Source organism: Carassius carassius, chromosome 48, assembly GCF_963082965.1.
Source record: "Carassius carassius chromosome 48, fCarCar2.1, whole genome shotgun sequence".
Classification (NCBI taxonomy): Eukaryota; Metazoa; Chordata; class Actinopteri; order Cypriniformes; family Cyprinidae; genus Carassius; species Carassius carassius.
The window spans coordinates 10,639,220-10,777,289 of NC_081802.1; the positions used below are offsets into that span (position 1 = coordinate 10,639,220).

The following is a 138,070-nucleotide window of genomic DNA, read 5'->3' on the forward strand; positions in this document are numbered from 1 at the left end:
GTACCAGATAAGGCACAAAAACCCACTCGGGTAAGTCCTATTTTTCCAGATAAACGGTCCCACAGGTAATAAATAAGGGAACTATGACATCTTGATTAATAACAAAACCTGTGCAGCCATCTAGCGGCTATTGATTGAACTGAGGCATCTTTACACTGCCAAGTTAGGGCTGCCCAAAATTGAGTGTAGAGACACAATGCCACATTAAAGCCACCTCAACCCCTAGTATCAAAGTATACAGCTGTAATTTCTGCGTAAATGCACATATGCCACCTCTAAGCAGCATTAAACAATCTGGGTGAATACACATACTGCAGCAGCATTTTCATGCCACCTTTTCAGTGTAAATTTGGCAATTGATTGAACAGAGGCATCTTCACACAGCTACACTATGCCAGTTTAAAACTCAGTGTAAAGATGCAATGAAGCATTAAAGCAAGGCTAAATTATGCCTGCTCGAACCCACCTCAGCCCCTAGCATCTCACTAGTGTATCAAGGTGTAATTGCTATGTAAATGCATTTATACCGCCTTTGAGCAGGATTAAACCGTTTGTGCAATGACACCAAAATACCCCTTCAGCAGTGCTTCTGTGCCACCTTTGCAGTATAAATTTGGTGATGCATTCGTTAACATCCAAAAGAGCATGAGGTAGAGAAACATCATTAAAACACACAAAACATTGGAATAAAACAAGTTTTCCAAGAGTTTTATTGAAATACCAAGATCAATTTCAGTCCCAGTCCCTTGTTTCTTCAAAAAGCACGCTTTGGGTTTTAGCACTGACATCTCAAGCCTTCCTCCCAAAGCTCCTTCCACTCCTTTTATTTTTCTTTGCTAAAACAGCAACATATTTCATTTGATGCAAACCTATGCAACAGGTCATTTGGCACATTTCCCCCAGAGCTGTCTCATTTTTCAAAGTATCATAACGGTTTCAAATCTAAACAAACGTCATTTTTATGCGTCGTTGGATTTGTGCATCATTTTCAGACTCTTTCTTCAGGAGACGCAAAAGACCATAAAGCAAATCGTGTCTTGAAAACAAATAAAAAAATTAAAAAAATTACCTTCGAGCTAAAGGTCTGTGGTTTACCTGGTAAATGTATTATTCTCAGTTGATTCACGAATCAAATTCACTTTATTTTAATTCTTGTAATTGCGCTCCTAAAATTGCAACACTGAACCAATTCTAGCCAGGTAAATTCAGGGCAATTTGATAAATATTTAGCTTCTGAGCATTAAACAGCAGTGTAAAGCCACTGTAAACACTGGCCTTTTTGTGTTTTCAACAGTCAGAAAGCATGCATACACCGACAGACAAGGCAAGTGTCTCCTTGCAACAGAACCCAGGTAAGAGTGACAGCAAGAGGTTGAGCAAAGTGCTGAATTTTAATATTTAAACATAGTTCAGATATCAGAAGTACAACTGATGCTTCAACAGGACCTGACAGATGAGCAACTCGTAGTTGAGCGTCCAATGAAGGCAGATGCCAAGTTAACGTGAGGAGCACGTCAGAGGTTTGTAAAGGATCCTCCACAAGGAGATGAATGCTTAATGGAATTCAACAGTCATCTCCTAATGAAAATACTGTCAGAAATGGCCAAACCCTTACAAATACTCAGTATTCAAGCAAGCATTGAATTGCTAAAGGGTTCAGACAGTGAGCCAAGGTGGCGTTTCTACCATTTTTGTTGCATCGTCTTCACCAACCAGCCCCTTGGAAATACCTCAAGGCTGCGTTAAAGGGATACAATCACTTTTCTGGAATACCACAAAGGTTTGGCCACAAATGTTACCGTCTCACTCATAACAAGCAATACTGGATTACTGTAGATACCTGAGGAACGACTAACGGCTTATATGAGGCACAATTTTACAAGATTTGTCACGTTTTTGTACAACCACACCTGATTCATGATTTAGGTTGTAATAAAGTAATATTTTTAAGTTAAAAGCATGAAATATTGTACAAATGTGCCAACGCCGAAGTGCTCCCTCACCTCTGGAATGGCAAGTTCATCTGTATGGAGCTCTACCGTATTAATACTGATGCTGTCAAAGCCTCTAAACAGACGGTTATCTCCTTTCTATGGGCATCCGATTCATGGCCATTGTACGTGGTCTAGCGCATTGCACAAAATAAGGAGCCAAATAGTGCCATTTCAGACACTACATCACTCTATGAAAAAAAAATAAAACGGGGGGGGGGGGTGTACTGCAACAGGGATCTCTTGAAATCCAAGACAGATTTTGCATTAAATACTGACTGATTAAAGAAAGACAGACCAAAAGGGACGGGACGAGAGCTTTAGCACTCAATCGGAGGAGTGTGAAATCATAACCGGACTGATGATCTCTATGGAAGATGAAAATAAATAGAAAAGAAAAGAAAATATAGTTTAGCATTGCGACCTTCCATTTTAGTAAATACAGAAAAAAGGAAAATACATTAAACTTTTTCTAAACCTTAAACTCATTCTGGGAATGCGTGTTGGTTATCCCTGTGCAGAAAGATCTCCAAAGAACAGTTTAGCTGGCAACCAATCCCATAATGCATTAGGCTACACAGGCGAGCATGGCTGAGTACACCTATGTCCCTAGTTCCATAAAAAAAAATTAAAATCATGGGTATGCCTTATCCTTACTAGAGCACTTGACCGTGCTTGTTTCATGGCATTTTACATTAGAGCAACTTGTTTTTAGAGCAAGCCAAAAAAACAAAACAAAAAATCCAGAGATTGTCTCTCTCTCTCTCTCTCAATAGAGACAGAAAGATTAAGCAGAAAACAATCTTGTTATTAGTGCCAGTTTTGCAGTTGCTGGTGATCATATTCTGCTATCAGTTTTTTTATATGTGCCAGTTTGTTGTGTAGGTATTCACAGCGGTTCTTCTCTTGGCTATAGTTTGGATTAGTCTGGGAGAAAAAAAAAATTGCAATCAATATTCTGAACTTAAAGCATTTTGGATATCAAGTAGCAAAAAAGTGTAAGAGACTATCAGCTTACCTTTTTGATTTTGCGATACTCTCCAAGTATCTGATTGTGGATTGTCTGTGAAAAGAACAAACAGATCACTACAATGCAGTTCCTGCTCGAACACAGTAATTTTAAATGTGTAAGGAGATCTAAGACATGCAGAGTAGTCTGATATTTTTAACTCCTCAAATTATAGAATAGAAAATGAAAATAATTTTGATTTCTGCTGGTTCAGTTAAGCCAGAATTTTTTCCAAGATCTCCATAGCTCCCACTGAACAATATTTATGCACACGGCATACATTTCCTCCAATGTTTCTCCCTCTTATATGGTATGTTCCTTATTTTTTCTAGCCAGATCTGGCAACACAGTTTTACAGCTATAATATAAGTGGCAGTTCTGTCAGCTGATCCCAAACTCTCCCACTGGCTCCATGCCAGTGAGCCATCCTCATTATTGAGCCTGATTATGACTGCGTGTAGAAGCAATAATTGATGACATTCCGCTCCAGTTATTTAACTTTATTGCCTCTAATCAGTTGGTTGATTATGTGGTTTATTTCATTACGCTCCAAGACTAGGTTGTTTTTCTTCTCTTACCTCTATCATAGTAACATTTTCCAATTTATCAAAACAAGAAAACAAGGCTAGGACCCTGGATGAGTCAACTACACTCTTTAATTTCTCATTTTCCGGAGGAAGACACAACTACTGGGACCAGGCAGTCACCGACAGCATATTAATAAAGAAATTAGGAAGTTTTAACCAAATGTGTGAATGGATGTACAGTATTTTCGGTGTGAGCAAAGATACCTTATACTTATCTGTTCCTTGCTGGAGTTGTTTGAGCTCGGAGTCGAGTATAGTGAACTGTCGGGTGATGCTCTCTATCCGTGCGTGGAGGCCCCGGTACTCGCTGTACTCTGCATTGAAGTCGTTTTTGTAACTCTGCCGTTGCTCTTGTGAGCTTATCACTGTGTATTTTCTGTTGAGGAAACAAAGCAAAAAAAAAAAAAAAGTCTCTTTCAGTTATAGAACACTTATTTTTTTATAAATCTGACGCAAAAGGTAAGAGCAGAAGACTTGGCAACGTATAATCTACAAAGAGGTGCTTACAATAAATAGTCTGCCATCTCTGACGAAGACGCAGGAATACTCGAGCTGTGGCACGTTCCATTCAGACCTGAAAAGAAACATAAGGTGAATTCAAGAACAGACTTTTATCCTGCAGACTGAGGGACAACGATAGTGTGCCATGACGTCAGTCCAGAGAGATATACACCTGCTAGAAACATAAGCTGAATGGGTGTTTCCAAAACTTCACATTTTCAAAAGATACTAGTTCAAAATTGACTAGTTGGTGGGTTGTTTGAATTAAGTGACCACACTGGCTGACCAGGTCAGTTGCTGAAGTAATAATTGACTGGTGGGGAGTGTCTAAAGTAGAGTCGGTCAACAGTTGGACAACTAGTCAATTAGTTGGAGGGAAGTCCAAATGCTTGGCTGTCTAAATGACTATTCAGCCAAATGATCTCACAAACCAAGCGTGTCAGCTGTTGGACTACTAGTCAAATAGTTGGAGGCTTGTCCAAATACCTATTCAACTATTCAACCCCACTAACTCAATAGGTTGGCTGTCTGAACGACTATTCAACTTACTGACCTTACTACCAGTCTAGTCCAGCTGTCGGACTGCTAAATTGGTAGTTGTTGTGGTGGGCTGTATAAACAACTATTCAAGTATTAGTCCAACAACTAATCTAGTCATTGAGAAGGATGAGTCAACTTGTTAGTTAGCTGAATAATTGTTCAGACAACCCACTAATGGTGTTGGTTTTGGACAACTAATTGGTGGGGTGGGCTGTCTGAACTGCTATTTGAGTAACCATCCTCACCAATGACTAGGCTGGTTGTTGGACTATTCAACAAGTGGGTTGTCTGAATGATTACGAATCTAATGACTTCACGAACCAAATGTGTCGGTCGTAGAACTTCATTTAATAAAACCTAAATTATCGACCAAGTTGATTGTTTACATAATGACTAGTTTTTTAGCTGTTAACTAAACAACAAATGAAATGTAAAAACACTTTTCCTTCATGGATCTAATAGAGACGATAAACTAGATTCAAGTGGGTCAAAAAAGTTAATCCGTTCACTACTGAGGTAGTTTCTGACCTCATAACCCTTGACATCACAAATGTTTCAGAGAAACCAATTCGCACCTGGGCTCCTATCACTCGTTGTGACGTCACACAATTTCTTCTCATCCAAACCACGGTCTTCAACTCTCCTCTCCTTCTTCAAGTCACGTTCTCGGTCCCTGTCTTTCTCCTTGGACTTGTCTTTGTCCTTGTGTTTTTTGGACTTCTTCTTTGACTTGCCATGTAGGGAGGGTTGAGCGCTCTGGGTCTGAGACCCGTCCAGGCTGCTGTGGGCCAGGGATGTTGTGCCCAGGCCTTCCTCTTGCGTTGTGGAGTGAGGGGCGAATAAAGGGGGCTGACTCAGTCTCTCTGCCACCGCTGCCTCCTGACTTTCACAGTCTCGGCCGTTGGAGTCGTTGCTGACGTCCGAAAGGGGGTCGAAGGGTCGGGGGATCTCCAGCGGAGGGAAGTGGGAGCTCGATGACGTCTCTGCTGATTGAGAACTAGATGAGTCCTTCCCATTGGATGAGCTCAGTTTGCCATTGACGAGCCCTGCAGACTTACTGGCTAGAAGTGATATTCTGGGTTTTTTATTGGCCAGGGGATCGATGAACTCTGCTGCAGGTCGTTTCTGTTAGATACAATCAATGATGGTTCATAAAATTGGGATGTTTAAACATTCAAATATTAAACCACAATAAAATGTTAGTTAATTACAGCATTTTAGAGGCAGATAAAGAGAATTTTAACAAGTATCATTATATTTTGGTCAAAGATTATGTAAAAGTTCAGATTAGCATGCACTAATGAATCGTGTGCACTATAATGACTTGATTTGTTGGCAAAACAATGCTTGTGTTAGTATGTGAGGGAGGGTTTCATCACGTCTGCCAAAAAGAAAAGTCAGAGGAGGATTTTTGATGAAAATATTATAAAGTGTGGGAGCAGGAAAGGATTAACCCTTGAATATTTCCCCATTATCCAAGCAGATCCATCAAACCATCTTTGATGGGTCTAAGAAGGAGCAAAAGGCTGACCTGAGAGGGCGAGCTGCTGGTTGGCTCTTTGTGCGGGCTGACCGGACTCTCCCCAGGCACAGGGCCACTGCTCTGAGGCTTACACAGTTTTCTGTGGAGAACGAAAGATGGAGAATCGTCAGTTCCAAAAGTAGCCAAGGAACCGCTTTAGTGAGACCCCCCAAAAAAACCTGAATCCAGAAAAATGCTGCAAATGTAGGGCCATTAATTGGTTTGCAAGTGTAGAATATATTTCAATCCTATTCACTTCAGTAAGGAAATTCTAACAGATTCACTAGTCCCATCTGAACTTGCCAAGGACACCTTTCTGAGACATTTGATTGCTAATAAAGAGATGTTGGTAACAAATATTGTCCATAACCTCTCAGCAGCATTTTTGACTATTCTGACTAGTATTCATGAAGACCAAACTAGATTAAGTGGTTTGGAAATCGATATACCACTTAAAACAATACATACACACCAAAATATGTCGCACAAATACAAATTTGTCAAGTGGTACAAATTTTGTGTAGTTTGTCGCCATTAAGTGAAACACCACCACATGTTAGACGATGGGCACTCTAATCACTTCAGGCAGTGTTTTTTTCCATAAAGTCAAATATGGTAAATGCATTCAGTGCACTTAAAAGGGATAGTTCAGCTAAAAATAGTTCCGTTATCATTTACTCACCTTCAAGTCATTCCAAATCTATTTTTTTTTGTATAAACAATTCTGAAGAATGTTGGTAACCAAACGGTTGCTTTCTATAATATGAAGAAGAAAAAAAGAAAAAGAACAAAATACTAGTATGGAAGTCAAATGGTACGGTCAACTGTTTAGTTAGTTACCAACATTCTTCAAAATGTTATCTTTTGTGTTCAGCAGAAGAAAGCAAATTATACAGGTTTAGAACAACCTGTGTGTGAGCAAATTAAGTCTGAACTTTCCTTTTTAGCAAAACTATCAACTTGAATACATTTAATGCCATCAAGTTTGTAATGCTGCTTGAGGTTTGTATGTCAACAGGGGGCAGTATGACATGGGCCATTGTATCCCTATAGCAGGCCCCACCTCCATCAAGGGTACACGGACAGGAGACTATGCCTGAGAGTAGGAGGCATGAGTCGCTATGGTCTCTATCGAACGTTGTGTGCCCATGCACGGCCGGACCTTGGACCATGCCACCCACACACGGATCAGCATGTGCTGGAATAAGGTTGCATCACTAACCTCCCGACTGCACACAGCCAAGGCTCTTATGTGACAGCCATGTGTCCGCGACCACATGGGAAAAGTGGGTGGGTGTGAGAAAGAAGGTGGGGGGGGTTGCGTATTTAAGAAGGCCTGTCAGCTGATAATCATTGCCACCAGGTTTAAAAGTGCAAGAGTGTGGAATGTGTTCCACCTTAGTGTTGGGTTTGTTTCTGCCAAATATTTCCATTTTGTTTTGAACTGATATCACGACACCATGTTGCAAGTCTAGCACACAGCATAGACTTTCTTAATTTAGCTTCCAGGGTCCAGTCTTCCGCTGCCAGAGTTCATGGAAACCCAGACTTCTCCATGTAGAGCCAAAGAAGAGATCGGAGATCAAGGGTGAATGCAACTATACAACTACTATACCTGGCAAATAAAGGTTTTTGGACGTATTGTGACCAACTGGTGCGTAATATACCAGCATCAAATGGTATAAATTTAAAGGGGTCAAATAATGCGATTTCAAGTTTTCCTTTCTCTTTGGAGTGTTACAAGCTGTTCATGAATAGATAAGATCCCTAAAGTTGCACAGACTAAAGTCTCAAACCCAAAGAGATATTCTTAATAAAAGTTCAGACTCGTCCACCCTCTCCTAAAACGCCCCCACATCTATGTCACAATATGGGAAGATTTGCATAACATCCCCCAAATGTACACGCAAAGAAAGGCTGCGTAACTTTATAGTTGCTGCCACCTTTGACGCCATGTTGTGGAGACACTGTGTTTTGTTGCAGAAGCAAATACTTTGATTAGTCTTCCAAAAGAGGCCACGACTAGAAATCAGTAGTTAAGTTGTATTTACAACACTGTTCCAGAACAGTTCAACCCAAATATTCAGACTAGACAACAAATGTCGGCTGTTCTGACTTACAGTCTGTAAGTACGTTTGCATATTTAAAGGATTTCCCACTGAAGATTCAAATGTGAGTTTACAGCAGTGTAGAGTAGAGCTTGTTGTTTCTCTGATCACAAATGCAGACATGGTTTTATATTTATGCGCTGCGATGCAATGCAATGTGTAAAAAGACAGTATAAGCCATTATAATCCGTAATTATGTCCACGCTGGATACAACAAATGCCTGTGTGGAAACAATGTGAATATACGGAATATGTGCGGTGCATAAATACAATGTATCAAGCACTCACACACGCATTATTATAAAGGACTCACGTGTGATTACTTACACGGCCTAACATTATGGTAAGGGGTATAACATTTCCATTATACGCTTGAGCTATTCAGCCAATCACAATGCACTGGATAGCTAGCCAATCAGAGCACACCTCGCTTTTCAGACCTTTTTAAAATATTGATGCATTTCAGAAGGCGAGGCGAGGCATGTACATAATTTTATGTACAGCATGTGGAAAATAATGCGTTTTATGAAGCTATCTGTTCCGGTATTTAAATAATGTTCTTTTTAGCAACATCATATGACCCCTTTAATCAAATTAATACAAGTGTGAAATACACCAGGAGTAGGAATCAAAATGAAATAAAATCATAAAATAAAAAAATACTAAATGTATATATTTATAATTCTTATAAAAAAAACACACTATTAAATACATTAAAAAATAAATAAAATAAATAAAAAGTGCACTGTAAATGTGAAGCTTACCGTACAAGAATTCTCTTCAGAATCTGCTGGTCCACCTCAGTAAAACCAGGCCAGTCCTTCTGAACTTCCTTAAACAAACAATCCTTCAATGTGAAGGTGTTGTCCTTACTATTCAAGTTAGCCACCTACACCCCACCAGGAAAAAAACAAAATAAAACAAGAGGCTTAAGTCTTTGGCTTTCTTAAAATAAGAATTTCAACACCAGAGCAGAAAATCAAACACTACAATTGTGTGCTGACAGCCTGTGTTATATGCACTGGCTTTACGCAGGGCTAAGCTTGTTTGTCTATGTAATGACAAATGTGTCTAGGTTGAGCCATAATGTCTAAGTAAAGTTCAAAAACATGATTTGAGTCAAAACACTAAATGAGTCATAGACCAAAACCATAACTCTGAAAGAGGTTTTTGGTTACATTAGTATATTTGGGGTATATTTGCAGTATTATCAGCACTAGTTATGAACCTGTTGCAGGAGGCTGTCCAGCGTCTCCTTGTCCTGAGGAGACAGGCCGTCCTTCGTGAGCCGCACCAGTAGTTCGGGTTTGCGGTAGGGTTTTAGGGCCAGTAAATGCACCAGCCGTTCCCTCAGCGGCCGTGGCGGGCTCTTCTTCTGACTGCTGGAGATGATGACCGGCCGTGTGAGCCGTCGTGTCGCATCTGACACACCAGTTATCGGCTTCCGGATTTGTACACGCTTACCTGAACAGCCAATAGAGAAAAAAAAAAAAAAAAAATATTTGTAAATATGTTAAAAGAACAGTGGCTCTTTTTAAACTTCTTTTTTTTAAGTAAAGTAATTTAAACTTCTTGCCTTCATGGAATTTATCTTACAGATACAAAATACAATTAATAAATATTCCCTACGCAAACACTACAAGTCAAGAGCGTCTTTATCAGTTATTAATATTGTGAAGTTAGACAAATTTGCTAATAACTCAATGTGCATACAATTAATTGCATTAAAGGTTTCATTATTCTTACATAAGTCAAATGTTTGAAAAAAGGTAATTAATTTGGATTTGGGCCTAGATCATTGGTTTTAAACCATTTAAAAAATATATACAAATATTTCAAATATATAAATTATATAATTTATCAATTAGAAATTAAATGATTACTTATACAATTTTTATAAAAAAAATGTATAAGTATTTTATAATCAAAATTTAATACAATTACTCATAAAATACATTTGAATAAAATCTATAATTTATAAAATATAAATTTTTAATTGGACCACATTTTTTGCACAGCCTGTGTCGTGACTTAGCACTGCGGATCAGTGGGAATGTATTTAGCGGATTGATTTTGGTCATTAAACACCTTTGGTGAACGCTAGTGTTTGGTAATGAAAGTTAAGTTCTCCGTCTAATATTTTCAGCAGTCTCACCGGTCGGTCTATACACAGTGTGTAAACCCATCAGATTTTGACCAGCTGATGGCCAAAATGAGGTTCTTCCGTTCAAGGAACAGTCCCATATGTTCAAATGTGGCAGCTGGAGATGCATCAAACCTACCCACATATCTCCCGCCAGGCTTGATGACGATGGCTCCACGGCTGCGGGTTTCCTCCTCGGCCTGAGCCATGCTTTGCCTGGCTTTCTGGTAGGAGTCGTCCGTGGCGCATACAGTGATTTTGTCTTGGATCCCTCCCAGGCAATCCAGCTGTATGCTCCCTTCACTGGACAGAGACCAAAGCTGTCAGACACTCCTAATGCCAACAACTACGCCACCTTCTCACCAGTTATATATTATGATCCTGATGATGCATTTGTGCTTTTGTATAATAAAGAAAATCCAAAAAATATTGATTAGGTTTATAAGTGAGTGTGAACCCGATTATTATTATTATTATTATTGTTATTTATTTATTATAGATTAATTATTAAACAGCATATTTAGTTTGTAAGGTCAATTAATGAGTTGAACTAGATTTTCTGTTTTGTTTATTTTTTTTACTTTAAATTCTAATTCAAAATATGAAATGTGCATAAAAACTGTAATTTAAAAAGTTAGAGATACAATAAAGGAAATTAACCGTATGTTTTCAAAAGTTATACTTCTGAATCTTAGAAGTTTACACTATCAAAAATTTGGAGGTTAGTAAGAATAATAATTAAAAAAAAATAATAATCATGGTTTCCACACAAATATTATGCGGTACAACTGTTTTCAACATTATTAAGAAGAAATAAAAGTAAATAAGAGAAAGTAGAAGAACACACACACACACACACACAAAATCATCATATTAGAATGAGGTCTGAAGGATCATGTGACTGGAGTAATGACTGCAAAAAATCAGCTTTGAATCACAGGAATAAGTTACATTTTAAATTATATTCAACTCTGAAAATGGTTATTTTCATGTGTAACAATATTTCACAATACTACAGTTTTTATACATTTAAGATTTTTAAAAAATTGCAGCATTAATGAGAATTAGAAAGTTTAAAAATAAATATAGTTTCCAACCCAAACTTCTGAACAGAAGCATACATATCCACGTATAATCTTATATAAAAAGATACAATTTATAAAAAATCCAGTAAATTCTAATTAAAAATGAATAAAAAACTCACTAGTCGACCTGATAAACCAAACTAAATGGGCCTCTCACAATACTGAGGAGTCATCTAATCTAAAGAGGTTTTTAAAGACATAGCTGTAAGATCAACGTCTTTATCATCATACAATGATCTCCAATGCGAGCTCTTAACCCCACACTGTCCCTGTAATAAATGTACTTTCATTAGGCGTAAGCGTCAGCTAAATGACAAATTAGCAAATTATGAGGTCCAACAGGCTGAAGACAGTGAAAAGATGGACTAATTACATGAGAAAGCCAGTGAAACATTAAGACAGATCTAGAACAAAAGGCCAATTCAAAAGAAAGAGTGCAGTAATTGCATTTTTTTTTATGATGTTGAATAAAGATTGTGGCATTATATAAAATATTGTAATAGTCCTTTCATGAGAGTTGAAGAGAATCTCAGAATTTGCAATGACATGTTACACCTGAACTTCTGCTGACCCTTCGGTCTCATTGTGAACATTTGGAGACATTAACAGCACGTCTGCTTTCGGATTCCTTGTTTCTTCCTCATTTGGTTGAGCAATTGGCCAAATTCAATTTATTCTCTCTTTTCTGGTGTTAGTACAGAGCTGAACAGTAGTGGGGAATAGAGAAACGAACAGATGGCGCCGGTAATGATGCCATGGATGCAATCACAGACAGTTTTTTAACGTTCAAACATCAGATCAACATTTCCTTTCCAAATACAAATATACTTGTACATCAAAAATAGTTACACTACCTTGAAACAGTCACGAATTTGTCTGAATAAATCATGTGGTTTTTTTCCCTTCTTACCTTGTAATATACTGCTGAATGCAGTCGAAGCTGCCCTGGGGATTGTCCTTTCCCACATGGGACAGGTAGAACGTAAACCTTCGCAGCTCATTTGGATTCTCTGACTGCGGTATTGAGATTTTCTGCTGACACGGAACAGAAGAACAGCCAATATAAGCATTGAGACAGACAAGAGAGGATTGCCTGTTTAAAGCAGATGGTTAGTAAAAATGCATTGCACAGTTATTTATATATATATATATATATATATATATATATATATATATATACACATACATACACACACACATGTAGATGTATATAAGTATATAAGTGTATATGTATGTATGTATATGTATATATATATATATATATATATATACAATAAAATAAATTAAAATATATAAAATACACCAATAAATAAAAATACTAAATTATACAATATACATACAATCTTAATAAAATCAACATATGAATGAAAAAATAAATAAATAAATAAATTAAAATAACAATAAAAGTAAGAACTAAAATATAAAAATGAACTACATTTAAAGAAACCAAATATTCAAAACCCCTTCAAAATATAAAAAAATATATAAATTCAACGCATAAAATGATTGAAATAAATTAGAAAATAAATTAAAATAAAGTGATTCCTGTGGATCTTAAGCTCTTTATCCAAATACAATGTACAAGAAATCTCCCAAAGAAACAGCTTTTCCAACATGGTAGATGGCACTTCAGATGTTTCACTTCATTTCTACAGTGACTAAACTGCAAATGCATAATCTTTTAGAGTTGCACTTTACCACTTTCAAGACAATTGACGTTTGTGGCGCTCGGGGGCATTCTAAAATCGCCTTAATGTGCAACCAATACGGACCAACCTCCGGTTACTGCAGCCACCTGTGTTTTAGAAAAACACCTGAGAATGCAGCGAACAAACACGCCTCAGGCTCTGTGTCGTGAGCCAAATTATAGGCATCAACTAAGCAACAGCAGCAGCAGCTGTCATGCACACATGCAAAGCTGAAAATCATGGGCAATAATTTACAGCAATTTCCTGATGCTCGTTTTGTGCGAGTGGCAACTCTGTCTGCCTTAAGATTCGTTCACACAAAACGATACATTTGGTCCTGGTCCGCTTAGCGTTCACACTGGCATTTTTGACCGTGAACCTAAAGGCACAGTGATACACTCACAACCTGATTGGTTGAGTTTAATGATGAATATCGTGATGGAACACTCCAAACACCCAGAACAAAAGCTTCAACTTAAAGTGGCGCTGCGCAGACTGATAGTGTATGACATCACTGTACCCATTCACTGATCGGTCTGCCCAGCGCCACTTTAAGTCGAACTTTTGTTTGCTATGCAGTATACTTGTTCCTGTCTGGAGTAGTGCTACTGTGCTGTAACATGGTGTAGACCAGTACAGATGTACTGGGCAACGCTGGTAAAATGATGCTACCTTCAGTGACGCTCCGCTCACATGCTTCGATAACAATAGCTTTGCAGGACTATACATTATTTGGATAATTAGTCCAAAAAATAAACAAAAAAAACATATCTGATTCTGTAACTGAAGTGAATAAAAATTTTGATATTAAATATGTAACACTTTCTAATAAGGTTCCATTAGTTAAATGTTTTATTATGTTAATTCATTTTCGGTTTCGGTGAACTGGCATTAGAGACAAAGCCGCAGCAGGAGTGAGTGGCCATGACTGAGGCAGTGTTTAAGCACTGGAGGATCCCAGCAGAGGGACACGACGTGCCATCTCTCTCGCATACGCACAAATGCCACTGACGTACGCCGAGCTCTGGCTCCATTTACCCAAGGTTGCTCACACATGTGTGTGGTCTGCAGGTGGCCGACTATAAATAACAAGCAGTGTCTGAGGCTCACACCGCCAGCCCGAGGGCTCCCTCAGCTCAACGCTTCACTTTACTGGCTCACACACAACTTTTCACACTCCTACATGAGAGATTCAACAATCAAAGACGGTGGCTCTGTAAGATATCCCACTTACAATCACTCAGCGCTGTTAGAATAAAAGCTGTTGATTTATGTTAGCAGTCACTCCTTTTATTCTGTCATGTTTTATTATGCCTTGGCTGAAACACTGCAGTTTAATAAGTCGTTTAAAGTGCAATTCATAATTTCTTCATTCAGAAACCATGAGACAACTCCTAACTTCAGTTTTTAGATGTCTGCGCTGTGACAGAAAAAAAAAAAAAAAAAAAAAAAAATCCACAGTCGAGAGGAAATGCTCTCGAAGGAAGAGCTTGCGTCACAGGTCAAAAAACATGACGCACTTCAAAGTGCGAATTACAATACGATTAACAGTCAGCTAAAGTAACTTTTAGCGTAGAGTGGATTACAGAGGCCAAAACTACAGCCTCAGTCCACTGGAACAAACTGAGATCTGAAGAGAGATCTTTAATTCACAGGCTTCACATTCTCGCCCATACAGATAAGTGGATCAGGGATGCTCCGTTCAGGATTTTTGCAGCCGATACGGAGTACTAGGGATGTTACGATTCACTCAAGTTACGATTCGATTTATTAGTTTTTATTTTTTTTTAACAAAATGAGATTGAAGACAAATGCATTTAAATGGGTCCTTTTATTATTACTTGGACAAAATGCTGCACATTTCTTTGTGAAATTGAAATATAACACTATAATAATATACTGATATAGCACTTGCATATTATTGCGCTTTTGTTGCATTTAAATCATGATCTTCGGGAGAAGTTTAAATGGCTCCTAGGCAGACAAACCACATTCTTCAACGTGAGATGAAGATAACAGAAACTTGAACATTTATTGGGCTGTTCACTAAGGTGAAACTAGATGTACAAGAAAACATGTGGGTTCTCATATCAACAGAGGAGTAAACGGCTAATGTCGGTGTGGGGCATGTGTTCAGAGCTACAGACACTTTTTAGACACTTCCTGTCTTGTCCAAGAAAGAGACCAAGTGGAAATAAAACACCATGGACATCCATATTCTTTGCTTCAATGGTGATTTTGCAACTGTGAGCAGAGGATATTGTGGTTACTGCGATGGATGACTGTGTAGCAGGAAGTCAACATGAGTCTCAGTGCTTTCGCATTACCTACACAACCAGGATACTTCACAAGAACTGGGGAGAGTCCCAGGTTCACTCAAAGTCTGTGGCTCCATGATGGAACATGACAATCAATGTTTTAAGTGGTTCATGGCCACAAAACAAAGTTTCAAGTAAAATTGCATACTCACCCCTTGGTTTCCTGTGAATCCTATTAGTGGTTTAGCAATCAGGCCCTGCAAAAAGAAACAAGACAAAATAATCAAATCGGAAATGAAATTCAAAACGAAAGCGCATTGAATTTTCTTTGGGTATATAATTTAAATTATGAACATATACAAGTAACGTAAAAATTTGTGTATATATATATATATATATATATATATATATATATATATATAAAAATATACACGCATACATTAATACATATATACACACCTCAAATTCTTATGTAACAATATACTTGTGTAATAAAAATATTAATGTTTATGTCAGTGAATATTGTACATTACATATTGTAATTACAATGTAACTATAAAATATTTAATATATAACAATTACAGCACAATTCAATAAGTAGTGTAAAAATGTTACACAATTTATAATGCAATTAAAATACTGTATATGAACTATTAATGCAATTAAAATTACAGTGTGTGTATATTAGTGTTGTCACGGTACCAAAATTTCAGTATTCGGTACCGATACCAGTGAAAATCCATGGTTCTCGGAACCAATTTCGGTACCAAAGCAAAACACAAAAATATGCTAATTTAAAAAAAAAAAACTTTTTAGCACTAAAAATAAAACCAATGCCATTCTTTATACAACCCGAAATTCCGGAAAAGTTGGGACGTTTTTTTAAATTTTAATAAAATGAAAACTAAAGGAATTTCAAATCACATGAGCCAATATTTTATTCACAATAGAACATAGATAACGTAGCAAATGTTTAAACTGAGAAATTTTACACTTTTATCCACTTAATTAGCTCATTTAAAATTTAATGCCTGCTATAGGTCTCAAAAAAGTTGGCACGGGGGCAACAAATGGCTAAAAAAGCAAGCGGTTTTGAAAAGATTCAGCTGGGAGAACATCTAGTGATTAATTAAGTTAATTGATACTAAATTGCCAACTAAAGCTCTATCATGCAAAAAGGAAGCCATATGTGAACATGGTCCAGAAGCGCCGTCGTGTCCTGTGGGCCAAGGCTCATTTAAAATGGACTATTTCAAAGTGGAATAGTGTTTTATGGTCAGACGAGTCCAAATTTGACATTCTTGTTGGAAATCACGGACGCCGTGTCCTCCGGGCTAAAGAGGAGGGAGACCTTCCAGCATGTTATCAGCGTTCAGTTCAAAAGCCAGCATCTCTGATGGTATGGGGGTGCATAAGTGCATACGGTATGGGCAGCTTGCATGTTTTGGAAGGCTCTGTGAATGCTGAAAGGTATATAAAGGTTTTAGAGCAACATATGCTTCCCTCCAAACAACGTCTATTTCAGGGAAGGCCTTGTTTATTTCAGCAGGACAATGCAAAACCACATACTGCAGCTATAACAACAGCATGGCTTCGTCGTAGAAGAGTCCGGGTGCTAACCTGGCCTGCCTGCAGTCCAGATCTTTCACCTATAGAGAACATTTGGCGCATCATTAAACGAAAAATACGTCAAAGACGACCACAAACTCTTCAGCAGCTGGAAATCTATATAAGGCAAGAATGGGACCAAATTCCAACAGCAAAACTCCAGCAACTCATAGCCTCAATGCCCAGACGTCTTCAAACTGTTTTGAAAAGAAAAGGAGATGCTACACCATGGTAAACATGCCCCGTCCCAACTATTTTGAGACCTGTAGCAGAAATCAAAATTGAAATGAGCTCATTTTGTGCATAAAATTGTAAACTTTCTCAGTTTAAACATTTGCTATGTTATCTATGTTCTATTGTGAATAAAATATTGGCTCATGTGATTTGAAAGTCTTTTAGTTTTCATTTTATTAAAATTTAAAAAACGTCCCAACTTTTCCGGAATTCGGGTTGTACTTATTTACAATTGTGTTTAAAGTTTTTCTACAAGTTATATAATTATGAAAAACAGTAAACAAGTTTCACCCAAATGTAATTTGTCTTAACTTATGAAATTTAAACATTTTATTTTTGGTAAATGAAGGGGATTTGCTATTAAAATTAAAACATGGAACAAAAAGTGTGATTTATTTCTTTAAAAAATAAAGTTTTATACATTTTTTCAACAGTAGTAGCAGTATCACATACATTTAACTAAATAATAGTAATATTTCTAGCACAATGCCTATATGTAAAAATTAACTTTTAGGCCTAATTAATGCATATTTGTCATTTTAACAACTTAAGACTGGTGGTGATGCTTAAGATATTTTTGGTCATTGAGGGTTTCTGTAAAAAAAAAAAATAGTAATAGATCATTAATTATTATTAAAAGATAATACTGCTACTAATTCATCTATCATACTAATGTATATTCAATACACTATGAATTGATGAGCTGCTGGGTTCATGAATATTAAATCACGTTGTCTGCGTTCGGTCAAAATGATTTGCTGAAATAGATCAGCGCCAGCCAATGAAATTGTCATTTGCGCATTAGCTCCGCCCACTACCGGAGAAACCGGTATGTCTTCTGCTTGTTCGAAAATGAATATGAATAATTCTAAATGAACTCCATTATTTTGACAGGAGAAGACAACAAAGAATAGTTTACATATAGCGTGTCGATTCAGCGTGATAAGACTCTCGCTCTCTCTCTCTTTGCATGTGTGAGAAACAGCGCTATCAGTAAAGCGACGGTGAGTCGTGCGTCCTCACAAAGAGTTAACAGAGCATCAAATACAGGTGCGCTGTGCGTCCATTGAGATGAACTGAAAAGTTCAGATCGCTTGATGGAGAGAGAACTCTGAAGCTCAGATGCTGAAATTAATGCAAGCGTCATGCGCTTCAGTCTATGTAGTAAACAAACCCGCACGTCTCTGCCATTCATTAATTCACACAGAGACGCGCAGAACACGGATTCATATTTCAAACAACTTTTGCAGCTTAACATTTACAGATACTGGTCCATATGGAGATTTGATTTGATTAATTTATGCTAACTTTGACAAATTCCATGACTGTCCATATTAAAATGTAAGTTTCATTTTCATGACTGGATTTTGAGATTCCGTCCTTGTTTTCTGCTTTGTGGAAATCATAGCGCTGAACCGGGTTTGAACGGGACCTCGGTACTACCGGTACTTAAAGAAACCTGCTACCGTCACATTTAAATTTTTTTTAGTACCGAAGTACCGGGTCTTTTGACTGACTGACCGACCGACCGAACGAACGTATGTATGTATATATATCCTGATTAATTACTGTACAGACAAACTCATTTTCTTAAAGGATTTAAATTGCACTTAATCAAATATTTTTGTAACTGCATTACATTACTGGATTAATTTTATATTTTGCTATAAATAAAAATGTATATTAAACATACACATTTTCATATTATCCTACTTTAGAAGTTAAAAACAGCAGCTAAAGACATCAAGCTGAAATGAAACTAGGAATTGTAAGCGGATTTGTTTTATGCATTTCAAGTTAACAAGCATTGGCATTTGCATTAGGTCAAAGCAGTTTTAAATTTACAAGACTCTCTCAGATACTCCAAGAAGGGATAAAATAGGGCTGCAACTAACGATTATTTTGATAATCGATTAATCTGTCGATTATTTTAACGATTAATCGATTAATCTTTATGCACTTACATTTTCGTTTTGCCCATTTTTTCCAATTAAACTATTAACAAAGGGTCTTTATCATTCAACATAGACTTTTTAGAGATTTTAACCATTTTGCATTGTCATATCCTCATCAAAAATATACCTGGAGTTTGATTGTTTGTTAGTAATCCTTTGTCAAACTCTTCTGCAATCAAAACACTGACCCATACTCTAGCAAATTTCACAAGGAGATTTCAAATAATGTTTTCACCATGGCAGTCCTAAGAGCTCCTAAAGTAGTTTAACATCCTGAAAAAGCTTAAGGAATCTTTCATAAAATATTTTCACGAAGAATAAGAATAAAACAGAATAAATTTGTAGTACATTGCATTTTATTATTTTTTCCTGTAAACACACAACTGGGAAACAGCTTTATAGCTTATGCTGTGAAATTGTAAACAATCCTTCGAATAAAGTGCCAGTGGCATAAAACCTGAATGGAACTCACATTTTAAAAGTAAAATCCATCAGAAGGTTGTCCAAAAAAAAAGAAAAAAAAAATTATACACAAAAAACCTGCTGTGTGAAAAAGAGCAGTGAATACTTAGGGGGAAAAAGGCATTTCAAATACATTTAAACATTTACCTCTCTCATTAAGTCATAATTAGGCTGCAAGACAATTATGAACTGGTAGACGACAAACTGATCACAGAACATGTTTGTAAATTTTTAAATGTTAACTGTTAAAAAGCAATGCTATTAGCTAGGGGTGTAACGGTACACAAAAATCACGGTCCCGGTTCCGGAACCGAAGTCCCGGTTCGGTTCATTTTTCGGTACAGTAAGGGAAAGAAATTCAAACATTAAACTGCAGGTTGTTTATTACTTTAAACTTTAACAATGTTTGTCTTCTTTTAAACACTTTAATATATATATATATATATATATGATAAAAAAAATGAATAAGAAATAAAATGCTGCTGCAAAGTTCTCCACTAAATAAAATACTCCGTCTCAAACCAATATCACATAATAAATAATAATGAAAAATATAAATAAATAACTATGATTACAGTGCAGCATTACCAATCCCAGCTTGTAGGCCTGCTCATATTAAAAAGTATATATATAACTTTTCCAAAGTGTAAAGTGCAGCAACAACGGTTTCAGTTTTTAGACCTGCTCAGATATTGTTATTGGGTTGGCCCGATCGGAATTAAGAGCAAAGGTCTGTTTAAATGCAGACGGGAGCTGCGTTTCAATTACAATCATTTTTTTCCTAGTTGTAGTGATGTTCACACTCGCGTGATGCCTTTTGAAAACTTTAGAATCAGCTGCAGGGCGGGATTTGCGCTGAACGCGGAGACTTCTGCCACTTAATATGTTCGTGTGGAAACACAAAAATGTACCGATGTTCCACGCACAAAATATTGCATTCGGTCATTCGGTACACACGTGCACCGTACCGAAAGCCCTGTACCGAAACGGTCTGGTATGAATACACGTACCGTTACACCCCTACTATTAGCTTTTTAAAAGTCTTAAACAGTTAAACAGTTCAGTAGTGCAGAGTTTACAGGTTACTCTTCTTTTTTGAAGGCTCAAAGTAAAACTGCAGTCAACTTTGGATGACTTCGTTCGATTAGTTTTATCTTCCGCTTTTTTCTTTTTCTTTCTCAAGCTTACTCCACTGCTGTCTGTCTCCATCTCGCTGAATGCTGCAGACGCAGTTCGAGAAGCACGTGACATAAAACAAGGCCAGCTATTGGCTACTTCTCCTGCTGTACTGGCTGAATAAAACCTGCGGTGGCTCATTACTGCCACACTTTGGTCACCGCAGATTTAAAATATGCACAAAATGAGCCGCTTACGGCAAATAAAAGTTTTTTAGCAACTAATCGATGACTAAATAAGTTGACAACTATTTTAATAATCGATTTTCATCGATTAAATCAAAAAGTTGTTTCAGCTCTAGGATAAAACACCAATAAACACATGCAGACTCTTTGATCAACACCAGAAAAGCAGCAGAAACCTCTACGAAGTGCTGCATAATAAATCCCTGAAACCACGTCTGGTATTTCAGATGTCCAATACAGGACGTATTTGTAATAGTGCAATAAGAGGATGCTTTGCAAGTAATTCCCCACTTGAGCCATGTGGTCGGTTTCCCAATATAAAGAGCTTTAGATCAGGCAAGAGCAGCTTCAGCAGGCACTCAAAAGACAACAAATAAGACCCGTGGCACTAGTTGTCCATGACATTTATATAGTGCTCTGGAATAATTAAGAACGGGAGTGAACTACGTTGCCACTTATTATATTAATGTCGGGATGGAAATGGCTGATTCAATGTAGCAGAGCAATCAAACAGCTCAATCTCAAACAAGCTGCTTTGGTGCAATTTAATGAGTCAGATAAGCTGAAAAACGTCTGGCTGAATGACTCAGACTGAAAAAAAACAAAACGTGTCGTGCTTCCTTCCTCAGATAATGGGTAACTAAAGAAAAGCGGAAGACTGTACCAGCAGGGAGGACTGAAGGTGTTTTGGAATGAAAGTTAAGATTTTTAAGATGTCAAGATCAGGCCGCCAAACAGATTTTCATGTTTAGTTGGGTTTGCTAAGACTATCATCGCTACTATGCATATTTAAAGAATGGAATTCTGATGTCAGTTAGACAGCTTGGGCAGAGTATCCTTAGCCACGCCCCTTCAACTGTTATTTTCCTGCGGGCGAGAGATGGAGAGAAGGTAAAATAAAACCCCGTCTAGTATTCAATATTCGGTTTCAGTTGGAAACACGTCACTATACTGAAGAAGTATAGTTTCACAGGTGGCATTACATGCTGCTCCATACAAACTCCAATTCTGCAGGCTTAAATCACTTTTGAAAATGAAATGCAAAACATTTCACTAGACTTTTAATGAGAAGCAAAGTTTTACCCTTGCAGTTTTCCACCAAAATAAAAGCTTGAAGGTTTAATGTTGGCAATTAAGGAAATGACAACGTGAATTAGTATAATTTTTTTTTTTTTTTAAGTCTTATTACAACAGTAATATTTCATATTTCAATAACACCCATTATTATTTATAGTTGTGTTGATATACAAGTCACAAATTTTCATATTAAATTATTATATTCTAAACAGATCAGTAATGGTTTCCAGCAAGTGTTTATGAACTTATTTTTATTAAATTGATTTGCTTAGTTGTGCAGCACTACAAACAAGCACAGCAAACCTGAAGCTCCTAAAAACACATTTTGAAACAGCAAATCACAACTTTTACCTTAAAAATATTATAGTCATAAATTCTACTTTTATACTGTAATATATTTTGTAATGTCTAACTAAACTGTATTTTTCAGGCTCACATCAGCTAAAAAGGTTATCTTAAATCGGATCATGAACATTTAAATGTATAATAACCGCATTTATACAATTTAGCCTAAGATTTTCACCCTTTTGTCTCAGCGAGAACATTCACAAATCAACATGACTTGGGTAACATGAGTCAAAGCAGGTAATGCTGAAACACAGAAAACATTAGATTAATGTATAATTAATATACATGAAGCTCAGTTGTACAAGTTTATAATACATTAATTTAGGTTCAGTTTAAATACATCAATTTCGATATGAACTGCAACCGAGGATAATTAGTTCTGGTTGTGAAGGCTGAATGATTTTTTACTTCAGGGCTCAACAATAAGGACGATTCGATGGCCTGGACCCAACGTGAGTGTACTTCAGTTGATGGCACTACCAAAAATAACATTTTATCATTTGTATGAATTTGTCCATTCAAGCACAAGACTCAACATTTGTGCACTCTCGGAGACATGTGTTTGGTGCTTTGGATGCACACGCACAAATCTTCTCACTGCATGCACGGGTTCCCATTCGCAACTTTTGGCTCTTTATGGTATAAACTGGCAAAGCTTAATGAGTTCAGTTTAAACAGACAGCAATGTTCAGGTCACCAGCGCACGCACGCCATCAACACCTGGGTGATGACGGTATAACTGACTGATCATATTAGAGCATACGCCACTCACGTAAAACAAAGTTTACAAAGAGTGAATAGTTTGTTCTTTTTTATTTTCTTAATCTGTAGCTGTAAAAAATTAGCTAGTATTGTACTACACAAATTATAAATTACCTTTATGACATTTATGATTTTTTAAATTATATTCTTTAATGATTGATTATTATCATACAAAATTTGAAGCAAGAGGAAAGGTTGAAAATATCTGAACTACTGAAAAATCTGTTCAGGACAGTAGTTCCTTGTTCCACAGAAAATAAAATTTAAGAGAAACATGATGATCTACATCAGATCTCAATAGAAGTGGTAGAAATACAGGCATCAAATCGAGCCGGTCACTTTACAGCACTAAAAAGAGTGCAACCCTCAGCCTGTTCGTATGAATGGACTGCTGACATGTCACTATTCACTGGGACACGAGCCCAGAATGTTCCACAGAGCTAACCTTGGGACAGAGGCTGGCTCTGGACCAACACTCACAGTCGGAGCCACCAGTGGATCACACAACACGGATCTAGGCGGAGCGCCGGCACTAATTTAAAGATGCTCGGATAAGGACATTGACCCCAACCAAAACCTTATTTTTATATTATGGCACATAAGTGATATGATGACCAGCACAAAACCATATAAAAGGAGCTGTGCAGTATGCAGAATTTTTTTTTTTAACTTGTATCATCTAAATTTACACACACAAACAATCATTTTTGTAGATTAAGGGTATGTTTACACGACAGTGATATATTTTTCCTTTGCACTTTTTAAAAGTTGCGCATTCAGACGAAAACTGCATCAAAACACTGCAAAACTTTTTATAAAAATAAATTTAAAACTGCATTATGTATGCCAGGCCAATAGATGGTGAGGTCACTTTCGAAAGAAAAACTACAAACCTGCGCACATACATATAAGCTGAACACACTACACATATGCCTGACATTACCAACTCACGATTTTGTAGTTTACAAAGAGAAGATAACAGTATTGTGTTCATTTGTTTCTTTTAATGGCAGCAGTGAATATATTAACAGAACAATTATTTGAACTGTACATTAAACTTAACATGTAATTTATCCACAAAGTGTGCCTTTAATGCTGCAGGAGCGGTGCATCTGCAGCAGTGCAGCGACCGTTAACGTACCGAGTCTATTTTTGCTGTGCTGCACGCACTGAATTAAAGTGACAGCGCACTGTTCGCAGTAAAAATGAACATGGATTGACACGGAAATGCAGTCATTTCAGAATAAATGTATACTAATTAAAGCCTACTGTGTTTCACAATCAACACATGGGTTTTTGCTAGATTTAAACCAAGAAAAAGAGCAACTTTAGATGAACAAGGCAACAAAGGCTAATATATGCACTTTTATGGAGGCAGAAAAACAAAATTCAATAAGACCCGTGGGATTGCTTGTAATAAAGATTTAAATGGCACGAGAGTCGACTGTTTCTGTCAGTGGTGTTTTAGTTTTCAATATTTGCAATATCCTAACAAGAAAAGTAAGCTAATTGTTGTGTTTAAATGTTTTGCCCCTTGCTTGAGCAGCTTATATAAACCTAGAAGTCAAATAGATGAACAATATGTTGTTTATATTTATAGAGTTTAAACTGTCTATGAAAGATTGTTACTGTATTGTGATGGGTCACAATGCTGAAAAAGGTATCCACATACAGCAATAATAAGTTTGTCCTCCATCGCGTGTTTCGCGCATTAAATTTGCGCCGCGTCATTCGCGTGAATCGAGTCATTCGCACCGCCTCACCTCTGATTTCCACTGCACACATCTGCGGCACATTACGGCTCCGATGAGGTTTTGTTGCATCCTCCACGCAGTGCCATCTCACACTAGAAGCGGATCAGAAGCGCAGCTGAAAGATTCGCGAGACCACGTGATTTGCCTGTCCAACACTACAGTCTATGGTCTAGTGATGGGAAGTTCGGTTCTTTTCCACAAACTGGTTCTTTCGGACAGTTCGATTCAATAAACCGGTTGAAAAACTGGTTCACCGGTTCTTTTACGCTCAATGTGATGACGTAATGGCATCAAGTCCATCAAACATTCAAATATTTAAAGTCAGTAATCATAAGTTTAGTCAGTTGAAACCCTCATAATCATGAAAAGTTTACAATTAAGTTTTGCAATGACACACCCAAATACAGTAGCAGCAATAATGTCCATACAAGGATTTAAGTCTTAAATATATAGTAAATAAATTAGGTGCATTGGCGCAGAAACCATGATCCACTTACTATACATAATCCATTGCGATTTGTTAGTAATTAAATTAAAATTACAATTTATGCATTTAGCAGACATTTTTATCCAAAGTGACTTATTGCATTCAGGCTAACAATTTTTTAATATCATGTGTTCCCTGGGATTCTAACCCCCAACCTTGCACTTGCTAACGCAATGCTTTACCAGTTGAGCTACAGGAACACTATTAAATAAACGTACTTTCACCAGATAGGGGTGCGCGATAAGTATAGTCCGATAATTAATGCGCATCTCGTCAGTAAAGCCGGTTATCTAATCAGCGGTAAATTCTATCAGGTGCGTGATTTCACAGAGCAGCTGTTAGTACATGGAGCCATTGTTAACTGACAAGCTGCGCAAATCCACGTCATTATCAGCGTTGATTTGTGCAGACGCGCATTAATTATTGGACTTTATTTATCACACACACCTATCACCAGATTGGCCTTGATTCAAGCCTTCGGTTTACCCGCGCTCATAACATTAGCACAGAATCAGTTCAGAATCAATCACCAAAAGAACCAGTTCGGTTCAGACGCGCAGTGCCCTGAAAACCCCTTTGGCCTATAATCTACAATTTAACACAATACACTTTTATTTTTATAACAAGCTGAATAAAATAGTCATTTTAATCACACTTTCTGATGTTCAACGAAATACTTCAATATGCATTTTGTCCTCATGAAAAATTACATGCACGCGCAGTATCATCAGCTCATCTGTTCTCAAATCGGACGCGTCTGACAAACAGTTCTCAGTTCAGTGTACTGGTGATCCAGAAACCGATGCAACCGGTTCTTGACTCGAGAACAAGTCAGTCTTTCGTTCGCTATCTGGCTCTGTTCGGTGTTCATCTTCAGTTCTGTCTTCACAGCAGTTCAGTCAATGTACTGGTTGAGTAAATGAATTGATATTGGTTTATTCTGACTCGGAGGGAGTGTCAGTCAAGTAAAAAAAGTTAACAGCTTATGTCATTTGTGGATTAATGCTTATTGGAGATGCGAACCATTTCAAACGATTCAGTTCGATTTGGTGAACTGGTTCAACCGGTTCACTATAAAGAACCGGTTAAATCGAACGATTCGCTCTTGAATCGGACATCACTACTATGGTCCAATGTTGTTTTTCTTGGTTTTTGTGTGTTCTAACATGGTTGGCTAAATGTTAATGTTTTGTCTGGTTTAATTCAGTTTATTCCACTCCTACAACTCCTGCAATTTAACTCCACATCACGTCCTTTTTGTAATTGTCCTTGTAAAAAGGATCTGTGGTGTCATAATAATGTGAGGTTTTCAACTTTGAGGATGAATCTTGTCATCTATTTCTGGCCTCCTAGCATGAATATAGTAATGTGAAATATGATTGGGAGTCTGCTCAGGGTGTTTATTTTGAAATGTAAAAAAAAAGTCGATGTAATTTTAAGGTAAAACAAAAAAAACCTTATACAGAATTCATGTTTACTTCTGGCTTTTCAAACGTGTATGCGTCTAATCTACTAAAAAAAAAAAAAAAAAAAAAAAAGCGCATGTCAGTTGTGTCACAGTTTAGTCGGTTTCGTTTCTCATCCAACATGCAAGAAGTTGAACTGAACATCCCTTTACCGTGAATGCTTGTGCAGGTCGTGGACGGCGCAGCTTAAGTGAGCAGGAAAGGCTTTGTGCGCCAGTACACCAACGGCTGTTCACTTCCTGCTATTTGTGCCTCAGACTTGTAGCTCTGCAAGTCCAGTGCTGAATGACTGCCCGTGTCCTGCGCACAGATTTTGAAATAATTCCTCACAAACAACATAGCGAAAGATTACAATGTAGTATGTGCACGTGGGTGCACTTCCGGAAAAATCGTCCGAATAAAGACCAAAACCCGATTTATGGCCGGTCAACCGGTGCATCCCTAGTAATGAGCATGAGTTTCATTCATTTTCCCATTTTAAAACAAGGAAAATATATGACCTTGAAGCTGCAATATGCAATTTATACTGACTGAAACGCTTTAACGACAATTTTAGGCTTAATATAAAAAAATCTAAAAGCGGTCAAAAATGTCAAATCAACCTCAACACAAAGTGCAACAATCTAATGACAGGCTGACATTTCAGTCATATTTGCCACTAATTCTGTTTAACCAGGTCCTAGTTCCAGCATTGAAAAATGTAGAATTCGCATTCCTTAAATATCCATGACACAGTGGCTGACCTCCACTTGAATCCAGTCACAATCTAATCCATTTAGTGCAGCCAGGTTGAGCATCAAAGTTTGTGATCAATTCTGTGAGAAGTGTCTCATCAATGCAGCCTCTAGCCCAAATAGACAAACAACTAGTTTGCTCTGAACTCATGTTAGAAATGTCATGGTCACACGTCACCATAAATATAGTGAAGTCTGGGAAAAGGTCTTGTGAAACTGTACTAGGGATGGGACGGTATGAAAATTAAATATCACGATTATAGTGACTAAAATTATCACGATTATCAATATTATCACGGTTTTGTTGAAACGAGATGAAAGTGTTCAAAAATAGTTGATGCTCACACTGAAAACATTTCAGCAAGTTTTATATTTAATAATCAACAAACAACTAATAAAACAAGCAACTCTATGCACTTAATTTAAAGAAAGATTAAATTCTGTGGCATTTCCTTCCTTACAATGAAAAGTGTAGAAGCATAGAAAAGTCACTGACTTTCGCCATTCCTTCTCGAAAAAAAAAAAAAAAACATTGTGCACTGCGCTTGCGTCAGACTGTTGCTGGCTGGACATGATTTAATAGTGAGTTATTAAAACCGCGATAATCAAACACGGTTTGGCTTCTTTGCTGCCCTTCTTGACACCAGATCCCGCAGCTGAATCCTCTTTAGGAGACGATCCTGGCGCTTACTGGACTTTCTTGGACGCCCTGAAGCCTTCTTTACAAGAATTGAACTTCTTTCCTTGAAGTTCTTGATGATCCTATTAATTGTTGATTTAGGTGCAATCTTAGTAGCCACAATATCCTTGCCTGTGAAGCCATTTTTATGCAACGCAATGATGGCTGCACGTGTTTCTTTGCAGGTCACCATGGTTAACAATGGAAGAACAATGATTTCAAGCATCCCCCTCCTTTTAACATGTCAAGTCTGCCATTCTAACCCAATCAGCCTGACATAATGATCTCCAGCCTTGTGCTCGTCAACATTCTCACCTGAGTTAACAAGACGATTACTGAAATGATCTCAGCAGGTCCTTTAATGACAGCAATGAAATGCAGTGGAAAGGTTTTTTTGGGATTAAGGGAATTTTCATGGCAAAGAAGGACTATGCAATTCATCTGATCACTCTTCATAACATTCTGGAGTATATGCAAATTGCTATTATAAAAACTTAAGCAGCAACTTTTCCAATTTCCAATATTTATGTAATTCTAAAAACTTTTGGCCACGACTGTACACACACATACATATACACACGCATACATATACACACGCATACATATACACACGCATACATATACACACGCATACATATACATTTCCACTGCATGGTACGGCACGGCTTGCTTTTGGGGGGTTTTCCACCGTACATAGTACCTGGTACTTTTTTCAGTATCGCCTCAGCTGATGTTCCAAGCAAGTCGTACCATTACCAAAATGTGACGTGTAAACCATGCTGATCACTGAATTGCCTGTGATAAACCGAGGCACAGACCTACTAGATTAAATCAGCAGAGCCAGCACGGATCAAACGCAACTTTTTGAACGAATGCATCTTTTATAAACAACAAAATAATGGCTGTTTCGGGGTCTGTTGAGGAAGTACAGACGTTCCTCTCATTGATTGCTGAGGAGCGGATCCAGCGAGAGCTTGACAGGACGACGCCGAATGAAAAATATTTTCAGGAGATTGCGGCAGTAGAGGCAGAGCAACTATAATGACATTCCCCCCACTCTAAAGCGGTACTAATCTGCAGTGGAAATGCAAACGGAGCCGAGCCAAACCATGTATTGGAAAAGCGCCATAAAATGTCAACATGCATTTACTTGTACAAAATCCATCTCCAACTAAAACGGTCGCATTTGCGACCAAAAATATTAAACTGCAAAAGAAGATTTTGTTGAGGTCACCACTGGGTGACTAGGCCTATTTATTTACATGTTATAAATTAATTTGCATGTTATGCCTTTTTTACACACCTGCTAAATGTAGCTCAGTTGTGCAGCGCAAAAGAGATGCACCGCTGTCTTTCAAATCAAAGCATAAATACATGTAGAAACAGCGCATCCTTGTGGAGCGGCTGACACAGAAGAGCGTAGGTAGTTTGAGTGATGTGGAGACACAGAGGAGACTGTTGACAAAGGAACTGTTGGTTATTGTTTGTTATCACAAGCCTCCCGGTTTTGAATTAAACTTAAATTGTGTCCCGAAGACGAACAAAGCTTTTAAGGGATTGGAACTACATGGGGGTAAGTGATTAATGGCAACATTTTCATTTTGGGTGGATTATCCCTTTAATTAAAGAAAAGAAAATACATAAGAAAATCACTTTCAGCGAGAATATGTTTTATAACTTTAATGGTAAGCATTAATGAGTTACATTTTTTACAAATCAAACTATAGAAATTAAATTTGATTAATTTCTGTAGAATTTCTTACCTGAATAAAAACAACCTGAAAAACTTAATTTCATAGTTATATTTTTTCTATTGCATTTATTTGTGCTGTTGTTTGCAATTTTTTTTTTATTTGTTCTTATTTCATTACGACTTTTTACTTCAGTTTTTTTTTTTAATGAAAAAAACCTTGCATTGAAGAAAAGTTTGATTTTTGTTTGTATATGCAGTCAATTATAAAACATTATTAGAAATTAGGGCTGTCACTTTTGAGAAAAATCTAATTCGAACGGATATCGAATATCATGCAATGTATTCGAATATATTCGAATATCTACGTGCTAAAAAAACAAACGGTCTAATCATAGACTGTAAAAAATGCGCTACACATGGCATTTTAAAAACCGGATATTTTATTTATAGTTCGATTCCAGATATTTCACGTCATGTTCGAATGCATATTCGAATATCGAATAAAAAGTGACAGCCCTATTAAAAATTATAAAAAAAAAAAAAACACTTAATTGGCTGATAAAAATAACAAAAAAATATGAAAATCCAGTACACAACATCACTGCATGTGCACGTGTTACATGACAGCGGTCACGCAAGTTTAAAACACGAGACGAAGAAGAGACACTAAATGGATTAAAGATCTTTTCTGACTGTTGCAACAATTAAATATAATCAAATTCATCAGAAGACGGGTAAGTCACATTTACAAAAGTATTACAACTAAAAAAATTATTTGTAAAAAGATCTAATATCCAGAAAGACAAATTTCTCATAGGCAACCAAAACATCCTTGAGCAATAAAAGCAAATTAAAATATGCAAACACAACATACTAAAACCAGCTCTAAACTTACTAGTAGCATTTGTGCACTATGCTTGAAAGCTAAAAATACTCACAAGCGAATCTCCAGCCTCCCCTTACAGTGTCACATGTATCCAGTCGAATTGAGTTTCACATATCACATCTAAAGAATATGCCATATTAATCCATGCATAAGAGAGCAACACTAAAACCAGACTTATATAAGCGGACACGATTTCATCCAGTTGTTAACACTGGCTTGGGTGTAGACCAAAAGCTGTAATTTTATTCCTATCATCCAATTTACTGACATCACCAGAAGTGTGACTCAACTTCTATTCTAGTTCGAATATAGAGAGTCCTGGCCTTTGTTGTGTCTCAGATCAAGTTGCATTTGCTTTATTATACCAAACATGAACTGTGCACCATGAGGGTCTTCCTTTGATCTGAAACAGCACAGACTAATCAATGCATTTTATTATTAAATATCATCCACCTGCGTGGCCTGTTGCGTCTGCAGCAGCTTGCAATCCTTTAATCCAAACAGAGAGTTATATCTTCAACATAAAATGTGTCCAAATATTTACTTTTCAGATCTGAGGACACTCCGCTGGGCTTTTTGAAGATGTGGCAACTGTTTACACTCGCTCACTGATAGATTCCAATGGCATGAACAACTTACAATCTCAAAGACACCACTGCTTTGCTATGTGGAAAACAACATACATTTAAAACTACGGAGTGCAAATTAATAGCAGGGCTGGTTTAAAATAGAAACAATAGGCTTGGGCTTATAAAGGCAGAAAGGAGCATCTTTTATATTAAATATAAACTTCATTAAACACTAGTTACTGCATTAAAATTGAACTTACATATTCAACAAATTTATGTTACCAATGCAAAATAATTTGTTCAGTAAAATTCAGCATTAATATTATTATTTTCTTATTTTAAGTATATAAGGATGCTAGGTTATAAAACTGGCCAGGAGACATGATTAAAATAAATAAAGCAATACAATAAATAAAAAAGTATTTTTATTATAACATGGAGACAAAACAAGTGGACTAAGGCACTTATTTTGCTTACAATTTTTGTAAACAGAAATTCATTTTTTCCCCAAACTGATTTAATAATCTATAATAAAATATGCATTTGTTTCTTTTAAATGAATACATAATTCTAATATATTTTACTAAAATTTTACTATCACTCTCTGGAAACGTTATTAAATTCATTCCATTTGTAAACTAAATAAGACATTCAAATATACATATTCAAAAGGTTCAAAAAGAGTTTTTTTTATCAGTAGTTCTCAATCTTTTCGATTCATTTATCATAAGCTTTAATTGAGCCATCAAGACAAATACATGAAGTTTGCTGAGGGCCCCGGGCCCCTGGTTAAGAGTCCAGCATAGTTATCAAAATGTCTATTCATTAGTGGAATTCCCATAACTTTTTAAGACTTCATTCATTCATTTCCCTTGACCTGGAAAGCACAATTCTAAAATTCCCAATCATTTCCAGGTTTTTCCACGAACGTGGGAAGCCAGTTACTTTTAACCAAACTAGACCAGGACAAATATAACAAGTTGTTTTGTTGCATTACCTGCTGTGGGTTTAATTAACGGCTTCTTTAGCCTATCAAGTGCTTAATAAGTAAGGCAGCGACAGCACAGGGCTGGGACTGGTTCGCAACACCGAAGTTCCTGCTCGCTTTGAGGGGAATGTCTTCAGCTAAGTGGGTGATTTGCTGTCAGGCAGGGAAATAACTGTCGCCTGCTGACTGTTAGCCTGTTAATCCAGTCTCGCGTTGCGGTCGACGCGCGTCTTACCTTGTTGCTCTGGTAATCTTCAAACGCTCGCAGCGCGCTGTCAGTCAGCTTGACGTGATAGACGGAGATGTTGCTGCCATTGCTCACTCTTCCACAGGACAGTCCGTAGCACTGCTCCTCCTTTAACGCCGCCATCTTGCTCGCATTTCCCACCACGCTCACGCGCCTATGCCGTGAACGCAACAAGCAGCTCGAGCGAACGGGGGATATGATTATTCATGAGGCGTGAATTACGTACAGGCAGGAGGGGGCGTGGCTTCGGGGGTAATCATGAGAGGGATGACCATCGACGGGAAGTCCGACTTATTTCCGAAAATCGGTTCTTTCGAGCAGTTCGTTTCACAGAACCGGTTCTGAAACGATTCAGCTGTTGTTTTCAATTACTCCTCTAAAAAGTCATATTCAGGAACATTGCTGTTTATAACAATATTAGTGGTAAGGATGTTTATATTGTTTCGGTTCTGCCGTCATGACAAAACATTTTACTTAGACCCCAAGTAAAATTAGTTCATTTACAAGTGGAAAAGTTTGCTGTTATGGACGTTTAAAAACAAGTCGTGAACGTTTTTGATAACATTTCTGCTATTTGTCGATTAGAAAGTAACATCATTTCTGCTTATTTAGCCATTATAGTACTTGAAGTCAGAATGATTAACTTGAGATCCGCTCAGACCCGATTCAATCCAATTAGTGAACGAATCATTGCGAACCGTTTCACTGAAAAGATCCGACTCGATTCTCACGGATTGGACATCGCTTGATCGCTAGAAATGACCATAAATGACCGATGAATGGCGTCGTTACAACGCGGAGGCATTTTACAGTCTATGGGCATGATACGTTTTTTTTTTATTTATTTCGAATATATTTTAACAATAAGGCGGACGTGAATGATTTGAAATGTGTGATTTGACCATGTTTGGTGGTGTTTTCGTACACTGGAAAACTCTTGGCTGGGGGTGGGGGAAGGTTTTGGACTGAACGCTTCTCACTCACAGAACTGCGTCAGAAAACGTCAATGTCGGGGGGGGGGGGAAGAAAGAAAAAAAACCTTGAATAGGGAATGCCCCACCAGACTCCAACGAAAGGCATGAGGTTTCGTCACATTATGCACTTTACATAGCCTACATTAACTATTTCATTCTCAGAACGTAAATTTAGAATGTTTACATCGAAGCCGTTCGTCATAAACTAACAGTTCTTATGTATTATAACAGTGGCACGTGCAAGGAAGTTAATCTATTAACACGATTCACTTTTAATCGCCTTACAATCACGTTTCATTCCGAAAATGCAAATCTAGAATTCACACAGTGGCTCTGACATTTTAACATTTTCAGAAATCACTTTTTTTCAACCATATGAACAGAAAGTGCTAGAGTTTATTATAGGATATACAAAAGAACTTTAAAGGGAATGTTGGAAGTTACCAATAGTACAAACAGTTTTTTAATCAAAATGGGGAACTGAGACAATCAACTTAAAAAAAAAAAAAACACTGACATGTCTGCTCATCCTAAATAAATAATTCAAACTAAATGCTGATTATTCTTGTAGGTCTGTATGACCTCCCTTGCAGTGTTTGGTCATGAAAATGAGAAGCTCTGGGAACATTATTGAGGGACATCAGTGGATTCCAGTGATATTTTGGAGGCAACAAAGGAGAAGAAAGCTCAAAAACCAGTAAAGTACCACATCAGTGTAAGGACTTTTGAAATAGTGTTGTCTTTCTTTAGCATCAGAACCTAAAGATGCCTGTTGATACTGCAGAAGAAAAAGCCTACAATCTTATTCTTCAATGTTCACAAGCAAGTTTCAGTTCACCAAAATAAGATCACGAAACTTAACACATTGTTGAGTTCTGCAGCGAAACATGACTGTGTCCAGCAGCCTGAAGAGTGTCATTCTGTACATCAATAAATTTATTAATTCTAACTAGGAACTTTTCTGTACATAAAATGGAATTATTTAATATTTCTCACATCTATTTCTCCCCAGCTCATCTTTCATACATTGAAAGTACATTTAAAACCTCTACAGTGTGATGAAGGGCAACAGAACTACAACCATTTTATGTTCGATCACAATTTTTTATGAAGGTCGGTAAGGTGTTTGGGGGCTTGGCGTACTCGAGGTCCTCAGCACCACATCTTCCATCTTGTCACAGTGAATTTGGGTTAATTTCTAGCTGCGATGACGACTGATAAAGCTACACCGCCAATCGCAACGGCCGTAGCCCCAAAGAGCCACTTCCAGCTGAGACTCTGTAAAAAGACAAAACTTGGTTAAAAGAAATACTTGACCAAAAATGAAATCTCGTTATTTATTCACCCTCATGTTGTTTTAAATCCATGTGGATTTGTACGGTATTTGTCAGAAGTCTTTTTATAGCTTTGTGGGATGAACGAATTCAAATGTAACTTATTAGGCGATCATTTCAGAATCAGAATTGTCAAAGAATCGTTCAGTCTGATTTGTGAACCAGATTCACTAGAAAAGAAATGGCTTTAGTGAATGATTTGCACGGGATACATGGTGATGGGGAAAATATCTTTTTTTTTTAAATTCTTTAATGTTCTTTAAAAACTGCTATTCTCCTGTTACAGTACTGTTAGAGTCAGAATTGTTCACTCGAGATCCACTCAGTTCAATTAGTGAATGATTCATTGTAAACCATTTGATTAGATCAGACTCAGAAGAACAATTCTTTGATGAATCAGACCTTGCTGGAAATGATGGTGAAGGGGGAAAATGAGATGGGAGGAACATGTATTATTTAGATTTATAAATTTTTCATGCCTCATGAATAATTTCAAACCTTTTGTGTTTTCTTCCCTTGTTAAGCAGCTGACTGAAATAATGTGATAATGTGTGTGCGAGGAAAAACTATATTTCAAAGCTTCTGGCTCAAAAACTCAAAGTATCTTCTGGCCAATGCTATATTTTTGTGAAAAAATGTGAATATTTTCAATCATGAATCTGACTGATCCAGTTCAAACTCAATATTCAATAAAAATTATAATATCTTTTTTACTTTTATGTTTAGATTTATAAATAATAGTCACGTATGAACTTGGAACAACATGAGGGAGATTAAACATTTTTATTCATTAATCACTTTTTACTTTTAACCTTAAATAGGTTAAGGCACAAATGTGCACTCTGTCATCTGTAAAACCCACTTCCTGTTGAGAGTAAACACAGACATGGAACCTCATAAATAAACAGTTCATGGTGTTAAATAGTTGAAAAAGGGCCATTTCTAGCTCTCACCCATGAGGACTTGGCACGGTGTTTCTGCACGCTGGCGTCCGTGGGGTTACCCAGCATCTTTTTATACATGGCCTGTTCGGCTCCTTTCTGCTCAGAGTGTTTCTTCACAAGCTTCGACAGCTCAGCGTGGATGGTCTGCAGAGGAAAGGGCAGAGAGAGTGAAAAGTGTGTGTGTGTGTGTCGTCAGGCTGATGAAACTGTTGCTCACTGCCTCACACCGACACATTTAGGCAGCACCAAAAATGATTAAACATGACAGTGCTGTCAGAGATTGAGTGAAAGACATAAACCAATTCAAGATTAAAAACACATTCACGTGTTTTCCCATATCAGCTGCAATGCCACAGAACACAGAAGCAGAAGCGAAAGCATCTTGTACTAATGAAACGTGTCTTTATCTGAGTCACACAAATATGTACAATTGTTTTTCTCTTATATGACCTCAAAATCAAGACCCCAGTTTTATTCTCTCCATACCTGAGTGAAGAGGCTAAGATCTACTTTAGTTTTAGCTGATAACTGTGCAGAGAATATATGAGAACGCAAAAAATGATTCATGATTCAATAGGGGAGTGTTGATTCTTCAAATGAATCTAAATTGTTCAAATGGATTTTAGCGAATCAGTTCATGTAGACAGTTAGTTAATCTATTCATTTTGAGTCAGTACTACATATTTCAAGCAAACTCGTAGAAGTTTACTCAAAAACAGTAAAATGATTAATTTCAGGACATCACTACATATTTATCTTGTAGAGTGTTTCATTTACAAACTAATTTGTTCAACAGCTCAGTGTGAATTGTTCAAACAAATCTCAATCGATCAGATTTGTTTCAGCAAATCAGTTCACTGAACTGGTTTTAAAACGTTTGTTGATTTGTTCTGAAGAACGATTCAAATCCTGATTCACTCCTTATATGGTTACTTAAAAAGTGGCATTATGATGAAGAAACACTGCTAAATCAAAGTGTAACGAATAAACATCAAAATTACAGTTACAAACATGAGGTTAAACAGTTTAAGGCTAACTAGATCGAACAGAGTGTCATTATTAATAATAAGTAAGGAGTGAGGGCTGTGAGTGGCATTTCGAACGTACGAGTCAAACTACACCATGGCAACCTGTTATTTAGTTTAATTACTGCTAATGCTTAATTACTGGCTAATGACTAAAACAAGAATGGCAAAGGCAAAGTGACGAGATGGGATCAGATTGGATGAAGCAGTTCTGCATTGGAGCATCTTTAGATATGGCAAGTGTGTGGAGGGGCCCAGCTACTGTATTTATAGACACGGAAAGAAATGCGATCCTAGGAGTTTTTGAACACTGCTCTGTCTGCAGTCTGACTGAATTTGAGAGTTTGCAGCGCCACCTGCTGGTTATAATGGGGAACGCACATGAGGACCTTTTATACTAGTAATTAATATATAGCAATTTTCAATAAGGCACAATTTATCATAATGTAATACAATAATTATAAGATTAACAAACTAAAAATAAATAGATAAAAATTATTTCCTGACATAAATGAAAATACAATATTTTTCAAATGATACCAATTTTCAATATAAGACGAATAAAAAAAATAAAGATAAAATAATAAGACGTAAAATAAAATTAACAAAATAAAGATACCAATATAATACAAATAAGAAAATAAATATAAAAATAAGATGTAAAATAAAATAAAGATAAAATAAGAAACGAAAATAAACTAAGATATAAAAAAGATTAAATTTTTTTTGATAAAATAAGATATATTTATTTAAATAAAGATCAAATGAAATATAAAGATAAAATAAGAAAAAAATACAATAAGACTTAAATTAAAAGTACAAATTTTCAATAAAAGACCAATAATAAAAGACAATATAGAATAAATAAATAAAGATATAAAATAAAAATAATATTTAAAAATAAAGAAAATCAGATAAACCAAAATTTTAAAATATAAAGATATAAAATAAAATGAGATAAAATACAGATATCTAAATTGAAGACACCAATTTTCATTAACAGACAAATAACATAAAATAAAAGATATATTAAGATATTAAATAAATTAATATAAAATAAAATAAATAGTATAAAATTAAGATAGAATAAAATAAAATGCAATATAAAATAAAATGGTTATTAACAGATGCCAATTTTCAATAAAACAATAATTCAAAATAAAGTAAGATAAAATGTAAAAAATGAAGATGAAGATAAAATAAATTCAAAAAATTTAATTCAAACTTTTGAAATTCAAAATTTCACTTGTGTTACCTTATTACTTGGTTCCAACTTCAAGGCCCTTTTCAGTGTTTGAATGGCTTCAGCGAACTCGCCTTGCAGAGCCAGTACCTGCGGACACAAACACACGTCAGCACTTCTTCATCAACACATCTCAAGCTGTGAGTTCCTTCCTCTGCTCTGTGGTTGGAAACCTAAACGCCTTTCACTTTGTCTGAAACCAGGAGTGCATTACTATTTAATGAGAGCGAGTGAAAACGATATGCATCTGAACCCAGGAGGAAACCAACCTTGCCTTTGCGGAACAGGGCTTTGACATTGTCCGGCTGGTGCTCCAGGACTGAGACGCAGGAGCGCAGTGCGGCTTCATAGTGGTCTAGTTTGAGTTGAGCAGCAGCCATGTTATTGAGACATTTCACCTTCATGTCCAAAAGTTCTTCCTCTTCTTGTTGACTGATGTCCACTGAAATAAAAGAGTAATATGATTGCAGACAAAACCATACAATGATTCATTAGGAAATAAACGGAATGAATCATGCATGAAGCAGCATCACCTCTGAATGTGGCTTCAGTTATCTGTAGAGCGATTCCATACGAGTTGATGGCGAAGGCATAGTCGGCGCGCTGGTAGTGGATGTTCCCTCGCTCTCGCTTTCTGTTGGCCAGACTGATTCGCTCCGAGGGCGGCATGAGCTCCAGGTCTGGGGCGTCATCTGCAGACAACAGCTGCACCTCCAGGATGAGATCAGAATCAGGAGGCACAGCAGGAGTAGAGCTGACAGAGGAGACACGCAGACCATGTTTAACAGTCTCACACCTCTGTTCAAAAGGTTAGAGTCAATGGTTTTGAAAGAAGTCTCTTATGTTCACTGCATTTATTAGATCAAAAATACAATAAAAACAGTAATATTTTGAAATATTATTACATTTTAAAATAATCGGTATCTATACGAATACATTTTTACAATGTAATTTACTTCCTGTGATGCAAAGCTGAATTTTCCTCATAACTCCAGTGTCACATGTAGGGCTGCACGATGTGTCGTTTAAGCATCGATATCACGATGTACGAATCCACGATAGTCACATCGCAGGATGTGCGATGTAGGCTGTCGTAGTTGATCTGTTATTCATTAACTGTACGGGCCAGCTGCTCCCCGGCCCTTGACGAATGTGATTCGCAGATTAATTGCACAGCTTAACCATCATAGAGTGAAAGTTTATCATTTGCATGTTTTTAAGTCCTGTCAATTTAACAGGGCGCATAAAAGAACGAGCAGAGAGAAAGAGAGAGAGAGAGAGAGAGAGAGAGAGAGGGAGAGATAGCGAGCGAGCCCCGGCCGCATGCTCACCGTCTTCAAACAACACGAGCGCTGTCTTGCTCTCTCTCCCTCGCGCATATTAATCAATTGACGCGATGGTGTCGATGTTTAAATCTTTTAAAATGAGAATGTTAGTGTGCTCACCCCATTTTTGTTTGTAAGAAAAAATATCGCAATATATATCGCAGAAAAATAAAATATCGCAAAGTCATTTTTTCCCAATATCGTGCAGCCCTAGTCACATGATCCTTCAGAAATTATTATAATATGCTGATTGGCTGCACAAGAAACATTTCTTATTATTATCAATGTTGAAAACAGTTGTGCTGCTTTATATTTTTGAGGAAACTGTAATAATTATATATTTTTTTGATTCTTTGATAGATAGAAAGTAAAAAATAATGGAAAGGGTAAAAAATTAAATAAAAATATTTTCTAACATTCTAAATGTCTTTACTGTCAATTTTGATAAACTGAATGTGTCGTTGATGAATAAAAGTATTTTAAAAAAAATTCATATTTAATTGTATAGAATAATGGTACTGAATATATAAATGGTATTTTCACTATCACACACACAAATACACACACACACATATACATACATACATATATACATATATATATATATATATATATATACAGTACAGACCAAAAGTTTGGAAACATTACTATTTTTAATGTTTTTGAAAGAAGTTTCTTCTGTTCGTCAAGCTTGCATTTATTTGATCAAAAATACAGAAAAAACAGTAATATTGTGAAATATTATTACAACTTAAAATAATAGTTTTCTATTTGAATATACTTAAAAAAAATAATTTATTCCTGTGATGCAAAGCTGAATTTTCAGCATCATTACTCCAGCCTTCAGTGTCACATATAACATCCAGTCTATCACATGATCATTTAGAAATCATTCTAATATTCTGATTTATTATGAGTGTTGGAAACAGTTCTGCTGTCTAATATATTTGATGAATAACAGGTTAAATAGAACTGCATTTATTCAAAATTAAAAAAAATTCTAATAATATATATATATATATATATATATATATATATATATATATATTATTAGATATTTTCTTTACTATCACTTTTTATCAATTTGACACATCCTATCTGAATAAAAGTATTGATTTTATTTAAAAAAAGAAAGAAAAAAAATGACTGACCCCAAATTACTGACCAGTAGTATATATTGTTATTACTAAATATTTATATTTTAAAAACATATGTGGTTCTTTTTTTTTACTTTTTATTCATTTAGTATCCTAAAAAAGTATTACATGCTCTGAAAAAATATTAAGCAGCAGAACTGTTTCCAATTTGATAATGAATCATCATATTAGAATGATTTCTAAAGGATCATGTGATAATGATCCTAAAAATTCAGCTTTGCATCACAGAAATAAATGATAATTTAAAGTATAATAAATTTAAAAACAATTATTTTAAGTTGTAATAATATATCACAATATTACAGTTTTTTCTGTATTTTTGATCAAATAAATGCAGGCTTGATGGGCAGAAGAAACTTATTTCAAAAACATTATAAATAGTAATGTTTCCAAACTTTTGGTATGTACTGTATATATATATATATATATATATATATATATATATATATACACACACACACACACACACACATATATATATATATATATATATATAAATATAATATAAATACACTAAATATATAAATGGTATTTGCTTTATAACATGAATTACTAACATATATAAATATTTATTATAAATATTAATATAAAAAATTACTTAATTTTCTATTTAAAAAAATATATATTTTTTATATATATATATATTAGAATTAAGTAATTTTTTTTTACATATTTTTAATAAATATTTATATATGTCAGTATTTCAAAATTTACATATTTATTAAATTAAATTACAAATTAAATTAAATTAATGCATTTAGCTGACGCTTTTATCCAAAGCGACTTACAGTGAATTCAGGCTATTAATTTTTACCTATCATGTGTTCCATGGGAATGGAACCCCCAACCTTGAGCCAATTGAGCTACAGGAACACTATATGTATATATACATATATATAACATTTCATTTTTATTGAATTGTATTTATTTATTGAATGTGTGTGTGTAATATTAACCTTTAAAACTTTTCCATAAAAATGAATATATATTTTGAATCTAACCTGCCAAGGGCACCGTATGCATATTTAGCACCTGCTTCAATCAACGCCTTTTCGCCCATTTCCATCAGCTGTACAGTAAGATCCAGCACCTGATTATAATAGGAACAACAAAACATAACGTTTTTAATCATTTATTTTTAGAAAACAAGTGAGGCTCCTAAAATGTAAAGCATAAATAAAACTTAAGTTTAAAAAAATATAGTGGGGAATTCAATAAAAATAAAATGTTTATAATATAATATAATACAATAATACCTGGAGGACGTCCCCATCACCAAGTGTGAAGGATAAGTTTGGCAGCTCTTCTACCACAGTCCCATCAGTAAGAGTGGTTTTAAGATGAACTGTGACATTTTGGCCTCTCTGGGGTCTGCTGTCTGGACCGGCTCCGGCTTCCACGACTTTCTTTCTAAGCTGCCCATTTCCTGTATTTTCAAGAAGAAAATATTTGATATGCTAAAAATCACCATCACACTTTGTTGTTAATCTCTAGCATTTAAAGAATTAACGCTGCCACAATGATGACAAAATTGTGTAAAAAATGTACCGAAAACATCCAGCCACTCTTCCAGCTCTGTAGTAGGAGTTCGATCTGCAACTGCGTCTGCTTTTGTAGTGTTTTTAATGGCACTGTCTTTCTTCTTTCCTCCACCTGCGTCTTCTAAAGGCGGGAGGTCATCGTCTACGTCGTCTTCCACATCATCCAGCATTGTAAAGTCTTCCCCACTATCCAGCAGCGAGGCACGTCCAGATTTCTCACCAGATGGTGCCACCTCCAGGTTATCAGCAGAGCCGGTCACGATCTCACCGTCGGCCATCTGGACGCAAATATAAAGGAGCGAAAACAAGTCTCCTTAAAAGAACAGTTCACCCCAAAATAAAAACATAAAAAGTACTCACCCTGAGGATATTCTAAATGTAGATGAGTTTGTTTCTTCATCAAATTTGGAAACATTCAGCATTGCGTTACTTTCTCACTAATGGATCCTCTGCAGTGAATGGGTGCCGTCAGAATGAGAGTCCAAACAGCCGATAAAAACAGCTGGATTTGTTTCTCACAAACATGCAGCTTTTCACTTCACTAGACATTAACTGATGGACTGGATTCGTGTGGATTACTGTGATGTTGTTCAGCTGTTTGGACTCTAATTGTGACGGCACCCATTCACTGCAGAGGAACCAATGGTGAGCAACTGATGTAATGTTAAATTTCTCCAAATCTGTTCTGATGAAGAAACGAACTCATCTTAACTCAAAATGAATGGTGACCATTTAACGACCAAGCTTCAAAAAGGAGAAGCAGCAGAATAAAGTTTCATTGTACGGAAAAGAGCAGCATGGACATTCTGCTAAACATCTGCTTATGTGTTTTACACACTATTAGATCACGTTATTCGCCAATAGTAATGATTCGTTAGAGGGTTGAAATTGGGCACAACAAATGATAATTAAAATAATTTTAAAAACAATTACAATCAACTGGAAAATTGCATAATACCCCTGAAAAACTGAATCTTTGCAAAAATACCATGGTACTGAATGATTGCCATATCGATGTGGTAATTACATGATAATCCAAATATTCAACGTGCAAAACTAACATGGTATTACCATGGTACTTTTTGGAAAAGAAAACCTAGTAATCGTAGAATAAGCAAAAAAATATATATATATTATTATTATTATAAAAATGATCAAATGAATCGTTTAAATTAAATTATATTTTAATTTCCATCGTACAAAGTATGAATAAGCTAACATAAACTTAACCTTATGGTGTTATGGAACGGAAAGATTATCATATTTACAATTTATGGTTTATGATATGATACTTGGTTTAAAAGTAACGTTACTCGCGACATTACCGTAATAAACCCGTATAAAATAATAATTAAAAAAATAACAGTAACATTTCACTTTTCTTTTCTATTTTGAAAAAACAATCTCTAATTGTCCTAGAATTAGATTAAAATTAAATATAAAAACATTCACAAATATTTATTTAAATGAAATTATTTTAAATCTGCAATTTATATATGCGTGTTGTAAATAGACTCAGACTCAACACAACAATTTATCATTTATTTAATGAGGTCTCTTGAATTTAATTACGAATGGGAGAGCATGCATTCCCGATATGATTTATAAAAAAAACCCAGCGATCATTTGCAGAAATGACCGCATTTCTAGAACATTCCAGCAACTTTGATAACGTGGTCGCGCCACAACTTCCTCTGCTACACACAGCGTGCCTAAACAACTCTCGCGTTACGCTTTATGTGCACTGAATGCTTTTAAAGTGTGCTGAAAATAAAATGACATGAAAATACTTACCTCGCTGGGAGAAGAAACCTGCACGGAGCTGCGCAGCAACAACTTTGACAACAAAACACGATCAATCTGTGCAGCTTCCGGGTATAGTTCAACGGTCAATCCCGTACAAGTACAAAATAAAAGTCACAAAGTCAAGGTCGTTGGAACGGCTGCAGGGTACTTTTATATGAAATGTTTAAGCTAGTTTTAAAAAATATAAATGTGTATTATGCGATGTTATTTTTACAAAAATGCCACTTATTAGAATAAAAAATTATAATTTTATATATATATATTTGATATACCTGTACATAGATCTACAATTAAATTAAATGTATTTTACTTTAAGTTATATAAATATTTATCATATTGTATAATTATTTAGTTTGTTATTATATGGCATCTGGGTTGCTCTCAAATTATTTCATTTAAAAAACAAAACCGGAACACATAAAAAATATCAAATTACATTTATTATTTCTTTTTGATAAGCAAATTTTCTTTTCTTTTTTTCAGTCTAAAGAAACTTTACAATATAAAGAAACAAAGGACATATTCAGCTACACAAGACACCTATGGCCCTAGAACAAAGATCTGAGCTACCCTACTATGAAATACAAAGCAAACCCATGAGACAGACTGCTTCATATTAAATATTGTCATGTCGCAAGAAAAGATGATGAAAATTACAGGAGAAATTCCTGTCATTCGTTACCATGATCCTTCCTGCTCCAAAATACATATTTTCCTCTCAAACATGTCTAATGTTACACTATTATACATCACAACAGAAGTGCAGAGATGGCCAACTGGACGTTGAAGCAGGGCAATGAGCAACTACACAATTCCAGCCTTCAGGACCTTTAATTCAATGTTAAATTGCTGAAATTTCTAATATGGTTACACATTTGATGGTTAATTGATCTTGTTTTCACATTCATATAGACTCACAGTTATCTCTCCGTTTTGTTCAAAAATCACAAAATTCTCTTTAAGCAACACAAAACATTTTGTTTGTGTTTGAAGAATTATTTTTGAAGAAATCAATGCATATGATACTTAATTTACAATAAGAGTGACCATCCATCTGCTGCTTTTTACAGCAAAAGCATCTCTTTAAAATACAAAAGCACAAACAGATTCTTTATAACTTATTTTCAGCTGTACTCATTGGTTGTGACTGACATATCAAAACATGTCAATGATATCAGAATGCTTTTTACAGTATTTACAGGAAACCAAAGGTCAGGGGCGAGGGGCAAGAAAGGTAAAGGGCTGTGTACCAGACAAACTGAAGACCAGCGTGGAAATCCCTTCAAAACTTACCAGGAGGCTGAGCCTGGTTCACTTAAATGGCCAAAAAACAGCATGAACTTAATACGGTCACTGGACAAAAGCATTTTAAACTAGACTTTCATCCTGTAATGAAGCACTGATTAAATAACTGTAGGCATGAAATGGCTGGATTAATGAGGTTACAAATTTGTCAACAACAATTTTTGTCAATTATTCATCAAGTGTATCTCACTAAAACCATCAAAGTCATATTTCACCCAAAAACAAAAGAATAATTATAATTTTTATTTTTGTTTTTCATATTAAAACACATTTTTAAAATTTTATATATATATACAGTACAGACCAAAAGTTTGGACACACGTTCTGATTCAAAGTTTTCTTTATTTTCATGACTATGAAAATTGCAGTCACACTGAAGGCATCAAAACTATGAATGAAAACTATGTGTTAACATGTGGAATTATATACATAACAAAAAAGTGTGAAACAACTGAAAATATGTCATATTCTAGGTTCTTCAAAGTAGCCACCTTTTGCTTTGATTACTGCTTTGCACACTCTTGGCATTCTCTTGATGAGCTTCAAGAGGTAGTCACCTGAAATGGTCTTCCAACAGTCTTGAAGGAGTTCCCCGAGAGATGCTTAGCACTTGTTGGCCTTTTTGCCTTCAGTCTGCGGTCCAGCTCACCCCTAAACCATCTCGATTGGGTTCAGGTCTGGTGACTGTGGAGGCCAGGTCATCTGGCGCAGCACCCCATCTCTCTCCTTCTTGGTCAAATAGCCCTTGATGCCTTCAGTGTGACATAGTCATGAAAATAAAGAAAACTCTTTGAATGAGAAGGTGTGTCCAAACTTTTGGTCTGTACTGTATATATATATATATATATATATATATATATATATATATATATATATATATACACACACACACACACACGTATTGTAACAATTATTATTCATTGTTATTAGATTTTTTTATATATAATTTAGGTTTTATTTTTAATACAAATATTAAATGTCATTACTATATTAATTTGAAAAAGTAATACAAATTATAATCTATTGTTACATTTAACAGTTATTTCACAGCATTTCTTATGAATTTATTTTACATAATTAAGCACATTCCATACGTATATACTTTAATGCCAGTAAACCCGATTTTATTTGGACACACACACACACGTGTACATTTTATATATATATATAAAATGTACACGTGTGTGTGTGTGTCCAAATAAAATCGGGTTTACTGGCATTAAAGTATATACGTATGGAATGTGCTTAATTATGTAAAATTAATATGTGTATGTGTACATTTTATATATATATATATATATATTTATATACACACACACACACACACACACACACACACACACACAAAAATTGCCTTAAACAGCCAATGAATTTAAATGTTTAATTTAGGGGTAAAACATGACCCAGACATTTTTGTAAGTGATTTTCCTTCTTTTTCCGTGATTGATATCCTCATTTTTGCACCAAAAATGTTGACGGTGGACTCTGCGAGTGCAACCTCATTTGAAGAAAGACATGGAACCACACATGAGCTTCACAGACAAGTAGTGTATTGAAAATACCAATAAGGTCCATGACCAAAAAAAAAAAAATGATATATTTACAGACATGGGACTATAGAGCACAAGGATACTCGTGCTTGTAAAAGCAGCCTGCCTCAAACTACTGTTACAAACACGTGGGTATAATATTTCTAAAAAGACTTGCAAAACAACGTGGCAAACACATAGTGGCAAAATTACAATGAACACGAATGATATTGTAACTGTCAGTGGCAAATCACCTAGAATGGATGGTAAATTGTATTATTATTGACCGTTCATGACCAAGGCAAGAATAGATGGCAGTGAATATGCAACGTCACCCTTTTAGACTTCGAAATGTACTCCAATCTTTTAATACAGTGCTGATGCATTAAACCAGTGATTGTAGCCACTTTTTGTTTACAGAGACACAAAAACTGAGGTTTTACATCTCGGTAGTGATGGCATCAGAACACAGGAAGAGGTATATGCAGACATCTGACGAAACAAACTCAAACGAAGAGACATACAAATACCTAAAATCATGTAAACAGAAGTGTCATTGTGCATTTGAATGTGTGCTTATTCGGTCATTGATGTTATTGAGATACAAATGTGCCCTTTACAGGAAAATCCATAAAATTATGAGTCGTCATCATCATAGCAATTATGAAAATTATAACAATAATATTATCAATAATATACAAATATATTGTAATGAGACCATTCCTGCCCCTAGCGTCACCACTTTAGCTTTTTCCATTTTAAAATGTACACAGCAATCAAAACAACCGCTAGTTTCAGTGTTTCATTGCCGACAAAAAAATAAAACTAAAAATAGAGAAAACATGGATAGTTATGAAGTGTCTTCCTGGCACAGTCCCACACACGTGCATATGTACAAACACACACACACACGGTGGTTCAATCGGGGGCCTTTAGTGTCCCGATCCAGTGACGAAGCCTGGCAGGCAAGTTGAGTCCGTCAGGAGGCCCGATGCCTGCTTTCTTTCGGCTTTGTACTGGGCGTCCTTCGCTCTGTGGCCACGCCGAGCGGCTGAAAGGCGCCACCGCGCCAGCACAGAGTGTTTGAGAGAGTTTGGGGAGTTGAAGATCGAGCCAAAAAAAAAACAACAACAACATGCCAAATGCAGCAGAGATGAGGATAACAGGAAGTGGGATGGGGGACGGGTTAGAAAAATAAAAACAAAAGAAAAAAGAAAAAATCACACACTCATTGTCATGTTGGGTGAATACTGCAACGAGAAGAGAGGAAGGGGAAGGTGGAGGGACAAAATGAGATTGCGCAACAGATAGCGTTAAATCATGAGCCGATATTTAGACTAACTACTGCATAAAGTGAATTTAGGCATCACTGTAATGTCCAAGTGCATACAAAAGAGATCTAGAGCGGACAGGTGTGATGCGGACTTACACTTTCACTTTGGAATGGGTTTAAGAAGTTGCCTGCCATCTCCCCATCGTCCCGCGGAGTTCCTGGGGGATTCATACCTGCCATGTTGTTCGGAGAGTTCTAGAAACCCAGATGTAGGATGATAAGAGACGTAAGCAAAAATACTCACAAAATGGAGTTAATGGCATCTAATAAAAAAACTTGTGGAAGCATGATACTAAATTCTGGTCAATAATGATGAGCCGATAATTAAGGATGCGCCGATACCACATCTTCCAGAGCGAGTCTGATACCGATATTGTTATTTTTGGTACTTTCTGATATGGACACCTGTATTTTCATAGCATTTGTAATTTTTTTAAAATATTTTGTACAGAAACTCACAAAATTGAGTAAAGGGCATCTAACAAGAAAGTCAGGGATGCTCAACACTAAATAAAAAAAACTAAAATAATCATTCAAATAAGTGAATGAGGCTTCACAACATTAAGATGTACAGTAAGAGATCTGGATATTCGTATTGAGATCTGTTAAATGGACAGTTCTATTAACGTTTAAAAGATTCACTTTAAGTGAGTGTTAGAGGATGGTAAAGGTAATCTAAAAGTAAAATGGCAAAATCAGAATGAACAGTTAAATATTTAATCTCAGTTAATACTGATGTATTTAAAAAATGCTCATATCAGCCAATAACCGATACTAAACCGATATTTTGTGCATCTCTAAAGAGATTAAAAAGAATAAGGGAAATGCATATCAGTGTTGTTATGGTTAATTGAAACTACTGACATTATTATTAAATTAAAAACTTAGAAAACTAGAAAATTAGAAATGTTGCCTCAGCAACTAGCTGAAAAATATATTGTGAATACAACGCAATCACAAAAATGACTAAAACTGAAAAATAAAGCTAAATAGAAATATACAAAAATAAAACAAATAAAAATTGACAAAAGAACAAAATTACTAAAATTTAAATATGCTTCAAACTTAATTGCTAAAACTGAAAAATAAAATGTCCTTACTACTGTACCTTTCTGGGCCTTAAATGTGTCAGTTGCATTGCTGACTATGGAGGGTCAAAAAAGCTCTCGGATTTCATAAAAAAATAACTTGTTTTTAATTTGTGCTCAAAAGAGATATAGAGAGATACATACATACATATACACATATACCCATTTACATTTTTTTTTTTTTATCAAAATGTAAATTCCTGTCCCAGTCACATTTGGTTAAAAAAACATTACTTTATTAAAGCTAAGTATGAATCTCATCAAGTTGGTGTTTCTAAGTATTTTACATTTATTCCAAAATAATAACTCAAGGAAGTAACAATTTAAACATTATATTTTATTTGTGAACTTATTCTAAAGGTATTTTTTTATAGTTTACCTTTAACTTTTTTTATTATTATTCAGTTTATCAGTCATCAAAGCTCAATAAATATTGGTCACAGACATAGAGGTTTATTTTAAATTTGACCAAGCTGATCACTCACTAAAAACTTCCACAGATCATGTTTTCAGGCCATTTTAATCTTATTTTGCATAACAACGTGATTATATCTAAGTGTGTGAGTTGTTTACTTACTTTTTTTTTAAATGATTCTTCACATTAATGCCATTATATTGTTCATTCAGACTGATTCACGAATGTGAAATGTGCATGAACACGAGAGGCGGGGTTTATCGCATCAACCAATCACAGCCGAACATAATCAATCGCCATCGCAATGGAGGCATTGCCTTCTCTCACGTGATTTTCCCTCATTCATTCTCAATTACCCTCCACTAAACTCACCAAACGCCCCTAAAGCTCAAATTGTTAAAACTCAATGGGTTCAGGGGAGGCGCGAGAGACGTGTTACTCTACCTGCAGGTGTCACTGTTGGACAATGTATCTTTAGAAAAAAACAGTGATTTATACACTTTTTAATGTTATATTTTGTAATATTGGCGTTTTATTTTTTCACAACTATGTTTTTCCCTCATCCAATATTTTGAGGAGAAACTGCCTTCCTTGCCTACACAGAAGAAACACCCCTGATATATATATATATATATATATATATATATATATATATATATATATATATATATATATATGTCTCAAGAACATAAAACTGCTAAAACTAAAAAATAGATGTATACAAATAAAAGTAAATTCAAAATAATACAACAAAATATAAATAACACTTATACATATATGCCCAGGCAGTTCTCACCTTTGTCAACCCATCCATATCACCCGAGCCTGTAATCAAAAGCAATTATGAGAACCATTTAAAATGTCAAAACATTTCTTATTTTGTATGTTTTAGCTATTTGTATGATGTAGTCTAACCTAAAGAACCGTTCATATGGTGCGGCTCCATCGATCCCATTCCACCCATCGAACCGTCAGGCCCCGGCCCCATTGGGAACTGCTGAAACACACATTCTGTTAACAAAGGACTAAACCATGTTCCATACTGCATGAGAACCGTCAACTTACATTCGGTCTGTTGCCACCAGGGCCGATTGGATTCATCATCGTGTAAATGTTTTCACTGGAATTCGTCGAGTCTACATGGAAACAGATAACACTGCACAGGAAAATTCTCCGCAATCCGATGTATCCAAATAACATTTCCCAAAACAAGAGCTTTTTTGTCACTGAGGTCATTTCTCAACTGTTTTGATGAACTTTCAATAAAAGAAGGTTGATATGAAATTCAGATAAAATTCAAGCAAAACTGACCTCCTGGGCTTGGCATGATGGGAGTTCCTGGAGGTCCGCCACCTCCTGGAGGCCCCTGCAAGATGAGCACGGAAAATGATTACTCACAAAGAACATTTCGGATAAACAGAGAGAGACGTTGAGACAAAATTTTATGCGTGGAACTCACCACATAGTTTCCTGGTGATGAAGACGAGTATGCTATCTGTGGGAAGAAGAGATATTAAGAAGCTGTTTCTTAAGAAGATTAATTGCAATATTAAAATGACTGGAAGTGGAGCTCACCGAGTTTGCGTTAGGGTTAGGCCAAGGCCCCCGACCTCCCGGAACCCTTGAAAACACAAGATTCAACGTTAGTGTGTGTATGGAAACATGGCATAGACAGTGTGAGTGTGTTATACCATGGTGGAGACTCACATGTTCATGCCAGGCATTCCAGGACCCCCGAGAGAGTTTGGAGGAGGCCTCATTCCACCGCCGTAGTTCTGCAAAAGCAGAGATGGCAAAAGTTAACCTACATATGAAATATGTTATGGCACTGCAACAAGAAGATACTGGTGACTTGCTTTAATTTACTGTGGTAAAAGTTAATTCAACACCTCATCTACAATTATTTTTAATAATACTAGTATAATAACTATAGGCAGGGTTGCCACATTTTTTGATTAATGAAATAAATAAATAAAATATTAGTATTTTGTAATTTCACTGATCAAAAAATGAGGCAAAATCTATTTATTTATTAAATCTACTTTCCCTGCTTATTTATTTATTTGTTTACAATAAATGAAGATCATAACATGGCTTTTAATAAGCCTTTACTACTTTGTAGAATTTTAATGCTGTTGTAATTAGTAACATAATACGTAATATATGGGGAATTAAATAATAAGTAATAATACATTAAATTCATCATGGCTTATTTTAATGTTTTTATATATATTTAAATCGATATTAAAATATAATATCTAATATCCAGATACATATTGTATATCAATACACAATAAATAATAAACTAAATAAATATTTTCTATTCAACTTTTCACTGTTATTAGATTTATTAATAAGACAACATGATATTAATAGTAATAATAATAATATTAATAATTTAACTATACTTATAAATACTCTATAAATATTTTTTATTAATATTTATTAATATATATATGGATTACATGTATTAATTTATTAATTCATTTAAACTCATTTTATTTATGCATGTTTACATTTCTCTGATATTTCCAGGGTTTCTATGATTATATCCTGTACAGGGTTCCCAATCTAAGCACTACTGTTTGATTGACAGATTGACTGTCAGCCAACCTGTGGGCCCATGCCTCCCATTCCTCTGGGTGGGTTCATCCTCATCGGGCCGCCCATGTTTGGATGTCCTGATGGGGTAGAGGAAGCACAATCATTTTACAAATTCCTGAGTGATTGGAGCTCTTCCATAGCAAATTTCCTCAATCACAGCTGGTTGTAAAAGTGTATGGTGCAGTGCGGTACCTTGCGGTCTGGTGGGGTCCAAATTGTTTGGCAGGAGCGGCTGTGACCCTGGGACTCCAACAGGAGGCTGAAACCAAGAGAGAGAGCATGAAATAAGTGCCAAGCAGAGAAAACCACAATAGCAAACTTCAGAAATGAAAGGTTGTGGGTGGGTCAGTACCTGATTTGGCATGCGGAGTGATGGGCGGGGTCCACCTGGGTACCGTGGAGACATGAAAGGCTATGGGGAGAGAACATAGGGGCTGTCAATCAAAAGACGCCACTGCTAACCTCTCATTAGCATAACAGTAGTATTTTAACACTGTATGTTGCTGTTAATTCTTCAGAAAATTAACTCTTGCTTCACTTGATAGAAATCATACTCTAGACCTCTGATGATTATATATTAATTTTCCAAAAGTGATTTATAGTATAAACAGCAACAGAAGAAAAAAAAAATTGTAAGGATTTATAACAAACTAAAAGAAATGTTACAGTTGTGTTTGAGATGCGCAGTGCAATAGTAACCAGCAGAGGGCACAATAACTGTATGAAAGACATCTGTTTGAGCCTAAAGTGAAAAACTCAAACATCAGTTCTCTCTCCACGCTGACATGGTGAGACTTCTGCTATCAGATATATGGTATTTTAAACAAGACTTTATAGCGAGAACCAAGACAGAAAGAGGATGGACATGAGAGTAGTAAGAGATGCACAAAAAAATTAAAAGAGACTGGACATCATCCTAACCAGGCAGGAAGCGACAAGTTACAGCAACAAGTAATTTGTCTATCCACACTGAAAGCACAAACACTGCCAGACGCCACATGATCACAGTAAAATAAGAATCTAGTTCAGGTTACGAGGCACTGGATTTTTAACCAGAGAGTTCACTGTGGTTGAGGTAAAAAACGATTAAAAGATCTATCGCTCAAAGCTTTATTACATCACAGAGTAATAAGTCACTTTCTTAGGGGTTTGATCCTACAACCTTTAGGATTGAAATACTTGTTTAAACTTCATTGTTTTGGCAAGTTTGTGTATTCGGAAGGGTTGGTGTATGTAAAATTTGCGTTAGACTGCCTGTGTTTATGCTTGTATGTGTAAACACAGGAGCATGTTTGTGTGTCTGTGCGTGTTGCATTATTAATAGAATATTGATGGACTATGAAGGACTGAGTGCAGGGTGTAGGGAGGGACCAGGTCTGAAGAGTCCCGGGCTAGATGAACTTCCACTCCTCACGGGCCGGGCCGCAGCCTGCAATATTTATTCGGCAACATCGTCACAGTCAGCGAGGAATGTGTGTGTGCATTTGTGTGTTTTCAGAGATAACAGAAAATGAAGTAATGTACTGCTTTGTGCTCTATCTAGGGAAGGGTCACGATAGTCAACCAGCTGTCCAAAAATTTTACTGACTAGATTAGATTTTTCTTATATTTTAATCTTCAAATAAGTATTATTTATACATAATATAACATACATATTTGACTTACTAAGATTTAATAATTTAATCATTCCTGTATCTCAAATAGTACAGTCAAGAAACACCAAGATCATGGGTTTGATTTCAAGGGAATTTATGAACTGATAAATTGTATTCCTTTAATGCAATGCAAGTCACTAAGAATAATGCACCATTGTATTAAAATAGTCTAATTTAATTTAAATCATAATTATATCAATAATAATTATTTAATTATTAAAATTATGGTACCAACTCTAAGGTCATAGGTTCGATTCCCAATAACTAATACACTGTATACCTTGAATGCAAAATAGGTTGCATTGGATAAAAGCTTCTCCCAAATGTGTAAAATGTAAATAAAGGGTCAAAGCATACTTTTTCCAGGAATAAAGGCGGTCAATTTTGGGAATGAATGAAATAAAATAAAAAATTAAGGTGTGAAGACGGAAAGGGTGAAATGAAAGCTGCACCACAGTTGCTCCTTATATTACACTTGTGTCTATTTCACAGGTTATGTGTGAGGAAGTAAAAGAAAACAGGGGGGACGAGGGTCTTACCTGGCCGTGTGGCCCCATCATGGGGTTGTTGGGGTTGTGTGGAGGGGGCTGTGAGTGTGGTGATGGTTGTGACCCGGGTGGGCCCTGAGAAAAGGAAGAAAAAGAGAAAAATTTAAAGATATAACACTTAAAAACCTACAGACATGCCATTAAATTGGTCTTTGCTGAAGCTGGTTGACCAACAAAGTCTCACTGTTTAAGGTAGTTTAAGAAAAACTGATAATTCCAATGATCTCTTGTAACAATCCAGCCTAGGTTGGTAATAAATCTACCCTTTATTCCCCAGCAAAGGACATCTCCTACAGGGCTGAGCAGCTGCTGAACCCCATAACAGAGCTCCACCACAAGGCCTCCTCCTTGTCTCTCAATGGAGTCCATTATGGGTAAGTGGGAAAGGCATATGGCCTATACCGAGATGCCCGTTCCTGCACCACATCCCTACAGAGTGACTGAGGAACAACTTGGGCTTGATTGTATTCATGTGTGTGTCTTGGTTGAGGAGGGGGGTGTTTGTTAAATGAAGCAATTAATAAAATCATTTTCTACCCAGCTAAGGAGATAACGGCTTGGCACCGAACTACAAGCCCATCAAGAGCAGCCCCTCCCGCCGAGAAAGGGAACAGCACATAGTATTCCTAGTGGGACAGTGGCATAGAGGACAGCAGTCCAATTGTTTCAGGGAAGCAATGCTGCTTCCTGACCGAAAGGGGGCAGTGTGTAGCTACTTGCCGTGTGACTGCCGGGACACAAAGTACCAAGCAAAACAAAGCATGGAACAGCAACACAAGGCATATTTCATTGTTGTCTTTGTGTACATTACGAAAAGAATTACGACCACTTCTTTGGCAAAAGCCACGGGATTGTGCAATTCACATTTCTGAGGGTGTGCTGCTTCAGAAGGATGGTTTACACTAGTCTTGGAAGTAATTATTCTGATAAGTCCAGCTGCCACAGAATCTGTCACAAACTGAGACGATAAATGTCTCGTACCATACAGGATCTAAACATCATCAAAAAGCTCTAGTTGTCAAAAATGTCGAGAAATCTTGCAAGCATATGCGTAGCAGAGAGGTACTTTGACATTAAAGTCACACTAATTGATGCAACTAATTAATTATTTAGATTACTGTGCAAAAAGTACAACTGTCAGGAAATCTGTCGCAAACTGTGACAATGACATGCCAGACGGGATCTAGATGTTGACAAAGACACATCTAGCTGACGAAAATGCCAATATAAATGTACTTTGACCTCAGAAGTAACTGAAAATGATGCAAACTCAATCAAAACCATCCGTAAGGCTACAACTTGGAATGCAAGAAAACATGAACCAAAATAGAAAGTATATTGAGATTTGTTTGAGTATAGGGACATTCCCATGTCAACATGACTACAACGTTGTAAGGTGTTGGGACCTATTTCAATGTCCCAGGACTCCTACACCTCGCAGAAGTATGAACACGATCCTCCAGTCCTTTTAACCTTGACAGAACTCTCCCTCTCTAGAGTCTATCAGTCTTTCACTTTTCTCAGTGTTCTGTTTGGTTTTCAAGAGGTTTTTGTTGGAGAAGGGCTGATGAAATTCTCCCACCTTCTTCCCTCAAAACAAACCCATCCATTTCAGATGTTTCCAGCTAAACTTGAAACTATTTCTATATTTTTTATTTTTTTTTCTCCTTGACTATGCTCCCTCCCTGCCTCCCCCTTGCTAGTCTGTCCTCCCAAGAGTAGCTGGCGCAGTAGTTTTGACGTGAAGATTATTGAAGAGGCCAACCCATGCAATGAGGAAAAAAAAGAAAAAAAAAAAAAAAAAAAAGCAAGAAATCTTAAAAAATGTCCAAGATCTGGGCTAGACGCCAGCAAGCAAGCTTAGTGTTTCTCTCCCTAAACTCTCCTCTTTCACTCTCCGTCTCTGCAGGAGGTTGCCGGAAGTGTGTGCCTGCAAGGTACAGATTTTGAGTCTAGAGAGAGGGTGTACATGAGGGTTTAGCCCTCTTCACCTTCGTCCCCATCTCGCAGAGCCGCACAGATCACACAGCAGCTACTGCGGTCGCATGTGTTAATTATCGTCACTGGAGCTGCACTGAAGACATGGCTGCATAGCTGCACTACCAAAATGCTTTTTTAACTTAACTGCAACAGTGTACTGCTCACTAGAGTACCAGTATATCTAACAGAATTGTTTTTGTCCCTATCTGTTTGCTGGACATGACTGGACAACATGCAATTTGGCAAGTTAGTCGTGTTTATTGAATAAATGCTATTCAGATTTAGGGAGTTCTTCAATAGAACGTTCCAAACCGATAACTTCAATGTTTGACTTTTTGACTGAAGCACAAAAAGTATTCTGAGATAGACATGTATTCATGACCAACAAAGAAATAATTAGAGAAATAAAAGAAAAACAGACCAAAAGACATGCAAAGGAGGCGCTAAAGAACAAATGTCCGCCTTTCGAAACAGAAACTATCAGAATCTGCATGGATAGCAACCTGTTCCAATCACAATTCTATTAAAAACGGCCACAAAAAGAGCAGATCCAATTATTAGCACAACTGTGTACAGCAGTCGTGGCTGACGCAAGTGGGAGGGAGCAGCAGTTAGCTCTTGAGAGGTGTGAAAGAGTGATATACTGGCCACTAGGATATATGCCAAGATATAATTGGTGTCACCAGACCACAGCCACTGGTCGTGTGGAATCGGGGAGTGTACAAGGAACGCACGTGGGCCTTTTTGCAATTGTTGCCACATTGCCATCTCTCTCTTCCTTCCTTTCATTCTTTCATTTTCTGTCTTCACTCTCTCCATGCCTCTCTTCTGCCATGCCATGAGCTGCTACCAAGAGGGAATTACTGCAGTGGAGCACAAAGTCCTCCCTCTTCCTCCCTTTCTTAGTTCTCTCTCTCTTTCCCTCTCGCTCTTATGCACACAGATACTATTTATAGAATGCAATGTCACACACGCAACAGTCAGATCGCTCCCTGCTCCGAACACAGCTCATACAACATTAACACTCTCCTCCTCAACTCAAAGACCATGTCAGGGTTCTTTATGACAATCCATGTGACGCTCTACCTGATGCTCATCTCAGCATCTGCTGCTTTATGGGATGCTCTATCAGCTATTCTACCTGACAATCTGTAACATTCTGAAAGCAGTTTTCTCAATGCCACTCTATCTGATGTTATTGATTATAGGATGCCCTATCTGACATTCTATCGGATGCTCTAACCTATCTAATGTTCAATTTGTTGAATTGGATCTTCTTATCTAATTGACTCCATTGGATCCTCTATTTGCTGCTCTGTCAGGTGCTTTATCAGATGTTTCATCTAATCTGTCTGATGTTCAACAAGATGTTACATATACCATCAGATTTTCTACCAAATTAATCTTGTTACATATAAACTCTATGGGATGCTCTATCTTTCCTCATCTTCTGACATTCTATCTACCCTTTTGGTTGCTCTATCTCACCTATTGATATTCATCTCTGTCAAAGTATCTGCTGCTCTATAAGGTGCTCTGATATTCTATCTTCTTTATCAGTGTTAGATGTTCCATCTAATCTACCTGATGTTTGACAAGATTTTAAATACACTGTATCAGTTTTTCTATCTAATGAATCTTATGGTATACATACACCATGTGGGATCTCCTATCTACTCTACACTAGGGCTGCACGATGTGTCGTTTAAGCATCGATATCGCGATGTACGAATCCACGATAGTCACATCGCAGGATGTGTGATGTAGGCTGTCGTAGTTGATCTGTTATTCATTAACTGTACGGGCCAGCTGCTCCCCGGCCCTTGACGAATGTGATTCGCAGATTAATTGCACAGCTTAACCATCATAGAGTGAAAGAGAGACAGAGAGAGAGCGTGCGCGAGAGAGACAGAGAGAGAGAGCGCGCGAGAGAGACAGAGAGAGAGAGCGCGCGAGAGAGACAGAGGGAGAGAGAGCGCGCGCGCGAGAGAGACAGAGAGGGAGAGAGAGCGCGCGCGCGAGAGAGACAGAGAGGGAGAGAGAGCGCGCGCGCGAGAGAGACAGAGAGGGAGAGAGAGCGCGCGCGCGAGAGAGACAGAGAGCGCGCGCGCGCGAGAGAGAGACAGAGAGAGAGCGTGCGCGAGAGAGACAGAGAGAGAGAGAGCGCGCGCGCGAGAGAGAGACAGAGAGAGAGCGAGCCGTCTTCAAACAACAGGAGCGCTGTCTTGCTCTCTCTCCCTCCCGCATATTAATCAATTGACGCGATGGTGTCGATGTTTAAATCATTTAAAATGAGAATGTAAGTGTGCTCACCCCATTTTTGTTTGTAAGAAAAAATATCGCAATATATATCGCAGAAAAATAAAATATCGCAATGTCATTTTTTCCCCAATATCGTGCAGCCCTACTCTACACCTATCTGATGTTTTACTAAATATTGAAATAACTGCACCGCCTCTTCTATCTCGTATCTTATCTTTTATTGACTCTACTGGATCCTCTATATCTATTCTACTGGAAGCTTCATCTGATGTTCGACAATAAATCTGTCTAACGAAACTTGAATATACTCCATGGGACGCTCCATCTGCCCTGCTATCCACTGCACCTGATGATCGAGCAAACATATCTTATACTCCACTAGATGTTAAATCCTTTGAAGTTAGAGGCAAATATAGAATATAGAGATGCAATTTGTATGACTTGAATAAAAAACAGAAATTAACTATTAATATAATAGTTCAATTTAAGGGTTAGTTCACCCAGATAGCAAAATTATGTTATTAAAGTGTAACTAAACCCCTGCTCAGAGCCTGACTCCACCCACTGACAATATTTGAAAAATGCTGAAAATTGGGCAGATCACAGCGGAGATAGAGAGGACGAACCTAGGGCGGGGCTGAGCGAGTGCGGCGTGATCCTGAGACTTGCAGTGACGGATTGATTGACAGCTGCTGTCAGAGACGCTAAAATGGAGAGTGACTGTAGTGACGCAAGTAGCTTTGCAACAGAGAGATCATTTGAAGTAGAGGACTTTTCTCCCCCACTTTTACCTGAAGTGGAGGGTGTCGAGGTGTCTGTTCATATCAATTCGAGCCGCTGGCTCAAACTGCGGTCTTAACTCCCACACCGCGTCGCTTTTCAGTGCGAGCTGTGTGGAGAAGCCCATTTCCACCTTCATTGCGTTGGAGAAGCAATCCCGTGTAAAACGCAGTTTGCACACTCGAGCTCTAGGCGGGAACTTGCGGTCTTCCAGGCCAAATGCATGCAACCACTGGCACTTAATTTTAAAGTCTGCTGGTAAACTATGCAGTCCAGCAGTGCTGTAGCAACCAGCAACACACCTCCGTACCATCCTGACCACTGTACTAAATACAGATAAATCTACGGCAACTTGAAGATCTAAATAACTATATAATTGCTATGCTAAATAGATGCTATATTAGTCTATCCTGGTCGTAACCAATACCCGCAATTCCAGCTCCTGACTCACTACAGTGATTTTGATGGTTTTATACTGCCAAGGGCGTGGTAGCTCGTACCAAGGGGCATGGTGAGCTGGAAACTGCTTACGTCACCTGCCACCGCTTACATCACTTGCCACCGCAACATCCAATAGGAAAAATCAACTGCAGTAGCCACCGTTCAACCTGACGATGGCAGCACTCACACGTTTTTACACCATATATTGTAGAATTAAAACACTTTATACTCAAATGTCAAAAAAGTTACTCGAATCAATGAAAAGCACTAATAAAGCCCCATTCTTACAGACCATTAACTAAAAAAAGTTGGTTTAGGGTTTAGTTACTCTTTAATAACTTACCCTCATGTTGTTCCAAATCCGTAAGACCTCCGTTTATCTTTGGAACACAGTTTAAGATATTTTAGATTTAGTCCAAGAGCTCTCAGTCCCTCCATTGAAGCTGTGTGTACGGTATACTGTCCATTTCCAGAAAGGTAAGAAAAACATCATCAAAGTAGTCCATGTGACATCAGAGGGTCGGTTAGAATTTTTTGAAGCATCGAAAATACATTTTGGTCCAAAAATAGCAAAAACTACGACTTTATTCAGCATTGTCTTCTCTTCCGTGTCTGTTGTGAGAGACTTCAAAACAAAGCAGCCTGGATATCCAGTTCGCGAACGAATCATTCAGTTCACCAAATCGAACTGAATCGTTTTAAACGGTTCGCATCTCTAATACGCATTAATCCAAAAATGACTTAAGCTGTTAACTTTTTTAATATGGCTGACACTCCCTCTGAGTTCAAACAAACCAATATCCCGGAGTAATTCATTTACTCAAACAGTACACTGACTGAACTGCTGTGAAGAGAGAACTGAAGATGAACACTGAGCCGAGCCAGATAACGAACAAAAGACTGACTCGTTCACGAGTCAAGAACCGTTTGCGTCGGTTTTCGGATCACCAGTAGTTCTTTCGGACGGTTCGATTCAATAAACCGGTTGAAGAAAACTTTTCACCGGTTCTTTTGCGCTCGACGTAATGGCATCATTTGCGATGATTGCCCTTGATTCAAGCCTTCGGTTTACCCGCGCGGGCTCATAACACTAGCACAGAATCAATTCAGAATCAATCACCTAAAGAATCAGTTTGGTTCAGACGCTCTGTGTGTCAGTCTGCGTCATGCTAAATCACACATGCGCAGTATCATCAGCTCCTCGGTTCTCTAATCGTACGCTTTTGACAGAAACGGTTCTTGACTCGTGAACCAGTCATTATCTTGCTCGGCTCGGTGTTCATCTTCAGTTCTCTCTTCACAGCAGTTCAGTCAGTGTACTGTTTGAGTACATGAATTACTCCGGGATATTGCTTTGTTTGAACTCAGATGGAGTGTCAGCCATATTAAAAAAGTTAACAGCTTAGGTCATTTGTGGATTAATGCGTATTAGAGATGCAAACCATTTAAAACGATTCAGTTCGATTTGGTGAACTGAATGATTCGTTGGCGAACCGGATATCCAGACTGCTTTGTTTTGAACTCTCTCACACAACAGACACGGAAGAGAAGACAATGCTGAATAAAGTCGTAGTTTTTGCTATTTTTGGACCAAAATGTATTTTCAATGCTTCAAAAAAATCTAACTGACCCTCTGATGTCACATGGACTACTTTGATGATGTTTTTCTTACCTTTCTGGAAATGGACAGTATACCGTACACACAGCTTCAATGGAGGGACTGAGAGCTCTCGGACTAAATCTAAAATATCTTAAACTGTGTTCCAAAGATAAACTGAGGTCTTACGGGTTTGAAACAACATGAGAATAAGTTATTAATTACATAATTTTGCTATCTGGGTGAACTAACCCTTTAAGGGGCCTACATAAATTGGACTCAAAAGGGTTATGATACATAATTTGTCTTCCTAAGGTAGTGTGTGTTATTTAGGAAGGTGACTACCTTTGTCTGAATATAAATAGCTCAATAAAGATCACTATGGCAGAGGAACTCCCACAGGCGCCTTGACTTTGGGAACTATGCCCCTAAGCATTTCCCCAAATCCCAGCACAGAATTTACAATACAAAGATATGTTATGTTGTTAGATATGTGTTCCCAAAGAGCTAAAACCAAGCACGCATGTTTTTACCCATTTTGGCCTTAGGGATTAAACTGTCGAGACATTTACACTCAGATCAGAGGCCATGACTCTCTGTTTGTGTCAGTGTGAGTTGCTACTGTACTGAACTATTAATTTAGACATGCAAAATAGAAATGAATGGAAATACGGTGAGGGAGAGATAGCGGGAAATAAACATCTGGACAGGGATTAGTAGAACTAAAGAGGGTAAGTGAAAGAAGGGGTGGGGACAGGGACAGAAAAAACGTTGAACGGGAGGATGGGGGAGGAGAGAGCAGCTCTTACTTGAAAGAAACCGGGAGGCATGGGTCCACCTGGCATGCCGTCATTGGGCGGCATGTTGCCCATCACAGGACTGGGAGCTGCTGCCGCACTCTGAAACAGAGAAGCAAGCAAAGCCTGGTCAGAAAATACATTCCAAAGCAAGTTCCACCTTTTAGGCATTCAAACTATTCATTTAAAGTTTGCATGTATTATAGAATACATTAAATAAATCCACTTTTTCTAACAATTCAATAACACAACAACATAAAAGTAGAATCTCTCGTCACATATGTGAGCAGTTCTTTAGGCTGAAGCCTGGGCCCCCCACACTACAGAAAAAAGGGGTAGACCGGGATTACACACGATCCAGCGCCCCCTCCTCCACCCTGTAATCATATCCCTTACTTTCATCTGGGTGGAGGAGGGTAAATCGCCTTAGTGCCTCTGACCCTAATAGACCAGACACTCCTCGCTGACCCTGAGAGGGCAAAGGTCACTGTTCCATGCACCAACATCCACAGACGTTGGTACATGATTATCTCTGTCTTTAGCTCTCACACATATATAGTAGCGAATCAAGCCCTAAAGCCACATGCAAACAAACACACAAATTCAAGATCACACACACCAACAGGATAGACAAGTCGACTTGTAAATAGAAAGACTAAAATTGCTTCGGGCTTCATCCCACCATAACCCAAGTATGAGAGCTAAGAAATGGTTCGGTTTTAACGGCTTCCGTTAACGGCTTTCAAATATCTCAAAAAGAACATTTTTAGAGAATAAAGGCCTATTCAGACCAAGAACTATACATATAAGGATAACTATAAAACATACTTAAGCATCCACACCAATAGACAATAAAGTTGTGTTTATTATAACTGTACTGCACTGTTGTAATTTGCCACTTGAAATCATGATTTTTAAAGTTTGATAGATTGTCACTATATGACAAATAACACAATGAACAATTGAGCATTTCTACATTTCTGTTCCATGGAATAAAGCCACACAAGACAGATTTTCATATAATCTATATATACAAGGAGGCACGTTCTTATTAACGAGTTAAGAAAAAAGGGCTGGAGGCTGGCACTGGGCAGATAACAGGTGAGTTTGGCCAGGCACCGTGTTTGCATGCAGTGGAGGGATTGGTGAGTGTGTTTGGTTAAGGAGAGGAACGGGCTGAGTGACAGATCGGGCCGGTGAGATTTTGTTTACACAGTGTCTGTTGTAGGTTTAACCAGCACAATGACTCCAACAGCATATAAACGAGGGAAAATACAGAAGGTGTGCAGATGAATAATTTAATTAAAACAGAGATGAAATAAAAGAAAATCACTAGCAAGAATGACCAGCGGCCCATCACTGGTAGCTCACACACACATACGCACGCAGCGTGACTCCACTGCACTCAGGTAGAGCGGCAGAGGGCCCAATCGGCTTGTTGCCATGACAACCCAGACCTTGGCTCTCCCGCTCTCCAGTGCCCATTAAAACCCTCAGGCCGTCAATCACTTGCCCGACCAGGGAGCGAAAGAGAGGAAGCACGAGAGAAACAGAGAGGAGAATGAAGATCGAGTTTAAAGGAGCCTGTGGCTTTTGATAGGCCTGGCTGTTTGCTACTGCTATCTCTCTCCCTCTCGACCACATAAACAGACACATTTCAGTTCCTGTTAACCCTTCTCATACCATGCTGTGGGTGTTTGCCATGCCCTCTTCCCTTAAAGCAAAAACATTTATACATGAATGGATGTTTCCAAAGGTTTTGACCATTAAAGTGCGTTCATGTTTACCATTGTTTGAGTAGGAATTTTGCGTGAGGGGGAAAAGATTTTCCCAAACAGATTTCGCAACTGGTTCAAGATGGTCACTTGGATTTGACAATGTAGAGGGTTTTGCTCGAAACATTTTGCCGAAATTTCACTTGTGACAAAAAAAATTTCAGCCTATAATTTTTGTTTTAATATACTTTTAGTTATTATAGTTTTATATATATATTTATATATATATATACACACACACGTTTATATATCATTTTTCCAGTAAATTTGAACAAAACTGCGACTTTTGTCCTTCAATTACAGTTGTGCTTTAACATTCAAAATTTCATAAAATGAAAAAAAAAATTACATGACAATTTTCTTACCTAAAATATAAATTATATTACATTAATAAGAAATAACACATACACACATTTATTAGGGCTTTGTATCACAAGCAAAGTCACGATACGATATGTTTCATGATACAGAGGCCACGATACGATATGATACATATCACGATACAGGACAGCACTGTTTTCACCTCTGCAGAATTTAGTAAAGCAGCTGTTTATTACGCACTGCATACTATAGTGCAATTTCTCACTATTGGCAGAGCAGGCTGTACAACAGTACAATATAGGTAGTGGAATATGTTTTATGTTCACATCGGGCACTCCTCACCAGGTACAATATTTTGATTGCTTGCATCTTGTTTTTAAGCCCATAAATAATAATGTAATTGTTCTAATAAATGTATGCCGTACTCATTCTAATATATATCTTTAAAAAATTACATTGATCGTAGGTTATCATTGCACAAATGAACACACTCTCTACGTTTAAATAATGTAAAAAAAAACTATTTGAAAAGTTCTAAACGAATGTGCTGTCTTCACTGTATCTAACGCGCACACACACTCGCTCACTCACACAGATCACGTTGTGGCCACACTTAGACATTCAGGAACAAATTTTTAAGCACTGCCCGCAATTTTATCAACTAAATAGCTTAATCCCTAAATTATCTTTCTCAACACGAAGCTGGTAACATTACTGTTTCTAAAGGAATTAAATCCACAGCTTCACTGTAAATAAAGAAACGCGGCAAAACGGTGGTAATACATACACAGCCTCTCTCTCAAAAATTATTACATGATGAGAATAGAATATTGAAGTGGAGATTACTAAACTGCAAGCTAATTGGTGTTTTCAGATAGCGAGGGCATTTATCCACAGTGGAGAGAGTGCATGTGCACATGGTTGCCAGGTTGACAAAGATAAGTAGCATGCTTGGCAGATATTTCTGTATTGCTCAAGTGGGAAACTCTGTTTTGGGGACTATGTCTCTTTATGTCAGGCAACCCAGTTGTGTTCCTCTGCGGCCAGATTAAACCTAGTTGTAGCCTACATATTATGCTCTATTCTAGGGCTGTGCAATTAATCGCATTCAATTGTCATGCGCATCTCGTCAGTAAAGCCGGTCCAGTGATTAGTAGTAAATCTACATCACCTGCTTTCAGATTGAGCGGCTTTCACTACACAGAGCCGTAGTTCACTGACAATTAGGCAAAATCGACTACATAATCCATAATAATTCGATTTTGAACTCTATATTGCCAATCTTGTCCGTGAACTAAGGCTACCTAAAATGATCATTATTTTGGGAACATTATTGATTGCATAACAGCAGAAAGAATGCAGATCATAGATTCAGCAATAAATGTACCTAATTAATTATGAATAATCCATGAGTAATATTGGGGGGCCTATACGTTCACCTAACATCCACACATACACACACACACACAGCACTGTCCAAACCCTCTGAAGTAATTAGCCACTGCTGTTTTAATTATCAGTATCAATCGTGGGGCTAGGCTGGGCAGCAGACGGCTGGGGAAAGGCTTAATCTGGGCATTGATCTGGAGCAGGGATCCAGGATGAGGAATGGATCCCTCCTTATCTGTGCTCAGACGAGCAGGGTAACCCAGATCACCAGCCGACAAACACAAGCACATGTTCTCTGGTAACAAGCAGTCACTGGCAACTCGGCACATGCTGAAAGAGTGATACAGTGGCATGGAAAAGCATGAAAGTTGAATCTGTCATCTTAAATCTTGACTTAACACAAGAACAATATAGTATATACAATAACAGTATTTTATTTTTTAATTAGACAAAATTACATTAAAAATTATATTAAATTAAAATCTTTATATTAATATTAATCTCTACATATCACTACATTGATTTGATCTGAGTAGAACTTATTATTTTTGACTGAAATTTCATTATTTTGACATCACTATTTTTTTTTTTAAACATCCCCCAAATAAACATCCAAGATATCAGCGTTCTTCTAATTTACTGCATTTCAACACACTCATCGCCTCCTCCTCTATTTCTCCCAACATCCCCCATTTTCAATAACTCTGTCAGTGAAGAAACTCCATAAAGATTAGCCAGTGAGGACTGGCAGCCATAATCAGCCGTGCTGGCTGACAGATGTGCCTTTTAATCAATGGGGCGCTGGGACGGTAATGTACACTGTGTAACATAGGGAAGCCACTATGACGAGGGGTCTCTCTGTCTCTCTCTCTCTATTGCTCACTCTCTTTCCCTCCCATGGCGTCAACAGCTGTTGTATCAATCAGGTGAATTAATTACCAGTAAACAAATCTGCTGAGGAAACCCCCACCCCACAAACACACACACACTTATACACATACTGTATTCCCAGAACCCCATTTCTGAATCTCATTGGCCCACAATTATGCTTGCTCAAGGGCCTAATCATAAGCCATGTACAGAGACAAGCGTGTTGATGTGTGTATGGACAGGTGGAGAGAAAGCTTCCTGCCCAAAACACCTTCTGAAATGCTGAAGCAGCAGTTGAAAATGGAAAAACAGACAGACGAATAGATACAACAACTATGCGTAGCTCAGCTCCACCTGTTATTTACATCACACTACCACATTAATGTGTTGCACTGAACAAGACTGAGCCAAAAATCTAATGTGGCCTTGATTAGGTCTTGATAAATTGGAAAAATTATATAATACAAAACTGCAAAGAAGCCATCATGGCCAAGGTTAATGGAAACTGGATTATTTTACATGTAAATTAAGCTAGACCGGCAGCAGCAACACAGCACTGGGATACGACACATGCTGTGTGCTGCTGGACATGACCCTGTTTGCCACATTATTGGCCGTGTCAGGTATTTCACAATGGCCTCACACATACAAAAAATTAAATGTAATAAGCTCCAAACCACTAAGAGAAAACAAGGTCTATGAGGAAGTATGGCATTCATATACCAAACAGATGAAAAAGAAATTCAAAGTTCTGGCATTACTCTTTATTTATTCGTAACGACCAAGTAAATCCAAAAAGAGACCGTAAATCAACATCTTTCTATAAGTAACATCTTTAATTTCAAACATCATATGTCGGTTATTTTCATGTCAATTTAAGGCCAATCCACAGTACAAAACATCTAGCGATAAGACAAAGAAAGTGCAGACACATTTAGAAACGAGAGACTGATAAATGTAAGGGGGCGGGAGGTTTGGATAGAATGTAGGAAGGTTTTAATGCCAGTGTTACAATCCTATTTCTAATGTGAAACATGTAAGGTGGTCATATTACAATCCATACATTCCATAAATGGTTGGCGGGAAGGGCGTTCCCAATGGGACCATTGATGTTGCCTGCTGAAAAGGGGAGTTTCCCATCTCTCCCTCCCTTTCTTTCTCTGCTTTTCGTTCACTTCAAGTATGCCCTCTAAGCAGGCAGAATCATTCCTCTTTGGAAAGAGTCCTCTGGAGCTCCCGCTACAGGGTTAAGGAGCTTAGCATACTATAGTTAACATTCATGGAGTCTGAACGCTGGGAAAGAGTAGGAAACCTAGCGGGCTGTGGGTACCCAAGAGGAGCTGGAAGTTCAAGAAAGAAAGAGAGGGCCTTGGTCCTGCCAGGCAGGGGCTTGAAGAAGGGAAACATGAACATTCCGTAGACAATGAAGGGTCTGTAGCGCTGGACCTTTGCGCTTGAGGCACCAACAAAAAAGAAACGTAATCAAGAAAAAAAAAACTGAGCAGGTTCAATTCCTAGATGAAAAATGATAAGAAAAAAGAATTAAGCTGTTGTAGCAAAAATAATGTAGGTAACAAGAACACAGTGTCTAGGCAAATGAAAAGCAGACATAACACAACAAGTGCCCAAACACGTTTCTCCATTCTTCAAGCTTCAGCCTGGTTGAAGTGGCTTTGGGTTCCCTCAAATGTCCAAATCCACAATCCCTTAATGCAGATTGTGAGTGAAACCACTGAAACAGAGTCAGCCAACTTGTAACTCGGCTGTGGCCAACAATGGTCAGCCCACCCAGTGGTCGAATCTGGCTTCCATCTACAATAACTCAAGTTCTTTACATCCATTGGAAGTTATAAAACTGTCAATAGTAGGGCTGTCGCAGTGAGGGATTTTCCCTTGCTCCAATTTTGAGTGGCTCAGTAGCGCGGTATGCATATATATAGATATACAATCTTTATGTGTATGTGTTACGATATAGCTAATGAGGCCATATTCAGAAAACAATGAAATCAAAACCAAATAGCGTTGAAACAGGAAGTGAAGTAAACAGAAGAGAATGACAAAATAACGGTCCACATAACAGAACATGAACCTGGAAATAAGATCGTTAGGCTATTGTTAGTAGGGCTGCAACTAATGATTATTTTGATAATCGATTAATCTGTCGATTATTTTTCGATTAATCGATTAATCTTTTTGTACTTATATTTTAGTTTTGCCCATTCTTTCTAATTAAATTATTAGCAAAGGGTCTTTATGATTAAACATAGACTTTTTAGAGATTTTAACCATTTTGCATGGTCATATCCTCATTAAAAATATACCTGGAGTTTTGTTTTATTATGTGTTAGTAATCCTTTGTCAAACTCTTCTGCAATCAAAACACTGACCCATACTCTAGCGAATTTCACAAGGAGATTTCAAATAATGTTTTCACCATGGCAGTCCTCAGGGCTTCTAAAGTAGTTTAACATCCTGAACAAAGCTTAAGGAATCTTTCAGAAAATATTTTCACGAAGAATAAGAATAAAACAGAATAAATTTGCAGTACATTGCATTTTATTTTTATTTTTTCCTGTAAACACACAACTTATACCTGGGAAACAGCTTTATAGCTTATGCTGTGAAATTGTAAACAATCCTTCGAATAAAGTGCCAGTGGCATTTCACACCTGCTGTGTGAAAAAGAGCAGTGAATACTTAGAAAAAAAAAGTGCATTTCAAATACATTTACCTCTCTCATTTAGTCATAATTAGGCTGCAAGACTGAATTATGAACTGGTAAACGACAAACTGATCACAGAACAAAGCTTTAAATGTTAACTGTTAAAAAGCAATGTTATGAGCTTTTACGACTAAACATTTGCAAACAACATTGTACTGGAGAATCTAAACAAATACAAGTCTTAAACAGTTAAACAGTTCAGTAATGCAGAGTTTACAGGTTACTCTTCTTTTTTGAAGGCTCAAAGTAAAGTACTCCCACACTTTGGATGACTTCGTTCGATTAGTTTTATCTTCCTCTTTTTTCTTTTTCTTTCTCAAGCTTACTCCACTGCCGTCTGTCTCCACCATCTCACTGAATGCTGCAGACGCAGTTCGGGAAGCACGTGACATAAAACGAGGCCAGCTATTGGCTATTCGCTACTTCTCCTGCTGTACTGGCTGAATAAAACCTGCGGTGGCTCATTACTGCCACACTTTGGTCACCGCAGATTTTAAATATGCACAAAATGAGCCGCTTACGGCAAATAAAAGTTGTTAAGCAACTAATCGATGACTAAATTAGTTGACAACTATTTTAATAATCGATTTTAATCGATTAGTTGTTTCAGCTCTAAATGTTAGCCAATATATATAACAGTTAGTTCTAATCTGATCTTATAATATGATTGGACAAGAGACTTTCTATTGATATTTCCCCCTTTGTGCGTTTTAGACGGGCTGTCAGTCAGTGCAGTTAGATTGTTGCGCCACACGGTGGTGGAAAGGGACAGTCATTTAACTACACGTTCAAAATTGCTGATTCATTCATTCTAAGAAAAATGTAATTTAACACGCCGTTTAAATCATTTTAACTGAGCGCCACTTTAGAAGGCTCAGTTGACCAGCAATGCGTCGATGCCAAGACAAAGATTTCGCTTTCCTTAAACACGACAACCTATTTCCACAAAAATATATGTCTCGGCCCGGAGGACACACACTGGTAATCGCACACGTTCAGTCGATCTCGCTCTCATTTACTGTACGTTTAGGCTTGTTAAGTGCAAATATACAGATCCTCTGTACAAATCAGCATGGTTTTTATCATTAATAACTTGTTAAATATTCAGTCCACATGCATGAAGTGTAAAACGAGAAGGGCATTACATTACGAAAAAGTAAACAGCAAAAATCCCGGTTGCTGCGGTTCTTGCATTCCTTTGTGGTTTGCTCGTCAATAGCGCAGTATTGCAATATTGCGTTTACCGCGACAGCCCTAGTCGATAGATTTGCTAGCATTTATGCTAACCTATCTTCAAAAGTATACAAAAAAAATGTCCTCTTAAGGAATCAAAAGCACCTGAATTCTTACAATCACAGTCACAATCACTGCTGAAGAAGAAGGGGCATTTGGGAGCTCGAGCACATTGCTTTTCTCCAAACAGCAGTGTATAAACGTGTGCATGTCATGCTAACCTGTGCTAGCATCCCATCAATAAATAAACAGCCTCACAGAAATATCTCAACACAGTCTCATGCCCCAGCACATGCTAGGCTACTATTCATCTATTTTCCTTGGAGAAATAAACAATATTACATTAAAAGAGGTCTCGTAGCTCATGCAAACAAAGGTCGCCCTCAATGGAGTGGTACAATGAGTGGATACAACGAATGAAAGGTACTTTTAGCACATAATCGAATGCACCTTCTTTTTAGTAAGATTCTCACGGTACATGATGCAAACAACATGCATTATAAACTAATGTGCATCTAAAGCTTGACCATTCTTATATGTGTAGATAATTTCCACCTGAAAATAACTTTTGCTTCCACTCTACAGGCTCACAGGCTCCAACTGACCACAATGCACTGCAAATCCCACCACATCTTTACAGAAAAGGTACACAAAAGCCATGATGCTGCACTGAGTCAACAGCTTCACTTGACAGTGATCATTTCTGTCAGAGGAACTACAACACTACTACTAAGATCAGCCGACTTAATCCATTCAGAGCTCATTTTAATTGCATTATCCCTGTAGGAAATATGGATGGAATGCAACTTCACTTGTGCTGTAATGTGATTACAGTGACATTGGAAACTAAATATTTGCTGTCAAAGTGTTCAGCAATAGAATGTGGAAATTTATGTGGGTTTGATCCAGTCATTAAACAATAAATGGGCATTCAGACCCTTGGGACACCAAGAGGACATGTGTCCGGCAAACTCCCAGCCTTTCGCTCTAATCTTGATATACTGTATCTCTTACATTCTGTCTTTATGCTAATTCTACATGTGAACACAAGCAAACTGCAAAGTCCCAGGGGGGGGAAATGGGGTTGTCTGATTCCACACCCTCCCTTCTCTCTTCTCCATCTCTCTCACCACCCCCTCCCACAATATAGTCTGGGTGTCAGGCATCTCACAGAAGCCGTTGTCATGGTGACAAGTCCTGTCTGTGTTCTGTCCCTCAGGCATTTCGGATCCAGAGAACGCTGTATTTTTGAGAGGTAGAATGAGTCTAAGTGGGATGGAGAGATAAGAAACCAATACACATAGACACTGGCAAAATGAGACTATGCGAATTGATTTAAGAAAGCGACAAGAGTGGGACACAAGGATAAGAGGGAGAAAAGAAGCATTGCCCTTCTTTGACCCACCATTGTTCATCAAATGGGACACCGAGAGGTCAGGGGTGGCATGGACTGGAAAATTGACAGAACGCCCTCCCAGAGCCAGCTAACACAGTAGGCATCTCACACCCCTATTCCTGGCACCCTACGCCCTCCACCTGACCTTTCAGACACCCTCCACCAGTACACTCCAACCCATCTGCCCCAGCATCCTGCCCCTATCTCAATAGAGAACTGCATGCAGATCCCCTCTCTTTTCGCTCCGTATCATGTAACACGCCTAGAACACTGTGCACCTGGTACCAGCTAAAATAAGGTCTCCTGGAGGGACCATGTCAAGAAGGCCACTGACCTCTGAAAAAGATGTCAACAAGTTAGAATACATGAAATACGGACTTTCATCAACTGTCCCTTCGACTTGACTTCAAAATGCTTGGCTCCAGACTTGCAGACTTTTTTCTCCGAACTATGCGTTCCTGAAAAGTGAGATGTTACCACTAGTCGAGACATCTGGTTTCTTGTCCATAGCTCCAGATGACCACAACACCTCTAAATTCAAGGGACTAAGAAGTCTGTCCTGCACTGCGAGTGATGCTTAGAAAAGCTCAGGAATAGTAGTAAACCTGTCATTTAAAATAAAAAAATAGCACACAAACGATTAGTAGCCTCTCATGCTTAAAGCTAAGGATCTGGTGGCCTCTCCTTCATATACTGAAAACACTGCCTACTGCAGCTATCTGTATCCATAGATGCAGTTGCGTAACTTCTTGTTTCTTACTTATTACAGCTCTTGACTCCCCCCCCCCCCCCATAGGGCCATCCAGCATGTTAATTGCAAGGCAAACAATCCGAGAGCCCACATTAACCTCCAAGAAGTCTCCCATGAGTGGAGGTTAGTTAAGCCCTTTTCAAAAACCTTAACATCACTGGACAAGTTCCAGTTTGAAGCTAATCCCTTTGGAAGAGGGACCCCTTCCCTCTACATTTGCACAGCAGGGGAGAGCTGATGAAAGGAGCAGCGATATGAGCCACATCAAAGAAGGTGCGAAGTGAGACGAGCTTTAACGCTTTGTTTGACAACTATTCTGTTAGTGATGGTTAGGAAGCTGGATAGATTTGTCACCAGAACAGTATGGCTTCAATCATTACACTGGAACGGCCCTTGTATTAATTTCCCAAGGTGTGATTTAAGGGTTTGCATGCAGTAATGCTATATAACTAATGTTTTGTGGCAGTTGAAACCTTCTAGACAAATTGGTAGGGTAATAGTGTAAATTGGTGTCAACATTTGTTAGTAAAAGGGTCAAGCTAGGCTTTCATTAGTCATTAACTATGTGACTAGTGATCCTTGTTTTAAAATTTGCCTATTTGAAGGGTTCCCATAACAAACTGCATTAAGTTATTAGGCTGGTTTTGAGTTGACCTCACCTAAACAGATGCATTTCTTAGGGGTGCATTCGCATTAAAACACATTCTTACATTCGAAAACAGTTGGACAGGCTACAAAAATGGAAAAGAATACAAGGTCGAGAGAAGCACATTTAAAAGGTTTAACTGTTAAAAATTTCACACTGCATCTTAAAACGCAACAGCTTCAAAAACAATGTGAGGCATGACTAAACATCCATCTGCATATATATGGTTGTAGAATCAAACCTAGGTTGTGATTCACAGCAATGACTGGTATCTGATATGAAAGACAGATACATCCAATTTCTGCAAAACCTGGGTGATTTATTATCATATCTATTAAATCACAAGAAAGTGTTGGTGTTATCCTTTTAAAAGGTTTACAGAACTTCCTAGATTGACCTAAAAAATTATTTTAGCAAGATCCAATGATTCTTCTTGTTGGTACTCTGGGAATGCACAGCCACGGATGCAATATGCCTGTACAGATGAAAACAAATTAGTAACAAAATAGTATTAGGATCCCTTGCTTGCACGCCCACAGTCCACCATCACACCCACCTCTACCCTCCTCATCCGGCACAGATCTGGGTTTGGTTTCACATAGGTTCCTATACCAACTCTGTTCCCTTCCACACTCTTTGGACCTCTTGTTCCCCCCCAAACCTCGGCCTCACAGTCTCATAAACTTGCAGAAAAGTGCAAAAAAATCCTTTGGTAGGTCGGCCAGATTAAACTGCCACTGTAATCCGCTTGGCTTTCACCTCCTTGTCCTCAACGGAGAGATGAAGCGAGAGAGTGAGAGAGAGAGAGAGAGAGAGAGAGAGAGAGCGCAGTTTTTTTTTACAAGGACAAAGACAGCATTAAGAAAAACAAAGACTACATATAAAGCAAAAAGTGAAGTAAATAGGCTCTTACAGACACTTTGACTAATGGGAAAAATGTATGGAAGGTGGATAATGAAAAATAATGAAAAACATGCAAGGAAGGAAGGAACGTATAGCATCGCTACAGCCTTCCAGAGTGAAATCACCTCAACTGACCACAATGATCAATTAAGGGTTTACATACAACTGAAACACACAGTAAAGATATCTTGGGTGTAGACAGTGTGGGTGTTTGGAAGTGTGTTTAAGAGTGACTGGAGAAATAGAGTGTGGAGAAACCGTGCTCACAGTCAGGTATGCGCACACACACAAAAAGTCTTGGAGAACCCTGCAGGAAGTGGGAGGACATCCAACAAGAAAGGGAGGTGATATACGACTGGAGCACTTCAAACAGCGAGAGCAGTGATGGACAACTCCTAAGACCAATAAAACCCAGCAGGGAAGGAGGGTGCGAGGGAGCAGGGCAAAGGGAAGAGGAAGTAACTTTATCTTTCAGACCAAACAGGACGGGGTAAGAACAAGGGTAGTAGATTGAAGAACCACTTCCTAAAGATGTTAACAGCCTTTCCATTTCCAAAGAAAACACTGGTGCAGCTCAGTGTTGAAAATCAGCAGTTGGTAACCTTGATCTGAATTTGGTGGATAATTTGGGGGTCCTGCGATCCATTGTAAAATTCAACCTCCGCTCACCATCTCCAGATAATAAAACACTTAAGCACACAGTCATCTAACTTCCACGACAATAGACAGCACTTTAATTAAATCCATAAAGTGCTTTCCTACTTGGGTTGTCTGCTTGCATTCATAGAAAATTACTAATTGATATTGTCCTCTGCCAAGGAAATGTTTTCTAGCCATATTCCTACACCTGATTTTTTTTCATTTTTTTGCTTCACGAGTATTGAAGTTTCATGCAGGGGTTTTAAACCTTTTTGATGCCAAGAACTGACAAAGAATTCCAGAACGACAGCAACTCTATATTTTCAGGTATAAACATGACATGACAATATAAAGTCAACATGAAGCATCCAAAGTTAGATAATTAGCTTTAAAATTGTCATTAAACTAATGCAAATTAAGAAATTCAGCAAGGTAAATGTAACCATAGCCAGGTGATAAACCCCCCCCCCCAATAAAAAAAGCCAAAAATATATGCAGATTTGGTTTTGATAAATGTTTACATATAGTTTGAAAGTTTGAATAACCCTGATTTAGAGAAATCTAAATGGAAATCTTACCGTCTTTTTCGTTCTGAGATCACAGAAAATGGAAAAATTAAGAACTGATACATATTATTATGAAAAACCAGTAGAGTAGCATGCATCCATCATAAATGATTAATGTGAATGCCTCATAATCTTGGCTACTTTATGTCCGTAATTCTTTCGGCTAGGTGTGTTAACCTTTTCCTTCTGATGAAGCCCATTAGAGAATAATGGCACGCCAAATGAAGACAAATGATGTGACCGCTCTGTGCATGGAGTAGAAAATCTCTGATCGCTGAGACCCCCATTCAACAGCATTGATTAGCTTCCCAACCAAAGTAGCTACACAGAGGAACTAAACGCTCTGAATCGATGCTACTTAGCAGATTATTTACCAATCGCTGCCTCTCCTTTTGACATTAAAGCAAAATTCAAATTCAAAGGAAGTCACGGACAACCAGCAACATGGTTTTCAAACATATAGCTATAACGTGCTAGAAACTGTATTACATTAATCCTGACCTTATTTTAATTCAGTATATTGATTTCGTGCAAAACCAAGCTAACAAATTGAACCTGCTTATACCACAGCTCAACCAAAACTAGCTGGAGTTTCTGCCTGTTGGGGTGGACAAGGGGAGGGTGATTTAACACCCTCCAATGGTCCCAAAGCACTACAGTATTTTGCATACATTGCACAAAGTTACCATGGTGACAAGACCCAATTCTAGGCCCTGACCCATGAGGCACATCCAGCCAGTAACACTGTGTTAATCGAAGCCATGCCAATCAGACTAGTGTCTAGCTATCTAAAAATTTAACTCGTTCTATCAAAAATATTTTTTCTCATATTTTTAAATTGGGTTTTAAGCAACTATGTGCTTACATCAAAACGACCACAGAAAGAAATAAAAACCTGACAATGGAAGAAGAAAAGCTTGTACATGAGACAGAAAACCTGTTTTTTCTCAGGTTTTGACATCTAAATGTAAAAAAACATAACTACAAGACATGCACACATAACATGCAGGGCTAACTGCCAATAATTAATGTGCTAATTAGTTTTTTCTTTTTTTTCTTTTTGTATTTTTATCGGTTTAAACCATAGTTGGCTTATTAAACCTAAATGGTGTAAGACGAACACAATGTTCGTGACAGACAAACATGTGAGGCATTTCCAAATATGAAATATTTATATTATATAATATTTATTTCTGTTGTATACATATCTGAAAATTTTACACATTTCTGCAGACGGTATGCAATGTTGAAACTGACAAAGTTTGCGAGTGCCAGTGTGTATTTGTGCATGAACCTGTGATGAAGGGGAGGGGGGATTGGGTGAAGAGAAAGAGAGATTTTGGTTCAGCTGAACCTCATTAACTCAGAAATGGAAATCATTTCTGCATGGAGCACAGGAGAGACGAGAGATAGCAACAGAGAAGGAAAGTCTGAGAGAACAAACAGGAGAAAGAGCGGAGGGACATTCAGAGAAAGTCAATATTGCTCTCTTTTTCTCTTACCATGGGTGTCAACTAGGGCTGCACGATGTGTCGTTTAAGCATCGATATCGTGATGTACGAATCCACGATAGTCACATCGCAGGATGTGCGATGTAGGCTGTCGTAGTTGAGACGTTATTCATTAACTGTACGGGCCAGCTGCTCCCCGGCCCTTGACGAATGTGATTCGCAGATTAATTGCACAGCTTAACCATCATAGAGTGAAAGTTTATCATTTGCATGTGATTTTAAGTCTTGTCAGTTTAACAGGGCGCATAAAAGAACGAGCAGAGAGAGAGAGAGAGAGAGAGCGATAGAGAGAATGCGAGAGAGAGAGCGTGAGAGAGAGAGAGCAAGAGAGAGAGAGAGAGCGTGAGAGCGCGCGCGAGAGAGAGAGAGAAAGCGCGAGAGAGAAAGCGCGCGAGAGAGAGAGAGAGAGCGTGAGAGAGAGAGCGTGAGAGAGAGAGCAAGAGAGAGAGAGAGCGAGAGAGAGAGAGAGAGCGAGAGAGAGCGTGAGAGCGCGCGCGAGAGAGAGAGAGAAAGCGCTAGAGAGAGAGAGAGAGAGCGCGAGCGAGCCCCGGCCGCACGCTCACCGTCTTCAAACAACACAAGCGCTGTCTTGCTCTCTCTCCCTCGCGCATATTAAATCAATTGACACGATGGTGTCGATGTTTAAATCTTTTAAAATGAGAATGTAAGTGTGCTCACCCCATTTTTGTTTGTAAGAAAAAATTTGATTAGATTTCATATCGCAATATATATCGCAGAAAAATAAAATATCGCAATGTCATTTTTTCCCAATATCGTGCAGCCCTAGTGTCAACCCTCACAGTTTGCAAAAATGATAAAAGAGCTTTTTTTGTTTGCGGCATTATATATATATTTTTTAATTGGGTGGTAAGACCAAACTCTTCTATAATGATTTGAGGTATTATATAGTATATATAAGAATCTAGTTATTTTTCCCAGATATTCAACCCTAAAATGTTTCACATATCACATAACTATATAAAAAAACAATTTTTCTATAAATATTTTTTTTTACCATTTAAAACATTATTTCACCCATTACAGGTATTTAAAAGTTACACCACCCGGGCCTAATAATTATTATAACTTTTAACCATAAATTTAAGAAAATATTTGTGAGGTAATAAATCTAGAAAAATAGTTATATTAAACATATCTAAAGTTTTTGTAATATCACATGACATGGGTCATTATGATATATCAAATCTGTCATGCACATCAGCATGTTTTTCAAACCATTATAACATCATAAACTGTGAACAGTAACAGATGTCAACACTATTAATTAGTCTCACAACCAGTCCAAGAAATAATAATTATAATCCGGAGTCATTTCAATCAACCATAATAATGCCACAGCCAAATAATTACATTTGTGAAGTAAAAGCCACAACAGGAAACATAGTATTACTATCAGAATTACAACATATTAATATTTTGATGCCAAGCACATATCGTTGTTGAAAAATCAGATTTGGCAGTCACAGGCTCAAATTAATTAGTGCAATTAAACACAATTTGCAGCAGTGTCAAACCCTTTATTTTGGGTGGGCATTACGACACGTTGGGATGCTTATTACCAACAAACATTTACTTTGCAGCATGCACTAATAACCTTCCGTGATAAATCAGCGAACAAATTAAAGAGACAAGGAGTTGAAAATGTGCCACGCAACAGGAAAATTAATATATACTAAAGCAGACAGAAGCTGTATTTCAACTAACTTAGATTATAAACAAAAAAATGCAAGTTGCACAGATGCATTATATATTTTGTTTTGATTTTCAGTCACAGCAAGGCCCCAAAAATAAACTGGATTAATTTATCAAAGAATGCATTGTGTTATAAAACTTATTATAAAGTAATTTATTATAAAATATAATGAAAATTATAAATTATGCTCATCAGACTTTCCTATTAGTAGGTAAAATTATTGCCACCATCAAATATATCAAATATATCAACAAACTTTCTGAATGATGAGCAAGAAAAATTTGAAAAATCTTTAAATTTTATAATTATAATAAATTATAATTTATAAAAGATAAATATTACTAACTCTAAAAATATTATACATCAATACATCAATGTGAAATTATAATTATATATGATGCAAATTATATTATAAATATATTATTACAAAATAACTAAAACATGTCTTCATTTCATTTCATTTCAAAACCAATAACCAACATGCACATGAATAATAAAAGACATTAACAAGCTATTAAATAAATAACAGGAGAGAAATAAGCCACCTGAAAAGCCACCTTCCCCAGCAGTTGATCTGTCCTGAGCCTTTAGTGACTTTCCTGCCCTCCCCTCTCCCGTCTTGTGATATGGGGCAGCCTCTAATCTGACAGTGCATCCCTTGGATTACAAACCCTCTGACAACACCACTATCAGAGCCTCCACAGCCCCCCAAAATCAGGTCAACTGCCCTTCTTCATCACCCTCCTCTTCCTCAGTGGCTTGCTTCAGAAAAAAAAACGTGACAAACTGTCTGTGCATACTGTCGGACGTAGTAAAAAAAATTGTATTCATGCTAATGTTATTTCTGTTTCTTTAAAAGTGTTAATATAGCATCAATTTGCTCACGTAAATTGCATTTAAAGTTTTAACTAGCTAATTGCATACGCAGACATGCTAAATAGCGAATACAATTCAGGTGACTAAAGACTGATTGGATTTTTCACACATGGACATTAACAGAACAAATTATTATCAATCACTACTAACCAAACTGAGGGAAAACCAAGGCACATGCACATTTGGTAAACAACACAAGGTCAGATTTTCAGGGCACGGTGTGATTGAACATTTCAGACAGCAGCGGTTCGAGATTTCTGATTGGCAGCCGAAGAACCTGTGACCTTTGTCTGACCCCGTAGCCTTTATAAACTGCAGCAGTTATTGAACACTCGATCATGCACGTCTGACAAAGCACGCAGCAGAGGTATGAGACCAAAAGAGAAAAGAGCATGAGGATGAGAGACACACAAGACAAAAAGAATATCAGAGTTAAGACATGAAGAACAGATGCCACAATATCTGACACAATGCAGCATAAACAACTAAAAGCCCTATACTCAAGAAACGAAAATCTATGCTAGCTTTCACTTATATAGGTGTGTGTGGCATGACCATAGAACAATATAGTCATTAGCACGATGCATGAGATTAAACTAACAACAAAGCAATCAAATGTAGGTAAAGATAAAGAAGCCATATTGAGTTTTTACAAGCGAGACGACAAAGCACAAAAGCACTGAGGAGAGCATTATAACTCAACAATGCAGCTGTGGCTTGAACGTTCATGCAAGCACACACACACACACACACACACACACCAGCTTGAGCACACCTGATCAGCTCAGAGACAGATGCATCTTTAGCTCTGTGAAAAGAGCCATCAGTGCCGGACTCTCACAGGGTTATAAACCCAGAAGAATTTAGAGCAAACAGACATATATATATATATATATATATTATTTTTGCTGTAGTATCAAAGTAGTGTGTTCTTAAATAAGTATTTTAAATAATAATAATAATAATAATAATGGAATACATAAATATATATTTTTGCTCATATGAAAAATGAACCAATTTTGTAACTCAAAATCTGTAAGATTTGAGATTTGTGATCTGTTGCACTCCTACTCTCTTGATTTGTTATTTGAGGAAAAAGTAAAAATCACTGACGATTTTGATCATGCGGATTCGCCAATGTTTTTTTTATTTTAGTTAAAATTTGATTTTGGCTACCAAAATCTGAAGAAAGATTGCCCAAAGGGGTACCAGACATTTTGAAATTGTGCAAGCCCTGTAGTTGCAATAAAAAAAGTGCTACTGTGTTACCAGAGTTCAAAAAGTAATGCTATGATATTCTGTTGTACACCATAGTAGTTGAACGATTACCATAATAAATTTATCATAGTTCTCAATGAAAGAAAGAAAAAAAGAAAAGAAACAAGAAAAAGAAGGAAAAGGGGGAAATAACATTGTACATATCCAAAAAGGTCCAGTTAATATACCATGGGGGAAAAAAAGGAGAAAAAGGAAAAGAGAGAAAATACCATGGTACTGTATGTTAAAAACATCAAGGTAATATGAAAACAATGACTTTTTTCAAGAAACGAAAAGAAAAGAGAAATACTGTGGTACATGTCTATAAAATCAAGGTAATAATAACAATAATAGCGTAGGAATTTTAGCTGGTGTAACTTCTGAAACAGGAAAGCAAGCAATCATACAACAACCATACAAGAAAGAAAAAAAGCTACCATGGTACATTTATTGTACCAGATGGCAATACCATGACACTTTAAAATAAATGCTTCCTTCACATTACTTCAAAGAATATCACAGAATTAACATTGTACTTTTTTGTGAAAGCAAACAAAGAAGAAAGAAAGGATCTTGTGAAATGTTGAGACAGTGAAAGCTGTGAATGTGGCAATTAAGACATGTAAAAAACCATCCCGGTTAAGCCCCTTCATTCTGTCGCTGGGGCAGCGGGGTACAGCTCTGCCAAGGTACGACTGGAGGCAGGTGCGGACACGGCCTCAGAGGTAATCAGCCGGTCAGTGAGGAGCCATTTTGACTTCTAGTGAAAGCCACTGGAAGCACATGGTATAAAAATAATAATTACTCTGCATTAGGCTCACTGTCTGGAAATAGACCCACAGCAGCCATTACAGCAACACAAGACAGAGACGATGAAGCACTGTGTCTTTCACCACCACACTGTAGTATTTGTGAGCTGAGGTGAAAAGTGGAAAAATAAACACTCCACCCAAATCAAATAACGTAATCTCCAGTCATAAATGCGGTCTAAGTAAATCCAATCTACAGGAACCTAAAGACAAAGCTTGATTCGAGGGATTCATGGTAGTTTTGTGGCTTTTTCCCCACAATCCAAGGAAGCCTGTTGAAACTTGTACCAGAGCACACCACTGTATTACAAATGGACCGTTTTACTTCATTGCACCAAGCCAGCACTTGACAGCAGAGTGGAGAAGGGTGGCCCACCATGCCAACGGAGCCAGACATGATAAATGCCAGCTGTGGGACCTACTAACTTAACCTCAAAGCCTCCATCGCTGCCCACCACTAGAGCAACAAAGAGAGATTAAATGAAATAGAAAGACTTGGAATAACTGTGGTATCCCTTGATTCACACCCCCTTGCAAGGTTATGAGAAAAACACACCACTGCGGTCTCTGTACTGACACTTGCTGAAGAAGCAGATGGTTTATTCGGGCAAAACCCACAGCAGTGCAAACAGGAATCTGAAGCGTCGCTCAGAAAGCGAGCAAACACCTCCCGCTTCTGAAAAATAGATCAAGATGGAAGAGTGAGTCAGTCAATGGAGAAATACTTCAATTCATTGGTTGCCATAGCTCACCCTGATAACCTTCAATGTGAAGGTCACCAAGAACGCCACAAAGGTTTTCATAAATAAAAAAATATAAAAAAGATGGAGGTTTGAAAACGATTAGAAACTGATGTCGCTTTTTCAAGATCTTCAACAAACGACAAACTGGAAGTCCTTATTTTCCAACGAAGGACCATATGCCTATGCAAAAAACTTCATTTTAAGCTTTGGTTGTGTTGAAAAATTCAAATATTTGCTGCTAGACTGCACAACTTTAACTACTTTTTCTCTAAAATGGGTAGTTATAAGGGATGCACCAACATTCTCGCCGCCGATAATTATCGGCTGAAAACCGAAAATGCCATATATGGCACTCCGCATCTCTCAGTAGTGTTCAACATGCAAGTTTCACTTTCCCTCTTTCCACATGGTGTGACGCCTTGCTATTTGAATGTGCATTCCACTCATGCTTACCAGAAAAGCAAAGTCTGCTCAAATAATGCGCCGACAGGAATGTAGTATACTTGTTCCTGTTTACGTTAGCACTACTGTAATGTTACATGGTGTAGTACAGATGTTTGTGTGTGTGTGTCCAATTTTATGTTACTTTCAATAATAGTGCGATTATTTTATTGGCCCATGTTTTATAAATTCAGTATCATTAAAAATATTTAGTTAAATTAAAAAAAAAGTATTATTACTAAATTATTTTGTATTATTCAATAAAATTTAAAAAATAATTATTATAAACGGTAAATTAATATAAATGGTAAATTTTCGGTTTTCGGCAAAGTGTATCCAGAATTTTCATTTCGGTGCATCCCTAATAGCTATAAATAATTATGTTAAAATTATTTAAAAGCATCATGGTTTAAGTTTCAAATATATTAGCAGTCATTTGTTTTACATGAATATATTCTTATACTATTTATTCATATTACCGTGGTCAAAAAGCAGTAAAGTTTTGAGCGACTGTCACTAGGGGGCGAAATGTGATTATCGTACACAAATGTCGGGATTAGTCAAAAGGCAGCTTGGAAAAAAAGAAGACCATAAATTATGCCGGCAATGATAAAATGTATTGGTTATCAGTCAAAACCTTAAGTAACATTAACAGGAAAGCCACATTGCACGACAGTGGTGATGCTACAACAACACTGCCTGTGGAAAGTCACCAGTTTTATTCATTTAATGCCTGTAATTGGTCCAATTTTCTGTGAGGATCTCTGGACCTAAATATGGGTTGGCCGACCATCTTCAAAGTAACAACGGAGTTTAGATTAAAACAGCACTAGGGAGGGAGACTTGCAATTGTGGGAATTCAGATGGAGTTCAGGTCACACCTCCTCCAGACAGATGACATTTAAATTTCATTTATTTTCTTGGCAAATGCCGCCTCGCCAGAGCAACTTGCACGAAAATGCATAGGCTATCATGACGATTGCTACAACACACAGTAAAGGACACAAAGCAGTACATACCAGCCAAGGGATAATAAAAACACAGTGCTAATAAGACAAGTAACCATGGTATAGGATGAATAACAAACAGGTCATTTCTTCAAGATGAAACAAGGCCCTTTCGCTACTTAATCTTTAGACCCTAGTAAATATCTAGCAAGATATGGTCAAAGTTCATAACAAATAAATTACTCCGCGCTACATCTGTCCTCTATATCCAGACGGTCTGAAATGTAAAAAACAAACAAAGGGTCAAAGTAACTCTTGATGTCTCTTATGGCTAGACAAAACAAACAGCCTGAGACCCCATTTCACACTTAAACACACATCACAGATCAGGAAAGTCATAAAAGCTTGATGAACTCTTTGAAGACAGAAAAGGGATGGTAAAAGAGTAAACAACATCTTTTTAACATATTTCCATGCTGGGTTAGCTGGTGAACCAACATAGCTAGGCCTATGTGAAACTTGATGAAACAAGTCTTAGAAGCTAGTTGAGAAGCCTAGGGACACTAGTATGCTAGCACCTCATGCTGGGGACCTGCATCCAAAATACAACATATGCTCGTTTCCTGGTGTTTTTCAGCTGGGAAATCAACAAAGAGGAAGATTAAGGTGAACAATGGCATAGTCTCTGAGTGAAAACGTGTGTGAGTCATTTCTGCGAGACTCGTTCCTTTAAGGTTGATTCCTGTTTGTCATCTTTCAAAAAGCTGGTAATTCTCGTTGAGGGCAAGATAATGGGAAGCATTTTTGAGAAATTAAAAAAAGCATACGAAAGGGGACAAAAAACAGACAGGTGAATGCTAGGGCAGTTGATGAAGTAAGAACAGCTCAGATTGAGAGGAGAAAAGCGGCACGTAGCTCACATTCAAAATCACAGTCACACATTAGTCATCAGGACCACCTGGAAGCGCATGAAACAAGAAAGACGAAGACAATGACCAATGCTTATTCACGTTCCACTTTTGTAATGCTAGGATATATTAAACCACCTGTTCCTCCACTCGTCTTTACGTTATTGGCAGAGCGCTGCCAAAAGATGCCGCAACAAAAAACATGTTCGTCTGTCGCTCTTCCGTCCTCTCCAAGTTTTCCGCCTTGTAAGTGTGTCATTGAGGGACACTCATGTCTGTCATGTAGGCATATGTGATGGCTGAAATTGGTGTTAGTTATATTCTAATTTAAACGGTGTGACAGAGCAACTTAACATTGCTGAGGGTCAAGAAAAGAGCCTCCATTATGTACTTACAGTGTTTCTGTCAGAACATGATGGGATGGGGAAATCAGAGCGTGACACTTGAGGTAGAAGAATGGTTAGGTGACATTAGGGAGGTCCAAAACTACATCTTTTCAAAATGGACTAAACTTACACAAATTTGGAAAGACACAAGGCTGAATAAATGATCAAAATTATAATTTTTGGTTGAATTATCCATTTAAGGATGCTTTAAATAATCAGTCTGGTTTTGGGTTTGCCTGACCTGTTTTTTGGGAAATTTACACTCATAGCACTTTAAAACATCACACTCTTCATCAGGACAAACTGTGCATCATTAGAAAGATAAAGACTCCAGCTTCAATAATTGACCACAGTTATGATAAAACTCGATTGCAGTGATAGTAATTTCTTAATTTATGTCAGAAGTGCAAAATAAACAATCTGTAATATATGATATTTTGAATAGAATGAGAACACGCATTCATATTCAGTCACGTCTGCTGCGGTTTATTTTTGTTCACATAACTACTCTGAACAGTGTCCATTAGTGCTTCTAGTCAAAAAGTGTGCATACTTGGAGAATACTGATGTATTTACAAGTTTACGATTAATTTCTAATAATTTTCCACTGAATAATGTGATCTGATGCCAACATTGCGATGACTGTACTGTCTCAGAGGAAGATGATTTGCTGCTCATCTGTCACTTATATTGTGTGTTCATAACCCGCCCTGTCTCCGATGATAAACTTCCACTAGGTGGATAAGTGTGTACTGGGATCAAAGCAATGTGGATGGGTAAGCTAGGTAATGCCAGAATAATGGCTGAATAAAAACAGAAGAGTAATGATAAAAGAATAATGAGGATTACGTCTCATACCTAGCAGAGGTCGCAATGCAGAGAGCAGAAAATACTGTAGCAGGCAAAGCAAGCTCACCATTCACGTTGCATGACAAATTGGATGAAAATTCTAAACACTGAATGGAAGTGGGGGTTTATATGAATGGAGGGTAACTGACTGTCTTTTTTTTAATCTTGCCTCCGTATGATGCATATAAAAGAAGTTTCATAAGCGCAGCGCTGCTATGTTTACAGCCATAGAATCGCTGCTCTTCAATAAGCGCCACCTGCTGTCAGAGAGTGAATTTGCATTCTTTCGCCGTTTATGTTTCGTGCAGATATTTTATGAAGTACAGTATCTCAAACTAAGTCAGACCATATAGTTTTTGCTTTAAATTGTGAAATTATATAAACTAACTTGAAATTATACAAATAATTTATAATTTTTTTGTATAATTGTGAAATTATACAAAAACTGCTCATGCGGCATCTTATACGGTTTCATACATTTTGATTCATATGAAGTCCCAGTCAGGGAAAAACAGAAATAAAGCATCAAACCGCCACAATCCTAAAAACAAAGAAAGAAAAATGTCAATCCACCAAGCACTAACAGACTGATACTGGATAATTAATTGATTAAATTGTCAATTTTATTATATTATAATATATCAACTTAAAGTGAGTATTATGTGACAGCAAAAATCTAAATGTAAATATAGCACATTCACGATAAAATTATTATCCAATGCCAGCAAACATATATACAGTATCAACCAATATAGATGCATTTATAATAGAAATACTCTACTAAAAGTTAAAGCTTATTTCTAATTATTGCATGGGAACAACACTAGACCTTTCACAGAACCAAGGTTACCATCTAGATAAAACTGGAATAGGCACTGAACAAAAAAAATAAACTACTAGGCAACAGCTCTGACAGCAATCTGGAAAAAAATAATAAAGGATTAGATCTTCCAAATCACTCATCACAACATTGTTATGAACTCATCTGTTTACAAGCAACTCCACATGCAAAATTACATGACAAATATGCACACCTTTCTGCTGGCGTAACTTAATACTGAGGTTTAGACAAAGGCTCTGATGGGAGACAGGCTTATCTGGGAGTTTTAGGAGATTTGCAGTGAGCAGGTACACACGTCATTCCCACAAAACATGCATACCTCTATATCCTGCTTTCCTTTCCTCAATGTTTTTCTCTTCTCCCTTCTTTCTATACAGTAAGCGACCCTTATATTGGACTAAATGATTAATTTACTCTATAACTGAGATTAGCAATCAATAGCTTGCCTATAAGTACACTGTCGTACTTCCAGATGACCCTGTCTGTTTAAAATGGGTCTGTCTGGTACAAATGTGGTATCGAGGGTTTCTTGGTGGCACTAGTTGCTGCTTGGATTTGGGGAACTGGCTCTCCACTTCTGGGAGCCCAGCCAGAGACACAATCCTATAGCAATCCTCCGATTAGTTATGAACCAGATTCCACAGATCTCAAGATTTGCATGTTATATCCCATTATCTTTCCTCCCAACTGTAGGACTTACTTGCACAAAGTGCATCACTGGCCATTTGATGAAAAAAAAGAGACAGAAAAGAAGGGTAGACAAAAAGATGGAAGAGTCAGAGTATTCCCAAATTCCACCACTAGGAAGTTTACAAAAAAAAATAATAAAAGAAATTATTGTTTTAATTCTACAACTGCAAAGAAATCTAGTCACCATTGAAGCCCTGACTTGCAGAAGCCAAAATAACTGCAGCGCTGACAGTGAGGAGGATTTGACTCATGGGAACCCACTTGTTTTTCTCCCCCTGATCCACTGACACGCTAGGGAATGGGCACTGTTATCAGCCTTGCCTGAGATAGCAAGCTTGATGGGGCGGCCGGTCCACGGGGATCCCAGAGCTGAAGTTAATCAGACGGAGACAGGTCTGGAGTGACCCATGGGACTGACGCCACCGCCTCCTCCTCGTCCTCCATCTCCACCACCCCCATCTCCACCAAAACTCATCACGACCTCCACCATAAGACTCTTCACACAACATTAGCCTGGTGTCTACAAAAGCCTAAAAAATAGACAGAATTTAGCCTCAGGTCTTCCAAGAAGTGGCCAGCCATTGGCTCGAGAGTTGACGGCTAGGAAAATCATTCAGTGGCACAGTGTATCCCTTGAGGAACGAACTTGACGTGTTCACTTCATCCAAGCCCAATTAATAAAAACCCCACAACCAAAATTAGTCCACTGGATGCAACATTCTGAAGGCAAATGGAGATTAATAGCCTGATAAAAAGATTTGGGAAAACATTTGAAACGGGACACAACACAGACCGGATATGCTCTGACCTCCTGAACTTTGCTGAAGGTTAAAGGTCAGGGGAAACCGGCCATTAATCCTCAGACCAGAACTCAGGGGCAGGACATCTGAGCCTTTCAAACTCACCCTGAGTCCCTGAGGTCCAGTAGCAAAGCCTAGAAACTGAGCTGGAGTTTACTTAGAAAAGGGCTCAGAGCATTTCAAACAGTCAATCGGAGCAGACAGCCTGTTTCACAATAGCCGCATCAACTTAGAGCACGGGGGGTCAGTCGTGCAGAGGAGGGGGTCGTCAGAACACTCATTTTGACAATCCCAGGTGTCCATTGGGTGTTAGAAATGATTAGGCGTATAGATTAATTGAACACACGTCAGACTTAATTAAGCATGGCGCTTAATTAACCATGTAATTAATCTTATAGAGGCCATACACAGGCACACAGATTCCAATTGGTTGAAACTTCAGCAGACAGCTGGCACGAACTTGTAACTGTTCTCTGCTAGCAAGTCCAGTGAATTAAATGTCTGCAATAAGAATAGATGCATAATCCCTTTCAGGAATCAAGGCCCGAGATCTGGCCCAGGTGAGACTCCGGTGCTAGCAGTTAGTGGTAAATCATAGTTACTTTCATATAATCTTTGACATATTATCCTCCACTGGAGTGTATTCACAAGGTTTTAACACTGCTAATGTGGCGGGTAAAAGATATTTCCACAATTTATATTTGACGCTAAATTTCTGCCAAAGAAAACATGCAGAGTGGGAAAGAGGTCCCCATGTACTCTTCAAATTGTAGATACAGGCGCTAACACTCAAACTCTTCAAGACCGAGCCCAAGCGTTGAGCAAGGGTCAGTGTTTGTGGTCACATTAACATGGTCATTTGCAGTTGGAAAGCCGCGTCAACAAAGAACTCCCCTTTCTGGTGGAGCTCCGGGGTTGTCCACACATGCTACTCCAGTTCTCCATTACTAACTTAAAGCTCTTCCACAGATCAAGAGGTCAAAAGGGTCATGGTGCAGTCCTTCAAAATTGACCCATGATAGCCCAGCCTTCTCTTAATCCTGCGGCCTTAAAGGGATAGTTCACCCAAAAATTTAAATTGGGTCCATCACCTTCTTCTAATTCCAAACCTTCACTTTCTTTTGCAGAGTGCAAAACCACAAATCTTGATGTTGGTGTTAAATTGACTTTCTTTTTGTGGATCAAAAAATATACATTTTTGTTTTGTTATACAGCAGAAAGGAAGTCATATAAGACTATGTATATATAAGACTAACAATATGGAGGTTAGTAAATTATTTTTTGGGGTGAACTATCCCTTTGAGCATCTTGGTTATTGTACCAGAACTTTATTATAACCAAAGGTACATCAAATAAAGATACCACAGATTTACGATGATATTTGTAAATATTACGAAATTTCCCTAAAGCTTTAAAAAGTCATAACATATGTTCTATCAGAAATTACCCAAAAATTTAGACAAAGAGCATTGATTACTGTAAACAGACGGTAAACCAGGCCATTTTGGTTAACGCAGTCCCCAACAGCAGAACTTCAGGTTTAACTCAACCCCATAGTGGATAAAAAAGAAACTCACATAGTCGTGGAAAGCCTTGGCCTCGCTGGAATGTTCACATGTCTCCCGTCGATCTGGAGCTGCACAGTACAGATCCCAGAATACACTGCAAAATAAGGCAGAATAAACAAAGCTGAGTATCAAATACATAGTTGAACTTCACCGAACTAAACAGCTGCCAACTAAACACCAACAGGCTGTGGTACACTTTACACAAAAAGACCATTTGAAAAACAGCACTAAATGGAAAGGTTTGTTCTAATCTCAGTTGTTCTCATTTCTCCAAGTAGTTTCTCCTAATCTTTACCAAAAACCTTTTTTTTTGGTATGCTTGGCCTCAGCTGTGACGCAACTGACCTACTCACAAATAAAAACACAACATTGCAGTTGTCATTTACAAGCCTTAAGGGTGTATTTCAGCATGCACTATAAATTTAATTCAGTGCCTTTTTACCATTCTGAGCTTTTTTGATGGAACCACCAAAACTACTAAGAAATAAAATCCACAGCAATGAATTTATAACAATGAAGCAATTAATTTTTAACATCCAAACTAATTTATTTTGATTTTGCCAGATTGAGCTGCTGTTCTGAAAATTTCTGAAAACTTCCAAGTTAGCGATTCAAGAAGCAAGACCTGCATGGTTTCGGGGACAATGCAGATTTAGTTTTTCTATGGTTTAAATGTGAAAAATGGTTTCAGATCAGACATTGGCTCCAGCACACTGTAAAAGGCACTTCAGAGTAAGAACAGAAAACTGATCTTCTTCAGTATCACACTCAGAAGAACTTGACAGCTTCTATCAAAGCTGGGTCACTACAATCATAACCCCTGGATAGCTTCCCACTTTATGAGGTGTGACCTATAAGTGGCTAATCAATTAGGCTTGATATTTGTTAATTAAGGAAATACAGTCCTTAAGGGCTGCTAGGGGGAGCAGGTTGCACTCCAAATGGTCCCTTAATTACTTCATTGAAAATAAGTACCTGTTAAACAGGTCGGCATTAAACCGCTCTCACTCTTTAGATATTGATTTAATGGACGCTTCATAAAAGCTGCTGAAGCAGGGCTTAAGAAAACGAACGCAAGTTGTTTCATCTTCCGAGGCAGCATTTTTACTGCTGTGCATTATATCTGCTGATGTAATAAAATTAGACTTCTGTTCTGAATATGGGAAAAAGCTTACGTTTGATGTGACAGATTGCAAAAAGGACAAAATAGGCCGCTCACGGCACAGCGACAGGTCAATGGGGCTAATCAGTTTCCACCCATTTCATATATCTTGCCGTGGAGTGGAAAACATTTGACGGATTTGTGTTCGTGAGCATAACGCAAAGGATAGCTTATGACAGCTTTCATAAATCACTCACTGTTTATGGGTGGAATAAGAGAGCAAGGTTAAACAACGTTCAGCTCAAGACTACAAAAGTAGAGGAACTGCTGGAAAAATCAAGTGTTTAGATTTAAGTGCAGATTGAAAACATACTTCTTAAAGGGAATAGGTCAGCCAAAAAATTAAATTGTGTCATCACTTACACAAAATTAAATGGATTTGGAACAAAATGAGGGCGTGGAACATAAAAAGAGAAATTTTAAAGGCCACACTGGTTGCCCTTTTCCATGAAATCACAATGAATAAAGACCTTCAAACTCTTGAAAGGACACAAAAGTACCATAGAAGTATCATAAAGGTAGTTCATATGCGGATCTGTGAAAAATGAATGAATGAGTATAATTCATCAAAGATTCTTAGATTCAAAATAACGATTTATTCACAAATCAGACTTCTCTCATCAACAGCAAAAACAAAAAAAAAACATTCAGCCTGATCTTCACACGAGGATTTAATAATAATTGTACAGTATTCTTTGGACCACTTTTATGTAGCTTTTTTTGTGTGTCATTTTTGAGCTTGATAGCCTTAGTCCTCTTACACATCAAAATATTCTTCAAATATCCACCTTTTACATTCCACTGAAGAAATAAGTCACACATATTTGTAAGAATTTTTGGGTCAACTGTTCCTTTAAAAAGCAGAGGTGATGAATTTATAACAATGGTGAAGATCTACTCCACCTAGATGAGAGGAGGAGTAAGCAGAGGCACAAAAGAAAAAAAGGAAACAGAATCAAAGCCGACAAGATGCATTACATGAACCATAGATAAGTGCGTAAATGAGTGCTCAGCAGGAGGTACCATAAATTAACACCTCACATCCTATAGAAGCCATAAACCAAAAAACAAATAAAACATGTGAAAGGAAGGGAACAGAAAAAGCAAGAAAGGCACTTTGACAGGGGAACGTCATGCCTGTTCTTCGCCCTTCAGTCAGTGCACAATAAAGCTGGGCGGCATTATCATATCTATCAGCTGCCGTTAAAGAGATTGCAGCTTTGTTGGAAAGCTGCTGGAGGGAGACAGCAGGACCATCTCAAATCCAATCAGGGTGCAGGGGAAATCAAATAAGATGCCAGTTACACTTTGTTACTGAAAAGCCGCAACTAGACACACATCAAGGTGGGGAGGAATGGAGAGCACGAGCAAATCACGTTCGGTTACCTTGACTGCAGCAGGAAAACTTGTTTAATGCTTGTGTACTCTGCATGAACCAGGGGAGATTCTACTTTTTTTTCAACTGGGGGCCAAGACTAATACAGAGAGGCCAATCTTATGCTGTGTATTTATATGCAGAATTGTAGATATCCAAATCATGTAAAATCCAGTAAGCTTTAAAATCAGCATTCCCTACTAAAAATGAGAACAGTCAAGTACAATTTGTATTACCTTTTCAGAAGTGAAAAACTATAATTAATAAAAGAATCCAATCAGTGAACAGAGCACAACTCACATAAAAATAATAAAACTCAACAATGCTTTAATGCAGAGCCAAATGATGAGCTGGTGAATGGAAGTTGGTGGTCATAAAGCTGGTGAGAGAGTGCGGTGTGTGTGTGTGTGTGTGTGTGTGTGTGAGAAAGAGAGAGAGACGGGAAAGCCTGGTCTATCCATGACACATATGTTGTTCCAAACCTGTGTGACTTTCTTTTTTCCATGTTAAAAAAGAAAATGTGAGAAAAGATTTTGTCCATACAGGGCCTGAATTTCATTTTGGAAAATGGAGGTGAAAATTATTTTTTTAATTTGAGGGGGGAGTTAGGGTATTTTGTAGACATATTTTTAAACTACAATCATCCAACCTAAATGTTTTGTCACCCAGTGTATTTGTGTTTAACAATTTATAATGTTGCAGATTCATATTTATATGGTGAGGAAGATACTTATATATAAAAAAAACTTTCAAACACTGAATTGAATTTATTTGAACTAAAAAAGACAAGTAAACAAGTCAGTAGTAAAATAAGAATAGATTAAATTAATTAAATTTAATGAATACATTTAAATGATTTCAATTTTGTATGCATTTAGCCATTTACGCACAAAGCACACTCTCAGACGCATCTCTATGTATGCACGCTTTGGGTGTGAGGCAGCTCACAAAAAAGGGTCTCACAGTCAAATTGAGCACTTGAATGTTTAAAATTGTAAGACTCAAAAGCACGTGCAAATTATACATTCAGTCATCTGTTTCGAGCGTCTTTCACACTGAAATATTTGCTGGATTTTCATACGTTACAAGTGCGGAATAAGTAAAATTATGCGCAATCCCCACAATCCAGCACCAAAATTCAAGCCCTGCCATATATAATGAAATACAGAAATATATGTAATCAAAATAGAGCTTGATTTGTTTTCCTTCACCTTTCATTGTGTAGTTAAGGTTTACTCTATTCTTCTAGTTATCTATCAACATGTTCATTATAATTAATATATATAAATTTAAAGACAAAATACATTTACTTAAACATGTCTGAAAATCATAATGTCAGATACATAAGTTAAGTTAACAGGTTCATGAATATTTTAACTGAGATGTTATGTATCATGCTCAATACATCACCAAAGAAAAAAGTGTAGGTGAAAAAAAAATAAATAAATAATTCACCAGCAGCCCCAAAAAAAAAACAAAAAAAACTAGAGGCATTTTTTTTTTTTAATTAAAATATTACAGCAAACAATCAGGAAAAAAAGGGGCATTGGGACGGGGCAATAAACTAAACCACTGGATTCAAACACTGGTTGCCCACACATGCAACAGGCCCGTACATGTACACCTCCCCAAATACCACGTCTTAACATTTTTTTCCTTTTGATAATAGATAATATAAGACAACATCTCAGAAAAATTACTTCAAGTACCTCAATGTGACGTATTTTGAATATATACAGCAAGAAACTAGTGTTGTCACGGTACCAAAATTTCAGTATTCGGTACCGATACCAGTGAAAATCCACGGTTCTCGGTACCAATTTTGTACCAAAGCAAAACACAAAAATATTCTAATTAAAAGAAAAAAAACTTTTTAGCACTAAAAATAGAACCAATAACATTCTTTATACTTATTTACAATTATGTTTCAAGTTTTTCTACAAGTAATATAATTATGAAAAACAGTAAACAAGTTTCACCCAAATTTAATTTGTCTTTTAATTAATGAAATGTAAACATTTTTTTTTTTTTTTATAAATAAAGGGGATTTGCTATTAAAATTTTAAACATGGAAGAAATATTGTGTGATTTATTTCTTTAAAAAATAAAGTTTTATTAATTTTTTCAACAGAAGTAGCAGTATCACATACATTCTACTAAATAATAGTAATATTTCTAGCACAATGCCTTTATGTAAAAATGAACTTTTATTTTGACGGGCTACTTTTAATTTGACACTGGTTTTACTCAGATGAAATGGTAAAATGCTTGTGAAGTGACTCAGAACAGTTCTGGTGATGTAGTTTATGTATTTATGTCCTCATTGAGATGGCAGATGCTGAAATTACTGCAAGCGTCACATGCTTCAGTCTATGTAGTAAACAAACCATTCATTCATTCACACAGAGACGCACAGAACATGCAGGATTCATATTTCAACCCACTTTTGCGGCTTAACATTTACAGATACTGGTCCATACGGAGATTTGATTAATTTATGCTAACTTTGACAAATTCCGTGACTGCCCATATTAAAATGTAAGTTTCATTATCAAGACTGGATTTTGAGATTCCGCCTGCGTTTTCTGCTTCACGGAAATCATAGCGCTGTATGCATCAAGAACCGGGTTGAGCGGATACTCGGTACCACCGGTACTTAAGGAAACCTGGTACCGTCACATTTTCATTTTTTTAGTACCTACTTGGTACCGAAGTACCGGGTCTTTTGACAACACTACAAGAAACAAATATGTAGGAGGAAGTAATTAGATGGCGTGGGAGAAAATGAATGAGAGTTGGTGAAAACAATGCCTAAATAGCCATTTGGCAGTTTTAGACAAATTATTTACTTTAAGACTAGAAACATTAATCCATTTTTAGGCCATTATTTTGATTTTGTCTTGATTTTAAAAACATTCTGCAACACATCAGAAGTACTGCATAGAAAGCACTTGTTAGAACACTGTACAACGTCCATGCAACGACACAAAGATGTCACCAAACAATATAAAATAAATGCTTTATGTACATTTGCTAACCCACGTTTCTTTTGCTCTCGGCATCAAGGCAATATTGTAAAACATGACCTGACCTAAGAGTTTATCAATATAAGATGTAAATCAGCTGCCTTTTCATTTGTAGGAAGTCTTTTTGGAGTATGTTAGAGGTGAAAGATTATAAAGTAAGATGGATTGTTTAAAGACGTTGTTTTGTACCCGTTTTAATTTACATCCAGGTCAACTTTATATGCACACAACACCATATTTTTTTTGTTTGTTTCCTGCGTTAACACAGTTAACGTTAAATGAGTGTATTGGAGGTGAACACTTCTGTGTGGCTTTTCTCTCATCTCTACCAATCACAAAGAAGGATGTCAGCTTTAGGCCATCTGAAAGTAAATCAATGTAACATTTTTGTCACTCGACTGTCTCCTTTCTTACCAGACATCGATTATACAAATCTATGCATAAAATAAATCGCAAATGGTTGTCCTTTTTTTTTCTTTTTTTCCCACACCTGCACCTCAAATAAAACCACCACCCCCAACCCCTTGCTTGCCTTACAACAGATGTGGATGACTGCCCCGCTCACCAAACTTTACCCCACCCCAGAGCCTGGTCCTACCATTCAAACCCCGTTACAACAGGAAACCGCCTTAGACAGAAGGGAAGAGAATGCAAAGGTAGGGGCAGTGGAGAAGGAGATTTGGCTGTTTAACACAAAGAAGACTGGAATGCAAGGAGTTAATCCGTTTGAGGGTTCTTCCGCAAACAAAGGACAGGCCTACAGACAAAGGTTGGTGGGGGTATGTACGGGGAGGGGGAGGGGTTGGCTTTCCCTTACCATCTGGCCGTTTTGTTTGGATGAGGGGGGTTGGTGAGGAGGGCGGTACTTTGTGGCCCCTCCGAGTTCCTTAAACCCCGCCTCTACGTGTTATAGTTCCAGACAGACGCTTCTCCAGTAGTGTCAACACCATACAAGGACCCTTCAAAACCTACTAGACTCCTAATAAGCTCACAGAGGGGAGCCAGTAATCCAAGATGGAGAATAAGTTGAGTGTGATAAATGAAAACACTGCTCTCTGTAAACCTGATCTACACGCATGGATCTTATTTTTGTGTAAGCTAAGAACATAACGTAAATTCCAGACAAACATGAGAGTCTCTAAAGGATCCAAGTCAGGATAGACGCCATATTTCCTTTGGATCCAGTGAAAAAAGGCTGCAATGGATAGGTTTACAGTCTGTTTGATTGGTTGTACTGTTGTGTATCTTGGGCTCGAAAGTTCAACAGACAAAATATGAAAAATGAGTCTTCCGAAAAAATTACGAGAGGACAAAAAAAAAACTCCAGGAAAATAGGGCGCAAAACAATAAGCTTAGATCATCATGAATTTCCAAGCTAGCTTCTTGCTAGTGTAGCTAGTCCACTAGCTTAGACATGTTTTTTAATAGCCAAAAAAAAAAGCTAGTCCGCTATCTGAGTCTGGGTTCTCTTTTGGCTGACAAAGGGAAATTTGCTGGAAAAGCAAGAATCCTGGTTGTTTCAACAAGCTTGTGAATATTGGACCTTATTGAATGGATTGCAATACAAGAACTTGTCTCGAAATCAACAATCAGTTTTCAAATCTTTCCATAGCATTTCACTCAGTCATTTTACTCTAACATCGGTGTATAAAACGGGCTTAATGCTGTACAGCAACTTACAAATGTAACTGTAATAAGGAGACACCTACTTCCAAAAATAATGGACCAGCTTTCATTTAGGCTCCTCTACTGTTGCTAACAGCTAGCATGGCCATATCATCAGAGAATGTTAGGGGTTTTGAGTTACAAAATCGATACATACCACCACCATGAGTGCAGGAATCCAGGAGGCTCTCCTAATGTGATATTTTTTTCCCATCGAATCTAAAAACATGGAAACAGACAGAGAAAAAGAGGTCAAGTGTGAACAGAGCAGGTTCAGAAGCCATGAACTACAGAAAAGCTCTTTCGGTTTAGCAGTCCAATCGTTCCAGTCTAGGGATATACACAAACAGTTTAATTATTGTTTTACCATTACAACTAGCTGAAAAGTTAGTCCTACAGAAGCCCTATAATAAGGGCTCACTGGTTTACGGTTTAGACTAACTGGCACATTTCTAAATGATATATGGACACCTTGATAGATTTTTAAGGTTAAAAATGATGCTCAGAAACAATTTAATTGTTAGGTAATGGCCTAAAAAACTTGTCTGGATGAATTGTATTATTGGTGCTTCAAAGGGGGGTTACCGAGCAACTTAAAACTATAAATTACAGACAAAATTAAAACATTCAATCCTTAATTGTGACTCACATCCAAACCAACCTCTAAAGTATAATATATATGACTAACACACCATATCAAGTATTACCTAATGGTGATTTTCTGCACCAAATCAGGTCACGTTCACTCTCTCTTTACAGATTACATCTACTCAGCCTACCACTGTAATGGATGGTACTTTTCCAAGCAGACATATTGATTTTATAACATGCCCTGTCCGTAACTTTGCACCCAAAAAGCTGATGTGCATTATTTTGCGTCTCCCTGATGTAAGAGACTGATTAACAATGTTTTAAAGCGTGTGTGTGTTTGTGCTGATCAGTGCAGAGCTGTGCAGACCCTTGAGGTCCAAGGTGTAAGTAGAGGGAGTTTCAGCAGTAATTGTGAGGTGGCAAAGGGAACAAGCAGGTGACTGCTCCCTCATTAAGCTTCAATGCACAGGTGCGTCCTCCTGCGGTGTACCTGCCTGGGCTGAAAGACCTCCCCTGTGGTGTACAAGTGTTCCTGTGCTAAGGTTTGGAGATCTGACGAGTGTTCACCTAATTGAATAGCAATGGAGATAATGACGACTGTCGACGGCATGTGTGTTGACACCTTAAACATTGGTAAACATAGCCATCTATTTACTTGTTGACTCATTGATATTTACTTATGGTGTACAGTCTAATTTTGCATGCATATATGGCCTAAGTTGCAGAACTTGCCTTTCTAAAACTGTGCTTTTGGGTTAGATTGATACCCCAATTTTGTCATCAATACTTGAGTAAACAAATGAACAGCATCAGTAAGTTATTTTGCGGTTAACGTGAGGATATTTGAAATGTATTTTTAAGGGAAAAAAAACTATATCTAAAGCCTGTGTTATACTTTCCGCATGCGCGATTCTGCTAGTGTCCGCTATGGTAGGAGTGACGTAAAAATCGGCATCGGAAAGTATGCGCAGAGGCTCTGAACGGACATCTGCGTGCCTCCCATTTTTTGTAACAGTAGGCTTCAAAAGCACCAATTGCACATGCGCAGGCTGTGTGAAGAAGCCCGTTGCTATTCGAACCTGTACAATCCATCGATAAAATAATATAAAGACAGCCAGATGTGCAATAATCCTGAGCAATTGTTTGTTCACATGTTTGTTGCGGAGCGGACCATCAGCGCACACTTTCGGTAGTATAAATACAAATACTCCGCGTCAGCGCTGTACGTGTCTGGATTGCTCACGCGTAAAGTATAACACAGGCTTAAGTGTAGGGTTTGACAGTACTTTAGAATGACGTACATTGCAAAAAATATTACCACTTATGGACACTTTACAAGAGTCCATTTGTAATCTTAACTAAGGTTAATTAATGCTGTAGAATTATTGTTCATATTTAAATATATGTGTGTTATTATTAATCAATGCACTATTACAGACTAGAATGATCAAGGTAAAATTGATATATTAATATCTATTTATATTTAAAAAGGACGATACATTTTCAAGGTTACAGTACTGTTTTTTTATTTTTGTAAAAAAGTTCATAAGTATTTACTTGAAGAGTTATGTTTGTTTTCATCAGTATTCATTTTAATAACTATAATAAGATATAATAATAAAAATGATTTATTGTTAAAAATCTTATTTGGATTTGACTTAAAGATGAAGTATAGAATGAAATAATATTCAGTAAATATATTAAAAGCCATATTTCATGAATCTCACCCAACATATGGAGTTGTCCAGATTCTGAAATGTGTAAAATGATGATATTGCCTGCAGTAAGTTTTTAAGGAAGTTCTTTTTTAAATATTTCTGTATTGTGCCACCTTACACTGGCTAAAGTCTGTCTGGACCAAGATCCCAGGAGGTTCTCACAAGCACAAAGCCAGACTTTAACACAGTGCTTCATCTTTGTCAAACTTTGAGCAAAACATTTAAAAACATGAGGCATTTTTGGAAGTCCACTGTGAGCGATTAATGATACCCACATAAACAAACACAGCAGGTACCAGAGGACCACGGCAAATGCAATAAGATAGATGATAACATTTAAAAAAGTTCACAATCTGTAAAGGTCCTAAAGCACTAAAGAAAAGTTACACAATCTTTTTAATGTCTTATAATGTCAAACAATTAACATTTACACATCTTTATAACTACAAAAAGATTTTGTCAAAAACAGCTTCCATATTCATTCAAATTATCAACTGAAAAGCTGAATGGATGACACCTGCTTCTAACAACTATGAATGACTTTCAACATTAAACACAATGAACACAATTTGTGATGACTTTCAATCCCGCAGGTTGGCAAAACCTTTAACAAAAATCGACAAATTCGGGTTCCACACAAACTAGCTTCTTCTTTCAATTCAAGTATAGGCTAACAAAGTTTGTATAACTTCTTATTAAAAAGACAACAAACCAATATGCTACAAGTCACGATCGTCCTGAAAAGAGAGCATCACAGCAGATCGAGAGTATATTACAAACCAACTGCACCTATTTCCACAGAGGCCAATGTTAAATCAGACTTTTAACATGCAGTCGTGTTTGAGAGTGGTTCTGAAGAGAAGTGGTGGCATCACCTCCACTCCAGACATGTAGTGTACTCAAGCTTCATATAATGTTCATATAGTGAGAAAAGTACTGACATCATCTACAGCAGAAGCTCCACCACTTCACAAAACTGCAACAACAATCCACTTTATCATGCTAGTAGTAGCCGCACAAATGTTAATATTTTGGCCCTCAGTGGCGCCAAACTGATTTTTAGAAACACAATCATAGGTGACACATTGGATAATATCATAGCAATGACACTTCCATTTATTGATCAAGACCTTTCAATGTTTTAGCAGCTAAATGCAGGATGCTTTGGAGAAACAATATCAGATATTAGAGTTCAGATAGAGAAGTCTGTTGCAAAAAGTATAGTCTATAAGCTTTAAGAGTGTTGTAATTAGAAACTACAATGTTTAGGGAAAACATTGATGTTAATATTTCTGTAAAAGTAAAGCTAAAGCTAACAGTTCACATTTGCTAAAACACAGTAATTGGAACTGATTTGTCAATATGACTAATACCTTTTATTTTAACCAAAAAATTATTAATTTCTTGCCTCAAACCTGCCTAGAGCTAAAGGGAAAGTTAACCGAAAAAATGAAAGTTACCCCATGATATACTCACCCTCAAGTCATCCTAAGTGTATATGACTTTCTTCGTTAAGACGAATACAATCGGAGTTATATTAAATAATGTCATGGCTCTTCCCTGCTTTATAATGGAAGTGAATGCTGGTCGAGATTTAGAAGTCCAATAAAGTGCATCCATCCCTCATAAAAAGTGCTCGACACGGGAGTTAATAAAGGCCTTCTGAAGCGAAGCGACCCAGGTGAAAAACAAGTACACTTCCATAATGTACTTATAAGTGCACTAATTTTGTACTAAATATACAAAAAAAAATTATACTTTAGTATATTTTAAGATAAACTTCAGATAATCTAATGGTACTCAACTGTGCTATTTTGAGACACCATGGATATGAACTAAAATGCACTTTTAACATACTAACTCTGTATTTTAAAAAATTATTTAGCTACCACTTGTAGTACACTTGAGTGTACTAGTGTACGAAAGATTGGTTCAGGTATACTACAAGTGTTGACTAAATAAATTTTAAAACAATTAACCGCGAGCCCCACGCATGCTTCTGTGTGTGTGTAGTAAATAAAACATTAACAAAGACTCACAGAACATTCAGCATTCATATATAAAACGAATTTTGAGCCCTAAATGAGGATTTGTAAAGAGAAATGTTGGAAGATTTCGATATAAGCCAACAGGAGACTGGTTTTCCTTGGCAAGCAAAACTTGTTTCTTGCGAGACTAGCATATTCTCACCAGAGCTTATGCTATGCCTACATCATCCGCTGGAATGCCACTCTCTCGTGAATGCGTGTACGGCAGTTAGCGGAAGCTATAGATTATGGTAAAGTTTTAAATATGGATAAAAAAAAATAAAAAAAAATACATTGCTTCCCTTCAGAAGGCCTTTATTCACACCCTGCCATGTGGATCACTTTTATGATGGATGGATTAACGTTGTTGGGTTTAAAAATGTTGAACCCCCCACCCCCACCCCCACTTGTGGGTGATTTTATTCTTTTGATGTTAGCTTTTTCTGAGTACACAACAACAATTGTTTGCTTGGGAAAGTTGATTATGCGATACCACTTACCTCTGACAGGAAGGTCTGTGCTGATTTCTGTGCGCCAACATGCAGCAAGTACTCATACACATATAAAGCTAACCTGCAAGACAAAAAGAGGAGAAAGACCTTGTAAATCTAAGAGGGAGGTTAAGTCTTTAAATTGTGTATTTGGGGTTGCCCCAAACTTCAAGTGAGAAAAAGCAGTTCCACTGGTTCTCTCATTTTAGATGGACAAGGAAACATATTACAGCAATTCATTTCAGTGCATGTTGAAACCTCACGGAAGCTCAGTCACAAAGCACTCTTGGGAATGCAGGCTGGAAATTATTGGTTGAAATCTGAGACTTTAGGTAAGGAGCATTCATTTCTGACACTAAAGTCTGGCGTTTCAAGTTTCAAGTCAAGTTTATGAAGTCAATATCGGTAAAAGTAAAATGTAAGAATTCTTTATATCAATTGATACTACAGAAAAAGAAAAAAAAGTGCACTACCATTCAAAAGTTTTTTTTTTAATTAATCCTTACATTTTGTTTTTTTAATGAAAACTTTTATTCAGTAAGGATGCATTGAACTGATCGTAATTGACAGTAACGTCACTTTTGTAATGCAAAAACAATGTATTTTTCAAATAAATGCAGTTGTTGAATGTTCTATTAAATCAATAAATCCTGAAAAAAGAAAGTATGGTTTCCACAAAAAAGTATAAACTGTTTTCAACACTGATGATAATAATAATAATAACAATAATAAGTAATTAAATTCTAATATTCTCTGGAGTAAAATCTGTTAAAATATAAAAAAATATATATATATTGAATGCTAGTATGTATACGTTTAATAGCATATTAATATTATAATACATATTAACAAACATAATACTATATAAACGGCAAATATATTCTTCAATGAAATAAAATCTGCTTTTCATTTTTCATCTTTTTTTACCTGAGTAATTAAAGTAAATATCAGTAAAGAACATGCATGAACTCAGAACATGGATTCCTCATAGCGCATTTTAAAATTTTGATGATAAAATTACATGAAGCCTTCATTAAACATAAAAAATATGGCTTTCAATTAAGCAACTAATCTGGTGCAGTTGAAAATTAATGTGATTGAATTAATTAAACAAATGTAATAATTAGCACAGACTAAAAAAAAAAAGAAAAGAAAAAAAAACACATTAATAAATTAATATGGAGTTCTCAAACCGTCAGGCTAACTCAATCAATGTTTCTAAGAGCCACTTTGTAGTGTATATTAAACTAATATAAATGTAATCAAGTGTCAATTTCTTCATGTTGGGCATTTTAATGATCTTATTCACAATCTTATTTCATTGAAAATGTAAAAAATTGACAGCCCTAACAAAAATGCATTATCTGTCCACATAAAATACAGTCAATCAAACATTTGGAAAAACACATTGCTTAATTTAAATGTGTAGTAAAATCTGTGCCGTAAAGTGTCTTTACCGTACCGCCGTGATGTTATGCAATACATTTTGTTTTACATGGATACTGGAACATGAGTGAAGTACATAATAGGCTAAATAATAATATGGCTTTCCAATACATAGCGAATACAGAAACATTTGATTTTGTGTCGAATGAGCGACCAAACCTTGGTTTTAGTTTCGTTTTAACCTTAATGAATTCATTTTGGATTGTTGTTTAAAAATTGTCAAAAGATTTGTTTTGGAGCGAGGGGAACTAAAATAGCCTAACAATGTTTACAGTGTTTATCATAATAATTGTAAACATTCTATCAGGCCTATTTCTGAATGAAATAATAAAATGCGACTTATACGCAATGTTTTTTTCTCTCTCTCTCTCTAAAAAAAACTAAACAAAAAAAAAAACTATTTGTTTATACATGTATCATATTTTAACCATGCAGCAAACTTTTTTAATTATTTTGATAAACTAAAAATAAATAAATAACTTTTTAAACTGTTTAACTGATTGTTTTAATCAGTCAAAATTCTTAACGGTCGGTTAACGGTTTACTGGTTAAAATGAACATCCCTAGACAGAAGCACACAGTGATGTGATGAGTTCATGGACACTCACGTCCATCAAATCCCTGACAGACTGACCCACCCTCTCGTGTCATTCCCAAAATGATGGAACTTGGAAGAAAAAAACTAGATGAATGGATCAAAATCTTTATTATATCAGTTTTTTAGCAACAGGGCTTAAAATAGCATTTTTAGCAACAGGGCTTACATTAACATTTAGGGCGACTACATATCTGTTTTGAAAATCTTGCCTCAGTCAACAAAAAACTCAATCCATTGCGCAAAATGCATCTTATATAAACATCCCATTGGTATCCCCAGTTAAAGGCCCATTTATGCCAAGAACGAAAACTATAATGATACTATATTAGCATCCACACTAATAGACGATAATAGTTTTTATGCCGGCTGCTTTAAACTCTTTAGTCTAGCTTTTTAAGAATGGTAACTTGGCATTTCACATTAACACACAATAACATTGTTTAATACAAGAGCACTCTACCATTTTGTTGGCTGCCGCTTAAAATGCTCAAGCTTTTACGAACGATAACTCTATTAGTGTCCACACCACCATTGATAACATTCTGTTTATTATAAGCATGCACTGTTGTTTTGTTAAATTCTTAAGCTTTTTTAAAAACAATAACAAGAACGATAACTCTATTAGCATCTACATCAACAGACAATAACACTGTTTATTAGAAGTGCACGCTGCAGTTTTGTCGGCTGCCACTTTTAATGCTCAAGCATTTTAAGAACGATAACTATAACGATAACTATATTAGCGTCCACACCAAAAGATAAGATTCTGTTTATTACAAGCATGCACTGCAGTTTTGTCACAAAAATTTTAGCTTTTTTAAAAATTATAAAGAGCAATAACAATAATAGTAACTATATTGACATCAACAGTCAGTATTGTTTACACTGCAGTTTTGATGTCCAATGTTAAGTAGGGATGCACCGGTTGACCGGCCATAAATCGGAACCGGACGGTTTTTGCTTAAAATACACGATCGGCCGGTTTTTGGTCTTTTTTCGGCTGATTTTTCCGGAAGTGCCCGTGTGCACAGACTTCATTGTAATCATTCGCTATGCCATTTGTGTGGAAGTATTTCGAAATCTGTGCGCAGGACATGGGCAGCCGTTCAGTACTGGAAGTGCAGAGCTACACATCTGAGGCAGAGGCACAGATAGCAGGAAGCAAACAGCTGACTGCACAAAATAAGAGTCCCTTTCCTGCTCACTGAAGCTGCGCGAGGGTATCCGTACCTGTCCGCGCCCTGCACAAGCGGAGACAGTGAAGAATGTTTAGCTCAACTTCTCGCGTGTTGGATTTTTTTGCAAAGTAGAACTTGCATACATGTTTGAAAAGCCAGAAGTAAACGTCAGTTCTGTATAGGATGATTATTTTTATTTTACCTTAAAGTTATATCGACTGAATTTGATTTTAAAATCACCTGCTGTAGCACACTGAAAAAAAGTGTTTCATTCATCCAATTAAAATATTTTAGGGTAATGACTCACATCTATATTTTTTAACTTGAGACAATAGTTATTTATTTTTCATTGGCTCAAGTAAAAAAATATAGATGTGAATCATTACCTTCATTTTTTTTTTTTATTGGATGAATGAAACACTTTGCATCTTTGTTTTATTCGCACCAACATTATTTGATTTTAACATTTTGGAATAATATTTATATAGCATACTTTTATTTAGTCTCATGGGTACCTTGTTTTAAATTTAAAAACAAATACTGAATGCTGATTAAGAAACCTCTTATTGAATGTGTGTTGATTGTGTTGTTTGGATTGTAGAACTATGCAGTTACTGCCATTAATTTCAGATGGTTACGGTTATTGTTTTCAATAGCCAAAAGCCAGTTTGGCCTATAAAATACCAAATAAACATCTTGTTTATGCACACTTTCCTTCTTTCTTGTTTGTTGCTTAAAGCTAAAAAAAAAATCGGAAATCGGTATCGGAATCGGCCAATTTGCTTGTAAAAAAATCGGTATCGGCCATGAAAAATCATGATTGTGCATCCCTAATGTTAAGAATGATAATTATAACGATAGCTAAATTAACATCAACACCAACAGATGTCTTGTTTATTATATGCTCACTGCAGTTTTGTTGTCTGCCATATTAAATGCTTTTTAATGTATTTATCGTTCATCAGCTAGAATTTTTTTTTATCTGAAAGTGATTCCAGCAACATTGTTCTGCAATGCCATTATTGTTATTGTTGTAGTGTGAACATCTCTATTCACATAGAATTGGAATGATTTTCAAAACTTTATCATTCCTGCGATAGTTCTCATCTTGGTGTAAATGGGCCTTAAGGCTAGTCAACAAGTTTTTAGGTACTCTATTGGTCAATGTCAACGATACAGTTTGCATGCAAAGCTCACATCTGTTGGTTTGTTGAAAACCTGACCTCTAGACGGAGTTATGTACTCGACATCGCTAGTCAGCTCGTATGAACCCAACTTGCGTTGAGAGGGATCAAACGGAGATTCCCACGAGTGGCCAGATGAAATTTTCATCGTAAGCTCTGGATGATCTGAGGAGCTTCTGCAGGTTGATGATGGGTTCCTGCTCTAGACCTGATGCATTATTGAGAAGGAATTCATCTACAATGGGCTTCAGGGAACACTTTTTGTCATACTGACAGAGGAACATATCGGTATTTCAACTAATAGTGAGACCGCAGGAGGAAAAGGATCAACAGGCTGAGATGCTCGGTGTGCGCTCGACTAATCCTCATGCAATACAACAGCTAGGGGTGCAATAAGAAGACAGACCTATTGACTTAATATTTAGATTAATGACTCTGTAAGACCAGTCGAGGGATATCGTTTTCACACGCCTGCTTCTGAGAGCCGCGTAGCAGGGATAATTTAGACCTTGACAGCGGCATAAGGACGGCAGTTTGGATGTCAATAGGCCGATGATGGACAGGAATATCTGACGAGGTTCTGCTTTTGCTCTGCCATTCAGGTATGGCGGCTCACTGTGTGTCCAGTCACATCATGATGAGATCTCCTGACTTAACCTGAGAACACATCTTGACATCTCGCCCGAGGCTCCCAGTCAAGACTCCGTTTATGCATAAAAGAAGGCAGAGCCAAGTTTAGCTAGCTTAACCGCAGACAGTTAACAAATGAACTTTGCTGTCTCCATTTCAATAATTTAACTGCAGGGTCTCGTGTGAAGACGAACAGCATGTGAGGATAGCTGAAAGGTGGCTGAAGTGTAGGAGATAAGTTTTAAGGAATATTATGCATCATAGGAGCTTTAGTTTTGTTTCAGGACCCAAATTTGACATAAAAGCCAATCAGAAATCTATATATGCGTAGTCTGGGTCATATTTTCTTTTACCTGGAGTAGTTTTTTGAGAATTGCACACTGTAAAAAAAAAAAAGGATTTTCCAAAATTATAAATAAAACAAAGAAAAGTTTTACAAGAATTCACAATTTCATTCATTATACATCAACATTTCCTATTTAAGTCAGTGTTAATTGCCAAATTATTTGTTATTAATTAGGCTGTTATTAATTGCTTCTACACAATTTTTTTTTTCAGTAAATGTCAAGCAAACCATTCATGCTAGCATTTGCAAAACTGCTAAATTATTGGGATGCACTGATTTAAAAATTCTGGCTGTTATCAATGAGCTAAAAACTATTTCTATTGAACTTATGTTTGCTAAAAATTGCAATTAACAATGTTGTTAAATAACAAATTATTACTGTTTTTGAAAACTAACATTACTTGACTGCTAGACGAAAAACAGTAATAAAATGTAAATATACAATCTGCAGATAACAATAAAAAAAAATGGCACATATAGTATTATTTTAAAGTGCATCCCTGCAGTTTTAAGCAAATATTCTGTTGAAATTAATAATTTAACCAGAAATATATCAGAAATAAAAACTATTAGAACAAACTATATAGTGCAACATGGGCAAACTGAGTGACACAACGGACGTTTATATCAATAAATGATTTGCAAACCAATCACAAGTGGCCTGACATTCCACTGACATCATGAAAAGTGCTGTCATAATATTGTTGGTGTGGCCTTGTTCCACATCCTTGTACTTTTTTAACCCAATTTAGCTGATCTTTCATTCAAAATAACCAAAGATTGACAGAAAAATTCAGCAATGCAATAGTGCTAAATAAAAAATGTTGATAAACTTTCATGAGGCAATCCATCTCAATTATTCAGATGAAAGCGGAGTGAACGCTCTTTTAGAAAAGATTTCCAAACACGCTCGCACAAAACAGACATTTCCGCGTTACAACTGAGAGCGATCATTAAATATGCCCCTAAATAATTACAGAGAACATCTCTCAAATGTAAACTTAAAAAGCAATACATCCAGCTATCCAAGGCGGAAAATTAATTGATTCTCATCCATGTCGGAGCACAACGTTTATCCAAAACAGAGCAAATCAGACTCTCTTCATAAGAACAACGTCCTGTTTCTGTGTGCATGCTTGATTCCCTTTATATGTGGCTGAAAACACCTCTATGAAGGAGGCTAAACCATCTGGATGAAATCAAAACCATGCATTTCAGACCTACTCGCTGCCTCTTAGACACACCAATAAACTCAGGGAAGCAAGAGAAGTGCTCTAGATGTTGGGGGAAAACAAGAGATGGAGATCTAAATCAGAATCGGTTTTCACTCCAAAAAAAACCAGCGCAATTTCTTGTGGCATTCCAACTGATTTAGATCGAATCTGTGGATGCTAAACTCTGATGAACCGGAGCTTTGAGATCTGTTCAGAACTAATCAAAGTCAACAATGCTGCAATAAACTTGACAGAGTCCTCTCAAGTTGACTTTTTCAAGTGGTTCCTCCGAACAAACTTGCCAAGGACGCCAATGAATGATGTCTAACTTGGTGAGTGCATCCTAAACCTAAAAACCTAAATCAGCTGCTTAAGGTTAACACACCTTAGCTTGACGAGTGGTGACAAATTTATTAACCTCCAACAAAAGAACAAAGCCTGTGTGGTCACAACACATCATCTCTGAATACAACACGTGAAACGGTAACCTGCGGTGTTAATGCGGTGCCCGTGGCACCAACACATGAGGGGGCGTCTACATCCTTGCACAACCTGTCGAAAATGACAATTTCAGACCATTAATGGCAGTGTACACCTTGTTTGTGTGCAAACTGTTGCAGACACCTGCGACGTGGCAAACTTTTGGGAAGCTTTTTAAACAAAAACTACTCCATGACACTGAAATTAATACTTTCAAATTGGCAATCAAACATCTGAACGACAAAAATATCATGTCTGAGAAACCTGGCCAATTGCACTTTCTTTCAGAACTTCCATACAAAAACGCTTGTGGAAGCAATTTCTCTTGGATGCTGATCTCCTATAAAACATATTCGCAGTCTTCTCATGCAGTTTAACTATGACCATCAATATTTCCTAGCATTCTTCCTTCCAAAGTGTGTTACATCTCCACAATCATCTCAGACACTCCTATCATGGTCTCCAAGCCTGACACAGTAACCTTCGACCCCATATGACAGATTTATGAATATTGCAGGTCACTTTATTACATTTAAGGGTTGTAAGGTGGTTTCAATGGCAACAGATTGTACACAACAGTGGAAAGATCACATGGTGATGTACTACAATAAAATATTACAGTAAAAGTCAGCAAAACTAACTGTTAGTTCTTATTAAAAAAAAACAACCGGTAACGTTACTTTGCGCTTCAACAAAACACAACATATTAAAATAATCGGGGGATATGTGTCGGGATAACTTAAATTACTTATTTATCGGTTAGCTCTGAAGCCAAAATGTGCAAATACACACGCGATGAGATACAAATAGTTTTAAATAAGAAATAAACGAGCGCAAACAAACACAAATGGCGACTAAACACCTCCCCAACTTGAACAAAAACGTCCAAAAACCATGAGGAGAAGAAAAAAAAGACTCGTTTTTCCAGCAATGTAACTAACAGATGCATGGCATGTAATGTTGACGCAAAAGACTCACAAGCTTAAAAACGAGAGATGCGAGCATGCAACATCCCTCAGACTGGATGCACTGGTTCAAGTGTTTACGTGCGCACCCAAACTTAAATAAAATCGAAAATGCACGGGCAACTCAACGCATTAAAGTGCTACAACCGGCTATAAAGTTAGGAAGACTTCTGGACGATCACTCCAGAGCACCAGTTCGCACTAAATACACCTTTAAACATGAGCACGCGCAGTTTTAGAAAGTTGCGAGTCCGTAATAAGCAAAGCGCGACTCTTTATAGCGCGCGCGATTCACTTACTTTTCTCTCGCTTGACTATCAGAAGGGACGACAGCTCCTTTACCTTTGGCGTACATGCTGGATTCTGTTTTAAGACTTTTACCCCACTCAACACCTGTCAAAGAAAGCAGCCAGGAAAACGCTCTATCTCCATAGCTACCCCCTTTAGTGTTTTCCCTCCCCCTCCTCCTCTCTCCGGTTTTTTTTTTACATCTCCAACACTGGCCACAAATCAGGCACAGTTTCTATTGGGGGGACTTGAAACAGGTCGCTGGTGATTTTTTTTCCTCCTCTCTCGCGCTGTTCCAGGAATGCGCTCTGCCTCCCGCCGCGTCGGGAACGGTGGGGGCCTCTTAAAGGGGAACGTTTCACTCTTCTAGTCTCAAGGACTGATATGGAAAAGAAGCTCACATTTCCTAAGGCCTTCATGTATGACTTTGAGGGTTTGAAAGTAGGAATTTACGCTTGTGTTCCGAGATCTGAAATCTGAGGCGTTTTATTGCCACATTTTTTTTGTATGTCCAGCCACCTAATTGAAGGTTTGTTTGACAAATTGAGATATAATGCTGTTTGTAGTATTGCTGTCTGATATCCATTTTGTTGTTGATGTTGGATTGTGTAAGTGATCTACAAACTACACACCATATTTAAAGGAACAGGACACCTTTTTATGAGCTGCAGCCAGTGCTGGGAAGTAACTGATTACATGTAATCCATATTACATAAACAGATTAAAAAAATCACGTACTTGTAATTAGATTATGTTATGCTTTAAAAAGCTCATAATCAGAATGCAGTTAAATGTTTTATAGATTACATGATTGCATATTAAGAGTTCAGATGCAAGCGCCTCTAAGTTTTCTTTTTTATTTTAAAAATTTCTTTTAAATTTAGCTTTTTTTTCTCAGGCTCCTATGTTTATATTGAGTTATTTCCCTTTAATGTCAATGAAAAGAACTATTCTGGCTGGGAATTTTAGACTACAGTCGTTACAATGCAACAGACTTTATAAAGGTCCTAGATCACTAATTTTCATAACAACATTAAAACCAGAAATACATTTCATCAGCTGAACAATCAGTATGATGTTACATAACAGTACAATCAATCAAACACACTGCAGTTCTGTCCCTCACAGCCTTGTTTTCATTCTTGTCAAAAATTAAATATGGCGCTACCTTGATTAAGATCTATTAATCAATGCAAGTTACAGGAATAGTTCACCAAAAAATCCATATGAATCAAATGGCTTAATTCAAATATCGTGAAGAGATATGATAGTGTTAAAATGGCAAACGGTTTTAATTTAAGCTTTCGATCACATGTAAACAAACATAGAGCACAGTAAACATCTAAACACAGAAACCTATCACAAAGTAGATCAAACCTCTTGGTTGTCGCGCATTACACACATTTGAGTTTCCTTGTTTATGCAATGTTTAGTGCTCTATTTACTTGTTTCAAGAAATGTAAATTAAGGCCTAAATTGAATCTGCTTATCATAGAAAGCATCTGTATCTCTAAACAACACTTGAAGCTCAGTTCATAAGGATTTGTTTTATGACGCCTTTATGACCTTTTTAGATCTTCTAAGTTTTGGTTCATTGGAGTAGTGTTACTTTCGTTAACGAAAACTAAGACGAAAAATGTTAATTGATGAGCTTTTTTCCCATGACTAAAACGAGACGATGACGAGATGAAAATACTGTGAAAAAATGATAATTGTGACGATATCAACATGCAATATTGTTGACAATAAAAGACAGGACTAAAATGCATAAAACATTTTTTAACTTTACAAAAATCTCTTTCAATTTTTGTTTAAACAAAGGAGACAAAAAATAATTACGGACTGTTGTATGTGCCTCTACTGCACACGATTTCATGTGAGCGGTTGCCAGATATCAAGAGTTCAAATCCACAAATCAGAGCTTCCCTTTTAAAGGATAAAAATTTCTGCCCGGTGTTTTCCTTAATTTTTGCAATCTGTCAGAAGAACACAATTGGTGAATCATTTTTCAATAAAAAGCATATAAGAGTCAAATACATCATCTGAAATGTATGCCTTTCTGTTTAATCATCTTCATAAAATCTCATTTGCTAAAAGAGCATGACTGGGGTAATGACATCAGCGAGTCAACCAAGGCATAAAGCATGATTATATGCTGTCTGTAATAGCTAACGTTTTTTTGTGTTCATGGTAGCTGATCCTTCGCCATTCTTGAAATTTCACTGTAAATATTCAAATTATGAGACTAAATGAGAACTGATGCATCCAAAGACTCGATTTCCATGAGACTATGGAACATCTCGTGGCAGAAAGTACTGTAGCATCTAGTCATGGAGCTGGCTCTCTAGAGTCATTCAGCTTTGTGTGTGTTTTTAAATTCATTATTGATATGGGCACCTAAATTTGGCCAAAATTCTTACGTAACAGTTGTTTAGCTAGGTATTTAGCCTTAATCTTCCTAAAAATTTAACTAAAATTAAATTTTACGTAATTCTTCGCTCACAATATTACCCATTTGTTTCCTCATTTTAGTTCGTTTATGTCCACATTGTACTAATTTGTTAAACTGTCAATTTTGTAAACATAAGACTTGAGAGTTGAATGTCTGTTGCGATGTTTAATATTAAAATAAAAATAATTTTTATATGTTACTATATGTGCATTTTCCTTTATTTAACCATGTTTATGGTTACTGTGACATTTGGCTTTTGACTTTTTTTTTTTAAAGAACAAAGACGTATAAAACACATCTGGGACTAATTAAGCTCTGTAAAAATGCTTGGGCCTCGACTGATTTTACTGCGGTTATTTTATTCAAACTTGATTAGTACTGGATTGATGCGTAATGATTGGTGGGTACATTTCCTTCTCTACTTCCTGTGAAACAGTGTATCGATGTTCCCTAATTCCCAATTCAGACTGTGGTGCCTTTTGGATTTAACTAAGAAATCAAGCTGCAGAAATTGTAATACGCTTAAAATGACGCTTAAAAGATTTTTGTAAAAATTAATATTTTCCATATAAAAAATTTCAATATAAAAAAATTCCATATAAAAAATGTATATTTTTTTCTTTACAAATATTTTATGAATTATTTATTTTATGCATTTATAAATTGTATAAATTAATTATTTTTAAATTACATTTTATTTTTAGAATTAAGTTATGTGAAAAAATTCACAATAAATTAGTGCCTTAAATTACAATTAAGATTAAAATGACATTAAATTGCTATACAACTTTATAAAATGTGTATGTATTTTTTATTTTATAATATTGTTATAAATAATTAATCAAGAACCTAAACCTAATAATATCCGAGCACTATTTTCTGAGTCAAGACTAGAAGCTGATCTCAGACCAGAGCTGTGGATCCATGAGGATGGCGAGTCTGGCGTGTAGCACTGTAGTCTGTGTGAGGCGCCAAGAGAGGAAATAACCCACAGAACTGACTGCTTCTTTGACTCAACCCTGACTCCCGCTTGTCCTCTGATCTTTCACACTCCTTCACTCGGCCCCTCAGAAGTCTGACAGACGTTATTTATTGCTGTGGAATAAGGTGCTTAAATGAGGATCTTTAAGAGAGACCATGTGACTAAACACTGGGATTCAGTCAATAGCCCGAGGTGACAGAGTTACAGTTGTTGTTACTGTGATGAGGCAAGAAACAGCTTTCCTTAAAAGCCCCTTTCACACTGCCATTCCGGCAAATACACAGGTAAAGTGTTCCGGCAATTGTTCCCGGGTCGCTAGATTTTGCACTTTCACACACAACCTGTAAAGATCCCGTAACGACACGTGACATCAGGGCGTGACGTGTAATGTACGAGTCGAAAACGTTAGGCACGTTATACTTTCACTGAAGCAAGCAAACGATCTTGGTGTCAGCGCGGAAAGTGAGGAACTAACTGATCTCTGCTTCATTACAGTTTGCACATATTTTTTTGTCGCAAACGTTGATCTTTCTTCAAAACAGCCGGTAAAAGAGTCGCACGATAACGCATGTCATCACTTCGACACGACATTAGATCTGGATTTTGTACACACAGCGCTCGTCCCAGGTCGAACCCAGCAATATTACTAAGTCCCCGACCCGGGTTCAATGCCGGAATCAATCCCGGGACGTGGTTGCTTTCACACAGAAGGCGACCCGGCAACGTTCCGGCAATATGCCGGGTCGGACGTGCAGTGTGAAAGGGGCTTATGTAACACACACATTTCACAATGCAATTTTTAGCACTATTTTATAACTATAAAATAATTAGAAATAAATGATTTACAAATTATTTCTTACAAGGATAAGAATTACTTTTTCTGTTTAGTTTGATTTGTTTTTAATTAATCACATTAAATTATTTAAATATTAAATTGAGAAAAATATCATTTTTAAGATATTTGTAAAACTGACACATTTATGAAAGCTTTTTTTCAAATAAAAATATATATTTAAAAAAAAAATGAAATTTTAGCTTTATAACTTTTGTTTTTTTTAAATATTCAAATTGTATTTGTGACTTAAGTTAACATAAATGGCATTTCAATACATTTGTAAAACTGGATAATTGACAAAAGATTTAAAGATAAAATAAATAACAAAATAAGTAAATAAAGCATTTACATTTGTTTTTTTTTAAGTAAAATTTTATAGTTACAATTTAATTTTTCAAATATTCCCATTGAATTAGTTTCATAATTGAGATGAGGGACATTATCCAAAACATTTCTAAAACTGAATGATTTACTAACCATTTTTTTAATGTTTTATATTTAGAATTTGTAAAAAATTTAAAACATTTACATTAAATTAGTGTCTTAAATTGAGACAAATTACAAAAGAATTGTCAGAATTAAAAATAAGATTTTTTTTGTAAAATTATTGTAATTTAATAATTTATAAATTGTCTTTTTAATTTTAGAAGTATAAAGGCTTTTTTAAGAATTACATTTTCTATTTATAATTTTCTTTTTAAATAATAACATTAATTTGGTGTCTTAAATTGAGATACATTTCATCTTCAAGACATTCGTAAAACAGAATAATTTATTAACAATATTATCAATATAATATTTTGTATAAATAAAAAGTTTTACATTTACATTTTATATTTATAATTGTATGATATTGTTTTAAAAGTGTAGTTGTTAAATCGAGTGGCTTAGTAAATTTATATGCGTTTAACTGTCCTGTAAATATGCAAAAAAGTATTTTTAAAACATTCAGGATTTTTTTAATGCATGAGTATTGCTAAGGATGTTTCTTTTAGGTTCATTGCTGGTTACTTTTCTTAGCCAAATGTAAATATTCTGTCAGATTTAGCAGAGGAAGTTTTTGTTGTTTGCCAGTTGTGTTCTTGTGGTTCTGATGGAGGGTGAAGCAGCAGCATGTGTGCGGGCCTGTCCCTTTAAAAGTCGAGCTCCGAGCTTGTGTGTGTGTGTGTGGGGGCTGATGTAAGGTCCCATCACAGCACACTGCATGCGTGTGTGAGGTAGAGCGAAAGAAATAAAATTTTTAAAGAGAGATGGATTGGATTAACTTTTCTCCAGAAAAGTAAGTGGGTGAATCTTTCAAAAAAAAAAAAAAACTATATAAAACTATAAATAAAATACTATATATAAAATAAAATAAATTATTACGGTAATTATTATTATTATTTTTTGCATTATGGTAATGAGAATATGGGTGAAATGTGTTTAATGCAAAGAATGCCTACATGCCTTCAAACTAAATATAATATTAACAATAACAATTAAAAAAACTGTGTTAATCTAATAAACTATGCAGGTTATTTGAATAGATAAGTGTATTTAAAAAATATTTTGTCATAAAATCCAATAAAGATCATTTTGAGTTTGGGAAGGAAATTTTTAATCAAATGAATTTCAAAATATGCAGATTAATCAATTACATTAGTGGTTTAACCAATATGAATTGATACTATAATATTTTTAAATAATTAAATTAGCATGTGCAATTAATAGCTATTTATTTATTTAGTCAATAAATATAATTTAAGACATAAACATATTTAATTCTAAAAATTTAATCATCATTTTTAATAAATATAACAGTATAATCTTTTTTTAAATATAATTATTCACACTGAATTAGCATGTTAAATTAACAGGCCTTATCTTTCTTTCTTTCTTTCTTCGCATTATAATAAAAAGAATGTGGGAAAAAAAATATTATTAATTGTCATGCAAATAAATGATCCAATTATTTATCCTAAAATATGATTATTATTATTTCTTTCTTTCTTTAAAAAAAAAAAGCAAAATATAAATGTATATTTTCTTGTGATTTTGAGGTGAAATACGACCTGGCCATGTTCGTGACTGGTTTTGTGAGACTGACAAAGTGAATGAAAGCTAACTGACACGTTATTGACTCAAGGCCAAGCATCATGACATCACAGCACACCACACAGTGATGTACATCATCTCCGGCATCAGACCTCCCCTATTCACTGTTCACTAGTGCAAAAAAATCTGAATGGTTCCCATTATTTCACTCTCTATTTCTTCTCTCGCTCCCTCTTTCTGTCTCGCACAAAACCACCCACGTGTGTGTGTTTGCCAAACCTGCTTGCCCACACAGACGTGTGTTAAGTCTGAACCCCCTAACAATCCCATGATCCTGTGTGCTTACAACCCTCTAGCGATGCTGCTGCCTGACCTCACTGTGCCTAGAGGGATGAGAGAGAGAGAGTGTGTGTGCGTGTGTGTGTGTGTGTGTGTGTGGGCACTCAGTGTGGGAAGGGATTTAAGCAGACGGGTAATGGAGGCTGTCACATCAGGGATCAGACGGTCTGGTCTGATACGGATGGAACTACGGACGAACAGAATCTGTCCATTTCATTTATTATTATTATTTTTTTTTTTTCATATTATTTTATTTGAAAAAAAAAAGTAACATAATGAAAACCTGGAATGCACAGATCCAATATTCTGACCTTTTCCAATTTTTTGGCCAGCCTGTTTACATTCACTTGCACGACTGGTCTCCGATATCGGGGTTCAAATTAATTCCCGCCCAAAAGTATTGTCTCTAGTTATCACCTTACTATGAACATGTTAGACCCTTGGGTTTTCAATGGCTGTGCTATTAAAATTATTTATATAATTCACATTGAGTGGCCATTATCATTTGCCTACATGGACAACAGCCGTCATGGATGTTTTGCAACACAAAATCTGACTGAACGGATAAATAACAGAAAATATCGGTAATTTTCATTTGTTAGCCTATTTTATATACGTCTCGCTAGAGGTAGAATTCTTTAGTGAAATAAATTAGTGATGATATTTAGATATTTAGATTTAAGATGATATTTATTTAAATGAATTCGAATGAATAAATAAGAGAGCAAGAAATATAAACAAAATGCGCAAGTATGAAGCTTGCGAAAAAAGGGAAGCTTGTTGGTTTAATTAAAAGAACTGCAAAGTTATCACCTCACTGCTAAGATATATAATGTAGCTTTTAGCAGTTGTATTTATAAAATTAACGATACAGGGGTTGAAAACCTGAATTTACAATTTCTTACCTATATAAAGTTTCCATATTAATTCTGCGGGTATATGTGTGTTTAGAGACGTAAGTTGGATGTCCAGATATTGGATAGGTATCTGTTTTAAAACCACATTTAGAAGTTGCTGAGATCAGCTCATGCAGCTTTTTGTGTTTACACGTTTGCAACAAATTCAAATCTGTGTCAGATGTGAGATCCGATTTTTTGGGTTGGAACTCATTCAAATCCCCCCAAAAGGTCAGTCGTCCACTAAAGACAAATGCATGAGAAGTACAATGCAGAGACTCTCAATGTGGAATCGGTTCAACACTGCAGCTGGAATTGCTCGCCAGTTCAGTTCAGCTGAACAGGGTAAGGATCTGTCTATGAACTGCTTTTTTATTATTTTGTACTGTTCTCTGAGGGCTACTTATAATGTTTTCAATGATAATTTTGAAGTAATAGGCTATTTTCTGTCTTGTTTTGACCTCCCTCTATGGAATGATATTGCGGACTTTATTCAAAAGGAATCGCAAATTGTATTTGCAATTGCGTTTTCAATTTGTGGACGCATAAAATGTGACATAATCCAAACGCAAATGCAAATCGTGCATTACCGTTTTCATTTTCGATTAAGTGAACGCACAGTGTCTGCCAAATTTAAAATGGAAATGCAAAGTGCGTTTGCAATTGTGTTTCCCATATCTTACGAGCTATGAGCCTGTCATATTTAAATAGCAATATTAATTACCACATTTGCCTTTTCACGCTCTCTGCACTGTGCATGTAAACTGCCAAAACTCAAATGGAATCGCAATACCTTTTGCATTTGAATTTCCAACGTCTACACGGAAACCTGTCAATCAAGTGACAGGGGTGGGGCCATTTTATTGGGCGTGTTTGCATTGGGAAGTGCCGATCGTACTAAAATGTACCATGTTTTTACTAGGGTAAATATGAGTTAACGATAGTGTTAATAATTAAGCCACAGTAACCACAAATGTACAGTTGTCTGAGACGTTATGAAATGTTCTTTAACATCATGAACCATAAAATGTAGTCAGTGTTCTGCTATTGTTTATTTTCATAATAGGTAAACACAGGCCACAAGTTAACACGAGCTGCACAAAGCCGAGAGTCCTGTCTTGAATATAGAGATCAATAACACGTCAACACAGACGTTCTTTATTTTTTTGTTTATCCTACTAACTTCAGCCTCCAAACGGGCGATCATACAGTGAGGAAAATTGCAGTAGTCAAGGCGAGCTGACATGTTATCAAGTACGCTGCTGTTTGCAGAACTACCGGACCTGCGTCCTCGCAGACATCACACTCCCGAGTCGAATGCACAAAGTCTGAACTACTGAGGATGCAAGTCCAAAATCAGCGGCTGAAGTTAGTAGTAGGGATGGGCGTTTTCCACAAATATCACATTCAAATATTTGAGCTCACAAAAAACGAATATTCGAATATTCGTTTATTTAAATTAAGTTTAATGAGTCAGACGTTATTTTTCAGCAACATTTGTTTTCGTCATTTTGAACAAGCTTACAATAAGCTTGAACATTACACATCGTGTTTTGTAGCTGAAAACCTTTAACAATGCGTGCAAACAAACAAAAGTACAGATTAAAAGCAAAAAAAAAAAAAGTGAACAAAGAAAAAACGTAAAGCAGCCTGCAGCAAATAGGCTATTGTACAGAATGTAGCTTACACTTAACTTTTAAACTGTCAGCAAATCTTTTTTGTTTTTTTTTTCTATTGTTTCAAATGTTCTTGTTAAGAAATACGGGCATGTAAACATGATTGGGGGAAAGTTGGCTCCTTAGTCTGTTAACAATAAGCCCGGCCGTGGAGAAAACGTGCTTTGACGGCACAGACATTGGCGGGACTCACAAATAACGGTGTGCTAAGCGAATACGTTTTGTGAAGCGCTTCGTGTTTTCGTTTCACCACTGAATGGGATCCTCATCTGGTGGAATACATGGCTCCAGCAAGAACTGTTCCCACTCGTCTCGGCTGGACTCTCTGTAATCATCGCTGGAGAACTGGCTCAGCCTTTTCGGACGAGTGGGCATTGCATCTTCTTCATCGTGGCGACTGCATCCGCACCACTCGCATCAAGGAAAATGTTCTGATAATGTTCAAAAAAGTTTTTTTTTCTTACTTCTCTCATGTTTTCATCGAGAAACCTGAGATGTTTGTGCCGAGGGTCTAGGGCAGACGCGAGAAGAGGAGTTTTCACTGCATTCTCCAAGTTAGCGGTGTTTATTCGTTGCTTGAGAGATGCTGCAACAATGTTCTTGGATCACTTTCTGTGATTCTCCACGGCATATTTGAAGTACTAGAAGACCGCAGTTCTTTTAGGGGGCGTTCACATATCGCGTCTTTTGCATGCTCAAGTTCGTTATTTCCAATGTAGGCGCGCGGTATGCGCGCTCATAATGGAAGGGGCGCGGTCGCGACGCGGTCGCGATGCGCACGCGGTGCGACGCGCCCGTTTTTTCCAGGCGCGTCCGCACAGCATCGAGTTAAAAACATCTCAACTTTTCAGAGAGCCTTAATCGCACCGCAGGTCATGTGACAAGAACTAAACATTCAGCTTCATCCTTTCCTGTAACAACGTTGAAAGCTCAGCCAAGATGAAGGAACAGCTGATCATAGCTGTATATGGATTGCCATTTTGAAATAAATTTAGTAGCAGAGCTACTGAAAGCGATTTTTTTTTGTGCTGCAAATCCATTTATCCATTGCTGAAATTTCCGCGTCTTCATGGAGAGAACGCGTCGCCTCAGGAGCGCTTCTGCCCGAGCGCTTTGGAAAGAAGGAGAAAGCGGAGCGCATAGCCTTTTCCACGCCTTATTAGGCGCGATATGTGAATGGCCCCTTAATCATTCATTAATTATTTTTTGCTTGCATACACCTTCAAATATGCCGTGGAGAATCACAGAAAGTGACCAAATTAAGTTTTATTGTGAACTTTTTTTTTTTTTTTTTTTGCGAAATTCGAATATCATTTTTATTTATCGAATAATTAGAGCAGAACGAATATTCGAATGTTCGACTATCCGTGCACACCCCTAGTTAGTAGGATAAACAAAAAAATAAAGAACGTCTGTGTTGGCCCGGGTTTCGAACACGCGCTAAAAGACAGTATGCCATGAGAGATGACAGTCACTAACCACTGAGCTACCAGGACTCTCGGCTTTACACTGTGCAGCTGCTGAATCAAGGAAATGTGACCGTGTTAACTTGTGGCCTGTGTTTACCTATTATGAAAATAAACAATAGCAGGACACTGACTACATTTTATGGTTCATGATGTTAAAGAACATTTCATAACGTCTCAGACAACTGTACATTTGTGGCTACCGTGGCTTAATTATAAACACTATCGTTAACTCATATTTACCCTAGTAAAAACATTGTACATTTTAGTACGATCGTCACTTCCCAATGCAAACACGCCCAATAAAATGGCCCCACCCCTGTCACTTGATTGACAGATTTCCGTGTAGACGTTGGAAATTCAAATGCAAAAGGTATTGCGATTCCATTTGAGTTTTGGCAGTTTACATGCACAGTGCAGAGAGCGTGAAAAGGCAAATGTGGTAATTAATATTGCTATTTAAATATGACAGGCTCATAGCTCATAAGATATGGGAAACACAATTGCAAATGCACTTTGCATTTCCATTTTAAATTTGGCAGACACTGTGCGTTCACTTAATCGAAAATGAAAACGGTAATGCGCGATTTGAATTTGCGTTTGGATTATGTCACATTTTATGCGTCCACAAATTGAAAACGCAATTGCAAATACTATTTGCAATGCCTTTTGAATAATGTCCGCAATATCATTCCATACCCCTCATTGGAACGCTCTGTTCTGCATGGCGGACTGTAGACTCGGTAGTAAACACCCACTGCTTTGATTTGGCTAACAGTTGTGTATTGTTCATAGATGGACGATGCTGTGATTTTGGTTAACAACGCATAAATAAGTACATATCAAACGATGTGCAATAACAGACAAAGCAATAGTGTCCACGTAATGAAAACATTTACTCACAGTTGTGTAGTGCGACATTACTGTCAGATCCAATATAGTCAATAGAGCATCGTCTTTTAGTTTCAATCTTTCTGAAAATCCTGCATCGAATTGCCGTAACAAAGTTGTGGCTATGAAAAGCACTACAGTTACCAAACTATGGAATAGATTGGAAGAGGAGTGGACCAAGACCACACCAGCGCAGTGTGAGAAACTACAGATTCTTAGTTGTAATCTTTTGTGCAACAAAAATAAAGGTTTTTGTTGCAATGCCTTGGATATTTTGTCAAACATGTTAGTGGAAGAGGGGTATACATACAGCTGATATTCCTTCGGACGGTAATGGTTTAACTTGATGATGTAATTTCAGTATTTGTAAATGCTAGCCAGTGATTTTATCGCTATTCCAGTCGGAAATGCATTTTTTGCATACATTTCTGAAGAAGAAAATTATTGGCGTAATTGGAAACAACAGCTCTCGTCCAAATCATTTGATTACATGAAGCAGTTGGCCCAAAATGTAATTTTCGAAAATCTTTTTTGACAAATGCTAATTTGAGAATTTGGTGCAAACAGATTTGAATAAAATAGGATTGCTAACAGATAGCTTTCTCCAAATATTGTAGACCTCACTGATCTTAACTGACATCCAAATACATGACGTTTTTCATGGAGAAGACATGCAAATGTTCTTTTGCAGACGTCACCCTGAGCAACAAATCCCACCTGAATACTACTTTTGTCAGCTGTATACTGGTGGAAGGAGCTCAATTTAGCAAAGGACTATGCAGGGATCAACAAAGGGACAGAGTAAGGGAGAGAAAGAGAAAAACTGGGCGGTAGATGGGCAGCATTGTGTTCCGCCCCCTGACTCTCTGAAAATGACTAATGCTCCAGAAAGCTAAGAGTACTTCTTCTCAAACACCTACGCCAGCGGATGACAAATGACAATACTCAAGAAAATGAAAAATGTTTACTATAAATATAGTTTGTGGGCATGACTAGCTGTTTCGACATTACATGCCTGGTGAAAATGGTTGGAGCAGATTATTCCATGCTTTAATAGGGGATGCATATGAGTGGAAATCTTCAAAAATATAAATGCAACAAAAGGAATGATTCGCCCAAAAATGAAAATTTGAATTTAAATTCAGGCCATTCAAGATATAGACGTTGTTTCTTCAGCTGAACAGATTTAAAGGAATTTAGCATCACATGACCTGCTCAGAATGGATCCTCTGCAGTGAATGGGTGCTGTCAGAATGAGAGTCTAAACAGCTGATAAAAACATAATCCACTTGACTCCAGTCCATCAATTAATGTCCTGTGAGAGGAAAAGCTGTATGTTTGTAAGAAACAAATCCATCATAAAGATTAATTTTAAACTGTTGTTTATGGCCAAAAATACAAGTCAATAATCCATAATAACGCTTCCTCCACTGAAAAAGTACATCCACTGTTGTCCTCTCACATCAAAATTCACCAACATGAGTCCAAACACCAAATGAAAACATCACATAATTCCACAAGTAATCCACACAACTCCAGTCCACCAGTTAGCATCTTGTGAAGTGAAAAGCTGCCTTTTTGTAAGAAACAATTCTAACATTAAGACATTTTTAACTTCAAACCTTTGCCTCTGGCTAAAATATGAGTCCTTCATTTGATTTCTTTCTCCAGAGAAAAAGAGAAATATGCACAGATTTACAAGTGAAAACAGTCCAAAATCAGTTCTAAACAAAATCAGCTCTCACAAGACATTAACTGATGGACTGGAGTCATGTGGATTATGTTTTTATCAACTGTTTAGACTCCCATTCTGACGGCACCCATTCACTGCAGAGGATCCATTGGTTAGCAAGTGATGTAATGCTAAATTTCTCCAAACCTGTTCCGAAGAAGAAATAAACTCATTTAAATCTTCGATGGCCTGACGGTGAGTACATTTTCAACTCACTTACTGTACCACATATCATTAATTTTGCCTTATTTAGTGTTGTATTGTACTAAACTAAAGAAATGTAATGAAAGGACACCAATGCCTTTGCAAACATCACACATTTTTAGTTTACAGTTTATCAGTTGAAGTCTATGTGTGAATGTGACTGTCATCATTAATCCAATGATTGGCCTGTCAAAATGTCTGTGTGTCTGTGTTTGGGAGAATGTTAGTGTGCAGCTGATGTGACCTATATATGCACATGACTACTCATTAGCATAGCCCCTATAATCCTCCATCAAATAATAAATAGTGACTTGAGTCACGCAGACAGGACAGAGAGAGAAGGTTATTTACATTATTTACTCTGGTTCTTTTGTTTGTCATCAACTGCCTTACTTCTGTCCATACCAGATGTCTGTCTGTTGGTCTCTCTCTTTCTTTCTCTTTCCTTTGTATTTCGTAATCTCTGTCAGATAATAAAATATTGGCTAGTTTACTCTTCAGTCCAAAAGATTTGGAATCTTATATTAATGAAATACACTATAGGCAGTATTTTTATTTATTTATTTCTTTTTTCGATAATGTCTTCTGAGATTTTTCTGAATATATTTGTTTTTACATAATTGAGCTATATTAAATGTAAGTTTGTATAATACTGGTGGAAATATTTAGTCAGTTTTACAAAACAAAAGTCCCATCTATTTAAATAATGGAAACAAATGCATATATTTCTGATAAATTTACTAATTTCACCAGTTATCATAAAAAATAAAAAAATAAAAAAAATTTAGATAGATAGATAGATTTAGTATAATTAAGTATAATTTTGTATTTCAACATAAGAAATCTTCAGTATTGATCCAATCACATATTCTAGTGTTAATATATTAGCAGTTCTTGATTTACAACGCCTTGCATGATGTCATTATTTGTCGGCAGGGCCCATTAGAGGGACCCCAAAATTTGCAGTACTCCACTTCTGGGGGTCCTTAATGTTTTTAGGTCACTTGACCGAAATTGGTGTTAATCTATTTCCTCCTTTTTTTCCCTCTGCAGTCCTTCCCAGTGCACTTATTAATCATAGACAGAAATGATAGATGTTGTGCACACCAGCAATACCATCTATTACTATGCATATCTCTTGCTCTGTCTTTCTCTCTCTTACACACACATTCTCCTTTGCAATGATGCACCATCAGAAAGATGCTGTGCTTGACATTAAACGCAAGAATAACTGTCCTAGCATAATGGTGCATTGCTGATTCTTCACAGTTGCTTCCCCAAACAGGGATAAGAAATGGCACAAAATGTCATTTTCACACAGCTCTCAGCATTTAAAAATCCACTGAAATCAAAATGCTAGTTTTGTGTCCATTAGCTTTGAGCCCAGTTGTATGCTAACGCACTATTAAAACTGAACATTAATGTAGTTTATTTTTTTACTACAAGTAGTTTTTGACAAATATAACTTTTAGCTTTAGTGCGTTAGCTAACCAAACCCAATTATGTTATGTATATATTGCATAACTCTTATTCTTAACGTTTTGTCTATTTTCCAGTTGAAGTATTGAAAAATCCTTGAAACAAGATCAATTTAAGAAGCAACACTACGGTGTTGAGATAATGCTTAAGCATAAATTAAAAACAAATTAAAAAATCTGCCAGTGTTGTGATATAAACACACTTATATTTAAGATACATCTATAAAAAAAAGTCTTAATATCTTATGCAGTGTGTGTAGTTTTAGATAGCAGCAGAAAACAAGTAAAAAAATAATAGTTAAAAGCTCATTTACAAGCCATTTTTGTAGTGCACAAAAATTGAAATGTAAATCAGACAACATTGGGCTGTTGTTAAAGCATTTAATATTTGTAATGTATCGTTTTTTCCCCCTGATGAATACATAATTCATCTGGTACACAAAGTACACAAGCTCTTTCATAAAGTCTTTAACATAATAAGATTGGCTTAGAGTTTATTTCCCAATGATCCTCTCTTTTTCTTCAGAGTACAACTGAATTGGAACACCTGGATGCTTTTGCTGGTGTTGGCTAACACGTTTCGAATCGACAAACCCTGAATAATGGGTAATGTGAAGACTCTACTCTCAGAGTGTGATTCCGTGTTGTGTTCTCTTAATGGCTTAATAGATCCAGGGTAACTGAGCTGCCTTGTTGGCAGCAGATGTGTGGAAATAACCTTAATAAAATACAGAGGGATACGTGTGTTTGTCCATTCTGGATGGGTACTAAGACTATAGACATGATAAAAAAAAAGAGAATGACCACTCATAGATAAGTGAATTGAAGAAATCGTATGCTAAAATCAGTAGCTGTAGGACTGGAAGTCATCCAAAAAAGGAAGCTCCATTTTTGATACCATTTTTTAATCTTGACAAACAATTTTGGAGAGTTTTTGGTCTTTAAGTACAAGTCTTAAGTACAAGACTAAGTACAAGTGAGCTGTTTATACCAACCTATTAGAAAACAGTCGAATGAGGGGTATTTCCAATTTGGCCACCAAGTGAACTGTACATTTGCTAAGAGCAAAATTAATTAGTGGCGGGGGGGGTCTTCAGACACTGCATCAGCACCAAGAATAAAATCAACCTCTCTTTCTCTGCCTTCCTCCCTTTCTTATTCTCCAGAGAGAGCCTTTCTTTTAATTCAGTGTGTTTGCCATGCTAAAAAAAAAAAAGACATGCTTCCTTTGCTGAAGCTGTGTCCAATTACTCCGGTTGGGGGATGGGCACTGCAGGATTAGAGAAGGATTGTGACCCGCAGAGATCCTACGCTCCAGAGAAGCCAGAGATAGGGAATCATGTAGAGTAGAAGCAGTCTGTTAGGATTACTTACCACTGGTCTATTCCGTCTGACCATAGAGACAGTTTCTGGATTCTTGAGACAAGGACGTTATTCCCCACTGCCATCTACACTTTGTGTTACAGGCAAGTCTGACCAATAGCCCCAAACTATGGCTCTTTCTATCTATGAGTCAGTTTCATAGCATAAATTCTTTCTGATGCTGGAACATTACATATCTCATCTACATCCTTTGCTGCGATAGCAATACAGAAAAGACAACAAATTAGAAATGGATGAATAACAAACAATGCCCAAACAGAGGATGTCCCAGGGAATTCTTCAGATGAAAGCATGTCAATAACGAGATTGCAACTTGCATCGGAATCTGCAGCATGCATGACAATAATCATCTCAATATGTTGGGTTATGTCCAAAGAGACAAATCAAAAATAATTGTGCACCTTCTACACCATTTTCCAAAGCTGAAACTGGTAATTTAGACCAACAATGCAAGACAAAAGAGGATACAACATTCATATTAGGATGTGAAGATTTACTGTATAATGATCCACATAAAAGGATGGGCAAAGTGCACAGAGTCCAAACTAACCCAAATATGGAAGGACTGCATGAAGATGGAATCTGCACAGTATCAAAATGTATCAAAATAGACATAAGCCAAGACATATAGCTTCCATCTCACTTACATGCTCACTTCTTAGTTTGTTCACTGGTGGATGATTCCAAGCAGAAGTTTAACTTATCCATTATTTTGTAAGAAAATTTGATCTGTTAAAAAAGTCATGCGTGTTATACTTGGCAAAGATCCAGGGGTTAGATCTGCCTTCACCATTGAAGCACTTGCCAAAATGGCACGTTCGAATCAGTTTCTACACAATTTGGGTACCAAGGCTCACAAGTTTTTATATCACTGTCCCTAGAAAGTTAAGTGTATAAAAGTTCTTAGGCACTGCTTCCGAGGAAGAACTTGTTTTTGAATTTGCCAAAGTTTGCAAGGATCGTGGCACTGAATGTTTCAAAGAAGCTTTGTTTGAGACACATATGCCGCGTTTCCACCGAAATTACCCAGAATATTTGTACCAGGAACTTTTTTCCCAGGAACTTTTCTCTCCCCAGACCTATTGCTTTCTGCGTTTCCACAGCAGTTTAAAGTACCGGGAAGTACTTTCAATACAGAGTATGCTAATTTCGGAGTGCATCCTCGGTAGTTCAGACTTTGCGCATTCGAGTGTGATGTCCGCGTCGACGCAAGTCCGGTAATTCTGCAAACAGCAGCATACTTTATAACATCAGTCAGCTCGACTTGACTACTGCAATTTTCCTCTCTGTATATTTACAATAAAACAAAATAGGATATCAAATACCACTGCCTCCTTTCGTTTTCATTTAAACATAATAACAGCTGCAGAAATGTACTTAGTTCAGGGAAATGTGTATACAGTATATAAGCCATAACAATGAAACAAAATATTATATCAATTTGCCTTTTTTATTTTCATTTTAACATATAAATAGATTTAATACAAACCAAAGATAACCTGTTAGATTTACCCAAAACGAATTATATTTTATGTTTAACCACTAAAGAGACATAAGAGCCAGTGGCACATATCAGAAGGTCTAGCTGAGGTGAGGCTGCTCTCGGCGGATACATGAGGACTGAGCTCCCGCTGATCGCGTGGAGCTGACCGCCTCCGAAATCAGCCAAACACAAATAGGCGCTCTCATTATGAATAAACCACAGATTTGAGTTTTAAACAACTACATTCTCGCCTGAAATACTTTTAAATTTACATTTCATGACACAATAACAGTAATATTTTGAAAATGATCCGAATAAATGGTGGTTGAAACCACAATGCTGCGTGAACTCAGCCAATCAGGATGTTTAGCGCCCAAGTCCCGCCCCCGAAAGTTCCGGAACTTTGAAAAAGTACTACCTCGCCAGCAGGGATTTTCTGAGGGGCATTTTTTTACCCGGAAATTTATTTAGTTCCTGGTTCCTGCGGTGGAAACACACCGAGTACCAGGCCAAAGTCCCTAGTTCCTGGGTAAAGTTCCTGCGGTGGAAATGCGGCTTTATTAGCAAATAAACAAGATAGTTTTGAGGCTGAGTCTTGTTGAGTCAAGTCTGATTTCTGAAGGACCCTCCCTTAAATGTCATGTAAAAAATAGGTCTTGAATTCATTGCAGCTTTCTTTGGCCAAGGCCCACCCATGAGGTCGTTTGACCGACATTTCAAACAACCAATCACAGTTCGTTTCATTCAGCAGCACATTTCGGGGCATGCAAATGTCGCCACAATAACCGACCAGTGTGTAAAACCCTCGGATGTACTTTAAAGATTATATGCCGCAAACTTTAAATATTTTACATACTTTTGAAAAACCCAGTGTTTAGTTGATCCTGATAAGGGCTCGTCGTCACAGTTGTGAACGCTCTGGCTTTTTTTCTTTTGTGAGGGAGTTCATCTTTGTTTCCAACACGTCTCCCGGAAATCCTGTAAATTCAACCAATCCGATATCGACTTCGACACTGCTAAAGTGTTTCCACTTTTGTGTCCCATATGCATCAAACGTTTAGCCAATTGTCCATGGCTGAGACTAGGCGGTTTCTTTGCTAGTGTGGCAGTGGAGGGGCATATAGGACAGTAGCAGACTACGCCACGATGGGAGTTACACCCAAAGAATCTTGTTCTCTCGTTCTAACCAGGCACTCAAGTTCGTGGATGGATCAGCCAGAGACAGTGGTCCGTACAAAAATGCATTTTTTATTATTACTTAAAAACACACAATGATCACACCCCACGAGAGAAGAGGAGGACAGGGCGGAATCTTACCAGTGGGAGACTAGTGGCTCGAGCAATGAGCATCCTTAAAAGACACCCCAATCACACGTGTCGATTTCACACACACACGCACCGCAAGGGAAATGGCCACACTCAGTGAACACAGCCACAGCACACACCAAGGGACCCACCACCGCAAGGGGCACTGCTCCCACTGGCAGTTCTCAGCACCTGGACAAAATGGACACTTGAAAGTTAAACAAATGAAAATAACAATTACAACACAATGTCTAATCAGTCACCCGTTCTAAGGCCCAAGATTATACTGGGGTTAGCAATATGAACAGGGACTCAATCACACAATAAATCAAAAATAAACAATCAACCCTAGACAAATCACATAAAAAGGTCAAATGAAAAACATCACAACCGAGTTCAATCCTCCTTGGTCCAGTGTGAAAAGGCAATCGGGTACGACATAAATATGTGAACATGTAACGTGAAGAGTATAAGCAAAGCAGCAGTTGTTCAGCGTCGATGTAGCCAACTGGCGGCCGCACCCCCGGTTAAATAGCACTCCCTATGATTAACAACATTGCTTCACAGGCGCTGAGCTGTGATTGCTGATAGCAGAGCGCACACTCAGCTGGTGAAAGGGCTGCTGCCGCACCGGGGATTCTACAACATGAAACATTCCTTATAAGCCCACTTTATAGAGTTAACGAGTGAAAAGAGAAACAAAGCTAACCATACCTGCGGCGCTATGGTAGACAGGTAACCAGGCAGACATCAGGTCACTGGGCAGGTAAACAAGACAAGTCGCGTACCGGTGGCATCATTTATCCAAAGAAAAGTCCCGGTTTATAAAGGGGGAGTAGTCCTCGCGATTGGCTCAAAGTTACCTGCCCAGAACCACCCACAGCTGCAGCAAATCAAGCGTCACCCAGGGAGGCATGAGCCAGAAAACTGCATCCCGCCACAATCCGCCCCAGTTTTTTTTAAATCGGCGCCCCGACGATAACCCCAAGACACTCACCTTCGCTATGCGAAACTAGTAGAGCGAATACAGAGAGACCCGGGGTACAAGTCCTCTTGCCATGACGGCTACTAGACGAAAAACACGAGAAACTTGGTACAAGTCCTCTGGCCTTGATGGCTACACAACGAAAAAAACACTAGAGACACTTGCTATGACGGCTACTCAACGAGAAACACGAGATACTCGGTACAAGTCCTCTGGCCTTGACGGCTACTCGACGAGAAACATGAGACACTTGTTACAAGTGCTCTGCCATGACGGCTACACAACGAGAAACACTTGCTATGACGGCTACTCAACGAGAAACACGAGATACTTGATACAAGTCCTCTGGCCTTGACGGCTACTCGACGAGAAACATGAGACACCTGTTACAAGTGCTCTGCCATGACGGCTACACAACAAGAAACACTTGCTATGACGGCTACTCAACGAGAAACGCGAGAGCCGGGCCAGGAGCCGGGGCAGGCACAGGGCCTGGGGTCTGACGCAGGCGCTCATTACCTGCTTTCAGCGGAGCTATCAAGCCCCTCGACACCTGTAACTCATTCCCCTTGGCCACCCCGTTCCATATTTTGACAATGCACAATCTAATTGGCAAAAAAAAAAGAATCCCCACCTTACCTGCCCTGTTACCGGTCCACCAAAGAACAGCTGCTGCTTTGCTTGTAAAGAAAAACACACAAACAGGAAAACCAAAACAAAAATTTGGTACACGTCTCTGGCTTTACCAAGCGACCCTGCCGACTACGCCAAATGTGGCAGTGGAGGGGCATATAGGACAGTAGCAGACTACGCCACGATGGGAGTTACACCCAAAGAATCTTGTTCTCTCGTTCTAACCAGGCACTCAAGTTCGTGGATGGATCAGCCAGAGACAGTGGTCCGTACAAAAATGCATTTTTTATTATTACTTAAAAACACACAATGATCACACCCCCGAGAGAAGAGGAGGACAGGGCGGAATCTTACCAGTGGGAGACTAGTGGCTCGAGCAATGAGCATCCTTAAAAGACACCCCAATCACACGTGTCGATTTCACACACACGCACCGCAAGGGAAATGGCCACACTCAGTGAACACAGCCACAGCACACACCAAGGGACCCACCACCGCAAGGGGCACTGCTCCCACTGGCAGTTCTCAGCACCTGGACAAAATGGACACTTGAAAGTTAAACAAACGAAAATAACAATTACAACACAATGTCTAATCAGTCACCCGTTCTAAGGCCCAAGATTATACTGGGGTTAGCAATATGAACAGGGACTCAATCACACAATAAATCAAAAATAAACAATCAACCCTAGACAAATCACATAAAAAGGTCAAATGAAAAACATCACAACTGAGTTCAATCCTCCTTGGTCCAGTGTGAAAAGGCAATCGGGTACGACATAAATATGTGAACATGTAACGTGAAGAGTATAAGCAAAGCAGCAGTTCAGCGTCGATGTAGCCAACTGGCGGCCGCACCCCCGGTTAAATAGCACTCCCTATGATTAACAACATTGCGTCACAGGCGCTGAGCTCTGATTGCTGATAGCAGAGCGCACACTCAGCTGGTGAAAGGGCTGCTGCCGCACCGGGGATTCTACAACATGGAACATTCCTTATAAGCCCACTTTATAGAGTTAACGAGTGAAAAGAGAAACAAAGCTAACCATACCTGCGGCGCTATGGTAGACAGGTAACCAGGCAGACATCAGGTCACTGGGCAGGTAAACAAGACAAGTCGCGTACCGGTGGCATCATTTATCCAAAGAAAAGTCCCGGTTTATAAAGGGGGAGTAGTCCTCGCGATTGGCTCAAAGTTACCTGCCCAGAACCACCCACAGCTGCAGCAAATCAAGCGTCACCCAGGGAGGCATGAGCCAGAAAACTGCATCCCGCCACACTAGAATAAGATGTCATGCTATACTCAAGCGTCTGGCTATATGTGGCTTTGGGGAACATGCTTCTGCTGGAAGTGATCACTTATCAAATTCACTAAACACTAAACTTGTGGTTAGCCATCCTCTCTCCACAAATACACAGACATACACACAAACAGCTTTGCATATTTAAACACTATTCTGAAGCAAATTTTCCCTGCGGATATATACTTCTGTGTTTGACGCATATACAATGTGATTTTCAAATCACAAACAGTGATAACTAAAGCCAGTCTGCCTGGTGCACATTGTCCTTTGGCAAATGCTGTCCTCAATTTTCACAGTCCTCCAGAAGAGCTACAATTTGGAGACGTAATGATGCATAGACTGTCGGGTTGAAGTCTTTATCAGGGTGGGCTAAGCAAAAGGCATTGAGGACATATAGCTGCTGCAAATTACAATTTGTACACCAAGTGATTTATATACACAATGTTACAATTAGTCTTTGTTTATTTTCACAGGTTTTGTGATGTTCGTATCCAGAACACATGAGCCTCAAGACAGGGTTTCCAATCCTAATACATACAATACTTTTCAGTACATGAAATCACAGACATGCTATGTCAATAACTGAAACTCCGATGTTGATTATGTGGGTATATTATGAAAATCCAATCTGAATATTGCTATAGGCAGGACAGAGAAAAATCTTCTAGTCAGTGTAATTGCAGTTCTCTCACAAGTATTTGCAGAGATTTTTTCTTATGTTGTACCTGTTGAAAGACACATATACCAATATCTGTTTCTGTGTGTAAGGCTTTGGCACTGTTGCAATGAGGCACTTGACTTTGACACTGTAAGAATCAAGGATGCACCTTGTACTTGGCGAATGTTCTTATTCCAGTTCAACCTGTTCACGAGTCGTTGCTCAGAAAGTTGAGTTCTGAATGGTCTGTTCGCCCTTGTCACATGCAAGTCAGACATCAAGGAAGTTGTTAGACCCATTATATAAAAGACATTTGTTTAGTCACAATATATGAATGATTTAAAATAAAAAATATCTTAATACATATATGCAAGTATTTTTTATTATTTTTTATTTATTATGTATAGCCTTTTATATATTTTTTGGTATTATTATTATTATTATTATTATTAAAATAATAATTGTACCTTTTTCTGGAGAAAATATGAGTGGTGTTTGAGTGATGGTTGCTAGGGTATTCTGGAAGGTGCTTGGGTGTTTTAGGTCGTTACCAAAACATTGCTATGTATTTGTTAGAGGGTTGTAAGTGGTTGCTAATGAATTGCCAGGTGATTGCTAGGGCGCTTTGGTGGTGTGCCATATGAGTTACATGGTAAATGTTTATATTTTGAATTAGGTGTTTGTTAAATTACATATCTTTTGTCGTGGTCAATGTTATTTACATATTGCTTACAAATTAACCCAACTAATTGTTTTAATTCACATAAAAACTTTCTTATTAGTTGACTCTGATCATGCTACATTTAAATTGTTTTGAAATACACTAACCCAGAGTGTGTTTATATGTCAGTGATGAACTAAAAATTGAAAGGCTTTGTGTACAGATGACAACATTGTCATCTGTGTGAATGCAAACGATCCCCATTCACATAGATCCGTGAAAATGTCTAAAAATGCTGTATTATGCATGCTAGGCCAGTAGTTGGCGATGTCACTTTGTAAAAAAAACTCACTACACGAACATGTAATACGTATACACATGACGTCACTGTTTTCACAAATTATGGGTAGTTAGTTTATATGTAGTTTACAAAAGTAGTAGTTTGGCAAAAGTTTTTAAAAGTTTGCTCTTTCAGGCCCCCAAAATGCCATCGTCTTGTAAATGAACGGCCAAAGCACATAAAATGTATTCTGTTTTTTGTTGAAAACAACGTTGTGTAAACGTTCCCTTAGTTTAACCTAAAACTAAACTTATCCAAAGACCAGTCTTTCATGAGGGAGCAGTAGAATATTTCTACTGCTTGTTTTCACAGCATCAGAAGACAAGGACGCAGGTGGTTACGCATTAGCAAGCTCCTAATTAATGCAGAATTTGAAGGTGGGGGAGGAGCTAGGGAAATTAAGGATTAAACAGGGGTTGTGTTATGTTGTTCCTATTTGATGGGATTATTTACACACCAGGTTTTAATCACCACCGTCCAGATGTCATTGAAGACACAACCTTTAGCCATAGCTGATTAGTTGTTGGGAGTAGACCTCTCAACCAAACCCTTCCTAATTACCTCATTTGGCCTTTCCTCTCCGGAACTGTTCTCAAGTTTTAGTGCGTATGTGGTTCAGTGAGTTGGCTCCATTTCTCCAATGCTTGTTTGTTTTTAACACCTGCACGTTTTCTCAAAGGAGTGACCGCAAGGCCACCGATTACTGTTGGATCAGTCTTGTAAACTGAACTACACAATGGCTTTTCTATTTATAAAAGCTTGAGAAACTTTGCAGTGACGTTTGTTGGCACGCCGAGGCATGCTTGTGTCCAAATGTCAACTCTGCATCCTAATCGATCAAAACTGACAATCATCTTCAGTATTTCACACATCTCTCTGGCAAATGCTGTTCATACATTATAGGGATGCCAGAAGTTCTAGTACATCGGTTGATACCGAGTGATACTAGTTTTATTGTACTGAGTACTGACTATTGAGTATCTGGCTGATATTTGGATGTTTTTGATCACTCAGTGATGTATGTTGCAGTAAAAACTGATGATGGGTGGTCTGTGCCATTGACAATCCCGCCCAACCTATCCAATGTTCTAAGATTGTTTTCTAGGAGGCCATTATACTTCAATCCCATGCTGCCAAACCTGCCTGTTGCTGCTTCTGTTAGTCAATATTTGCATGTAGGATGATGTTGCCAACAATGCCCCCACCACATCCCATCCCCTGCCCTCCTTCTTTCTCTTCACTGTATCGCATGTGTCAGTGAGGAGCTAATCTGCAAAATCTATTTGCCCCCTTGTTTTGTTTGGTTTCTAATTTCACCGCTGTTGGAAAATTACACATAATTGCAGCCTACAAATGCTAATGGTCCCCCCTTTCTCATTCACCCTACATCTCCACTGCTTACAGTCTCTTCTGCTGCCAGTAATCGTTAGTGTTGAATAAATTCTTCATCCTCAATAGAGGCTATCTAAACACACTCGAACACCATAATACACTGATTGACAGTGGACAGTGTAGGTTCGCTTTGGTATTGACACAGCAAAACCACAATGCATTCACTGTAAGAGACAAAATGAAGGGAGATTCATAGGTCGCCTAGGTGGAGTCTTATGCACTTCACAGTACACAGGTGTGAAATGTCAAATTTAAATGGATAGTCCACCTTAAAATTAAAGTTCTGTCATCATTTAGTAATCATTTACTCATTTACCTGATTTTCATCTGTGGATTACAAAAGGAGATATTAAGCAAAATGTTCATGCTGCTCTTGTGCAAACATGTCTGTCAAGCCTACAAAAAAAAAAAGAAAAGAAAAAAACTCACCAAAAAAGTAGTTCATACCAGGTTTATTTTCATTTACTATAATAGTTTTAGTATTTTGATTTAGCTTTTTATTTTTTTAGTTTAATATATATATTAATATATATATTTACATTGATTTACCTTAGTAGTTTTAGTTATTCAAAGTAAACTTATTTTTTAATTTGTTACCAAGGCAACATTTCTAATTTCCAAAAACATGTGTCCAAAATGAAATTTTTTTTACGTTTTGTTTAATATGAATTTATATATATTTCAGAATTATTTCTATTTCCAAAAACAATTTATAATATAAAAAAAGTTTGTGCACTATATACCAAGTTTTCTGAAGCCATATGATATATTTGTATAAAATCACACTGAAAACTCCTCAATTTGATGTTTGCTGAAAATCTTCCATAGTTCTCAAATCCCACTATTGCTTCCACATATTTAAAACTTTTAATTTTACTTTTAATATATTTTAATGTGAACCAGTTGAAAATTTGGCTTGTTAACTAACTATATTAATGCATCTTGTTTCACAGAAATTAGTTTGAGATCACTGTCACGGTTCATGAATCGGCTGTCTCACTCTGATGTGTCTGCGTGAGTGTAATTGTGTGGGTGTGGTTACTCGTTGTGTTGATTAGTGTCACCAGCTGTCATTCATTTCAAGTTCCTTTATATCCCCAGTAATTTCCCTCTCATGTTGTCAGATCGTTGTGGTTGTTCCTCGGTGTGTGTCCTGTTCTCGCGTGTCGTTATGCAAGGTTCTTCGTCTGGATTTTGTCAGTTCTTCGTGTCGTCTGGATTTCGTCAGTTCTTCGTGTTGTCTGGATGTTCCACGGTTCCTGGGTTTTCAGAAGCACGCTATCACCTCACCACCACCGGATCGCCATATCGTCCCTGCTTCAGTTGCCACCTGAGTGTTTGTCCCCGACCTGTGTCTGTTCATCTGACCAGTCATTTAATAAACTGATATTACTTGCATCTTGCATCCTCCTGTTATTTCCTGACAGAACGATCTGACCTCAACATGGATGCAGCAAGCACGTCACAGCTTAAGGACTTCATCGCTCACAGCATCTCACGAATGGATCAACAAGAGGAGAATATCTCGGGCACAGGTCGTGCGGTGCAAGCACTCATGAAGCAGGTGTCCGAGCTCACCCAACAGGTACAACTTCTACAGACTCCCACTGCGCCCCCAACGCCGCCCGTTCCCCCACCACCAACGCCCGTGGCAGCAGAGGGACTGGAGCCACGCCTACCCACACCAGAGGGATATTCCGGTGAGCCTGAATTTTGCAGAGCGTTCCTCACGAGATGTTCCATGCATTTCACCTTACAGCCATGCACTTTCCAAAGCGAACAGACAAAGGTGGCCTTTGTATTGACCCTGCTGTCAAGGAGAGCAGCGCTTTGGGGAATGGCGGTGTGGGAGAACGGAGACAACTGCTGCACCTCGTTCCAGGCACTCTCCGAAGAGATGAGGAGAGTGTTCGATCGTGCAGTGGCGGGTAAGGAGGCAGCCAGATTACTCGCCGAACAGCGACAGGGAGAAGGCTCGGTGGCGGACTTTTCCATTCGGTTCCGCACCCTGGCCGCAGAGTGCCGTTGGAACAAGGAAGCGCAGTGGGATATGTTCCTGCATGGGCTGGCTGACATCGTTCATAAGGAGATTTATGCCATGGACTTACCAGAGACGCTGAACGGACTGATAGAACTCGCTCTGAGAGTTGACGCACGTGTGAATCGCGTGACCAGGTTGACGCGCTCCAGCCGTCCACAGCCCAGCACGGAGGACCACCAGCCCGGTGGTGCGAGCGTGGTCAGCCCCGCATTCGACCACGAGCCCATGCAGGTGGGGATAGCTCGGCTTTCCCGGGAGGAGAGGGAGAGGCGGAGATCCCAAGGACTTTGTCTATACTGTGGCCGGGCGGGCCACTTCATCCGCTCCTGTCCGGTAAAAGAGCAGGCCCGGTAGTAACTATGAGGCTACTATCGGGTGGGATCTCTGCCGAGAAGACCTCATCACCACCATCGACCCTCCACCCGGTAAGACTGAGATGGCGAACGTCGACGCACTGCACCAATGCACTTCTGGATTCGGGAGCGGAGGGTAATTTCATGGACTTCAAACTGGCTGTTAAACTTCAGATCCCCATCACTC

The 138,070-nt window shown here is 37.4% G+C and overlaps 3 protein-coding genes across 5 annotated transcripts; all 3 read right to left on the minus strand.

Annotated features, from left to right (window-relative positions):
- Positions 1 to 2,539: 2,539 nt before the first annotated feature.
- On the minus strand, positions 2,540 to 32,925 carry LOC132131087 (RNA polymerase II elongation factor ELL-like). The gene is made up of 12 exons (XM_059543018.1): positions 32,731 to 32,925; positions 15,645 to 15,689; positions 12,397 to 12,518; positions 10,541 to 10,704; positions 9,487 to 9,722; positions 9,023 to 9,147; positions 6,160 to 6,250; positions 5,204 to 5,753; positions 4,095 to 4,161; positions 3,792 to 3,963; positions 3,010 to 3,054; positions 2,540 to 2,918 (listed from the first exon to the last, which is right to left on the minus strand). Exons 1-12 carry the CDS (start codon positions 32,863 to 32,865, stop codon positions 2,802 to 2,804), a joined length of 1,869 nt encoding a protein of 622 aa, XP_059399001.1. The 5' UTR covers positions 32,866 to 32,925; the 3' UTR covers positions 2,540 to 2,801.
- A 1,167-nt stretch (positions 32,926 to 34,092) lies between these two features.
- LOC132131239 (peptidyl-prolyl cis-trans isomerase FKBP8-like) lies at positions 34,093 to 44,196 on the minus strand. Its single transcript, XM_059543259.1, has 9 exons — positions 44,080 to 44,196; positions 42,293 to 42,575; positions 42,001 to 42,170; positions 41,746 to 41,834; positions 38,796 to 39,016; positions 38,532 to 38,704; positions 38,275 to 38,352; positions 36,004 to 36,138; positions 34,093 to 34,994 (listed from the first exon to the last, which is right to left on the minus strand). The coding sequence occupies exons 2-9, from the start codon at positions 42,561 to 42,563 to the stop codon at positions 34,908 to 34,910; spliced, it is 1,224 nt and encodes a 407-aa protein (XP_059399242.1). The 5' UTR covers positions 42,564 to 42,575; positions 44,080 to 44,196; the 3' UTR covers positions 34,093 to 34,907.
- A 2,728-nt stretch (positions 44,197 to 46,924) lies between these two features.
- Positions 46,925 to 110,567, minus strand: LOC132131994 (single-stranded DNA-binding protein 3-like). Of its 3 annotated transcripts, none has more exons than XM_059544201.1 (18): positions 110,372 to 110,567; positions 102,041 to 102,113; positions 97,362 to 97,423; positions 89,986 to 90,070; positions 62,438 to 62,527; positions 54,560 to 54,643; positions 52,718 to 52,777; positions 52,558 to 52,624; positions 52,375 to 52,442; positions 51,469 to 51,536; positions 51,337 to 51,382; positions 51,221 to 51,256; positions 51,073 to 51,127; positions 50,827 to 50,897; positions 50,677 to 50,758; positions 50,558 to 50,586; positions 48,355 to 48,453; positions 46,925 to 48,175 (listed from the first exon to the last, which is right to left on the minus strand). In XM_059544201.1, exons 1-18 carry the CDS (start codon positions 110,425 to 110,427, stop codon positions 48,146 to 48,148), a joined length of 1,161 nt encoding a protein of 386 aa, XP_059400184.1. In that variant the 5' UTR covers positions 110,428 to 110,567; the 3' UTR covers positions 46,925 to 48,145. The 3 variants fall into 3 exon arrangements, with proteins under 3 accessions (XP_059400184.1, XP_059400185.1, XP_059400186.1); XM_059544202.1 differs by having other exon boundaries at positions 50,677 to 50,755; positions 110,372 to 110,565; XM_059544203.1 differs by lacking the exon at positions 110,372 to 110,567 and adding an exon at positions 110,086 to 110,139.
- Positions 110,568 to 138,070: the final 27,503 nt, after the last annotated feature.

Coding starts and splice junctions, on each gene's coding strand:
- LOC132131087 (XM_059543018.1), bottom strand. CDS start 32,865: ATGGCGGCGTTAAAGGAGGAGCAGTGCTACGGACTGTCCTGTGGAAGA. Junction 6,251..9,022: donor CTGAAGAGAATTCTTGTACG/GTAAGCTTCACA, acceptor CGTTCTCCACAG/AAAACTGTGTAAGCCTCAGA. Junction 5,754..6,159: donor CCAGCAGCTCGCCCTCTCAG/GTCAGCCTTTTG, acceptor TGTATCTAACAG/AAACGACCTGCAGCAGAGTT.
- LOC132131239 (XM_059543259.1), bottom strand. CDS start 42,563: ATGGCCGACGGTGAGATCGTGACCGGCTCTGCTGATAACCTGGAGGTG. Junction 41,835..42,000: donor GTGATGGGGACGTCCTCCAG/GTATTATTGTAT, acceptor TATTATAATCAG/GTGCTGGATCTTACTGTACA. Junction 38,705..38,795: donor AACTGAAGCCACATTCAGAG/GTGATGCTGCTT, acceptor CTTTTATTTCAG/TGGACATCAGTCAACAAGAA.
- LOC132131994 (XM_059544201.1), bottom strand. CDS start 110,427: ATGTACGCCAAAGGTAAAGGAGCTGTCGTCCCTTCTGATAGTCAAGCG. Junction 48,454..50,557: donor ATATGGATGGGTTGACAAAG/GTGAGAACTGCC, acceptor CTGGGTTTCTAG/AACTCTCCGAACAACATGGC. Junction 48,176..48,354: donor ACCCATTCCAAAGTGAAAGT/GTAAGTCCGCAT, acceptor TTCTCGTTGCAG/TATTCACCCAACATGACAAT.